The sequence below is a fragment of the Anser anser genome, assembly GCF_964211835.1.
Source record: "Anser anser genome assembly, chromosome: 11".
Taxonomy (NCBI): domain Eukaryota; kingdom Metazoa; phylum Chordata; class Aves; order Anseriformes; family Anatidae; genus Anser; species Anser anser.
In genome coordinates, this window is record NC_139732.1 from 20817756 (window position 1) to 20958846 (window position 141091).

Genomic DNA, 141091 nt, shown 5'->3' on the forward strand with positions numbered 1-141091 from the left:
AAAGTTGATTGTGGTCACCGAACCGATAAGGCAAAGCCTCAGAGCATCTCAGGCTCTCTGCAAAGCTCTTCCCCTTTAGTTATGCCTGTCCTTACTGTCAGCCCTGTTAGAATAACCATTATTTCACTTTTTCAGGGCAAATTTTAATAAGGTTAGGCCCAAATTTGACATGCCCCATGTAAGCCTGTGCAGACTTCCAAACTTCACTTCAGAAGTGTTGCTCTTGCTCCCAAATCTGTTCCTGACCTCTCTACATTTGTTTTATGTGGGTGTGAAATTCTCTTTGACCTAATTACAATTCCCACTTCGCATTCTGGTGCTGGAAATTTAGAGGTAGAGGTGCTGAACAAAAAGTGTGTCGGATGCACCGTGGTCACCTCTGCCTGTCAGAGCAGAGACGAGCAGACAAGGGCTGCAGGCAGCAAGATCATTTTACATTTAAGCCAGTGTTTAATTCTCCTAATAGCACCAAGATTGCAAGAGCTCAGAGCCTTACACCGAGGATTAACAGACCTCCTAAATATAGCCTCGTTGTCGCAGGGAAGGTAAAAGAACAACAGAGTCTCTGAGAACTGTTCTTGAAAAACATTTATTTCTGTAATGGGTTTATAGCGCTGACTTCCAAGCCTCAGTACAACACAGTTTTCCCCCTATGCTTAGTTCAGGGGACAATTACCTTTGATGGAATAAAAGAAGCCCCCCAAACAAACAGTTTGGTACCGAACAAACTGTGCCCAGGTTCTCTCTGAGCCTCTGCTGTTGAATTTTCATCCCGACTGGGACAGAGCTGCCCTGCTCCGTCCCTCGGTCACAGCTGCAGGGTGGTTCACTACCTGAAGGCCCCAAATAACGAAGATGTTGTGTTTTAACTGCAAAAATGGGGGTCATGGGCAGAGAAGGCTGCTAGGATTCAGCTGCTGCTATTCTTGCAGACATTTAAAAAGGAAATCTATGCGTTTCAGTTTCACCTCCTGAGCCCCAGCATTAGGAAAGTCAAATACAAACCCAGAGACCGATGTACACAAAATAGTGAACAAATGTCCAGACATTTCTAAGCCCCCCAGTTTACTGTGCCGTGACACCTCCAAAAAACAACAAAACCCTCACATTCAGATCATGTTGGATCTTATTTTAAAGAGGGAGGGGTAGAGATGCAGCACATAGCATAGCAACTGTCAAGCAATGTTTAAGGCAAATTTATTCCCATTTATTAAGAGATGATTTTTGTTTGTTTGTTCACTTTGTGTTTTAAGCTGCTAGGTAACATCTGAGCTGGACATTTAAGCTTAGACAATTTAATCAAAGTTGGAGTGCACTCAATTCAAGTTGATCTGAGCCTAGATCAGCAAAAAATATTCTTCCCCAAAATATCAGTGAGAACAAATTAAAACAAAAAGAAAATAATGGATGTTCACAACTTCCCCAAAACTTTCTCCCCTCAGAGACCAGGCTGAGCCCAACTAAACACACACACATGCATGCAGACGAAGAAGGACACAATGGCAAGCTGCTACGGACACAGAGCTGAATATGGACCAAAGCAGAGTGAAACCTAAATTCCACAGATGCGAGAACATGGACAGAGTTATGAGTAAAAAAAATGGGGGGAAAATCAGAACCCCAGAGAGGGATGTTTCATGAGATGGAATGGAAAACAGAAGTCCGCTGTATGCAAAGAAAGGGAGTTCTTAGGTGCACACACAGAAAGCTGGGGATTTCAGTTGCCTCATCTCTCAGTTGTGTTAGTTTGTTGTGCCTTCCCTCTCCCTTCGAGATCCAGGTGATGGTGCCAGGAGGTTCCTGCATTTACTCAGTCTGTGCATCGTAATTTGCCCCCCCTGCTTTCTTCAGCTCATTCTTAATGTAATCCTCATCCAGCTCTTTGTGGTCACTGATCACAAATTCTTTGGCAAAGTTCTGCAAGAGATAAGAAAAAGACTGTTTAAAAAGAGGACAGTTGTCCAAGTACTCGTATAAAGAGGACTTATCCTGGAGAAATTTCATGTCTACTACTACAGTCACCATCTCCAAGACCTAATCCTGCCCTATGCAACAGCAATTCCTAGTGATAAATGCCCAGGCTGGGCTATGTCAAGTTTCCTAAGTAGTATGGAAATTAAAAAGCTCAAAACTGTGGACCTTCTAGCAGCCACAGACCTTCAGTACGGTTGTGGGCAAGTCACTGATCCTGTTGGTGCCCCCGTCCTTCTTAGCAGCCCTTCTAAAAAAAGCCAGTGCTACAGTACACTACAGTAGCGTGCCCCACAGGCTGGAGGGAGGATGCTTTGATTAAAGACAGAGCAAGATGCAGACGGTACCAGCAGCAAATACATCTACTTCAGCAGATTTACTGACCCTTCCTTTGAACTGTCTAATTCACATCATGGTCAAAACCGCGATGCTGCACTAGACAGGCTCTGCTAATGGGCTTCGGAAAGCTCTGTGGTCTAATGATCTGAAGTGACCTTTAAGGACACATTTATCAGTACACTTGTGTACTGCAGGGCCGCTATCTAGCTCTTTGAAGGCTCTTTGCAACTGATGTGAGCTGGGCAAGCCCTAGGCAGCATGCTGTAATGTGAGGTTGGGGACAGAGAAAACCTTTCTCGGAACAGATCGCTGTGAATGGGATCGCACGGAGCCTTTAGGGCACTTGTCACCACGGCGTCACTGCGGTCAAGGGTTCGTTCCTTCATGTCCCTCCCGCCTCACAGCAAGGGTGCCATGCATGCGTGTGCACAGTCATTTAAGCAAACGTGCACTTTTGCTTCTTGCTTTAGCATTTTCCTTCACTTCCTAACCACAACTGAAAACATTTCATGCGTCTTTCCCTTCCCCCCGCACACAGCACGAAAAACGCGAGCACCCATCGCACTCTGCATGGCCAGGGACAAACGGCTGATGACAAAACGAAGGGAAATCCCTGCTGCCCTGCTGCAGCATCTCAGGGAAGCAGCAGCACCGGGCTCCCCGGGCAGGGAGAGCCCCGAAGGGTGGCGCAGGTTGCCTGGCAGAAGGAGGCGATGCGCTGGGAGATGCCATCGTCTTGTCCGGGTCTCCCCAGCGCTGGAACAGCCTCAGCGCAAATGCGGAGCAGGGATTTCTAATTGGTTTCAGACTCCAAGCCATGGGAGAGCTCTTTATTTGGCAGCGTCTCAAGGGTCTCGGTTTGGGATCACAGTTGGGTAAAGGAGGGGGTGGGGAAGGATTCAGCTTGAAAGAGCCTCAGCACCTCTTTCATGCGGTGGAAAAAATGGAAGGGGGAGCAAACCAGCTCCCCCCCCCCCCGCCAGTCTCCCAGGCTGCAGCTGATCCTGTTTCACACTGCAGGAAATCCTCACTACTGAAGAGTTGCTCCGGGGGAGGAAGAAAAAAAAAAAAAAAGCTTATAGCAGCCAGGAGGAGCCTTGTCTGCTCTGCTTTCATCTGTGTTCGGCTTTGCTGGTGTGAGGGCAGGCAGACGTTACAGGCACTCCTCCATGTCATAGCAGAGCTCCGGGAAGATGGGAAAGAAATTATTTCCTCAGAAAAAATAAATAAATATATATATATATAGGAAATACAGGCAAACCCTGAAAACATCAAATTTGGTCACAAGTCTGGAGCGTGTGTCCTATTTCCAGCTCTCCTGTGTGAGATCTTTGCAAAGCTCAGCTCTTGCTGAGGCTGAACCAATGACTGCCACCTATGCGATGCTCACCGAGGTATGGTGCCCCAGGATTTTTGAGCTGAGCCTTTTCAATTTCTTCTCTGTGTACTAACAAGTTTAAGAAAACTTTCACAGCTCAGGAAACACAGATTATTTGGGGCTATGTGACTACAGCGCTAGTCTCTGACTTGGGTCAGTGACAATTGGGTCAGGCCCATAAAATCATTTCTGAGAGGGATTCCATGAAAAATGTGTGTATTTTATAAATGCAGGGAGGGTTTCCTTCAATGCCCAGTCTGCAGAATCAAGCTGCTTCTGAAATTAAAACCGCAAGTCCACTCACATATTAATAGAGGGGAACTAAATTACATGTGCCACAAGGTAATTACAATTACTCAAATGTCTTCGCAACTAGACAGCTATCCAGATGATTCCTGGGTGATGAGCTGGGGGCAGCAGCCACTATTTCATGTCGATAGCCCCGAGACACCTTGCAAAGTCTGAACAATTTCCCCCTCGCAGTTGGCCAGATGGGTTATGTTCCCAGCCACTCGTAAATATCCTCTTAGCTGACCGGGCCACCCCTCGGGCCAGATCTGCACCCTCGGCGAGCAATCTGGGTCACTGCCATAAATAACTCCAGTTTATTCCTTTCTGTTGGCAGGTGCTGTTGGGGGCTTCTTTGGTTCTTTGCGCTGGTTCTCACCCACCACGATGTCTCATCAAGCCTGGCCCCAAGGACAGAAGACGCTTCGGGTGAGTTTGCTGCCTGGCACTCCTGATTGCAGTGTCCTGCTTGACCTTCCCTCAGCCATAGCTCCTTCATCGCTCTGAACTGTCCAAGCTCTCTGGGGTTGAGCTTTGTGAAGACTTCTCCACGGCACAAATCATAAGATGAAGGGAGGCATATAAGTGTTTTAAAGACAGCTGGAAGCATCTGCTGCCTCCTGTGCCATCAGAGAAGCAAGGCAGGAGAGACTGTGGCTCTCAGATCAGGGGATCAAACACTTGTGATCAACAGCAGCACTTTGCAGTCAAGGACCATCTTATCCAGAGTTCACTCTTTTTTTTTTTGTCCCTGCTGAAACTGCCAGAATATAAAACTACTCCCAGCTGATTGAATTGGGTCTGATGTTAGCTAAACCAGGCAGTGGTCCTTATTCGGCATGACTGTCATCTGCAATTATAAATAACTGATCATAGTGAGCTGGCTCCTGCAAAGCACCAGGCAAGATCGGCGCTTCGAGTGGCTAGCAGCAATGCCAACAGGCATCCGACTTCGGTCGGATTTCTGCTCTGCTACCAGATTTTCCTTATGCCCTTAAGAGCCTCTTTCTTTTTGGGGTGGGGAAAGTCCCCGGTTCCTCTTCTCTCACACACAGCATTATCTAGTGCCTTTCAAGTGAACTGCAGAACTCTTACAGCTGCCTAAGGCATGGTGCATAACTGATGCTTGAGCCCTTACTTTGCTGACAAGCATCTTCATTTTACCTCCTCCACTTCCTTTTCTGTTCTCTTCCCCCAACCCCCAAGCTTTTTACAACCACTGCAAGCCCTGCAAGTGAATTCTGCCCTTTGTATTCATAGCAGAGCCACCAGCAGCCTACAGATAACAAAAACAATGATGCCATTTATCACTCCCATTTATCGCACAACAGTAACCAGTCTTTGCTTTGCCTCTTCAATCATTGAATGCGATGTAAAAAGTAAGGTTTACACATGGCTCTCCAATACACCTATCTAGCACACGCTTCACCCTGTGCCTGAGTAGCAGAGGGTCACAATTTTGTAATCCTGTCCTCTGTGTCAGCCCCCATCTGACACTGTGGAGACAAAGGGCTCCAACCACGCAGGCCAGGTCACAAAAACAGAGCCCGCATCTCTCCCTGGGAGGCATGAAATTTGTGCAGCCTTTCTCTTCCAGACAACTTTATGGAGGAAACGAAAAGGGTGGAGTAGATTTTCTGCCTATTCCAGGCTCTGAATGTCTAGCATATGGGGCCATAAAATTTCCCTGAGCTGGCCAAGGGAAAATCTGCCTGGTGCAGATACTGTACCAAAAAGGTCTACAGAGGCCCTTATAAATCCCAGCATGTGCAGGCCTGAAGCCAGAAGGAAAATCCTTATATCGTCTACGGACACATGGGTTTTTAGCAGTAGGGATGGGGCCAGGCAGTTGAGCAGCTTCTTGCTGTTTTTATTTATACTAGGCCTTGCAGGGGCCTCCACTGATGTTCAAAATCCTCAGATCCGCTGTGCTTAAGGTCCCCACTCCCATCCACTGAATACAAGATGACATCTCCCATTTTTCTTTTCCAGCATGGTGCGAATCCTAGAGCTGGGGTCATGGGGAAGAAAGGACACGTGCTCTGGCTGCAGCAAAGGTATGTTCTAGCGGGGCTTCTCTGAGTGCAAGGAGAGCTATAAAGTAACAAGTGCCTGCAGCAATACAGCACCACTGCCCTCTACTCCACTCTGGCTGCACCTAAGCTGCAATCAGCTGTCAGAGTCTAAGTAAAACTCCTCTCTTCCACTTTACTCCCTGCCAATTTTTACACGCACCAGTTCCAGCCACTGGGAGAAGCCAGCCCTAACCTCTGGCAAACACATCTCACAGGAATGGGAGCTGCATTTCAGCTGATCTGCAAATTCTTCCTATCTTGCTCCATCCCACTGAGAAAGTCACAGGGCTGTGTTTCAGATGTGGGGTGCTGGGAGGCTGCTTATCCTGGCCGAAAGAAATTACTCATAAAGTTACCGCCTTCGCTCGACTAGGAATAGGAGTTCTTAAATCAATATCCATTTGGTATGGTCATTACAGTAAACCAGAATAGGAAAAACTGTCAAAAAGTACAACTGTGTTTGCCTTCCCAGCAGAATCTCACTCATTGTCCTGAGAAAGGCTGTCTTGAAACCAGTAACACATGAGTTTGATTTTCTGACTGCCTCTGACAAAGCTATGAAACCACTTTCTGTTTGGGTCACTGTACTGACATGAGAAACTCAGTGTACATACACAGAGTTATATATGTTGTATCTGCCCCAAGACCAGGGACAGTAATCCCACAAGTTGGTCCTTATGAAGGAGCAGCATCAGTGCAGTGTGGAATCCAAGGGCAAAGAGAAAGACCAACAAAAAGATCTGACAACAAGCTCCAAAGCACAAACTCAGTAAACTTGTTGACATCACTAAAGTCAGGCAAATTCCTCACCAAAAATAATAATGAATAAAATGCCACGAATATTTGCCTACAGTAACGGAGCTGTTTTACCCTGAATAAGATTTGGCAAATAACAGAGCGCATGATTCTGTGGGGGCAGGAGTGCTGAAGAAAACAGAGAAGAGCCAAAATTCATGGAAAATAAGACAAATGGGCAAAGGTTGGTCAGTTCCTTTGCTGAGACAGCTCTGCAGGGGAATTCAGTCCATCAAGAACTGAATTCCCCTGAATTCCTCTACACAGCCTAATGAAGGGTTAAAGTCTCCTGGTAGGAAATGCTGTCATGAAGGGAAATGAGTTCCCGGAGGGGAAGCAACACTCAGAGGGAAACAAAGTCCTGCTTCCAGTTCTTCAGCATTTACATCAACGACAGACCCTGGTAGCACTGATTGCCTCTCCCAGTCCCAAACCACGGTGCCTGGGTTTGTCCTTCCTCGAAGAAAAGCACCGTAACCTCGTCCCCCTGCCTCTCCTCAAAGCGAATGGGGCTGCATGCTGTGAGGCCTCTGCTGTACTTAAACCCCACAGCTGCCAGGTTGGACCTTGCAGGTATTTTTATGGCTGAATTGAACCTCACGCCACCGGCTGTTGATAACCACGCTGAGCAGCTTACAACAGCCTTGGTTTCTGGGCTCGGGCTGACTTATCTGTGTCTCCTGGGTCTCTGGGATAAAGGAGGTCAAAACGACAGCCCTCAGAGCTGAGAGAGTCTCCTGGATAGATTTGTACTAATGCTGAATGAGCCACAGCTTGTGCATAGAAAGAAGGCAAAAGGCAGAGCCGTGTTTACTGCCAGGGGCACAAAAGAGGAGTTTAAGACCAGCTTTGGATGATCTCTTTTACAGCCAGGTGAAAAATATGCCCAAAACCTTTCTCTTCAGCTGGTATCTACTGGCAGCTGCGTACGGCCTTGGCATGACAGCGAGTGGCTCACGGCGCTCAAACTGCAGCTGTGCAGAGGGCACAAGGGCTGTGGGGTCGGCTGCACGTGCGGTTTACTGTAAGCATCCACCAGTTCACCCCCGTGCGCAAGACAGGACCTGCTACTGCCAATGGCAAAACTGATGAAGCCCTTTTAGTTCAAGTCATCCTTGACTTACTGTTTCATAAAATAGGTTCCTCAGCTGTAAGTGTAGACCATTTTAGATCTAGGTTTAGACTGTACCCCAGCAATGACCTCCCAAACATCTTAAACCACGGTCTGCAAAGCGTGGGATGTTGTATGCTTCTGCCCCCAGCCCTAGGCCTGTACTTGGCCTAGGCAGAAACTCAGTGGAGGAAAGGTACTGCATCCCCTTACTCCTTGGTTACACTTGCACAGGAAAGCCTCCACACCTCATTACCTAGCTATACCCTTAGGAAGTTATAAATACTTGTTCTCCATCCTGCCCTTACTTTCAACCTGCTCTCAGCTGAACTACTTGGGCCAAGTCTCAGGCTTGACCCAAGACTTCCAGCTGAGGTGAAGGAGAAAGGATGGAAAATAAAAAGCTGTGAAAATTGTTACTGGATGTTCCTTAAATGCAAAATGCATTTTTTTTTTCTGCAATCCAAAATAAATGCAGTAAATGAATAACCCACTTTCCAACAACATTAAAGAGGTAATAAGGATAGTCCCAAATAAGCAAGAAGACCTGATTCTCAACTAGTACAGATCAGGGGAACTGTACCAGATGAGATGTGTCCCTATAATTTTACAGTTATTGCTGCTAAAAATCAATTGTCCTTTCTTCCTGAGAGATTTGCTGTCCCCCTCCTCCAATGACTAGTTGCATTGCTTCCCAGCCACCTCCCCATAGATTTCCCAGCATCCCCCTTCCAAGGGACAAATACAAAAGCAAGGGCAACCCAATCCTTCTCCTTGCTTTATAACATTTCATCCTTTTGTTCAAAAGCCCATAATCTACTCTTCAACAGTTAATATCCCTTATGTTTTCCTTACGGCAGGTGCTTCTGGGGGACCTTTAATAATCACCACGTGTGAACACTCTTTATTGTACAGATACAACATGGTGGGGTTTGCTTGCTAGGCAGTATTCAGGCTGAATATTCTTTCACTTTGAGCGTCTCAGTCGAAGAACAATGTTTGTTGGCATTTGTTCAGGTTTCAGCAGAGCTCAACCATAGCTCATCAATGCGTCTACAATGTATCAGAGAATACAAAGCAGATCTCCTCTCACAGGGGAGCTTTGGTCTTGTATAAGGAGCCGCAGTTGGATTTTGCAAATATTACAAGATAGTGAGCATCCTTCAAGTTTCATGGAAGGCATCTCAATCTGAAGAGCTGTTGTTCTGTAATCCCAACCAGTCTCTTCTATAGATCACAAAAATCAAAGCTGTTACCTGCTGTATAAAAGTCTCCTTGTGCCACACTTCCTTTGAAGGACAGCCATGTTGCACAGAGTAAGTGCACCTATGGGTCATGCACAAAACTGAAACTGCAGAGAGCCAAATTGTATGCAAAATCTAGTTTCTCTTCAAGGTTTAAAAACAAACACACACAAATCTCACTTTAGGGTACTGCTTATTCCAAAAGATGAACAAGCACTGAGACAAATTTGTAGTTTATCATTACAGAAAACAAACTGTTTTTCTTTGTATAACCCACATCTCAAATAATCCCTGTAAAAATCAGAAACGAGGGTGACTGGAAATATACTTTGGAAGATGAAGGTCAAGAGAACTAGTAAGAGAGAAATAGCTCTGGGATAAATTCCCTCAACTAAACTGCAATTGGTCTTTCCTGTCTTCCTTTATTTTGACTACCTGCAAGGTCACATGCATTAGAAAAAAGACAATAGTACTACTTTTATCCCCCTCCAATTCGAGGGTTCAGCTGTATGGATGGATAGCTATCTCAGTCACTATGTACTAGGATTATGTCATACATCCTTTTTCCCCTTTACATTGGTTTAAAACAGCCAGCCACTAACTTAATTTGCATGAAAAGACTGCCAAAGAAACACAAGTTACTATCTAGCCTCTATTTGTCCACAGCGTCTAGGCAATAGCATGTTTGTCCTGCTACATGTCTCCACAGTGATAAAAAGTGAATTAAAAATGTCTTCAAAGTAGAACTGGCTCTACCTGTGTCACAGGCTCATCTGTGAAGTTTCTGCATGGCTATCCAACAATATCCAAACAGGACATGCTGTATTCTTTCATGGTCTTGTAAGATGCTCACAAAGACATCTGTATAAATAGCTTTAATTTCTCTATAACAAAGAAACTTTCCAATGGAGAGGAGATCACTGTTGACCTTACATTCAGAAACACTTTGGAATGGGTCATAGACATGGTTGCTGAATAAAAGTGTACCACCACGTTGTATTGTTTTTATATTTTAGTTTAGATTAATTGGAATATGAAAGCTTTTAAGTAACAGCCAGGAATGGTTAGTGTTCCACTGGATTATTAACTCGCACAGGCTACTAATCAAATATGAAACAAGTGGAATTGCAAATAATATGTAGCAGACCTAAGAGACAGATCTTAGAACAGCAGTTGGGAATGCTATTCAGCTCCACAGGAATAAACTGTCTAAACATATTTTAAAAAATCTTGGTCTTAGTGACTCTTACGTGAGTCATTCATTAGTACCCTATAATTTCATCCCCAGCTGCAATAACACAGTTTCATCTGCCTCACATGAACAGAGACTTGCTTTCCTGTCTCTCAGGTATCATCATGGAAGTCTCTGTTCAGAATGCCCCCCTCAGAATAGTTGTCATTTTGAAAGACCGTTATATTCTTTATGCTTTTTACCTAAAATATCTTCTGTATCATACAAACTACTAGTGGGGGGGCCTTCATTCTCATACTCCATATTGTCCTATTGGAAGATTCCCAGCGCAGCAAGAAAGACCTTGCTTTAAAAACATCTCCAGAGTAAACATGTTAAACATTAGCATCTTCTCTGTCTTTTCAGCAGTTCTTTGTACCCTTCCACAATTCGTGTCTCTCGTGGCAGTTGTTTGTTTTCCCTTGCTTTGACCGAGCTTGGAGCCCGACAGAGCGAGCACAGCTCAGCGAGCCCTGGGAGGCCTCAGCGGAGTTAAATGATATGCTCGGGACAGACAAATTTGGGTGAAGCTCTTCCAAGGTGTGCACTAAGCACATTTCTCTTTTTCGCTGATACGCCCAAGGCCAAACAGAAGAGTATTCAAATCTAGTTAGCTATTAAAAGCTGTTAGTTAATTGGTACTGATAAGGACTTCAGACTCCGGTTGATTTTCTCCATGAATACATTGTGCAGAGACGAAAGGCATCAAGAGAAAAGTTCACACATGGGCGTGGATTCTTCTGTTTAATTTTACCTGCTTAACTTAATAGTGCCTTGTTCTCTACCACTCAATGTTGTATTATTTTCATATCGAGGAAGCAGATTGGAAACATCTTAATGGTGACATGGAGTGGAGTTCATGTTCCCTCCTCATGAAATAGTGAAGGCAGCCTTAAGCTCAAAGGTGCTTCTTTATGTCTGAGTGCTCAAAAGGCAGATATTAAGTCTTCCTAGTAAGAAGACAGGCCCTAGGAAACTGTCTTCTTTTTAAAGGATTAACCACTAAGATGAAGGATGATCCAATCCTTCTCCCTCTCTCACCTTCTGCTGATGTTCGTAGAGCTACAAGCAATGAGAACAACTGGTGTTTAGAAGCAGAAGGAAACGGTTACCTGTACTACTTCTTTGACCAGAGTCTTGTCGGTCCCAGTTTTGGCTCTCTGCAGGCCACTGACATCCTCTCCAATCCAAGTGATGAGGGCAAACTTGACTCGCTTGCTCATGGCATCGCCAGTGGTGAATCGGACAAAGCCAAACAATCGAACATCATCTGGAGGGACAGAGCAAGAGGAGCGAAGTGAAGTGAAGTGAGCAACAACAGAAACATCCCTGCCACACCGTTCTCTGGGGTAAGACTATTGATCCCAAATTAAAGACCAAGTCAAGGCACCGATACTTCGTTATGACAGCATTATTTTAGACTAACAGGGCAATACAGAGGCTCTGCTTAATTGTCCTTTGCTGGCAAGGTACACTTTGCTAGTGTTAGGTCTTCCTGGGGTGCTCTGAGGGACTGGGAGGAAGCTGGTTCTGCCAGCAGGCCCATGCCACACTACTGCACTGCTAGAAAGTCATGAAATGGCTCAAATACAGTCAACAGGCAGTTTGAGAGCACAGAGCTAACCCCAGTTACACCTTCAGCCCAGAATTAACCCAAGTTATGCATTCAGCCAAATCACCGATCTGCATGCAGGTCACTGGTCAAGAAGGGAATAAAGTGATTTCCCAGCCTCCCTCTTACCAGATAGCAGGATTAGGATCACATTTTGTAAAATATACCCAAAAACCGGTCGTGGTGCAGATCTGACCCTTTTCCTGACTTCCCTTCAGCAACATTTCTGCCTCACTTGTAGTATGAGCTTACATGAAGGAGAGGAGGAGAGGAGAAGAAGCTAAAGAAAATCTGCAACTGCCCCCACAGATGTGCTTTTCTATTCCTTCCTAAGCCCTGTAGAGAAAGACCTTGGATTTCAAAACTGTTCTGATCGTTGCTTCACAGCTGGTTTCTGCTATATCAGGCCAGACTAGGGTTATTTAGTCTGGCTATATGTGTAAAAACCTTGTAAACTCCTTGTCTCGGAGAGTTTGATCTTTCACTGCAGGGTGACTCATCACCCGAGGCAGTTGGATGCCTTCATGATCACTGGCACTCGGAAATCGGGTGATACCATCCTCTGAGATCCCCAGCCCCGGTGGCATGCAGGATGCTGGAGCCTTCAACCAGGATTGTGCAAAAACAGCGGAACAGATGGACAGTTGTGCAATCGTGGAATATACCTAATCATAGCCACTTCATCTGTTATAGGTCGCTCAAGACCTTTTTAATGAAATGAGATGACTCAAAATAGAAGAGCAAGCTTGCAGATTGAAAAGAATCATATTAATTCTGGTTATGCTTGTTGTGACCAGTTCAACATGTTTCCTAGTTCCTCGCTGTCTTGACTACTGCTGGGTGAGAACACAGTCTCCAGGTGTAGTAATGTCTGCCAATATCCCCTTCCTCGGGTCCATCCCCTTCCTTCCAGCCCCAGGAGCTCCAGGGAATGAGGAAAAGCAGCTCTAAATTGTGCGTCCCTAGAAAATATGCTGCTAGAAATCAATACGAAAAAAAAAAAGAAAGAAAAAAAAAAGGAAATGTTCTTTAAAAGCTCACAGATCTCTGAGATTCTTAAACACTGTGTTTTGCCAGAGAGTCAGTAAAGACAACTTCCTTTAATGAAAGATGTCAAGGTTTAAGGTTTAAAATTAAAACAAACCACCTATGTTCTTCCTATTTTGCTCTCTAGATATTTTTTGCCACTGACAGAGGAGTACTGAGGAAAACTGGAAAATGTAAGTAGGGGTCTGTGAGCGTGTGAGAGTGTTTAAAACAAACTGCTCTAAAGATTTCAGATTTGAAGTAAAGAGATATTCAAAAGATAAAAATCCACATGGATATTCTGAAGGAGAATAAGAGCCACGTGTATCGACAGTGCAGGCAAACAAAACTTCTTGCTCGTACCCTATTATTGGCAAGCAGAAGAAACCTATGGTGAGGCTCCCGTTCCTGACAGTAAACCCTCTTGCTAAGATTGATTAGAACAATAAATGAACCAACAGCCAGGAAATACCAAGGTGAAGAGAGACAGTAAATCCCCAAACGTTACTATTAACAGTTCTGTGGAAAAAACCTTGCTTTCCCAGATCCGATGCTAAAGGAGGCCACGTTTTGCTAAGAATTGTACTGGGGTTCCTATGGGAACCCAGTCCTAGAAGGCACTTTAAGGTCATCAAGTCCTGGCCCCTACAACGCTGTAAGCGTGTCACAGCCCTTCTCGTGGACTGATCACCTTCCACCTCGAGTATGTAGGGTCTTGATCCCTGCTCCTTCTACCAAAGACTATAACAAATTCTGAGGACTGCTTTGGAGGATCCGCCTTTATAGTAAAAATAATGCAAAAATATAATGAATGTGAAGAATCCAAGCTTTTCTACAGTGTTTTCTCAACTCAACACAGAAAGGAGGTTGAAAGAATTTATCTGCCTGCATGAACTTTAATTTGAGGTGAGCCCACAGATCGCTGGAAGCAGCAGGTTTCTCTTCCTAGCAGAACAGTTCGAGTGTTTTCCCATCCTGCCTGAAAGCAGCCGGATCTACAGCAGCTCTGAGAGCCAAGCCTAGCAATTCCCATGGGCTTTTGCCCATTAGATCACCTACTGCCCGGTGACTGAGCAACTCTTACCTCATCATGTGAAGTCCCACTAAGTTTAATGAGCAACTGAAGGTTAGATACGGGGCTGAGTCACTGCTTTTGGCAGAATCTACCTGGGGAAGATCTACCTGTAGGGGTTTCAGAATGAGTCCAAAGCTTGTTCAGAGCGATAGCAGGATCAAAACGCCAGTTCTTTTACACTACCAGGTTTCCTCTTTCACGGTTAATCAGCTCTGCCCTGCCACGTCACCTCGCTATGCTGCAAGTCCTCAATGCCATCAGTGTCAGCTCCGCGAGAAACCCCAAGGTGTTCCTCCTCCAATTCCTCCTCCCGCCCCCACCCCTTTTCACAAAGAAAACCCACCACTTACCCTGGTTTTGGGAATTTGCTGGGTGTGGGGAGGGAGGGAGGGAGTCTAACAAATCATAGGGAGACAGCAGATTTCCTCTGCAAGAGGAAATCCTGCCTCGCTCTATACAACCACCTTCCTTGTCACTAAGCCATGGATTTCAGGGCAGACAGAAGCAGTTAAAGAATATTATTAATAGATCTGGGAAATAGCAGCTTTATTTGAGACGATCTCACGAGTTACAAACAGCAGAAATTAACCTTAACTCCTACTAATATCACTGTTCCCTTAAGTATTGTACAGCAAGGCAATAGGGCTATACAAACAATGAGAAGTACAATGAATGCCTTAATGAACATCACTTAGTATTTTTCTCCAAACCTCTTACTTATCAGTAGGCAGAATTTCCCAAATATACTGATTAAGCTGCCCGTGGCTGTCAACAAAGCTTGATGCTGAGCTGCAGAGATTTCCTTGATGGTATTTCTCGTTTTTTTCATCCACTCGAACCCTTTGTTTCAGCTGTGCTACAAAATTCCCCATTGGATTAAAATGCACTGACTCATCAGTAAAAGAAATTAGCTGCAAGAAAGAAACACACCATCAAATTTTCATGGTTCTTTGTCTTCGGGCTCTGAACAACCAAGCCAGAGACGTGCCAAGGTAAGGCCACTGCTCTCAGCATCACCTGCCTGCTAAGTCAAGGTCAGATACAGCAAGGTAGCTCATAGCAAGGTCTGCTTTTGTGGTCTCTCCAGCACTGAATTACTGATAGCGTATGACAGCTTTCATGAAGGATTTATTACGTTTGTTTCAATTGTATTCATTTTAGATTCATTTGCCAATTTTCCATCTCTTCAGTCGCCCTTTCAGCCACGTGGCTAAAAGCACAGACCAAACCATCCCTACCTCTCAGCACGCTGTTATTTCTTCCTTCTCTGACGCTGTACGGAAGCCTGTGCATCTCTGTTGCAGTACTGCCTTGCACCACGCAGACGTGTTCATTAAGTCATCTAAGACAAACACGTAACGTTTGACCCCGGGACCGTAACCACAGGGGCTGGAGCTGGGGCAGCCACCCATCTCCCCGTCTGCTATTTCAGCACGGAACTGACCCGATGAGTTGCTCCCACAAAAATTTATGTGAATACTCCCTGAAACCAATTCCCGTTCATTGCTAGGGACATCCCCAGCCCCAGCTGGCGGCCGGGAGCTGGCTGGCAGACACGTGCCATGCAGGCTGACCCTGCTGGGGCACGACGCGCACAGAGCACAGGGGGGGCAGCAGAGCAGGGACACGCTGCAGACAAAGCCAGTGTCAACTTCCCACAGCCACCACCAGCCCCGGGTCTTCCTTTAAATAGACATTAAGGGAAAGCAGGCAAGGCGAACATTAAGGAGGAAAAACAAACCCAGTAGGAGACTGACTTACAAAGCCCATTTTAGCAACTTAAGATGCTGCCAAATACAGATAAGCACCTATCTCATTATATGGCCTTGCGCATTTTTACAAATCTTTCCTACAACCTAAGGTGCCTATGTAATCTTGGCGATCTGTCTCTCAAGTCTTAGCTCCTAAATTTTATATACGGGCCTGGGTTTACTGGGCAATTGTCACGAGCCCCAAAGACCTTGTGTTTATATTAGAAGCTCATTCTATTTCTGTTTTCTTCCCAATATTTTATGTCAACCAGAAATGATTTTATAGGGTATTTATTTCAGACCAAAGATGTTCAGCTCTTCCTCATGCTGAATGCACTGTGTGTTTCTGGTCTGATCTTTTCAGACACATGAATAACTATCCCGTTTCACGCTGTCACTGCAATTATTTATCTGGACTGGGGCTTTCCAGATAGAAGGCTCATTATTTCCTTTGTCAGAGATGCGTTGAGAAATCAACTGTTCACACGTGGCATGGGGAGGAAGCAGTCAAAACAGTCTTCCAACCTCTCTACTACTTCATGACAGCATGCACATGAAAATAAATAAATAAATAAACAAATAAAATAAAATAAAATGAACTACAGTCAGAGACAATGCAGCGCTCTGCTGCTTTGTAATCTGGAAACTGAACCCAGCTGTCCAGTGCAGTCAGGTATTACTGATAAACACGAAAGTTTAGGCGGATGTTTTTGACTGCTGACTTACTCTGATATCTCAGTCGAATGTACTCTTCTCAGCAACAGCATCGCCAGCCCAATTATGAGACTTCGAAAACAACAACAAAGCCCAAGAGCCTTAACATCCTTCCGTACAATAACCTTCAACTCTTATCTGTGTTCCTGGCTTCAAATCCACCAGCTCAGCTTTTTGCTTAAAAGTGTTCTCATGGCGTGTACCACCAAACACCAAATTAAAGCTCCGCCTGGAGCCAGGCCATCCGCAGAGGCAAGAGCTGTAACCGTGAAGTCAAATCGATCAAAAGCCTTGAATTAAGCCCTTGTTTAATGCAGAGGTAATCTGCACTGTTAAGCCCAACCAAAACAGTCCTTAGCCAGAAGACACAGGGGGTGTCTACACTGTGTTTAATGACCCTGACACAGTTAATGTCCTCAACTTATGGTCTCCAGACTCTCTGGGTCAGACAAAGGCCAGAGCAGTCACGCAGGGTGGTCATTACACGGGGCTGCAAGGGGAAGTGCCATCGGCGGCCTCCTCCTAATCTCCTAACGAGGACTTCACTATGTCAGCGGTTTAAACCAACCCGATGACTTTATTTTGGAAAAGACTGGAGGAGAGGTGTTCACACGTCTGGGATGGCCTTTGGAGGGCAGAGAAGACCGCTGCCTGAGGGGAAAGTAGTGCTGCAACCTCCCAGCCCAAGCATCTCAGCCATGTTGAGGCCGGGCACAGCCCTTGGCACGACAGTGACTGATGTGCCAAAGTCCAGGGTTCAGGCTGGGCTTGCAGCACAAGTGTAGTCCTGGGACCCTGAACAGAAGGGCACTGAAAATGCTTCCCTTACCATGTGCAATCGCAGTCCCCAAACAACGGAACAAGAAAGGGATGATAGTTTAATTACGCAGTTCCTTAAACTTCTCTGCCCCTACATAAAGCTGGGCAAAAAGATTAGGAAGAAAAAGCCCCCAGCCCAGGATGTATGACGTGGTTCTGATGAGCAACACACAGCTGGGAACGGAGCAGGATGAGCAACGAAACCTGCACGGGACAGAGCAGGTATGGTCCCGCTCAGGGCACGCACCTCACTGCCTCGGTGGCTGCACACCTCGACCTGTCCTGTGCTCATTGGGCTGCAGGTCCGTGGAGCTGGCTTCTAATGTGGTCTTTTCAAACTGCTACTTCCATTAAAAGAAGCAATTTCAAGCAATTTCTTACTTCGCCCTTTGTCCTCAACCACTCTTGCTCCCTGAGGAGGTTTACAGAATCGGTAATGGGCTGGGCCGCGGTCTGCATGAAAAGGGTTATGTACGGGGGAAATAAAACTGAAAACACACCTCTGCGACCAACAACCCCCTGCAGCCCTTCCCAGCCTCTGCCACTGCACAAGACGGATATCCACCACAGGCAAATGCCTTCCCAACTGGTACAAAAGCCCTTCTGGGTCTCCGAGCCACATGAATTAGCACACGCTGACACCGCCTGCTCTGTAATTTAATGCCCCGGAGGGAAGCAATATGTACAGCACGCCAAAGGTGCTTTTCATAAGAATGCTTATTAGAGAAAGCAGGGGACACAGCTGTTTGCCACTCAGAACAGCACCGAAATGGATGGTGCAGTGAGTGGAGCAGAGCAAGCCCTGACTGAGGGGCTTGGTGCCGCTCTGCACACTGAGGTTTTTCCATTCCAGCTCGCGCTCTCGCCTTCAACCACCAAATTATGCTCAGCTTCTACCAGAGGCAGCTGCAGCACGCTGTGGCTTTCAGGGCAGTGTTTTTCACAAAACAGGAATTCGAAACAAGGAAGGAAGTTTATTCTCATGGCGGGGTTCTTTTTTTTAATCCTTTAATCACATTTTCTGAAGCTGTTCGCATTGATAGCAGCCCTTGTTCCCTCCAGCAAAATGTAGAAGGAGATGAGATAGGACCAGGAGGGAAGAGATGTAGCGATAGGGAGGAATAATATTTAGTAGCTCTTTCCATCTCTTCCTACTCTTTTTACTGACCCTGTTTCAGCAGAAATATTCCAAGCAGCTCTACTTCATAGTAACATCTGGCACCTTTCTTCCAGTTGGGAAGCAAAGCTGCAACTGCTCGCATGAGCCTTGGGTTTTGACCATGTCTAGTGGTCCAGGTGAAGGGCAGCTGCATGGATGGAGGCACCAAAACTCGCATCTCCTCCTTCCCCAACCGCTGCCCTCAATTCGTGGGTGGGGGAAGATCCTTTCTGGCACTCAGCCGGGAGCCTGGTACCTGAATTTCCCTGCTTCTCCAAGCCTTGAGCAACCTTGAGCAGCCGGGCTCCAGAGGAAGGTTTGAGAATAAGCTCTTGCCTCTGGTCTGCCAAGGAGCAGCCCGTGCCAGGTGCATGAGGAAGGAGAGAAAGGAAGAGAACCGAGCAGCTATGAGGGACTTGGCTCCACATCAAAGGCTAATAGGCTACTTCTACCCCACTGATGCCCTTTATTTAACTCTTCCCTTACCATGCTTATGCCTAAAATATGTGGAATTTCCTTTTTTGCTGTAAAAATGCTTCAGTACTCGGGTCAGCTTGCCCCTCTGTTGATATAAAAAAAGTTTCCTTAAACTCTGTCTGCTTTAATATCCTATTTTATAAGGGTTTGACACATGCAAGCACTGGCAAGAAAACAAAACTGGCCATATTCCAAAGTGCAATATGTGCCTTCAATAGCTGTTAGACGCGTCCTACCCAACCCAACCGGTGACTGCTCTCTGCCAAAGGCCTCTGCTCCTTATCCACTTGACAGAAGTATTCCCTCTGCTGCAGAAGGGACAGGAACTGTTCCTGAAGAGGGTACCGCTCCAGACCAAACATTAAAAATCAGTTCAGACAGAGTAAGAGAGGTGCTCCTTAAAAACAAGGAGAAAAAGTAAACAGGGAAGGTTCCTCTGCAAGCCTCAGATGTCTGGAGAGAGTGGAGATGCTCAGATATCCCAGCCACAGGAAGAGACAGATAACAGGGCACTGATGCTGAAGCTGCTGACCTCCCAGGAAAAGTACTAACCCTTCAGATAACGTGGGCATGAACTTCAGAAGTGCAGAGCCCCAGGTTTCCCTGTACGCTGGGTAACTGCTGTTTGCACACTCAGAAGAGTTGGGTGGGAAGGAGTTTTTGGGATACAGGTATCAGCACTTCTGACGTCACCTCTAGGAGGATTACTTTCGGTTTTGAGGTCCCAAGAACAGCTAGAATCGAGTGGCTGTATTAATCCTGGCAAGACCCCACTGCAAATGTCAGAGCAGAGCAGTCTCAGCCCTTCTGATTTAGTGACTCCTTTCCGAAGACTACAATGTATTTTTCGCCTGTGATATTTATTGACTGCTCAGCCCAGCCCTGCCCTCCTTAAGTTACTGGAAGTCCTCTCCAGTCAGTAAAACACAGCTGAACCCTAGGACTGGAAAGACCGACTGGGACAGGCACCAGCATCTCCACGGATGTGGGGCTCTGACTGCAGCGCCTCCGGGGCTCGCCACACCTTGAGAAGGGAGAATTGCTCAATACACCGTTCCTTTACAGTGCCGATACGTAACTCAGGAATTACAGATTAACCATAATACTTGGCTGTAGAGTAGCTGGATGAGGGAGGCAGGCTTTGTCAGCTACAGAGCAGTATGAGTTATGAATGCTTTATATCTCGTACCACTTTGTGATATCGTTAAACAGCCGCCAAGACGGGGAGAACCACACAACACCCCCAAGAACTTATTCCGAGAGAAATCAAAGCGCGCTTTTGTATAAAACACATCAAAAGTTAAGATCGGATGAAGTTAAATATTTGTCCGCTTATTTTCGTTCTCCCCAGGCTTTGCTGCTGCTGTTAATCACCCACATCCGACAGTTAAACAATCAGCTGCCACGTTTAAGGCGAGGGCCGCAACTGGTGCGGTTGTGCAAGGCACGGCGGCGATTGTTCCCGGGCTGTATTGTTCGAGCCAGCCTCTGACTACCCGCTCTCGCGTTTCATGTTCTTAAAAAATCTGAGCAACCTTCTGCCCGCGGCTACCTGAGCACGAGGAGCGGGGTTTACAGAAGGATTTTATTGCGGAATATTCTGTGCGACTGCGTTTTTATAGCCCCAGAAACGGGGCGGTTTTGCGCTCTTCGGAAAGAGGCTGTGCCCTCGAACTGCAGTGCCGAACAATGGGAGCCTTGCTAAGCCAGCGTCGGGTCTCGTTTATAGCTGGGAAGGAACGGCGAATTGTGGAAAGGGGGGAAAAAAAAGCCCAGGGGACCTTAGGGCTAGGGGTGAGACAAAGGACTGCTTGGACTACGGACTTGAGCGAGTTGCTCCCTGCGACGGCAGGAGACCCGGCCGTGCAGGACAGGGCACGGGGCAGCAGCACAAATTGCAGTTCCCCCAAGTTTTCTCCCATCTTTTCCCCTTGCCCTGGGCAGGGAGAAACGCCACTCGCGCCAAAGCCAGTGAGAGGGAGCTTACCTGTGCACTTCCTTTTGAAGGTTTCATAGTCTACCCCTTGGTCTCCGGGGACGATTGTGGAGCCGTTGTATTTAAATGTCACCCTTTGGGAGCGGGGAAAGAGAACGGGGGAAGGAGATATTTAAAAGTCAGCCTTTGGGGACGGGGAAAGGAGATATTTAGGAGAAGGGGGGAAGGAGATATTTAGAAGCCAGCCCTTGGGGATGTGAAAGGAGAAGAAATGTAAAGGCTGCCTATATTATATTCCAAGAAAAAACCCTTTGGAAAGGGGAAGGGGAGGAGGGGGTGGCACGGGGGCAGGGGACGAGGAGCGGGGCAGCAGCGGAGCACCGCTGCCTTTGCGGGAGACCGAGGGGGTGCCCGCGGCTGGGGGGGGTGAGGTTGAAGGGGGGGCCACCTACCAGTTCACCTCGGTGGCATCGTCCCGGACGAGGTTGTACGCCTCCCTGCACGCCTCCTTGTCGATTTTGGTGGCCATGGGGACGTCCTGGAGAAGGGGAGGATGGGGGGGGGGGGGGCTGGCGGGCGGGGAGGCGCGGAGCTCGGGGGGGGGCCTCCGCCGCCGCCTCTTGCTGCTGCAGCCCCGCGCAGCCCCGCACCGCACCGCACCGCTCCGCACCGCTCCGCACCGCTCCGCACCGCGCAGCGCCCGGCCCCGCTCCCGGCCCCGGCCCCGCTCCCGGCCCCGCTCCCGGCCCGCCGCTGCTGCCGCCCCCGGCCCGCCCCCGCCCCGCCGCCGCCTGCCAATGGCTCGGCGGCCTCAGCCCGGCCTGCCCCCGGCAGCCCCGCCCGGGCTGCCCGGAGCTGGAGGGGGGGAGAGGGGGAAAAGGGGGGGTCTGAGGGGGTGTGGGGGGGAGGTGGGAGAGGGGTTTAGGGGGATGTGGGGGGGTGGGAGGGGGTATGGGGGGTGGGGGAGGTCGTGGGGGGGTGTGAGGGGGGCGTGGAGGGGATGTGGGGGGGTATTGGGGGGTGTGAGGGGGGCGTGGAGGGGATATGGGGGTGTGGGGGGGGTGAGGGGATGTGGGAGGTCGTGGGGGGGGTATGGGGGTGTGGGGTGGATGTGGAGGGGTATGGGGGGGGCTGTGAGGGGGTGTGGGAGGTGTGGGGGGGGAGATGTGAGAGGGTGTGGGGGGTGTAGGGGGGTGTGTGGGGTGAGGGCGGGGGCTGTGAGGGGGGCTGTGGGGGATACAGGGGGCACGAGGCTGCGTTTTGGGGGGCCGAGCGCCTGCTTTGGGCTCGCCGCGGTGATGCGCGGTCCGGCCGCCGCTATTCTGGGAGCCCGCCGTGCTTGGCTAGCCCCCGGCGGCGGGAGGAGGAGGAGGAGGAGGAGGAGGAAGAGGAGGAAGAGGAGGGAGGAAGGAGCGGTGGGCGAGCGGCGGCCCCGGGAGCAGCGCGCTGCGGTGCCGCAGGCGGCCGGGGGCTGCCCGGGGGCTGCCCGGGGGTCGGGGCCCGCAGGAGCCGGGCCGGGGGCTGCCGGCGGCAGGGGGGCATCGGCCGGGAGCTGGGGGCAGCTCCGTGTGTGTGTCTGTGTGTGTGTGTGTGCGTGTGTGCGGCCGGGCCCCTTTCGGATGGAGCGATCTCCCCCTGCCGGGCTCCGCTCCCAGCGCTGGGGACTTAAAAAAGAAGAAATGCACCCAGCCGGCGTCAGCCCCGCTGGTGGGAGACGCTGATCTTGAGGCAAAATGAGGCGCTTTGTCTGTAAGACTGCACCCACAGAAGCACGGATGGGTCCTTGGCTTAGCAGAACGCAGTTTCAAAGAGATGTCACCACATGTTGTCGTGCCCACAGATTGAATTTACAAAACAAGTACAGGGGTACACGTTAGCAGGCTTCTACCAAAACCTGGGAGGCTGGATTTTTGCAATTTTAATAAAAATATGCATCCCGTGGTTAAAAAAATATTGCTTTTATTTCAAAGTTTGCAATGTGATGTTATTTCACGTAAAGATGTCGAATGTATGATTTGTAAATGTCAAGTCTGTAGAGTTAGGAAACCTCATTACCACAGTTACTCGGCGCTTCCAGAGACCTCGGGGAACAAGATCACCGGTGCGTGTATTAATTGTAAGATCCATCATTTACTGCCGCACAGCATGAAGCCCTAATCCTATGGATTGTGTAAGAAGCAGCAGCCTCTTCCAGAGAGTCCCGAATGACGTAAGGCTTGCTGTAGCGTCAGGGCCCAGAATGGGAGCTTATTGCTGCAGTGCCTCCCTGTGATCGAGATGAGGTCACAGGGAACAGAGCAATATTCCTGAAGTCAGTACAAGTGTAGGACACAGCGTCTGGGTGCATCACACAGTACCTTTGCAGACTGTAGACTCCAGATGATATTATAATCACACATTAATAGGTCTGAATTTCTATTGATTTTCTTTTGGAACTGTCTTTAGGAACACTCTTTCTTTTTTAAAAGCCTTAGTGCTGACCATTATCTGCTTGCTTTTTTTTTTTTTCATAGTCTGCATTTATCGTCCTTTGGCACTACCTCACTGCTATTTATACCTGTAACAACTGCTGGTTGTCCTCCTCTCTTCAAACTCGTTCCTCAGCTCCTGGTGTTTCCTAGGGGAGAGGTGGGTGACTGAAATGTCATTCCCCTTAGAAGGAGAAAAGCTCAACCTCTTTCAGGCCTCTGTGACCCAGCAGCTGGAATGTTCAAATTGCATTCATTAGGAACTTTGTGGGTCATGCTTTTAAGTGACAGACTCAGCCCCCAGAAACGCATGCCTTCCTTGCAGGACCAAACCTCTTCTCTTTGCGTTTTTGTTTTTGACACATTTTCATGGACTTAAAAGAAGCACATGGATTCCCTCAAGGAAATGTCTCCAGCTAGCATTAATTGTTGGATAGGTGGGCTGATGTTCAGCTGAGCAAACAGGATGGCTTTGCTCAGCTGTGGTCCCCTGGGAGGTTTGATGTTCTGCTGAAATAATGTTGCTAGTGCCTTGCTCCTGTGGTTCTTTATCATCATATGTTTTTGCTTCTTTTCTGATGTATATGGCTATCTCCAGTCCTGCTTGTCCATCTCTAGTTTCTCTGTGCAGGAACAGAGAGAACAATGGGGGGAATAACACTGTCATTCAGGAAGAGGTGCCTATGAATTTACAGATCACAGTCAGCATTACGGCTCACACCAAGGTAGCTTTTTTACTCAATCCAGGAGCTGAGGATCTTTACCCTGGGTCTCCACGGTCACAAAGGACACAGGAGAGACCATAGCTACCAAAAACATGTCTCTTCTTCAGACTTGATAATCCATTTGATTAGTAGAAATCCATCATCATCTCTGGTTTCTCTGGGGTGGCTGAAGAACCAACAGAGCTGGCTGGACGCCGCTGCCCCAGCTCTTGGAGCAGCCACCCGCAGCAGAAGGCCGGATGACAGCTCGGTAGGTAAAGGCAGGAACATCCGAGGCAGCCCTAGCACACTGCTTGTTTAAAATGCCGCTGCTCCGTGCCGTTCACAGCTTCCACAAGTGGGATGTGGGAGGTGTGTCCATGCTGGGCTGCCCTCAGTTAGAGCATGTGGAGCTTCGATGTGTGCAAAACCTTGCAAGTTTCTGCTGTCCTGATGATAACCTCTGGAAGATAACCTGAATTTCTGGATTAATAAAGGGTTTGACTTGTAGTGTTGTAATGAAGAACTGCACTGAAATGGCAGTCTGGGGGGGTGTCTAAGAAGGGTCCACCTCTTACCCCTTCTCTGATGGATGAGGTGCCCTGTCTGTCCTGCTGTTCACCAGCGCAATTTGTTAACTTTTCATCCCCCGGGGCCCTCCTCTACGAGAAGCAGCCTTCCAGCAGCACGGTGCCAGCCGCAGGCCGGGGACTTTTGACACCAAACAGTTTTAGCCCTGCTCGGACCAGATGCTCGCCTGCCCTTCTTGCCGTACCGTAACACGCGCGCCGCATACCTTAGCACCAGCTTCCAAAATAACGCTGCCAAGCGTCCTGTACTCACTGTAACAAACAACCGTGACACAGACGCGGCACCACGGGGACCCGGCACCACGGGGCCCCGCCGCCATTTCCTCGCCCTTCGGGGGGCGCCTCCCCGGCAGCCCCCGCCCGCCCTTCCCCGCCGCGGGGCTGGCGGAGCCGTGGCCCGGCCCCCGTGGCACCTCCCAGCGCCCTGCCCCGAGCCTTCCCCGCCGCCCGTTCCCTCCCTCCCCGCCGCCCGCCGCCTCCGGCCGGCATTTCCTCGGGCGAGCCATGGCCGCGCAGGGCGGCCGGGGGAAGGCGGCAGCCGCCACGGCCGCCGCGGGGGGCTCTGCGGCGGGGCCGCCCGCAGCCTGCGGGGACGCGGCGCTGTGGTAACTTCCCTTCCTCCTCCTTCCCTCCTTCCTTCCCTTTCTCTCCGGGCCGCGGCAGCGGGGAACGTTGCGGGGACAGCGGCAGGAACGGCCGCAGGGCCGCGGTTTGGGCGGGGAGGCGGCCGGGGAGGGCTGCGGGGAGCGGCCCCTCAGGAGCGGCCCCCTCAGGAGCTGCGGCTGCCCCCGGCTGGGGAGAGACCCCCCTCGGGCCTGCCTCGTAGCCTCGTTATTTGTGCTCGCCTTCTTTTTGTCGGTGACCGAAGCGGCGTGGAAAAAAAAAAAAAGAAAAGAAAACACCGCAGCGGATGCAGCTCTGGTGGCTCTGCCTGAGGCCGGGTTAGCTCCTGGGGGGGGGACACCGAGGGCTGGGGGCCAGCCGGTGCCCGCCTCCTGAGGGCACGGAAAGTTGTGGGTGCCCCCGGGTGCCTCTTGGGTGCCCCAGGAGAAGCTGCCCACCTGGGTCCGGAGCGTGGCACTGTTCACGAAGCAGCGATTTTTGCCTCTGGCAGCTGTAAGAGCGGTAAGCAGCTAACCCAGGTCTGCCGAGCTGTGGCATCGATATTTCATTGCGCTCGCCTTTGGTGATAGCCTAGCGCACGCCCAACTTGTTGACACCAACAAACGTTAGTGACGAGAGGGGTGAGCATCCCTCAGGGAAGGGAAAACATCCTTGCTTTTTATGCCGTAACGTTTTCAAGACGCAGGCCATCACAATCCTTCCTGTTATTTATCCAGTATGGTTTTTTTTTAGCATCTTAAAATGATTGTTACCCTGCTAACAACTTTCTGGCTTTTGTTCTAGAAGTACTGCGGATCAGCCCGTCATGGAGGGAACCAGGCAGACCAGGATTTGTCGCCCACACAAGATAAGTGAATCCTCAAAGGTCTGTGCGTTTTTTTTTTTGTTTTTTTTTTGCATACCAAAAAACAAGTCGCAAAAATAAACACGAGTGGTGGTGGGTGAAAGGTTCTCTGTTAGGTGGCCAATTTTGGAGGAAGGCGAATATTCTGAGCTTTTAAAAGCAGGTATAAAAACCCTGGTCTACCTGCACCCGTATTTTTTAAATAAGTTGCTACCTAGTGATTAAAAAAAATAGAAAAAAAGGCAGCAGCAGCAAATGGGCATCTGCTCATCATGACTCATAACTTAAAAAAGAAACCCACATCATCACAGCACAGTATTTTCTCTACACCAAAACTTCAGTCATTAAAAGAGATGTGTTTATTTTAGGGATTTTACATATTGATCCACCTCTTAAAATCAAAGCTAGTTACAGGAGCAAAGCTAGGATTGCTTTTCAGATTTAATGTTTGTTTTGTAGAAAACAGGAGCCTTGGTCCTGTAAGCAGTAGCAATTCTGGTGAACTCAGGATATTTTCATGGTTTTTTGAGGTTAATTTTCTTTGTATGGGATCTCTGTCTGAAAAATACCGTGGCCCTACTTGGGAATCCACAGAAGGCCATCGTAAGTGACCCTTTATCCAGAATTAGGGTGATGGCCTGAGCTTTATAAGATGTTAATATCAGCAGTAATTATGATGTCCACTTCATTTCATACCAGTGACACCTGCTTTTCAGCTCTAGTGTGAGCGCTGGGTTACAGGTGTTGCAAAGAATCAACCTGGTACTACCAAGAGTTGCTAGAACAGCTGACTTCTCAGTGCTTGTATCTGTCTTATCAAAGTTGAATGAGACAGATCTCCTTTTCTTCTGCTTCCCTGGGAGCAGTGGTACTGCATTAACAATCTGAAAGAAATTGGATCGTTGAATCCAAAAGAAGTTAAAATTTTAAAAGCGATAATAATAAATGATGAAAGGTAAACAGAACTAATTTTTAAAAGCATCCGTAGCAATACAGTCTTTCCCTGAGTGCTGGTCCCGTCTGCCATTTAAGTGGTTTATTCTGAACGTTAATAGTAATTCATCACATTAAAAATTAATTAACTTGACAGCATTGTTTTATTTTCTTGCTAAGACAGCAGCTGTCACTATCCGTTAAACTTAGAGTTACTAAATAATACTAAAGCTGTTCTGCGGAGTATAAATAGCTTGAGAAAGCCATTTGTGTTTAATATAAAATTTGTCTTGGTTTTGAAATGTGCAGCTATCAGCTTATGTTATTTGCTCACTGAACGAAGGAACGTGCTAAGTGGCTGAAATATGCTAATGTATTCCGAGTCCATCCAGTGCCATGCGTAGTCTTGAGCTTGATTTCTGAAGTAGCAGCAGTTCTGCATGGCAACAAGGATTTGAGGAGTACGAGTTGTTATATGTATTTGTGGGCAGGATTATGCTGCTGAATCCACAGCCGGTTAAGTAAATAGGGATCTCTGGCAGCTCTTGCGGGCTGGTGTAATCTTGTTATGCACGATGGTGGTAACAGAGAATATTAGAGAGAGATCAGCCACTTACAAGGACAAGAGGGAAGATGTTTTTGGTTTAATATAATGACTGTGCCCTATGAGTCAGACTCGGAATAGGGTGCTGGGAGATGTCAGTTATTGTCTGTTGTCCTCTATCCTTTATCGTAGTTGCCACAAATATATGGTTTGTCCTCTGCCATGTTCATTCATCTTCCCACCTCCTCCACCCCTTGGGCTCTGCTTGGGCTACTGTGTGGCATCTTCATTTCTCCAGCTAAGAAAAATGAAGATAAAAACTTTACAGTCCTTAAAACCCATACTTTTCTCTGTTACATCTCTCTGGCAAACTTATTCAGTGGAGGTTACTTTTTTGTCTATGCCCTAGATGCCAGTTTAATTTCAGAGGCAGACTAAAGAGTTTTGGTCCAGGAAACTTAAAATTATTGAAGCTTCTTCAGTTGGATTGGTTTAACTCTGTATACTTGTGCGTACAAAGTCAGTCCAGCAGAAGGCTTTTTGGCAGCTTAGTCTCCATTGTTTAGAAAAGAGCATAAGCAAAACTGAAGAGAAGCCACTTGGATATCACAGTAAGAGCATCCATTTGGGAAGCTACATCTGATGAAACTTCCTTTCTAGTCGACGTCTAAACAGAGAAGCAGGCAGAGGCCCAGATGCATGCTGCACTTCCTCCTGACCCTAAGTGTCAACAAATACCGTGTGATTATTAAGTGGCCCTGCAATTTTCCAGTTTGGTGGAAAATGTGAATTCCTGTATAAATGTTAAGTAGGGTTTTTTTGGTTTTTTTTTTGGGGGGGGGGGGGGGGGTTGTAAGCAGACTAGCTTTAAGGTGAGAAAGCATAAACTCTCAGGCAACAATCATGTCCCCTGCGTTTTCTTTCTGAGCCTGCCAGGTGTACAAAGGGCTGCTCTTTCTACAAATTCAGAACCTGATCCTCAAAGTAAATGAGCAGGCTCAGTTCTGCTACGGAAGCCTGCTTCTGTAATGCATCATGTTGTGGAAGCTTGTCTTGCTGCGCGGAATGGCGATATTACTGCACTGGCTGAACCTTCTCTGCTGCAGCACATTTGGTTATTAATTTGGGTCTAATCGCTGGCAGGCTGCCTGTCAGTGTACTACCAGCTGCTGAAAGGCAGACGTGGGAGGTCAGGCTCTCAAAATTGGTATTAGCTCAGGGTGATTGGCTGCCATCATGTCTGGACAGTGGTGAGCTGTGCACGTTAATCCTGGTTATCTCGTTGTATGAAAGTACAATTACCAAATCGTTAAACCCAGAGTGTGTATCTAGAGTGAGGTTGTGTGCAGGAGAAAAAAATTTGGCTCTAGGACTTGAACTTTTCTCATCCAGGTGGGTAGAGAAGTTGTCTCACCATGATTTAACCAAGCCATTAATGGCTTAGCCAGACAGAAATAATCATGTGCTTTCTGCTCAGGAAGCTGGGAACGCCAAGGATATTTAGGACTTCTAAAGCAGTGAGGGAGGAGCAGCAGTCTGGGAAAGGAAAGGCTGAATGTCTGGGAGGCTTGAAGAGACCTCAGGCCATCTGTGTGTCTGTTTCCAGTACGGATATGGACTGAGGCACCTTTTCAGGGTGTCACTTCTAGGAGTGCAGTCTGAAGGCACAGAACTGGGCAAGATCTGGAGTCTTACAACCAGAGCTGTTGAGAGCTACTGTTGGTACAATATAAAGATGTGCTTCCTTTCCACCCCCTTTCGTTTCTTCTGCAAGTTCTTACAGGCTCTGCAACTCTGTCTGTTTTGGATTTGGTAATTAAGGTTATGTATTTGCATTTAACTTAACCTGGCTTTTATTAAGAGAGATCACAAGGCAACTGACTGTACCATAGAGCATTCCCTGTAGGATGGTCCTAAAAGCGGTGTCACTTGACGTGCCGGAGCGAACAGCCCCTTCAATAAATGCTGTGCAGGACATTCAAGGGGTAACAAGACGTCTCCATTTTGGTGGTTCTTAAGGCTGGTAACGTGAGTCTGTGAGAAAGGAGGGACCACTGGCTGCCTCAGAAGCTCCATGGCACGTACAGAGCTAGTGGGAAGAATGCCTGGACCAGAACGGTCCCAGAAGGGCACTTAACAGACGCATTCCAAAGGCATTTTCCCCTTTCTCTAAAAGAAAAATATTCAGTCGCATTTGTTAAAACAAAAACTACCTTGGCTTCTGGAAGCGTGCAGTAGTCTTATGGGGATAAGTCATCCACGTGCGTGGCTTTGCACATAAATAAACAGCTATTAGTTTTGAATGCAGTGTGTTTGTCTGGAATAATATGGAAAGAACGAGAGGACTTTTACCCTAACGAGCTCACCAGTGCACAGTTCTGAAAAGGTTTAGGAGGGGGTAGCTGTCAAGTAAGCACTAACGTGGGCCGAATGAAAATTTGGCGCGTTGCTGTGTGTGCGTCTCCCACTCCAGATACTTAGCAAGCAGCTTAGTTGTGAAGAAGTCATTTGGGGGACAAGAAAGAAAGGAAATGTCAGCAAGATGTCTGGAAGACAATGAGTGGAAGAGTTTCAGAAATCTCGGCCTGTATAAACCACCAGGGAGGAGGTTTGGATTCAGCGCGGTGGAGGAAGTAGGAATGAATTATATCAAAAATGGGTAGTAGGAAGTGGGAAGAGTCTGCTTAGGCCATGCAAAGTAAAGGTGAGGAGCTTGGGCTGGTAATACGTTGTGTGCCAATTGCTTCAAATCACAGTTTGTTATTCATGTGCAACATAACTTTTTCTTGTGTTTGAATATATCTAAGGGGAAAATGCTCTGTGAACGCTGACGTTTATCTTGGTGAAGACAACGTCTGATACTCCTGTTTGTTTATTCCAGGTGTACAGATGGGACGACCACTCTAGCCTGGTCCTGCAGAGTCTGAACGAACAGAGGCACCGTGGCCTCTTCTGCGATATTGTCCTCGTGGTGGATGAGCAGAGAGTCCCTGCCCATCGGAACCTCCTCGCTGTCTGCAGTGACTACTTCAACTCCATGTTCACCATTGGCATGCGAGAAGCCCACCAAAAAGAAGTTGAACTCTTTGGAGCCTCTTACATCGGTCTCAAGGCAGTGGTGGACTTCCTTTACGGCAGCGAGCTGTCTTTAGACGGAGGCAACATCGACTATGTGCTGGAAACAGCTCACCTGCTGCAGATCTGGAAGGTGGTCGACTTCTGTTGCGAGTACCTTGAGAATGAGGTCAGCGAGGAGAACTACCTGTACCTGCAGGAGCTCGCCTCTATTTACAACCTGAAGCGCCTTGAGTCCTACATTGATTCCTTCATCCTGCAGAACTTCGGCACGCTGTCCTTCACCCCGGACTTCCTGCAGAACATTTCCTTGCAGAAATTGTGCCAGTACCTGGACAGCAGCAACGTGCAGCAGGAGTGTGAGCATGACTTGCTGCAGGCTGCCTTGCAGTGGCTTACCCAGTACCCAGAAAGGGAGAACGAGGCTTACCAGGTTCTGGATAACATCCACTTCCCCTTGATACCTAAAAGCGATCTCCTCCACCGCGTCAAGCCCGCCGTGTGCTCTCTTCTTCCCAAAGAAGCAAACTGCGAGGGGTTTATAGAGGAGGCAGTGAACTACCACAACAACGTCACCGCTCAGCCAGTGCTGCAAAACAAGCGGACAGCTCTGCGGACCTGCGAGGAGAGGCTCCTCTTTGTGGGCGGGGAGGTTTCCGAGCGCTGCCTGGAACTGAGTGACGATACCTGCTTCCTGGACGTCCGAAAGGGGCAGTGGGTAGCAGAGACCCCTCTCCCAGCCAGGAGAAGTCACCACTGCGTTGCAGTCCTGGGAGGCTTCATCTTCATAGCCGGGGGCAGCTTTTCAAGGGACAACGGAGGGGATGCAGCTTCAAATCTCCTTTATAGGTATGATCCCCGCTGTAACCAGTGGATAAAGGTGAGACTTAAGCCGTATTATTTCTCTGCCTAAAGTTGTTGATGTTTAGGGTGTTTTCTTCCGTTTTGATGGAAGGGAAGGGCTAGCGTGTAGGTATAGCTAACAGGCAGCAACACTCGCAGACAGAAAATTGAGTTACTTAAGTGGAGAAGCAGCTACTTGAATCTCTTGTGGGGATGCTTAAGTTATGCACGCAGCAGAAGAGTTTGGGAGAGATTTTCAGCATCATTTGGGAAGTGGGCATCTAATCTGTAAAACTCCTGGCCAACATCCACCTGCAACCCTTTAAATTACTTCTGGGAATAGCGCTAACGTGAACCTAGAGGTGATTGTTTAGTTCATCTTTCCCAAGCAGTAGCTTATATAATTAAATCAAAAATGGGTCTAATGCAAAAAGAAAATGTCTCTGACATTTGTCAAGTGTCTCTGTGCTCTGTCTTAGAATGGGTTATTCACGTACCACTTACAGTCCTGCCGTAAAACCCTGCAGCCCGTGCAGGCCCTATAAAAAATAATATTGTTCCTATGCTATCAACCAATCATCCTGTGCAGTTCAGTTGTGGTTTTGAGTGCTTCCAATGTACATTATTTGCAGAGTTTTGGAAGGTGGTCCATGTAACGCTGAAACATTTATAGAGTGACCTGGCTCTCAGGTGCTTTCTCTTGTCCCCTTTTTTGACAAGGAGTGCTGTGAAACATGCTTCTGCAGGAAAAACAACAGTATTTTATAAATAAAAATGAGTAGCTCAAATAATAAACAGGAAGAAGCGACTATCCTATCCTCAGACATGAATATGCATCAAGTCAGCCTGCTTACCCAGATGACTGAAGATGTCAACGTGTTGTTTTTTGACAGGTTGCCTCCATGAGACAGCGTCGTGTAGATTTCTACCTGGGAGCCATTGGCGACATGCTGGTAGCTGTTGGTGGCCGGAACGAAAACGGGGCACTTTCTTCCGTGGAGACCTACAGTCCCCAGAAGGATTCGTGGTCCTATATAGCAGGCTTGCCGAGGTAACGGGGGGCGTTTGGAAACGTGTTTGAAAACTGGCAGTGGCGGGAGCTCACTGACTTCAGCTGATGAATGGGTATCCCTCGGAGGGAAGCAAGGAGAAATGTTGTCAGCATCATGTTGTCAGCAAGTAACAAACCGTATCAGCACGGGTTATTTGAGCAGCCATCTCTTCCAGGCAGCGCGCTTCGTGTCGGCTTGACTGGTTTTAATTTCTGTCCTGAGGTACGTCTGAAGGGTGGAAGGGAAGAGACCTTGAAATTTCTGCGCGCTGTTCTCAAAATATTTTCCCTGAGGCCACTCGGAGTTGTGTCTTTTCAGAGGCACTGTTGAGATGTTGATCAGAGGCTTTTATAATTTATTTGGCCTTGCGTTGTCACCTTGGTGTGACCGTTATTCTGTAAGGCGTTTTTGTCAGTTTGGCTGCTTAGATTGGCTTTTGCAAGTGAGTCCCGTTTACCTGTCTTGCGAGATAACCCCAGTAAATATGTCCCAGCCCAAACGTGCAGTCAGGGTTAAAAACTTGGCTGCTCTGCTTCTGAGAGGCTTTGGTACTGCAGCTCCTGGTGTAAGTGACAGCAGCCCAGGATATTGCTCGTCTGAGTGGTAAAAATGGTGTGACAGTGTTCCCTTTGCAAACAGCTATTCCGATTTTGTAATATTTTAATCTTGAAAATTACAGGGGTATCGGCTTTATGGATGGTATTTGCGTGATGCCTGCAACTTCAGCAGCGCTGCTCGCTTTCTTGTCAGGATCACTGAGGAGATCCTTGCAATTTCATTTTGGAGTTTGGGGCTTTTTCCCTTGTTCCCTTAGCTGCAGAGCCACAGGCAGCCAGCGAGGGCATGGAAGCCCGCTGCCCAGTTCTATTTTGGGCAGGTGCTGCAATGCGAGGCTGAGCCAGGCTAACAGCTGGGCTCGAGTGCTCTTAAGAAGCAGGATGCTTTTGCTTTCTGCTCACACAGGCAGATCTAACGGCTGAGGCTAAACACCACGCTCTTTCCTGGGAAGCTGCGTATGACAGAAGCTTTTGTTCCTAAGCCCTTCTGTTAATTGGGGTGGGCTGCGAGAGCCCGGTAACATCTCACAGAAATTGTAGCACAGCTTTTTTTTGGTAGCATTTTCAAAGAAATGCGAACGTGACCTGGCTGATTTTTATGTTGCTAGAAAAAAACGCTCACTTTAGAACAGGTAAGGATATCTTTTTCCCGGCTTATAAATGGTCCTGGGGAAGCTCGTGCGGCTGGCCCAAACTGGCCAGGCTGCTGGCTGTCTGAAAAGGGGCAGCGTCACCTACATATTCCCACCAAAATCTCTGTGTTGGCTTTGGGAACTTTGCAGCTGCAGCAGTTATAAATGAACTTTGGTTTCCCGGGGTGTTAATTTTTCATTAAATTGCCTAGCTGATCCGCTTGGACTTGGCAAAAATGCCCTTTATGGGGTAGACCTCACTTAAATTGGATCACCTGGTTGAAACTCCAGAGTTAGGCTGTCGTACAGCAACTATTTTTAATTACTGCTGCATCCTAGAGAAACGGTTTTGTGTCCTCTCTTCCTGCCTGCTCTGTCTGGGTCCTGTGCTCAGTCCCCTGTGCCAGCTCAGGTGTTTGTGCAGCTGCGCAGGGAACTGGTTGGTTTCCCAGTTTCCCATGTAGCTGCTCTCTTGCATGTTAATATGGCTTAAGTTAGATCTTAATGTACACTTGGTACGTTTAGATTTTCGGCCCCCTCTCCTGTTTGAGAGCTCTCGTGTCAGGCAATGCAACGTTAGCAACCGCTGCTCTTCTACGCAGCAGGAATAAAGTGGCAAGAACTTCATGCAGGTTGCAAAAGGCAAAAATCAGCGTAGAGGTGAGCAACAAAAAAGAAGCATTTCGAAACAAAGACAAGCAAATGCTGCTGGAGCTCAGAGAGGCGTGTTTGGCTGCTGGAAGGGGTCTGGGCAGTCCTTTGCTGATGTACTTCAGCTGTATTTGCCGAGAGCAGTGGAAGGATGAGAGAGAATTCTGTGCTCTGCTCTAGATTGGAGAAAACATGCCGGTTTAGCTCCTGGGCGTTCCTCTCTTCCCTTCAGCACATTCTCGATATGATTTCTCTTTTCCTTCCCATCATATGATTTTGTTCCTCAAACTTTTTTTTAACCCAGAGAACATCTTGGTGAGGGACTTCTTCCAAGGGCATGTAGTGATAGGACAGGGGGCAAGGACTTGAAACTGAAAGAGGGTAGATTTAGGTTAGGTATTAGGAAGAAACTCTTCGCTGTGATGGCAGTGAGGCCCAGGCTGCCCAGAAGCTGTGGCTGCCCCATCCCTGGCAGTGCCTGAGGCCAGGCTGGATGAGGTTTGGGCAGCCTGGGCTGGGGCAGAGGTCCCTGCCCATGGCAGGGGGGTGGAATTAGGGATCTTTAAGGTCCCTTCCAGCCCAAACCATTCTGTGATCTTCCCCAGCCCAAATCTAAGTGAGTCTTTTCTCCTCCCATAGAGGAAATGAGAGGGTCCAGTCCTCTGCATCCCAACTGCCTGATCAGGCAACACGTCTCTATACAGCCTTTGGTTTCCTGCATTCTTCAGTCATCTTCCCTCTCAGGAGTACGTGTGCAGCTTTTTGTCCTCCTGGGTGCATGGCCACCAGAAGCAGGCGCCCTGCCCACGGCTCTGGATTTTTTTTTTTTCTGGCTGTGCTAAGCCAAGGAGTAGTTTTCCAGGCAGTTGCTGGAGCGAAAGGCTCATGTTAAGTCATTCTAGGGAGTTGTCTTACATAGTTTGGTTTGAGCTGCGTGGTGTTGGACTCTCAGAGGTTACGTTTGTTAAAGATTCTACTCTGAGCATGCAGAAAAGGTTTATTTTTTTTTTCCCAAGGGTTATAGCTCGCCTTGGGTGGGAAGATTCTCAGGGGAACAGCGACGGTTGCACCCTTGCTACAGAGCCCTCCTGTCCACTGCCTGATTCTGCATCCACGGTGCTGTATGCAGGAACAGGAATGCTCGTCTGAGGAAGAGCTTTTCGGGCTCTTTTATTTCCTCTTTTCTTCCTCCCCGCCCCAACATGGCCAAAATACCATGTCGTTTCCCTGACCACGTTCCTGGAAGGAGCTGAGCTGTGGGGACTGAAGCGGTGCTGTCTTACCGGAGGGGAAAGCGCAGCATCTTGAGGCAGATGCTTAACGTGGAAAACTTTAGCTAAGCCATCTCGACGACGCACACCGTCCAGGTCTGCTACAAGTGAGACTGGGTGTAAGTCTGCTAAAAGCATTTTGCTCATTAGGCCCTTGGCTGTGGAACGCTTTTCCCATTCTTAGGAGACGTCCTCTGTTTTTTAGCCGCTTTCCCAGGCTCACTGGGAGCAGCTGCTGCCGCAGTTTCTAGCCTGGAAGGGAACGGCAGTGACTCCAGGTCTGGCTGAGCAGAAGTTTGTGCAACGTATTCCCAAGCAGACCTTGAACAAGCCTGCTGCAGACATCAGTGAAATTAATGGAGTGGCCCTAGGTGAAAGTTTGGCAGAACAACTGACGGCAGCTGCGTAAGGAAATGTGTTGCAGCAGGTTAACAAACGATGCTATCTGCTCTGCTAGTTGGGTCACGAATAATCTCGCAGGGTTGCAACAGGTGGACATCGGGATTCTGAGCAAGCCCAGCTTGCCAGGACTTCGCTTGGAACAGGGGATTCCCAAAGCTTTATCGGGTTGGGCCACGTGCGTGGCCTTTCTTTCTGCTTAAGAAAATAAATCCCAGATGCTCTGGGGCTCGCTGAGTGGTGTCACTGTGACAGAAGCTGTACTTTTAGCAACATTATGTCTGGGAAAGTAATTCAGAATTGGCAGCTGACTCTAATAGATGTTCTGAACTGAAACTTCGTTCTCCTTAATGCCTTTATCTTTTTTTTTTTTTGGCCACTCCTGTAGCTGCTGCTGCCAAAATGCTCCTTGCTTTCTGTCAGTGGGTTTCTGGACCCGTGGTATGGACGCATCCTGTTGTGTTGCACGGTTCGAAATGGCGCTGTTCAAACCACAGGGCTCATGCAGAGGATTCTTACTGATTTTTTTTCAATGTGTGCAGTATATTTTGTGCAGTTTTCTGTTAACGTGAAGCCAGGTACGTGCAGTCGTGGATGGGCTTTGCAGAAATCAGGCTAAGTGAAACACCTCTAGCCTGTTTCACCGGGTAATCTCCCTGTATGGGATAACAACAACTTGATGGCCAATTTTATGCTTCAGATATGACTGCCTCTTTCCAACTGCTGTTGGAACTATTTGCTGGACATACCTGTTGGTTGAGGGGGGGGAAAAGAAAAGCTGTGGTGCTTTTTCTGAGGCTGTTTACGCTAGGCTGCTTGTGCTTGAGAGGGAGTGCCTACTGCTTGTTTATCTGGAGAGAATTCTCTTTCCTGGTAGCGTAGGAAAATATTTAGTCTACTTCTCTAAATGTCACTGGAGTTTTCATAACTTACGTTTTCTGTTTGTGGTGGGGGTGGTTTTTTGTTGTTGTTTTTGGTTGTTTTCAAACATTGTCCATCCTTACTTCCCAGATAGGTGCTCTACCTTTTAAGACCCTTTCCTGTGTATAGAGACAAGCAAAGACAACCTGACTGTGTGCCTCTGGAGGCTTACGCTCCCAGTTCTTGTCCCCAAGGGACCACAAACAAGGTAGAGCAGCATCTCTCTACGCTACACCTGCCACAGCGTTTCTGGCAGGTGCAAAAGCAGGCAGGCACGTGCTCAGGGAATTTCACGTCAAGCAGACGCACCAAGCACGAGTTACATTCTTCCACGGGTAGGCAGATTGTGAGCTGAGGAATTTCTGAGTTGCCTTTTTGGGTAAGGTCTCACAATTATGCCTTAGTCCTTTTATTTTTTTCCTTTTTGTGAGTGGCTAAGAAGCAGCGTAAGTTGTCTCTTCAAGGTCTCCAGGGATGGTGCTCAGCCCCTGTAGGTGCAATGCCTGTCCTGGCCACTCAGCATTCTTAGGCCAAGTGTCTCAAGGTTTTTTTTTCTGTTTCTTGTAGCAGGAGCTTGTTCAAATATCTGATTCAGGCACTGGTCAGGGATCAGAAGCCTTGGTAGGCATACAGAATAATAACCATCTTAGCTTTTCTCAGAAGTATCATGTTTTCAGGGTAAATGTGGGTTTTCTTTCTATTCCACCTTTTCTCCTGGCACAAAAGCGCTTGGCACTTATTTGTTGAAGCAGTTATGATACGGTTTGTGTAGCTGAGATGAACTATTACAGTACGAAATGAAAACAGCTTAAGGTTCTATCCACATTGAGTTTTGAGCATGTTCAGGCACAGTTCAAAAGCATTCCAGGCTCAAGTAATGCTAACGTAGGTTTGTCTGCCATAGAGGTTGACTTGTTGAGTCCTTGACTACAAAGGATGGTAGCAGAGGCTCATGAGTGCAGCACGAAGCGTATGTTGCTCTGCAGCCCTGTGGGTATTAAATTGTTTGGGCTCTTTGTGTCAACGTGTGAGCCAGTTTGCTGTGGCTGGTGCTGCAGCTATTTCTTTCAGAAAGAAGGAGAAAAAAAGGCATACGTAGGAAGGGTATCTTCAAGGAGGCTGAGGCTGTCCCTTGCTTTGGTATTCCAAGAGCTCAAAAGGTCAGAAATATCCTAGTGTGAAGTCAACAGCCTCAACAATTTAGGTTTGTAGTGCCTTTATTATGGTGTATCAAAAAGGTTTTCTCTCCGCTCTGTGGAAACGCCATGCATGAAGTTGGCTTCTGCCATCTCATTTTGTCTTATTTGAAATGTGATCTCTGCTTAAGGTCTGTTGCCTTGTCGTGGGGTGACCAGAGAAGTTATCACCCGTGTAGCAGAAGTGGTAGAGCAGGTGGATGGCTCAGGAAAAGGACACTACGTGTATCATGACCGTAAATACGTGGCGCTGTGAACACTGGTGGGCAAGAAACACGATTTATGATCCTTGAAGCTGTGAAAGGGGACAGCAACAGTGGTTTTGTTGCTGGTTTTTCTTGGTTAATCGCTACCGGTAAGTCTGAGAGGCATCATGATTATTTCCTCTTTCTGTCATAGAGTCCCTTACTGAGATGTGGATTTTTTCCTCTCTGGCACTCTCAGACTGATCCAACCCAAGCACTGGAGCAGGAAAATGGGAGCGAAGGCCATGGCACCTAGAGCAGGATGGGTTACCTCTGTTCTGCGACACACTGCAGAGGATGTGCCTTAAAAAGTGGTTGTCAAACCTTCACACGCTGCAGAGCAGAGTGAAGCAGCGTGAATAAAAGTAGTTACTGGGTAACTAAGCAGCTTAGGAATTCTTCTGTCTTTAGTTACTATTTATTTTCTTCTTCAGTACCAGTCCTTGTTGAAGGTTTGTGTATTTGGATGAAATCCGCGAGTACTAAGTCGGGTTGTTTCTGTTGCCTGTCCCAGGTTTACCTACGGCCACGCCGGTACAGTCTACAAGGAATTCGTGTACATTTCGGGAGGCCACGATTACCAGATTGGCCCCTACAGAAAAAATCTGCTGTGTTATGATTACCGCACGGATGTTTGGGAGGAGAAGAGGCCGATGATCACTGCCCGGGGCTGGCACAGCATGTGCACCTTGCAGGACAGCATCTACTCCATCGGTGGCAGCGACGACAACATAGAAACCATGGCCCGTTTTGACATTTTGAGCGTGGAGTCCTACAGCCCGCAGTGTAACCAGTGGACCAGAGTTGCTCCTCTGCTGCAAGCTAACAGTGAGTCGGGGGTGGCTGTTTGGGAAGGCAAAATTTATATACTTGGAGGCTACAGCTGGGAAGAAACGGTCTTCTCCAAGACAGTCCAGGTTTATGATAAGGAGAAAAATAAGTGGTACAAAGGAACTGATCTACCCAAAGCGATTGCCGGTGTGTCTGCGTGCGTCTGTGCGTTGAAACCCAAAACAGAGGACAAAAAGAAAAAGACAAAAACAAAAAAGCATCAAGATCGAGGAAGATGACTACTTCTGGATAACCACCCCTTGATGGTGGATTACAAAAGAACCTTGTATTTATCATTTCTTTCTAACCTTGATTCTTTATTTTTCTTTTTAAATGGTGGACACACACACACACACACACATCTTCTGAAGCCTCAGAAATGTACAGTTGAATGTGCTTTTTGGATTAAGCTCACGTTTAAGGCAAAAACGAGAAAAACCAAAAAGTCCCTCCTACTGTATAAGGGGTGACGTGGCAAGAGAGGTTATGCTGATCTCCTGAATGTTGAGGATTAGTCTTTTACATCTGTGGCTCATGGCATTTCCACACACATCGTATTATACTGACATTTTTAAAATAAGGTTGAATCTTTGGCTGAGATGATAATGTCAGGGGTGAGGAGGCAGAGTAGTAAGCGATCAGTTGGAAGTTACAGAGCTTTTCAAAGGAACTCGGAAGGGACTGCTCTAAAAAAATGAAACAGGTCTTCGATGTTGGAAGTCTTGAATTTTTGTAACATTAAAGTCCATTTCCAATACGTTCTCAAGTTGTTAGTATCAGATTTCTGGAACATGCGAGTGTTCAAAGGAAATACTTCTTTAGGTGAATGCAGGTCAAATCAGCTCAGAGAGCAAGTAACTCCACTGTGCTCTGAAGATTAAGAAGGTCTTATTTATTGTGTGGCCAGAGAATAGCTGGGGCTGATTAGGGCTTGGATTGGTAGCGTGGTGATCTCTGAAATCTGGGGAGCGACGTGACTTTTGCATCCCTTGTTGCAACACTTTCCGTATCTAGACACAATAGCAAGCATTTTTTAGGCTTTAAAACCTGCCCTGGGAAGAGGGCAAAGAACCCATTTAAAGCAGTTGAAGGAAGATTTTGAGGATTTGGATGGTTTGCTTTGAGCTTCAAAGCAGACGGAACCGATAGAGCTCGCTGTGAGTTTGGGGTTTGCTTTCACTGGGGTCCAGGGGGTAGGGAAATAAATGGCAGGAGGATCCTTTAGCTGAGTGTGAAGCAGGAGTATGTCCTTTCTCAGCCCTGCCCGGCTCTACAAGCTGGGATTTGCTTCATTTAACTTGGACCTCGCAGAGGTCACAGCTGCTAGCCAGTGGGAGCAGGGGCCCGTACTGGACTTGTCTGCTGTCAAGCAGCAGATTAACCAGGATGATTAATTGGGGCTCAGTAATCCTGAGGAAGAGCAACTCACTTTTTACCTGAGCCAGTAGCTCCTGCTTTCCTCCTTTTTCAGATTCAGATTGGCTTCTCGTGAGAGTAGCCTTTCTAACAGGTTTCGTGGGGACTCCAGGCCATCACGTGTGCGACAGAGCCTCTCCCAGCGAGGTGGGTTCTGAAGGAAGAAACCTGAAAAACGCTCGGGACTGTGTTTGGGATCCAGACAGTAGGACCGAACTAAAATCGTCTGCTAGATCGTGTGTCACGCTATCCTCTACATACCAAGTAAAGAGATTTCTGCCCCAAGTGTTGGTTCACTCTCTACAAACACAGCTGATTCTGCTGCAGATATTAAAATTCCCCGACTGTCTGGCCAGCTTGCAGGCATTCACCCTGGGGCGTTTTACAAACGCACCTCTTGTTCGCAAGGAGTCGATCACCAGCAATCTGATACAACCACTTCAGTTACTGTAATAATGCCAGGCCACAGATTAATGTTCCCCCTTCCCCGAAATAAGTTTTTAGAAAGTTTTTAAGAACTTTTTATACTTTTTTATAACACATTTTGCTAACTCCAGTCTCTTGTTTGCCATATGTTATATTATTTACTACGGAGGCTACCGCTCCGTTCTTGCGGCCCCGTTGTTGCTGTCAGGAACTCCTAATTTGATGGATCTTTTGGTCTTTGTGTAGTTGGTTGGGATGTGGTGCAGCTGTTGGAGCAGCATTTGCATTCCCAGCATTGTCAGGCAGTCAGCTATAATTGTAACCAGCGTACAGCCTCTGCACTGACAGCCCAGCTCGCCAGACATGCTAATAAACACGGTTTATTTTCAGCTATTGGGGATCTGCTGAGTGGTTTGATTTAAAGTTCTGCCGGGGAACTATTGATTGTAGTTTTTTTTATTATTATTATTTTCTCTGTCCTTCTTGCACCTCTCTCCTGCACGCCATAGCCCCGTATTTCACATTTGCCCTTTTTCCACCTGGTGTACATACGGCTGATACCTTGCTAATATCCTGCTACCCTCCCAGTTTGGTTTTTTTTAAAGGTTGGTTATTTGTTTATTTTGGCAACTATTTACCTCATTAATTGGACAACACTACGAAAACATTTTTGCGCTTACCATCGTTTGAACTTCTTGTAATGCAGAGAAATCTCACGTTACAAGAACCTATGTGTATTGGAAGAGGTACCTCTGAACAAACTTCGAGTGCGAGGAAGTTACAGGTGTTTCCTTCAGTGCTAAGAAATGATTTAAGAAAATGAGTTGAAATGAGTTTTGGGAAACTCCGTAAGGTTTTGTTTTGTTTTGTTTTTAAAAAGCTGAAGGAATTGGTCTCATTTGCATTAATGGATTTGTTTTAAAGCCTTTGTACACTGCATGAGGTAATTGGTATTCATTTTTTAATCCTAAAAATTAAAATTAAAAAAAAAAACATTTTGGTTATGACAAACTCGTTAATGAGTTGTTTTTTGTTTTGTTTTTTTATATCTGAAATCCTTGCTATGTTGACTGACAGCTACTTAACTTTTTGGGACATATTCATGTGTAAGTATAAAACAAATTTCAAAGACTTGCTTTGTTTTTATTAATGGGTTACTTGTTACTATACTTCCTCCTTCCCTCCCTACCCCCTTTTAATTAAACGTGTTTATGTATTACATTAATGCCTGGAAAAAATAAATCCAGTTTAGAATATTGTATTCATCACTGTCTGATTTGTGTATTGATTTAACTGATGTCTTCCTTATTGAGAAATTGGAAAGAAGTGATTTTGTAATTATTTTAGGAGGCATTGATAATGACGGAAACATTACAACAGGCGGAAGCTAAACGTAGCAATTTGAGGTACAGATGTAAATTGTTTGGCTAATCCGCCTCTTCTGCATCATGTTCCAAACCAGACGCTCAGAAATTACATTTCACAATTTTTTGCAACCGTGACCAAAGACCCAACCCAGTTTACCGAGGCTTTCAAGGATAGCGTTTAATGGGGAGTAGGTAAACGCAGTTAGGACTTCGTAACATGAAACCTAATTGTATATAGGCAAAATATAACCTCAGTTCTCACCAAAGTAAGCTTCATTTTTCCCAGTCCATTTATCGTCCTTCCAAAACCAAAGGCTCTATGAGTGTGTGACATCTCTGACGTTACCAGAGGTCACCAGGGTATTGTACCTGTGGTTGCTGTAGGCTTTTTTCCATTATTTAAGCAACAGAGGATTGCCATTTGCACCTCCGAGTCCCAGGGCAGCGAGCACTGCCAAAAGCCCTGTCTGGGTGCCCCTGACCGTGGCTCAGCATCGCTCGCAGGGGAGCGGTGTGTAAGGCAGCAGCAGGTCATGTTTCAAAACCACCTCCAAAAAACGGCTCCGTGAAATCGGGGCGCTGCAATTCAGCGAAAATGAAAGGGAGGATGTGTGTGAGGAGATGTCTGCTTCGATTCTCGCAGCCCAGACGGCCGTGTCTGGGAGCAATGAGGGCGAAGGGAACAGGGAACAGGCGCCTCCCTCCACTCTCCGTGCTTACAGGGTCAGCCCAGCACCTGTACATTCCTCAGCCTTCATCCCCACGCTTCGTGCAACGCTTTGCTTCTTGTCAGGAAGCGCGGCTCTCTTCCTGCCCTGGGGAGAAATAACTGCTGCTCTACCTCATTTCCAAAAAGGCTCCTGCTGCCAAATTCTGCGGAGAGCTCGTTTTACCTGACGCAGCTACTGATAACTTCAGCTCCTCTCGTCCCACACTCGCACCGTGCGTGCACCTCGGCATCGGCACGTCGGGGAGCTGCGCCTCTACCGCTAGCGTTAGATAACCCAAATCCCTTGAGACACCCCGAGGAAAAATTACACCACAGCGTGAGATGCGGTTGTTTTGAAGGCTTGAGAAAGAAGCAGGAAATATTTTTGTTTTCAGGTTGAAATCTTAAATTAAGAATAATGGGCCTGAGCGTCTGCCTTTTCTCTGTAAGAGATCAGACCGCTTTCTTCCAGACGCTGGTGGTTTCTGTGTGCTCCTTAGGATTCAATATTCTTGACTGATAGCAAAGAAGGGTCTCACCTCTCGAGAATTTAGAGGAAGAAATTACCCTTTTGTACTCTTTCAGCGAAGCGCTTTAACTTGCAGAAAAACATCTGGATTCCAATTGTGATTCTTAGCTTGCTGATATGTCCTAAAGATCTGAGCAGTAAGTTTCTATAGGAAAAGAGGTGGCACAACAAATCTTACTTATTATTTTGTTTCAGAACTAATTACGGTTTCATGAACTTACAGTTTTGGGTTGTCTTTGGAGCCGGTGGTCACGGCAGGTGCGTCCCCGGCCCGGGTGGCGATGCTGTCTCTGCAGGGCAAGGTCAAGTGCACACAAGCTCCAGCTCCTTACGGTTCCTTCTCCCTTCTGGCAACTCCCCGACTGGTGAGAGAGACACAGCCCAGTAGCAGGTTTGCTGATACCAAATGTTTTATTTAGCATCGCATGGCCTTTCTCTGAAGCTCTGGATAGCTTTGGGGGAAAAATACCAAAATACACCTTTGTTTTTTTATCGTGATGAGTTAGTTCGGTGACAACAACAATGTGAACGCAAGGTGAGAGAGACTTGCAGGTTCCTTTGAGATGTCAGCCTTGAAACGTACAGTTGCACAAGAGGAGAGAAGGCTCGTGTTTGAGATAATGTTGGAAGAGGCACAGATAATTCAGCCAAAGGGTCTGCGTGGATAATTGAAACGCAAAGTATGTGGAGTCAAGCATCCACATGATCTATCAGAGACCTGTCCAGGCTTGAAATTTGTTGCAGGCTAACTTGAACTAGTTCATGCTGAAGTTCCCTCCGTCAACAAATTAAAAATATTGTTCCAGTTTTTCAGAGAGTTTAGGAATAGGGAGTCAGGATTTTGTTAATGTATTTTGGAATAAAATACCTCCTATCGGTGTCCTGTGCTGCTCCACCTGTACAACCATTCCTGCTGCTCCCTTGACTTCCTTTGGTAAATTCAGGATGCCTGGCGCTGGCCCGTGCAGTTTAGGTCATGGGAAGTTCAGGGCTTACGGTCGTTCAGCGCAGGTTTCAGCACTCGTGGTGTGCTGAAGTCTGAGGCGTTGGGAAAAGCCCCAGGAGCGACTAGCCAGCAGAACGCTGCCCGGTGCGCAAGCAGCTGTCCGAGGGAGATTTCACAAAGAGGACCTAAGCAAGTCTTAGATGCATGACTGCTTCTTTTAAGTGCTTTATGGTGTGCGTCTGGATGGATGGAAATGAAAGAGCTTCCTTCCCAATGCCATTTTTGTGCCACCACGGGCACGAGGCTGGTACCAGTATGGTCCCTTAGGCTCCTGATGCTTTAATGTTTCTGATTTTTCTCTAAACACACAGCAGTCACCCCAGCTTTGTGTCTTAGTCCCCTCAACACACTGTACAGTGTTGAGGTTTAATTCCCAGTTGAATCCCATTACCAGAATAACCAGAGAAATAGCAAAGCCTTTAGTGCACCTAGAAACTACTGGGATAAAAGCTCTCTATCTCCAAAGGAAGGTCTCTAGAGCTTCTAAAGCTCTTAGCACTACAGAGAAGCTTTACATGGACATCAGTAAATCTTCCACAGCGATCAACCAGGTCGTGCAGCACTCCAGGAAGATATCCTGTCCCTGAAAGAATGGATGTGCGGGTCCCATCGGGTGCTTCAGTGTGGAGAAGTCAGATGTGCAAATCCTTCACCTCCTGGGCACTGTCATGCACACAGCTCTTTTGATCCTGTGAAGTCACGAGGAGTAAGGAATGGGAGGATAAGCCATTCCCAAGCATTTACAGTAGGGTAAGAACAATTCCAGCAGTTAGTGTGAAGAAGCCGACCTGGAGTACTTTATTTAGCCCTCTAGCTAATGCTAGACAATTCTTTCTGATTTACACAGCCGTAGCCTTCATTTGTTCTTGATCAATTTACGAAATAAATGTCTGTACCACGACGTTAGGTACATTACTCTGTGAATCTTAAGAACCTGGATACACAAAAGCAAGATACAGCACCATTTTTTTAAAGTCGGAAAGGTGACAAGTTGTTTGGGAGTTATAGTGCATGGCCACTGTCATAAAGGACAGAAAAAAAAATGATTAGTGCAATGCAGTAACAGATCGCTAAAAATGGCAAAAATGAATGATAATGCAGAATTGAGGAGGAAACTTTCTGCAGGTAGAAGTTTCTTTCAAAGCATGCTATTACAATAAAACGTACATTATTACAAAATATCATGGTAAAATTGTAACAGTCTTTACAATGAAACTCTACTAAGACAGGATAAAATTGAAGGTGTTTTAGATGTTTCTGAAGTGTGAGACAGCAAAATCCTTTCTGCCCACGGGTTGGTTTCCATCATCAGCTATGGCTTTCAGCAATACTGGTATGTGAAGTAACTGGTTTCCAGGTGGGACGCTCTGTGTGCATTTGTATTTTCAGCCATTTGAAGGGGCAACCTTTCCAGTAAAAAGTCAGTTTACTTAAGCAGTGTTGTGGGCAGAGGGAAATTTTGCCTTCAGCTGGATGAGCTGCTTAAGGGTTTTCACTCCAGTATTTACCTTGTAAATTAGACTCCAGAAGGGAGAGAGGGTTTCAGATATTTGAAATGCTATATGCAAAAACCCTATACATTTCTCTCCCTTTTTTGTTTTTCTATTTTAATATTAAACAGCCATTTTCACTGCCAGTTCTCTGCCTTAGGACAGAAGAGCAACACTTGCTAGAAACAAAAGAAAGGGAGTGGCAGCAGGGTGTGTCAACTAAAAGGCCAGAAGCCGATACAGAAAATCATTCACTGCTCCTCACATTACTGTCACGAGCACAGATGAAGTGTTGCAGTTCATAAAACGAAAGGCAAATGTCCTTATCCAATAACAAGGTGGGTGAAGTCTTTGTGTTTCCGGTGAACCTTCTCTTTGAACTGCCAAACTCACGAAGTTATTCCCTTTTCTTCTCTTCAACTTTCAGGCACGCTAAATTTCTTCCTAATGCTTCCTCCCAAACTGGAGTGGACTTTTGCAGGATTCTGCAATTTAAGGAAAAAATTACGGAGTATATCAGTGATTAATTTGATGGACTCTTGCCTGGGGGGTTCAGCATCCACTCATGACTCAGCCCTCCCAAAATCACGAGATTGGCTCAGTCACTTATTTTTACTTTCTTTCCCCAAACACGCGCTGCCCTCATTTCCCTTCTCATTTCTCAGGAGCAAGGATTTTTCGCTGCCAGATCCCTTGGCCCGTGCATCTTCGGGTGCTGGCTGCCTCCAACCTACTTGCTGGGGTGATGCCGGGCAGGCAGCCTTTGGCATGAACCCCAGGGGGTTACAGATCATAGAATCGTAGAATCATAGATTCATTAGGGTTGGAAAAGCCCTCCAAGATCACCTGGTCCAACCATCCCCCGGTTACTACCAACGTCACCCACTAAACCGTGTCCCGTGTGGGGCAGCCTGGCAGCTCACATCCCCCCGCTTTTTCAGCCCCGAGGTGGCAGAGGCCCCTACTGCCTCCCTTGGGTCACTCAGCAGGGATGGAGGTTGGCTCCTTCCCACACGGGGACGAGCTGAGGGCTGCCCGCGAGGGGCTCACCCCTCATGGCCGCCCCCCTCACGGCCACTCGCCTCATGGCAACTCGCCTCATGGCTGCTCCGCAACACTCCAGGGCAGGAAGCAAAACCTTTCCAGCAACCCCCCGCCGCCTCAACCTGCCTCCCCCAATCCCCCCACCCACAAAAAGGGCAGCAGGCGCCTTCCTTCCCCCCCCTATAACCCCCAAACTCCGAGGGGGGAGCTCCACCACCTCCCTCCCCTCAGGGCCGCCCCCTCCCTCCGCAGGCGCAGAGGCGCTGCCGCCCCCCCTCCTCCACTCCCGCCCCGCCACGGGAGCCGCTGCGCATGCGCAGTGCGCGCCGCCCGCCCGCCCGCTGCGTGCGGAGCGAGAAGATGGCGGCGGCGGGGGCAGCGGCGTGAGGCGCACGGCGGACGCCGAGCTCCCCGGGGGCGCCATGGCGCTCAACAGCGCCCAGGTGAGCGAGCGCGGCTCCCCGGGGGAAGGCCGAGGAGGTTTCCCACTTCCTCTGGCTTCTCTGTGAAGGGAGCGGCCGGGCCCCGTGAGCGGGGAGCGTGGCGGCCGGGAGTAGGCCCGCGGTGATTGTGCAGCTTGGCGGGGGCGCTGCGGGGGGGTCCCGCCGCCGCCCGGCCCCGCTGAGGGGAGCTCGGGGGGGGTCTTCGGGGGGCCCTGAGGGGGAAGGAGAGGAGGGGGCGGCCTGAGGGAGCCCACGGGGGAGTTGGAGAGGCTGCTGGGCCCCCCCACAGGAGCCAGCGGAGGGCTGGAAGGGATCTGGGGGGGGATTTGGGGTGGGGGTTTGGGGAGGGGGGCGCCGGGAGCCGCTCTGGGATGGGAAGGGAAGGGAAGGAGCGGGCGGTGAAGGGGGCCGTGAAGGAATCCCCCCCCCCCCCCGCGGCACGGCACTCGGTCAGGCTGCGCCCATCGGGGTGCAAAGGGCCGGGTGTCGCAAGATCGAGGCGTGGGGACGCGGGCACAGAGGCCCCAACCCCGGCCCCAGCCCCAGCTGGGCGGGGAGCGGCCGGCCCCGGCCCTATTCCCGGCCCTAGCCCCATTCCCAGCCCCAGCCCCGTGTGCTCGAGGCACGGCGGTGCCTCAATGGGTTAAGTTCAGAGTGGCCTTTGTAAGGGTTTTCTTCTTTTTTTTTTTTTGCCTCCCAAAACTCTTTGTAGCGAAAAGGTTAGGCAGGATCTGCGGCGTGCATTTGCAAAACTTGGTGCAACTTTGGTTTTAGTAAATAATAAAGTTTAGGAAACTTGGGGTTAAAAAATAGTTCTGCTAACAAATCGTGTACTCTCTGGTGGGAAAAAAAAAAAAAGAAATTTGTTTCAAACAAGGTGATGCGCTCTCCTGTACTCTGTAATTCTTCTGAAGGGTGATTAAGGCACAGACGTAATAAAGGTGCGTGTTAGTGGTGCTGTGGTTTTTTCTTAAAGAAAAGTTTGTGATTGGAGAAAACTGTCCTGATATTTCTTGCCCAGTGGGATTTATTTGTGCTTGAGGGAGAGTGGAACCTGGATTTGTTGATGTGGATGTTCACAGTGCAGTTGTGTTGCTGGAGTTTGTTTCAAATTTCGTAAGGTAGCCTGGGATTACAACGTTTTGTATCCTTTAATTTTTCTTTCAAAGTGGAGGAAACTCAGTTTTACACATCAACTGCTCTAATTAATGATGTGGAGAACGTGGCATATATCAAAAAGATTTAGCGTCCAAAGCAGAAGCTCTTTGACTCTCTCCTTTCCCCCCCCTTTAGTACTAGACAGCAGCACATGTAGTCAGTTTGATAAGACTGAGTTTTTCATTGCAGCTTTTTTCTTGATTTAGAAGAATAAAGGCAATTTGTGTGTCCGTACTTAATTAAGTTGCTGTACCTTGAAACGAAAAAGTAAAGAGTTCAGCTGATGATCTAGTTTATGGTGAAGCACTGCAAAGCTGTAATTAAAAGTAGGCTGTACATTCATCTTTAGTTGTAACTTGCTGTGTGTACTCTTTTAAATCAAACCCTAGGTAAAGATAGATAGTTAGGTCTTGTGAGGATTGCTGCTTCAATTTATATATAATTCAATTTATATATAATTCAATAAAGATATCTTACAGTTAATGTTTTGTTCGTGTCATTGAGCACAGCATCTTTTTTTGTTTGTTTGTTTCATTATCTCTTTTCCTAATTCAAACAATTTATTTAAGTGCTATCTGGGATTCATATGAATTCATATTCTAGAGTAATACAGTGCTGTACTGCTGAATTGAGGTAACAATATCTTGGACTCTTCTAGTTGGAGAACCTGAATATAAGCTTAGGGATGTAATTTTCCTTTTTGTTTTAGGATGGTAGTATTGAAGATCAGTAGACAAATTAAAAGTGTTCTGATAACGTTGTGGATTCTGAGCTCAAGAGTAACTAACGTGGTCATTATGTTTGTGTCGTAGTGCCGAGTTCTAGGCAGAACACAGAGGTTTGCTGTATGGCTGTGATTTGATAACAGGCATTTTTTGTCCCATGGGAGAAAGTCTTCTAGGAAACTGTGCTCTTCTAAACAGTTAAACTGCATCGTCGGATTTCTGCCGGCTAATGGATTCACGAAGCGGCGTGCAGAACTACTTCACCGCTCGGTTTGCATGTTGCAATGAATGAGTCGTGGAACATGACCATACCGTGTATTTTCAAAGGGGGGATTAATTTTGGATGGCTGGCTGGTCAGCAAGCGTACCAGTAGCTGGTAACACAGTTCAGATAATACTGGTCATTCATTCATACCTCCGTATTCCCTGTCGTTTATTTCGTAATCATTTAATGAGATATTAAAGTGTTGCTGTCAGTTTTCTGGGCGTGTTCTGAGTGTATTCAAAATTCTGAAGGCAAGCTAGAAGTAAACCTGTTGTATCACTCCTGGTTCTGCATGACACCGCAGAGGGAGAGCTGAGTTAATGCTGGATGTAGTGGGAACCATTTTCCAACAGGGACATCTAAATTTTGCTTTTTAAAGAAAAATAATTAACAACTGTTTCCCCGTTTGAGGAACAGTAATGCTGTGTAGGAACTGCATGCGGAGTTGTTTTAGCCCCTTTCCTACCATTTTGATAGGGTGAATTAATACAAACATTTCAAGCACAAATCTTGTGAAAACAAGGTGAGCAGAAGAAAGGATACCGTAGCGGAATGAATCATTTATGCTTGTTTTGTTCTTTCACCATTAGTGCGGTGTCAAATTAACTTGATGCCATTTTAAACGTACCATATTGCCCCAACGCCAGCTGAAGTAGAAACCAGTAGAGTTTGTGTTCAGAAGGAGCTGAACAAGCTGCTGAGCTGCTCATCCTCACCCAAGCCTGCGTCTGGCCCGACAACCAGAAGAACTGGAAGTTGGAGCGTGGCACGCAGCCCGGCTCCCTGAAGTACCGCGCTGCAGACCACGGCTTTTACGGCTCCTTGCAGCGGTACTCCCTCGCGGCCGGAGGCTTTGCTGCTCCCTAAAGCCAGCGCTGACTCTGGAAGGGTAGAAGAAAATCTGTAGGCACGTGCCTTGTGCTGTCTTGGCAGTGTGCTGCCTGAAGTTTGTGAGTAGTGACTTTGATTAGGAAATTGATCTGTCTCAAAAATAAACCTTAAAAAAAAAGGTTGTTATGCAGCTGGAGGGGTTTCTTGTGCTAGCTTGCTTGTATCCGTGCAGATGTGTCTAATACCGTGGTGCCCTTACAGACAGAAGGGTTTGAAGAGAGGGCAGCATAGGTTCCTTCTGTCGGGATCCTGAAATGAATGGAAAGCTCTGGGTTTGGGGAGCACTCCCAGCACAAAAAGTGGCCTTGGGCCAGTGCTGCAAGCGGATGGATTGGGAGAGAGGTGCATTCGTCATCCTGTTGCCGCTGCTGCTGTTGTACTCAGCTGCTTTTCCATGTTTTAAGGGAGTAAAGGGGCTGGATTGGTGTCTGCCTGTTTTTAGAGCCCCTCTTTCCTTGCTGAGAACTGGTTGCTTCGCCCCTTGTGCTGGCGCCGTTGCCGCTGCAGCCGGCGGCTTTCCTCAGTGTCCAGGTCTGGGGAATTCAGGCTGCAACCGAAGCTGCGAGTTTAGGTAGCCAGAAGGTATCATTTCTCTCTCCAAAATCTGAATGGTGAATCCCTGCAGTGCAGTGCGCGAGTGTGGGCTGGTTAGCTTAAAAAAGGAAGTCTGGGAAAACTGACATACAACTTAAATTTGGAGCTGTGTGGCAGCATGCAAATAATAGAATGAAAACCACACTTCTTGTGAATCACTCCTGTTTATTCTGTGAATTTCAGAGTACAGCACTGATTCAGAGACATTTTAGAATGGATCCTGCCATTTACCTATTAATAAATCCAAATTTTGTAGGCAGTTGCATAGACACGCTGCTTTTTCCATTTGTGTAGCTGTTAAAATAGCTGTAAAGTTAAGTGGGGTTTTGCTTATAGGTAAACTAAGCTGTCTGGTTTCTGTTTGGTGATATACGTGCAACATGCTGTGTCGTACAAAACAGGCAAAGCCGTTGGAATAGAACTTGCTGGCCTTGGGCCACTGGATTATAGTCATTTGTCACTCTAATGCCATTTCAGCAATGTAGATGTTCATTTCCAAAGAATTAAACATGCTAGAACTGCGGTTTTTCTTTTTGATGGAAGTGTTTTATGTGTGGTCATTAAACATACAACTCAGGATTATGGGACAAAGGGTTATGCTTCATAGTGAAAAATAGCGTGTGTGTGTGTACACATGTGCGTATATATGCACAGACACCACAACGAAGAAGCAAATATTTTAAAATTGGGTTTCTAAACCCTATTTTTATTTCATGAAATTGTAATGTATAGGTTTATTACTACATATTTTAAGTGGTATTCCCAATAATGGTGCCATGTGGATTAGTTTGAAAACACTTCAAGGATTTTGCTAGATCAGAGCTCATGGTAATATATTCATTAACACCCTAATAGAGTAAAACTTTGAAGTACATTAGTCTTTTTCATTTTGCATTTGACTCGCTAATACCTAATTTAATTGCAGATGTTCTTGATATTTTAAATACATTTAAGAACTTTTCCTCTTTGTTTGACGGTGTAAGATCTATTAATCTGCAGTGCATGTTGCAAGAGCTGTTTTTTCACCTACACCTAGGCAGGAGGTAGTTTAAGTCACAGTAGCCCTGACAAAGTGATTGTGTAAGGCTAATTTAAAGCATATACCCTATGGAAAAGTATAAAAAAAAATTTGACACAAAATTAAGAAAGGCATTCTTGCAGTCCTGTGATGGTTGCAAAAGTTAGCACAGCAGAAATGAAAAATGTACAAAGGTGCTTTGGGGAATTCTGCTGTTTATAGCATTGTACGTGGATTTGCATGGTCTATGAAAGTTTTAAAAGAAGTATTATATGTTGTTTGTCTTGGAATTAAGTTTGGAAAGAAAGGGATGTGGATCAGCTTCCCCTGAATGAACTGGAAAACCCCTTCTGTAACTGTTTCAATTTGATAAAAGAATTGGGGTTCAGCTTTGAGCTGGAAGAGAAAAATGCCCTGTCTGTAAGAAGAAACATCTTGTTTCAGGTTGTGTGAAAAGATGCATTTATAAAAAAACTTAAAGTCGATTTTCTTGAAAGAATTGTGTGTATGGAAGACATTTCTCTCTTTGTTTGAATGAAGCTGAGCATACGAGCAGAAATAGCCGTGCTGTATTCCCTCAGTGCAGCAGGCATGTTTTTTCATACGCTCAGAGCCTGCTGGAGTGACTCACAGGCTTCCTGCCTCATTTTTCCCCATGAATTTTGCAGGCTGGCGACGGATTTACAAGTGTAATTTAAAATACAGGAATCGTATATCCTCCATGCAAAGAAGTCAGGGCTTTTGTCATGAAAATGTTTTGTCCCGATGGGGTGGGATTCCTATGGAGGTAGTGTAGCAACGTGTTCCCCATAGCGATCCTTACAGTGGCAAGGTAATGCTGCTGTTTTCACGGGTGCTTTAACAGCTTGGCCGTATGCACGTACCTATCTTGGTGGGAACTTGTCCACAGCCCGCTCTTCAGACTGTGTCGCAAAAACACATGCGGTTGAGGTTGGTTTAAGATCACCTGATTTAGCACCGAAGAGTCCTGAGCTGCAGACCGGATCGCCACGTATCGGACAGCAAGAGCGAGTCCTTTGGATGTGCCAGCTTCCAGTGTGTGAGGACAAGGCCTCAGATGCCGTGTGTGGTATCAAACCACGGATTTCTCTCCTGGTTTTCCGGTAAAGCAGAGCTCTTGTTGCACATGCCACTCAGTTGGTCAGATTCACATACCTTTTAGAGAGGGACATGAATTCAAACCATACTTCTGTACAAGGTCAGAGTTCAGGAAACTACATTGACAGAAGGAAAGGGGAGATGGGACAAGATTCTGATACTCCCTTTGTTTCTTGCTGCAAGATGTAGGTTGGATGAGGAGGCAAATGGAAGAGGTTCAGCTGCATTTTTTAATGGTAGCAATAGGCAATTGGATTAATCACACCCAGCATATTTTGGATTGTGTTACTTGGGAGGGGATTTGCTTAAAATTGATGCTCTACCTGTGCATGATGTGGGGTGGTGTTCTCAGTTTAAATGTGAATAGATGTGATAAAAGGAGAGGGGAAATAAAGCAGAGAGAGAGAAAGAGTCGCAGTCAGCACAAGTTCCAGCTGAACTGCAAGAAGAAGCCCGATCTATTGAGTTCCAAACAACCTCGGTCTATCCATTAAATCATACGGCCTCTAATAATAGCTGGTTGTTACCAAAGAAAGAAAGTGGTGGTGCTATAAATGTCCATAAAACATGGAAAACCTCGCTGTTCCTTTGCTGCCTTCAGGATAGAAAACCAAAGCTGCCACTGTTTGGAAAGTTCTGGGGAGCACTGTAGTTAATTGTTGTAAAACTGGAAGAAAGTCAAAGACAACTTACTTAGGCAAGTCTCAATATTCATGTACTTCTCAGGTAAAAGCTGTGATCGTGGGCTATTGCCCCTTCACAAGTTAAACTTCCGTGAGTTACAGATAGTGAAAGCTCCTTAACGAAACTTGTGACGACAAAGTGTTTATAGAAGTGTTTGTGCAGTTAGTGTGCTCTCACGGCAAGCAAGGATGAAGTACATAAAATTACCATCCTGGAATTGCAAGCGACAAAAACTGTAAGCGCAGCAGAATCATGAAAGTGTGAAAGAGGAGCAGTCAGCTTTCAGAGCAGGCCAAGTAAAGCTGCTGAGAGTGCTCACGCCAACAAGTTTGTGTTCTTGGGCTCTGGAGCTTTACCTTTGTCCCGGCCCAGCTCTGGGTTGCGGTGGTCACTCTTGGTGGTGCAAAAGGGGCGCTTTGGGTGCTGCCAGAGTCAATTGCCTTAATGGAGAGGATAAAGGCAACGAACGCTTGTATACGCTCAGCGCTAACCATAGTCATGGAAAGGCCACTGTGGTTTTCTACTTTGCTGTAATTGCATTCTTAAAATAGAGTTTTTCCAGCGTTTTTCATCAGCATTTACTCCTGGAAGGATTGGGCCAGTTGCGCACCATTTTTTCTGTCTTTTGGGTGCTGCCAGCGATGGTTTGTCCCGGGATGAGAAATTGCCGTGGCAGGGGATCCCTCGCTGCCACGATGGCTCCTGGCCGTGTGCTGAGCTACGTGCGGTGCGCAGGTGTGACATTTCCGTGGTAGCACGACTTGACAGTTAGTCTGAACTCTTACACTTTCTACAGCTTCAAATCTTCGGGTTTAGCTAAGAGCTACGGTGTTTTATATTTTTATAGCAGTTTGCTTTGTGTACCTTTTTTTTTTATTGGTGTTTGTGCTTCAAATTTATTTTATGACAGCATAAAAAAAAAAGCCTGCAATTAGTGAACAACAGCTGATTCGATTATCTTTGAAGGCTGGCTTCAAGTAGAAGGCTGCCACATCTGGTCTGCTTACTGAGAAGCCAAAAGTTGCAATACTTGATAATGGCAGATGTCAGTATTTGGAAACTTAGTTTGGTTTTTCTGATTGTTATTTGCAAAACAGCCATTTCAGACAATAGTGTGAGTGACTGATTGTATTTACCAGCTGTTTTAATGATTTTCAGGAATCTGTTTTCCTGGATATGGGACCAAAGGAGTCATTGTACGCTTAGGTTAGAAGCACATTCTTTCAAAAGCTTCCTAAATTGGTGGCGTTTGAGAGCAGAAAATGCTGTGAATTCAGTGTGCGGGCTGAGACGCGAGGGTTTGCTCCCAGCCATGCCAGCCTTGCAGATCAGATGGCGCTTTGGTGGCACACACGTGGGGTCCCCCACACTGTTCCCACTGCTTTACAGCGATGTGGGGACTCTGCAGGCACATGGGGTGTGCTCTGATCTCCCAGGGCCCTGGCTTCAGCAGTAGTTGCATGCCACTCTGCTCCAGTCTAAGTTCTTTTCCTCGGGAAGCAAGGTACTGAAATTGTCTTCAGGATTGCAGGAAGCATTGGCAGTACCTTGGGCGCTCTGTTTTGCGTTCTCTGCGCTCATTTGTGCAGAAGAAAGCTGGCAGGGGGTCTCGTATGAGGGAAGATGTGAAGTAGCATCGCAGTTGGTGTTGCTCTTTTGAAATGAGCTACCTAAAAATGGCTTGAAAATCAACAGCATTGTCATACAGTGAACCTACTGCCATGTTCATACCCGGCTTTTAAGGCTGCCATTTATAAATATGGGTGTTTAATGCACTGACTGTCTGGGATTTAGTTGCGGCAGCGTACAAATCTGTGAATGCATTCTAACAGCTATCCTGTAGCTATATAAAGTTGTGTTGCAGCTACTTAAGCTCTAAAACTGTCCTCGGAGGAGGTGGCAGAGGTGGCGTATGTGTGGTGTCCCAGTTTTCATTTTAACTTCGATACCAGTGCAAAATAGAAAGCTGCTGCCACGGGCAGTGCCATGTTCGCTTGGGTTTCTGCTGCCACTTTACCTACCACGTGTCAGGATGGCAGAGGAGGTGGATGGCTGCGTCTGCACTGGGAATCAACATGATAAATGGTGTCCTCAGCCTCTGTCTGCCGGGAGATTGGATGGCGTACGCATTTGTCACCTGCTGAAGTAGCACAAGGGGCTGGAGCTCCTGCGGAGAGAAAACAGGGAAAGAACCTCTGTAGAATTGCTGTCAAACTTCAGCAGGATCGGAGGGTTAGCGTTATTAATGTGGTTGTAGTTGTGTTTCATTTTTGTGACCCCCTTGAGTCAAATCATGATGTTTTTTTCCCAGATTGCTCTTTCGTTTTTGGCTGTTTCTCCATGAGATTTTAACCCACAGTGGGCAGGTCGCAGCTCTGCAGAAAGGAAAGTCTCCCTGCTCCTTACCACTTGCACCTTTTGCTTTATACTGGTTCCTCACCTGGGATTCCCACCCCCAGTGCGAAGAAAAACCGTGGATAGTTTTCTCTGTTTGAGTGTAATCATCTCGCCGACCTGTTCAGCGTGTGCCGGCACTGGCACAGGAGAAAAGGTGGGATTGTGTGTCCAGGAGGAGAGGAGAAGCTGTGGCCATGGTTTACGAAGCAGATGGCTCCTGGCTGTAATGGTCAGGCAGCATTTTCTCTTATTGTCACTGTTAAATGCACGGTACTGTGCCACATTGCTTGGTATCATTAGCTTTGGCCACCACGAATAATAATAATAAAAAAAAAGACAATGCAGTTGTGGGTTTGATAGGACTTTGCTCTGCATTTGGATTAATATTAACCTTCTTAGGTTAAGGCTCACCCAGCTGTAGTCGTGAGCACTGAGCACTTCCGAAATGTGGGGCCGGGATGCGGAGCTGGGCCTTCAGGAGAGGCGTGCAGCTGGTGGCTGGGCTCGACTGCCTTCCGAGGGAGCTGATCTGCCCTCCTGCCAGGTTGGAGTCCAGACAGCTAATTTTTACCTCGCCTAATCTTAGCCATCTTAAATCCTGCCTTGAGTAATTGCTTGTGAAAAGCGTTGTGTGGGTGACTCGTTCAGCTGTGGTGCTGTTACAGATGGATTTTAGTTTTCCACAACTACAGTTAAGCACAAGCTAGCCATTTTTTCCCCACTTTTCTTTATTTCCCAGTGCTTTTTTTAGCTCTCTTGACAAACTGGAAGAGCAGCAGTCCCCTTACTGCCCAGTATGGCGTCTCCTGGGACAGGTCTGCATTGACTCTGTGAGGCATTAGTCCTCTGGGAAGATGTCAGCAGTGGAAATGAGCAAAAAATACAGAATGTAAGCAACTGGGTGAGCAGTCAAGTGAAGATACAAGCCATCTTAATTTTTGGGCAGCTTTGCGTTTGAGTACTCGACTTCAGAAGCGTAACTTTTTGGTGTAATTTCCTTGCCTTAAATAACAGGGTGCTGTTTGGAGCCTCACCCACAGCATCTGCAAGGTGAGCACCTTCACCTGCAGCTGCTATTTAAGCTTATGGAGCAGTTCATAAGAGAAGGAGCATTATTAAAAGGATTCAAGATACAGACTGCTGTAACTGAATTAGAGAGACTTCTGACAACAGTAGAAGAATGACGTGATTCCAGAATTTTGGGTGCGAATTCAGCGTTTGGAGAGGAGAAGGGTCTGGCAGGCACAGATGAGTTCTTTCCATTTTTTTTTTTTATTATGTCTTCCCCACCAATAACTTCTGATCCCGTCTCTTCTGTTCATTCAACATTTGTTTCTTCATCTTTGGCCTGTCAAGCCAGTTGTAATCTCCTTAAACTCGCTTTAAAATGTGCTTATATTCAAACTTGTTAAATTTCTAAAGCTCAGGGCCTTGCTGGAGACTTTCTTCCCGTAACTTTACCTCCCTTTTTTGTTCTTTAATAATAACCTTGCTCAAGTCTAGATGCATTGGCTTTATTTTGATTTTTTTTTTGAATTACCGATTTGAAGGATCAGAGTTGCCCGTGAGGTAAATGTAGGTAAAGCTAGCACAGAAGAAGGATGGCTTTCCTCTGCCAAGCACCTCCGAAGCTCTCAGGCTGGCAGCCACTCCGGGGAAAGGCTGCCTGGGTTCTGCTAGCCCCGAGCATCCTGTGCAGGCTCCTCAATACTAGGGACTCACGGATGGTAGGCAGGGTGTCACGTGTGCTGTTCTTCCCCCTGGAGGAATGGAAAGAAGCTTGTTGAAAACAATCCTTCCAAATCTCAGCTGCTAAATAAAGTTCTGTAAACTTCAGAAAAGTGCCAGTTTATATCGTATGTCAGGAATTTGGGTGGACTTCTGTGAGCTGTTCAAAGACAATTTGCTATTTAACGTGGCCAAGACAGTGTTCTCCAGATGCAAAACCAATTTTACTGCTTTGTTCTTAGAAGTTCGTTCTGCTGTAGGTATGTAGCACAAAAGGTTGCAGCCCTAATAATTTAGTCTGGCAGAGAAAAATGGTCATCACCGAGGTTTTTCTGCTGGGAAGTATTAGATAAAATTAGTAAGAGATTGTTTTGTCTGCCCCACCTATAATAAAATAGCATTCAAGTGGCTGTGTTGTTGAAAAACTTCATGTTCCAACTTCTCTCTCTTCAGTGCTTATCACGTTCTAATAAACCAGAATAGTTCAGGTCTTGATTATTTTTGTTTCTCGATATAGGAAAAGCTCGGAATTTGCACGTTGGATGCAGTAACTTGTTCACTGCAAGCAGAGCTCTGAAGTAAATGTCTGCTGATTGTGAGCAACCAGCTCGAAGCTGGTGTTTTCAAACTGTTTGAAACGTGTGAAAGTGGAGGCTTAGCATTAATGTTTTTACCAACAACTGCTCTTGAATTCAGAACCGAGTAAGGACCTATCTACCCGTTTTGGAAGCATTTATTTCTGATAATTGCAACGACTGCCTGCCTGGGGAATTCAATAGGAAAGAATTTTTGTGTTTGGCTCATGTTAGGATTGAAGACATCACAAGAAAATAGATTGGAAAAAGTTACTTTCGTGGGTCACGGGCAGATGTTCTGTGGGTTTGCAGTGAAGGAGCTGCTGGTGTAGGGGTGTCAGAAATTCTATCTTTTGCTCTCCAGAGTTTGGATGTGATCAGCTCTGACGGTTCAGTAGTGATCTACCCTCCTGCAGGCTGGAGGGCGCTTACCGGGTCCTGCTGCTGGAGTCCCAGAGGGGCTGCTCTTCCCTGCTGCTGCTCTTTGTGTAGCACGCTTACCTTGGGCTCCAGGGGAACGCCTAAGGAAGACCCTTTCTGTGTTTTGAAAGGGAGTGAAGTGAGAGTAGCTGATGGTCTCCCACAGAATGCAAATTAAAAAGTATAGAAATTATGGCTATATCCTCCTGTCAGTGAGCCGTTGCTTTATGATCACGTCAGTGATAAAAGTGCATCGCCCTCTTCAAAGACAGAACCTTCCCCTCTTTACAGTAGCATTGCTTAAAAAAAAATAATGGTGGCCATTGGTTTTGGGCCTCATTTTTGTGGAACAGAAGAAGAATCTCCACTGGGGAAAGCTACACCTCGTGGGCAGCTTCCTCAGACTCGCTGCTCTTTGTGGCAGCGTCTGTTTGGTTGAAATGGAAGGACTCCAGTAAGTACCTATTTTTTAGTAACAAAAAGAAGAGAGCACGTGAACAGAAGTCGTTTTGGTATTAGAAATGAGCTAGAGTTTTGGCAGATTTCTGTATGATTATTGATCAATGCGTTGGTCTTATTTAAAGCGTTATGTAATTGATGAGAACTAATTATAGCAGAAGAGCACAACCAGCTCTGCTTTTGAGAATATTTGAATTACAGTCTTCAGGAGAAACTACTCAGATCATGTTGTGCCCCCATTTTTGCATGAGGTTGTAGGTGTCAATGATCTGGTTTTTCCTGGGATCAGAAAATGAGTTTTTGAAACCTATCAACTTTTTTTTTTTTTAACAATGGAATAAATACTCCCCAGATTAATTCAAGTAAAATGTGTGCAAAATGCCTCTCATTATTCAGCTGGAAGAATTCTGTAATACCATCTGAGAAACCCAAATTGGAAAAAAAAAGGGAAAGTACAGTCACGCACTCTTGGATTTTTTTTTTTTGAGCCTGCGATTGCTCAAATGGCAGGCAGGCAGAGTTGCACTGACTCATGGGCTTAGCTGACCTACATTTACCTAGCTCTGATCTTCCTCCGGGCACTGTGTGGATTTGTTAGCGCTCTGGCTACGGGCTGCAGGCGAGTGAGAGAGGCCTGTAAGCGGTGCGAAGAGTTTGCTCGCAATTTGTTGGGTTTTCAACTGTTACAAGCTTTAACGCGCAGCCCCTCCACCCTCAAGTTCAACTTTATTCCTGTAGTTCTTGTTGATAAAAATGGACTTTCCTCTTTCACTGATACAGAGGAATAATTTAAAATCAAGTGTTTCATTTTTGTGCAGTCTTTTTAGAGGATATATCATTTTTCTTTTCAGAAGCTGCTTTGTCTAAAACATTTCTGTTTCTGCTGTGATATCACCGTAAAGATGGACAGTGGTCTTAGTAGCTCCTGGATGTGGGAGCTTGTCTGTTTTTATGAGCATCTTAGGGTTATGTTTCATGGGATTTGAAAGTTCAGAAAGCCTTGTATCAAACAAAGTAACAATCCATGTACTGGGACTTAATGGATTTCCGTATCAAAAGGAGGGAGGACCTGAAGGAGGGTTGTTTTTCCCTACATCTTGAAGAAAAAAAGAATTGACAAACCCTGACAAAGTGCAAGCGAAGTAAAGGATGAGAGGGGCCCTTCATGTGCTGCCGGGATGCCTAATATAAGAATATTTTCTCTACTGCTAAAACCCACGTGCTCTCGGACACGTGGCTCTCCACTGCCGCGTCTGTCCGCATGGTTCGCTTCCTTCCTCCGCTCCGGGTCATTCTGGTAGCTCCAAGAATAACCATGCTTTCTAGAAGTATCTAGATGAGCAAGATTGTACAGCTTATGGTGTACATAAACTAGTTTGTCAGTTTATACGTGAACTAGTTTTTACTTGTCAGGCCTTCTGCTTAGATACACTTGAATCGTTCCATGTTGCCATTAAGTAAAAAGCTGTATTTTTAACTCCTTTGTGAAAAAGCCGTTGAAGTGGGAGTATTTGCAACTTAAACTAATCTGACTGGAAGATCTGAAGCTGTTGGTTATCAGATGAAAGCCACATTAATGCTTCTTGAAAGCAAAAGCTGACACTTCATTTTCCTAGCTTTCTCATTGCACAGGTGATGCCGAGATGATGATGCATGAGCAGGGCTATTTCTACCCAGTTTTCTAGGACAAGCAGCTGCGTAACGTGCTCTTCCTCCTTGCGCTCCTCCGGAGAGCGTTCATGTGGCAGGACTGGAATACAGCGGAGGTTTAATTCCAGGCAGTGGGGTAACATTTGCATTCATTTTATAAGTGGTTAAGGAGAGCACAGCAAGAAAAGTTGGTGTGGAGAGAGCTTGCGGGTCAGGCTGTTTAATTCTTTGTCTTTTTTTTTCTTTTTTGTTCAAAATGGCATAAAATCTGGAATGCAGATGTATTTTGTTCAGTTGTAATCAAATTGAAAAAGTGAGTTTAGTTTTCTTGTCAGTTGGTGGTGTTTCAAGTGACATTTAGGGTCTTTGGAAAACTTGCTCTAAAAGAGGTGTTTAACATGAGAACTCTGTGAGGCAGGTACTTGACAAAAGGAAATGTGATCCCTTACAGCACGGCAGGCTGAAAGCAAAAACCGGTGATGCCAGGCTTGCTAGTGCGTTTTGGAAATCCTTCCTGCTCTACCAGCTTCACTGGGCTCATTCATTCAATACACGTAAATAATAGAAAAAAATAATGTAAATGTGATCTTTAAAAAAAAAAAATCCATCTGTCTAGTAGTTGTATGATATTGTGGTCCATCCCAATTTTAAGTCCTTGAAGCAGGAGGCAAAGGTTTGGGTCTTTTGATGTCCTCTGCTCAGATAGGAAGGAGGTCAGAGTACAGTTGTACCTGGTTCTTTGAAACCTTTTCAGGAATTTAGTAGTATTTCTTTTTTTGACACTGTCCAAAGCTGTATGAAAATGTTTTGAATAAGTCCCAGAACTGTAATTGCAAATTGTTGATAGATGGAAATAAATAAATTGGATCTGAAGTACTGATAGCGTATATTTTAATTAAAACCTGGAGCACCCATGCCATTAGCAGCTTCATGTGGAAGAGGTGCAATTTCAGATTTGCACAAAGTATATTTCATGCTGCTTTGATTTTTGTCACTCGTGTGCCAGTTGTGTCAATATTCTGAAAGAAGAGATTTACCATCATGCCTTCTGCTGTCTTGTTTGTATGGTTAAAAACCTTAGAATTAATGGCAAAAACGTCAATTTCTGCTCATGCATTGTAGGGAAGGCGTTTTGCTGTGTTGGTATGTGATTACTCACATTAGCTAAAATACTGTTTGTTTTGATGCGTTTAATAACATATTGTATGTGTCTGGCAAACAGTCAAATTGGTTTACAGTTGTGAATTCCAAACTGGAAGGGATCCATCCCTGTGTTCAGGGATTGCTGTTTTGTTTTTCCATTCCCGAGGAGAGGTCTGGAAACACTGACGAGAAACTGGGAAGGTGGCAGAGAGGGATTTATTTCTCCCTAGAGTTCCACAAAGTCTCTTCCTCTCCAGCCCCCCGCAGAAGAGACTATTATTTTCCATTTGTTTTTCTTAAACGGCTACAAGTGGAAGATACTTGAAAGTTATAATACAAGGCTGTTTTCATGTTGCTCTTTATCTATGGCAGAAATCAAGCCCACCGGACTTTGGTTTATCTTAAAGGATACTTGAATGCGCTTCTAAGTAGATGGCTGCTCTGCTAAGGTACACAGTCTGGGGAGCAGCAGGAGAAATGCAATGCAAAATACCTGCTCACTAAGACAGGAGGGAGGATTGCCTCCCAGGAGCTGGAACAGAAAGCTTGTACGTAGGTTGCAGAGAGAGTTTGAGAAGGAGGGGAAGATCAGATTTGACTCTGAATTAAGCCTCTTAAGGATTATGCATCTGTAAAAGACTATGGGCAACATTACAGTAGGAAATTTTCAAAACTCTGTGTTGCCCTCTCAATTTTTCTCCCAACTCTGGTGTTGGCAGAAGACTGCACTCTCCTGCAAGCATTATTCCTGCTCTGCCTTGTGGGTTACCATTGACATCGTTGACTACTAACTATTCAGCATGCTTTTCACGCAGATGTTCTTGTTCAGCTGAGGTCATAGATCAAGATTAATTTTTGAAATATGCAGTTCAGTGCTAAAAAATATTTTTGCTTATTGTTTTAAAATGGAAGTTTAATTATTGTTTTAAAATGAAATTTTAAATTCTTAGAGTGAATTTTTTTTAGTCTTAGAATTGTAGCATTTCACTATTCAAATACCCAGTGCTTCTGAAGTAAGAGCATCCCTTTTGGTAAACTAATTTATGTAATTCTGTTATTCTTCGTATTTGTTACTCGGTGAAAACATGGAGGGAGTTTGTATGAAATTTATATAGGAGATGGACTTACTTAATGAGCAAGGAAACAAGATCCTTTCTCATCTCTGCATGACTTTTTCATCCAAATTTTTCAGTAGTATTTTAATTTTTCATACCTTAGTATTTGACTTGTAGACTTTTTGGAGAGGCCTAAGGACTAAATGGCGATGTAAGACAAATGATTCCAGTGTGAGGCTGGACCTGCTCCCTGTTGTAAGCATTGCCACAGTGATTGTGCTCATCCTTTGCTCGGGTAACTGCGGGGCTGGAGTCACTGTATGCTAAGAGGCTGCTGATGCCTCTGATCTGTGCCCTGGAAACATCCGTGACAAGCAACGATGCTTCTGAGCAAGTCGGGCTCTTGCTGCATTAAAGCTGGGTGTAAGCAATCTGAGTCTGAAACCCCTTTTCCTCGGAGCTTGTGTGGTGAAGTCCCAACCGATTTATTATCTGTGAGCGGGACTTTGAGGTATGGTGAACAGCGTTGCCAGGCGCAGAGATTGATGCGGTGTAGGGCACGTTCCAGGCGGGCGTTTGAAGGAATCACAATTCAATGTGTCTGATCTCTCGGCAGGTACACATGTGAAAGTATTAACCTTGGAACTGAAAGAGTCTGAAACAGCTTGTAGAAGTTTTATCAAGTGCTAGTGTATGCCTCTTGTCTTCTAAATGTTATTTATAGACTGTAGGGAAATTAATGTTGATTAATGGTTAACTTGCTGTCCTGAGTGCTCAGATGCTCTTCAGCTAGTTACGACTGATGAGGGTGGTTCAGAGAAACTCCAAGTGCTGCGAAGTGCCAGCATTACAGGCCTGTTGGTTGCCAGTGTTTCACTTGCTGTAAACTAAATGTAAACTATCATCTTAGTGTGATTTTTTTTTTTTCTGTCTGAGTATGTGCTTTTTGATTATAATATAGACACTATCTAAGAGGGCAGGAATTGATGTTGGGAAAAGGCATTTCATCTTAGGTTGGTTATGCAGAACTTCAGGCATTAGGGTAACAAAACTCATCAGAGCAACTGTAATGAAATTGATTATTGAGACCTTGTGTGTTTTTCTGCACCTAGGCAGTTTCAGTTCGGTGGTTCTTCTCTTGTGAAGCGTAAGTATCTGTGGTGTTCTAGAAGGTAAAACAGATCGTGTCTGGGGTTTGTATGAACTGATACAAAGTCTCACCCTACATTTGTTGGGTTAGAACTGGTTACGGGATGAGCTGGAGCTCATGCTGTGGATACCTCTCCTGGGAATTTTAAGGAAATCCTTTGTGTAGGGTTTTAGGGACTGTGATGTAGTTTGCTAATGACTCAGGAAGAGTGGGGGACTGGGCTGCAAACAGGTGAGATTCTGGCTTCCAACACACGGGTTGTTATGATTGCCAGTATCTTTATAAACTTTACTATGAATTTATTAATTGCATAAAATACAAATCCCTCTTTAACAAAGATCCTTCTCTTTTATTTTTAGTATATTTTCGGGGAGTTCAGCCCTGATGAATTTAATCAGTTCTTTGTGACTCCACGATGCTCTGTCGAGGTAAGATCTACTTTAAAGATTTTGTTTAGAAATAACATTTTAAAGCTGCTTGTATTGTAGTATGTTACAATAAATGTGTAAAATGTTATATTTGAAATATAACTGCATTTTTTTATTATGCTCTTAGCTTGCTAATTTACAAACGGGAGTCTTTTCGTGTATGTGGATATTAAATCCATTTTTAGAAATAAGAAACGAATTATTCTTTCTTTTTCATGCCATCTTTCAGAGCTGGAGTAGCTGACATTGTAGTGACAGGATGTGGAAAAATGAGTTTTCCAGCCCTATTACCTCAGCTTTGATTTGCCTTTTTTTTTATTAGAGGTGGATATAGAGAACTTTTTCAGCAGTGTTCTTGGTTGTAAGGTGAGCTTTTAAATCTTTTGAGCCTTTTGAAGCACAGGTTTTTGTAATATGTTTTGACAGGTGGAACACTGCTAACCATCAAAGCTAGACTTAAAAGGAAGGCTGTGCATGAGGTCTGAGAAATGAGAAATTAATGTGATCTGTGGATCAATAATGAACTAATTACAATTGCAGTGAGGACCACAGAGTGGAAACAGTTGTCCAATGTGTATTTGAGTATATAATGTACTACAGATACTGTTGCAAATTCTTACTCTCTAGTTTTTGGTAGAGGGTGAGAAACCATTCCCTGTCTAGGGAAGAGTACTGAATTATGTCATTGTCCTAATGTCTAGACTAGAAAAATAATTTTTCCTTTAGGTCAAGTTCCATGTTTTTCCTCCAAACATTTCCGTCCTGCTTCAATCCTCCTCCCTCAGCATAAAGGAAGCGAACACTTCAGCTGTAGCTAGACATAGTCTTTTGTCACGTTTTACAAATCCGATGAGCATTGTGAATGTCACTTAGTTTCCTGTAACGTAATTTTCCTCGTATGACTAGAGTAGTGTACCTCTAGCAACAACAAAAGTGTATGAAGAGGATTTGGGGGTGGGTCAGAAGTAAAAAGATAGCTTCTGCTTGCCTTCAGGGATAGCTTTGTGCCTTCTCTGGGAGATGGGAAGCAGTGCAGAATAGATCTTCAGGTAAAATAGGCTTCTTCTTTATTACTGTTACCCCACCATTAAATACAGTAACAATAGCATGAAGCTTGTGTCCTACTTCATGTCACTGTAACGTCCTACAGCAGCTATTCTAACACTTGCATTGTGGAAGATGAAAATGTCGTGTTTTGACTTCTTTAAAGCTATTCTCATAAAGCATGTTGAAGAAGCATAAACGTCAAAGGATGCAAGGCTGGTTCGAATAACTGTCTCAAGAGTACCACTTGCTGGTTAGCTGTCAAAATCAAAAATGGGTGAACGATGTTCCTTACACTTGTCCTTGATCTGGTTCAGTTCAATGTTCTAATTATCTGGATGATGAAAGAGGAGGGTTAGATTATAAAACTGCAGCGGTGTTTGACATACATTCTGTCTGGGGGCAGAGCCTGTTCTGGGAGTCCCAGCATCTGTTGCTGCTGGTGGCCTTCTGAAGCCCCTTACTTACACACAGGCTGAGGCAAGGGACTAATTAAAGCTAAACCTCGTCTAGAACGTCTCTTTCTTTACTTGGCATTTTGAACATATTCTATCAGACATCTGTTGACTGAGATGATTCAGATGACCCAGCTGCATTAAAAAAGTCAACTCAGAAATCTCAACTTTACACGTGCTGTTGATTAACCAGATATATAGGTGACCAATAGGTGGACTACTCTTTCCTAATTTTCTTTTTCACTTTGTATTTTATTAAGCCCCTTGAATCGTAAAAATAATAAATTACTATTTTTACCACAAGCTGTTGACTGTGGACTTTTAGGGTAAATTTTTTTCTCATTTTAACTGTTAAAAATTATATATGACCTGTGTTCAAAGTTAATTTAGATAATAGATTCTTAACATTTTGGAGTCTTTTTTCCACCGATGGACTCTGATTTTGAGCCTGGAAGGTTGATGCATTAAGATGTATTATGGATTTTACGGTATGCATTCTTATGTACTTTTTAATAATGCAATTTTAGAAATGTTTTTCTTGCTACCTCTGATGCATTGTTGTCTACACTGCTTTAAGAAAGCAACACTTAAGTGTCTGCACTTCTACACAAGTGAAGACTTCAGTGGATGTCTTTAAAATTATCGATTATTGAACTAATATTTAGAATAGCCTCATAAAACTGCACTGTACTCTCATAGCTTTATCTCCCACTGCAGAAACAGTTCAGCTGTTCTCCAGGCAGCTGCTGGAATGCTCTGAGGCAGTGGCTACCAGTTTATGGCAGGCACAAGAGAAGGCATTCAGCTGCTGGGGAAGTTTGGGCGGAGTTGATGGGGGGGATTAGAAATTGCCCACCTCTGGTTACACAGCACAAAGAGTTCTGTCAGCCACCGAGTCCACAAAATGATGCCAGTGTTTTATACTTGGGTGATTTACAATCCAGATGGTTTCTGTGTAGGTTGATTATATTATGCTTAGGCTGATGTTCAGAAATCTTTGCTTTTGTTAAATGTGATTAACAATAGATTTTAGGTTGAAACGCTTGAAGGGCAGCACTGTAGCTGAACTAAGCTGAGAGTTAAAAGGTTTAGGTGTGAATATTATCTGTGCAAAGCTCTGGTTTTGACCTTCCACAGATAATTGGGTCTGTCTTTGCTTCAGTTTTTATATAAAAGGAGGATAGATTCCTCGTTTTTTAAGGTTGTGGTGAGTTATTGTTGATAAAGGAAGATTCTGATACCGGGAGGTGAATCGGTTGAGAAGTTGATGAGCCTACGATGTGTAACCAAGATAATCTTTATCTTTCAGTGATTGTGGTAATCTGCAAGGACACTTGAAGCTGCCGTGCGGGATTTGATAAATATAGAAACAAGAGTTCAAGACACACTCTCAGAAAATTAGATCTTAACAATGGGGTTATTCTTAAACAAATCAGATGTTTCAAATGAAATTGTTCTTAATGATTTTTTTCATTTCTTTTTTCATACAGCTTCCCCCTTACAATGAAACAGTTACGTGTGGTATTAAGTCCACAGGTAAGTTTCATCATGGTTAGAAATCAACATCCTTTTTTGAAAACGTAGTTGGTGAAACTTCCCTTAGACTTGTTACAAGCTCTTTTAAATTTATTCTTTAGAGCTCAGTCAGCAGGCGTATGTGTGTATATTTCGCAGGTTGCTTTTTTAAACCGATTTATTGCATGAGATGGGCAAGACTATTTGAAAATATTGCATTGAACTTCAGCTTATTGGTGTGGACGTGCTTACTTCTTGATTGTGTTACCACACAGTCTTAGTGTCCTGCTGAAATAGTGCAGTAGCTGTAAAAATCTGGAGGCCTGGAGCCTGCTAGAGAACTTGGACTGAAGAAGCAACTAACTTGCGTGGCATTCAGCTGGCCCTCTTCTAAGGCCACAGGCTGAATATTTTCTGGCAGTTTTAACCTGAAGACAGCTCTGCAAGCGTTGCTCTCTCCAGTGTTCCCTTTGACACTGTTTCTGTCTGGCTCAGCTATTTTTTTTATATTTTTTTCTGTGAAAGTATGACTCGATGTAAAAATGTGTTACGGAGTTCCTGTTTTAAAGCTGTAACAGTCACATTTCTTCTCCATCTTAGCCCTAAACCTTACAGTTAGAAAAAGAAACGTGGCCATACTTCATAGTTGAATAAAGCTGAAAGCTAAGTAGGAGTCACCCTGTGATTATAGCTCTGCATCGTATAAAACTTTCTCAATATTTTATGCAGCAGGTAAATTAGTGTTTTTTTTTTTTTTTTTTTTTTTCTTTTTTACGGTGAACCCAAGGGAAGAACAAGGAAGCTGAGATTTACCAAGATGTATATGAGAGGGATAAAAGCGACATCCAGATATTCTTCAAAATAATCCAGGTGTCTGACAGGACATTGCTCAGAAGTATTTAAGAGGACCAAAATGCACATATTAAAGTTTAAGTCCATATGATCATTATGCTTAGCAACTTTGGTCTTAGGTAAATAAGAGAGTCAGTCATAAAGGGGACAACAGATCCTACTTGAAAGCAGATGTGCAGCATTCTGAAAATTGGGGAGCTCTGTTTTAGCTCAAGACCCTTTTTAGGACCCTGAGTAGTTTGAAGGAGGCGTTTAACAAGTTCAGTAAAAGGCCCATGGAGCAGTGCAAGCTGTTGCTGATGGCCGGGACATCCAGTCACACATTGTTTTGTCTAACTATGGGTTTAAGTTCTGTTAAGACTTAGATTTCAATGTTAACAAGCCATGCAGAAAGTTGGTTTGTACAAATGTTTTTCAGATCATTCCTAGACCCTGAGAGAATCCCTCCCAGCCCTGAGATTAGGTAATGACAGCAAATTAGGCTTTGCCTGAAAAATGTCTTTAACAAGCTTGCACTGTACTGTGCATGCATATTACCACTGTGATGGCTGCATAGGAAGCTGTGGAAACTAAAATGGAATGCTGTGCTTATGCAGAGTATTTGTAATTAAAACGAGATGACACCTACTGACCATGTTGTCACCCCCTAGCCTAATTTTTTCTGCTCATCTTCAGTATTTAACTTTATTACATAATCAGAAGATTTGTTAATACTTAAATAATCAAATCATGGCTGAAGCTCTAATATTCAGAACTGTGTTCAGACTAATTAGTGCCAAGTATTCACAGCTTTGGTTATTGTACCTAGACTCTGTCCTGGGAGCATCTGTTGATGCTTGTTTCAATATGCTACCATGTTGTTCCTGACAAATGCATCTGTTTCAGTCCATTCAGGGAGTGTGCTCTGAACTAGATTGAAATAAAATCACCCAGAAGCAAAGTGGAAGGTCAAAACAAACAAAAAAAAAACTCTCATTTTTTTTAAAGGAACTTGACACAATCTTACAGCAAATGAGCTTCTGCCAGCCACCCATAAACTAACCATAGCGTAGGTACTGGTGTTTATTATTTTATTCCTGGTGTAAGGTTCAGTGCTTCAGTTGTCATCCTAATTTGTGTTAAATGCTAGAATATCAGTTATACTCTTGGCTAGATATTATCGTACAAAGTTTGCATTGCACCTTCAGCTAAATCAACTTTCTACCACAATTTTAAAGGATATGTTTTGTTTTCTGCTCCCCACTTGCCCTGAGTTGGCTCTTGTGATTGTCTAGTGTACAGTAAGCTGATTAGCTTACCAGAACAGAAGAAGATACTCTTGTGGATTATTTTTTTGCCAGGTTAGACTTTGGTGTCACAAGTGCTGGAAGCTTGCTGGTGAATGGAGGAGCAGTCTGGGAGGGCAGACCTGAACCCCCTCGCTTTTAGCTGTGGTAGACTTAACTCGCCCACAGAAGGAAACCCCAATCTTTATTTCAAAGCAATTACTATTTTTTGATTCTTTTTCCAAACTGAGATTTTGGAAAAGAAACAAAAGTTCCAGCTTATTTTGAATTGGCAGGGATTTGAAACAATTCACTCTTACTGTGGCTGGAGGAATATTACACGTTATGAGTTGCTGCTTGTGCTTTTTACTGTTCTAACAGCAGGTAAAGAACTAGCTCTCGGTTCATGTGTGAACTAACAAGTTGCTACATCCTCAGATGAACTAATGAGGACTAGTTATGTTGTGGATTTGTGTCCCGTGTCCTCTAAAACCCATGGCCAGCCTCCGCAAGCAAATGAAGCTGCGGCTGGTTTTGAGCTGTGCGTCCTGGCAAGGCAGTCAGCGCGTAGCACTGATTCAGTAGCCAGTTACTGTTGGTGCTGAACAGAGTTAGGTGATGCCTGAGATCTCCCAGCCCTTCCCTCTTAAGTGGTATCAGGCAACATCACTCCACCTCCCTGCCTCCAGGCTGTGGATTTAGAAAGAAACTTAAGCTCTCTCTTCTGCTGGGTGATAGCTAGTGCTGATTGCAGAAGTAGCTGGTGAAAGGCAGCCTGACAGGCACAGTGTTAGGAAATCCTGGGTGTGGGGGGAAGGCTGAGCGAATTTGAAATTCAGGCTCTTGTTAACACGATTTAAAGAAAGCAGGTTTGTATGGAGAGTTTTTCTCTCTCCCTTTTAAAGTTTCTTTTAGCCTAACCGGCAGCCAGATCAAAATTGATAGAGGTCACATCTGTCTACAGCTCATTAATTAACGTATTGAGAGAAAAGCAATTAACAACTGTATTCATATTTTTATATTGTAATTTAGCATGAAGTTCTATTCTGAAATTGTGTGAGCTACTGATCGTGCAAGACATTATATATGATTACTTGACTGATCTTTATTAATTAATTTGGAGTATTTTGCTATTGCATGCATCAGACCTCAACACACGTTGAATGTGTGTTACTCTTCACTTGATTTTAAAAATACGTACATCTCATTTTTTTTCGAAGTTAATATTTTTGCCAACTGACTTTTCTAGAAAGGACTTGGGGAGTTTTGAAACAGTTATGTAGCAAAACTTTCTCCACTAGACTCTGTTCTTTCATAGGATTATTTCCTTGATTCTCCTTTGGGAACTTCTGCTGAGTGATTTCATTGATATACTTGAAAACACGCACCTGTTGACATGTCATACATAAGTTGGTCAAAAACGCTGAAAATTTTTGGTGTACCAACTTATTCTATTGGAAATAGTGCTCAGTGTTGTTTGATTCTCTTGTAAAAGTTTTAAAAGTTTGAAAAGTGCTTTTTAGCTCCTCGTCTTAGAGCAAACAGAAAATATTGAAATTCATGTATTTGACACAGTGACATTCGTATCATAGGAAGACCTGCAAATCTAAATGACCTGCAAGCACTAAAATGTGAGCTCACCTTGAACGTTTCTGAGACTCAGAAATTTCATTAATTTTATCTCTATTTGTGAAAATGGTTGTAACTGAGGTAGTCAGTGTTAGTAGTTGGAGCACATTCATTATAAAACTAATTAAGTTCCATGAAATTGCAATACTTTGTGGCTGATAATTTTTAGTGATATTGATATTCTCATGCCTGCCATGAGAATATTTCTTAGCATTTCATGTCAAAGTTCCAGGATAAATTTAAAAAACGTAATCCACAAAATTCTCAGCATTGATTGTACATACAAGTTGAACATTGACTTGCATTGAGGTATGTCTGTTCCATTTCTTGTCTTGGAATCAGTCATATATATCACACTGTCAGTCATACATTCAGCTGTCATAAAATTCAGTAAGTTATTGATGAGCTTAGAGTTCCAAAAACTAGTTGCACTGTTTCTGTACAATTTAAAATGAAAATATTTTTCAGTTGTTCATGATAATGATAAATCTTTACACGCCAGGAAAAAAAGTAACAAACTCTACATTTTTAGGGGATAAACTGTTACAGTCTTGCACTTTCTAGTTGCCTATGGAAAAGGCTGACTTTAGAAGAAGTGTGGAGTTAAATATTGCACCATATTCTAGATGCACTTGCTCCGTAATTAACTTAATGCATTCCATTGCTAAAGTCATTGGGTTTTAATAGTTATTCTTAATAGGTCAATTTAACAGGCGTTCCTTGCAGGAACAGTGCAGTGGTTTTGAAAATTACATATTTTAGGAAAAACCGTTTAAGAAAAGCTGAGATAGACTCTATAGTCTTCAGGAAAATGATGCTTTTAAAATGGTCATTAGGGTTGAGATAAAGAACAAGAACAATTTTTGTTTGAGGGAATGTTGTTTGTTTTCTGCGTTGCAGGAAATACTTTTTTTTTTCCTTGATTTTTGTAGCTGTTTGATTAGATGTCATTCAATAACTAAGGTTTGCTTTCTTTTGTCCAGGGGAAGAGTATCAGAGAATTGAATTTGGTGTTAATGAAGTTATTGAGACAGAGTCCTCTGTGCTAAATAACACTGACTACAGTATTTCAAGCACTCTGAATCCTCAGGCTCCAGAATTCATTCTCAGTTGTGCACCTGCTCAGAAAACCCCTGATGATAGCCTCAGCGAAACAAACTACAACTCCATTGACTGCCAGTTCAGCGATCCAACCCTCGCTTTGGACAGCGGTTCTAACGCTGAAAACGATGGCTTGTCTGGAGGCCTCGGGCAAAGGGAGCGCAAAAAGAAGAAAAAAAGACCCCCTGGATACTACAGTTACTTGGAAGACGGCATCGCTCCCACAGAAGCTCTTGTAAATGGCCATGCAAATTCATCGGGACTGAACAGTATAAGCACGGAGGATACGGAACTGACGGGAGACATCCCCTCCCTGGCCACCCCAAGGACTTGCAACAGCCCGGACAATTCTGTGGACTTCGTTAACGAAGCTGTTTCTGATGATTCTGTTTCTAGCGCACTAGACAATACCAGGACTGCAGGGCAGCCTGAGGTATGCAGTGTTACTAATTCTGAACAGTTTTGCATCCCCTCAGAGACTGGCAGAGATAGCCCTTTAAGGACAGCTGTTGTACAGTCTTATGCTGGTACTGATACTACTGAAACTCTTGGCGTTACTAATGGACAAACACTTGAATCCTCGGGTGAGGACACAGCTGCCAATGGGGTAGAATTGCACACTGTGGAAAGCACTGACTCAGACCAAGCTAAGCCTGAGGAAGCTTCACCTACTACTGAGGCAACTGTCCCGGTTGCAGGATCAGTCCCTGTTAATCAGCCTGCAAAATCGTGGGCTAGTCTTTTTCACAATTCCAAGCCCTCTGCTTCCACATCTGTGGTCTATGTTGAGACTAAGTATACCCCTCCTGCCACATCTACTCTGGTCCCTGAAAAACAGGTTGAAGTCAAAGAGGGGCCTGTTCCAGTTTCAGAGGATCCTGTAGCCATAAAGATTGCAGGTATAGTTAACACACACGAGTGGATGGTACAGTAGAAGGGTATTGTTTCTTCGCTTGTAAACAGGAGTGCACAGTGTTGAGAGAAGGTTCCTCTGCTAATGTTCTTAATGAGATGACTGTTAATACACAGCTGGGAAAGGTGCAATTTAAATAAGCTAGGTTTGTGTCCCCCAGAGTTGAGTAAACATTGCAACGAGACATTGTCATATTGTACCAAGTGCAGTAAAAATAGTGCTGCTTTTCAAACAATATGCTTAAATGGTCTGTGATTTATTTTTTTTTAATGTACTAGTTAGATTCGACTGTATACTGCTGTAATAGGGAGAACACATTAGAAAAGTTTGTTTTGAAAACAGTGTGTCATATTATCTGGTATTTACGATCTTGTAATGCATTCCAGAAAAGAAAAGTGTTAATAATATTTTTGTGCTGAAGTACCTGAAATTCCTTGCAGGAGCTTAAGTGTAACACCTAAATAGGTTCTGCTTCAGGAATGCTAATTCAGGAAATAGTATTTATATTTATGGATCTGTTGTTTTAATGGTTTGTCTTCCGAATTTTGATGAATCATCCTTACCCATTTTAAACTATATTATTTTATTCAGAAGTAATACTATTTGCTGCCTGTTAGAGTAATCATAATGAACTGTCCAAAGGGTACATTTGGAAAAAATGTGTGATATAAAGGCTCGGACTGTTGGTATTGTATCTGTAGTTCAATGACAAATGCTAGCACGTGAATGACGTTTGTTTTCCAACTGAATCTGCAAAAACATGAAGAAAAAGAGCCAGTTAGTTGTATTTTATGTCACTGAACAAAAATAAGTATTTTAAATTTGTGAAATAGTCCGTATGTAAAAAGGTTTTTGCAAAATCCTGCCGACTTAGGCCAGAAGCTAATTTACAAGTACTGCAGCAGTTCATGTGTGACAACTTCAAGTCAAAGATCATTTTCTCCTCTAACTGGAAGCTGACCTGGAGATTTCTGTTCAGGATACCCCGAAGTACATGCCTGCCACGCATCCACATGCTTGCTCAGTAATTGTCTCGTTGCTTAAACCTGTCTGCTGAGAGGAAAGTTTATCCTGTGTATTTTTCATTTGAGTGTCACAAACGCAGTTGGCTGTACTAAGGTGTGTGTATGTGCAGATCCTGGTTTGTTGGAACCCATACATGCAGTGTATGTTACACTCTAAGCTTACGCTATCGTTTGGTGATTGATTTTAACTTAAAACTTTTGTGGTATCAGTAAAAATAGAACTGCTTACCACAGATGAAGAAGTTACTTCGTCTTGTCCAAGTTGCTTCAGCTGTAGGTTAACTTCGTACAGAAACAGTAAATGTCTACAGTTTTTTTGCCACCAGGTGGGAGCAGAGCTTTTATTTTGTCTCAATATATTAAAATAGCAATGTTATTTTTATGCAGTTTTCTTTTGCACCTTTGCTATTAGCTTGCTTTGCAGCGGAAAACATTGATTATAGATCCTTTTTCCAGTGAAAAGGAATACATCTGCTCATTTCAGTTAATTTAGGTAGGAATTATATTGCTGCAATTCCTGTAATTCAGGTGCTGCTGATTTTACTATAAAATGTTTACACAAGCATCTGTATGCCACTTGATCAGTGCTTTGCTCTGTGGAAGGAGGGGACTTTCTTTAAAAAACAACAATAAATGAAAGAGATGGTGTACCTGTTTCCAAAACAGGACTGAGAACACTTTATTATGTCCTTTGTTTCTACACCCACGTACAAAAAGGTGTTATGTAAGTGTTTTGAGTTCAGCAAGCAAAGTTAGCAAATCTTCTGACTTAATGTTGGAGCTCTGAGGCCCTTCTGTACAGCTTCTGTTTAGAACAGATGCTCAGGACACGAGCACAAATGCCTTTTCCATGGATGAATCAGTATTTTGTACCTTAATTTCACCAGTTGCTACACAGGGATTAATGGTTCACAGGCACCTTGAAATTAATTTGATGCCACTTCATTCATCCACAAAGGTCTGTGGCTTCTTAGTCCTCGAGTTAGATGAAAGCTACAAAAGGTGAGGTGAGATTCAGGACCAGAAAACAAAACCGTTCTCACGTTCATCTTCATGGGGACAAAAGTCCCGAACAGTTAATTTTAGTAAGTGGCTAAGGTGTGTTGTGAGTGGCTTTACTGGCATCGCTAGTAAAGAGGTAAAGGGAACTTCTGAAGCATGTTATGAACAGTTGATGTTTATTTGGCAAAACTTGAGGAAATCTGGGAATAGCAGAGCGGTGGAGGAGAAGAGGTGCAGGCTTGCATATTTAGAAAGGGACCATGGCATGAGTTCTTTATGTTAGCCTGATTTAAATGCTAGGACAAACATTTTAATAATTCATTTCCAAGGGATAGTACGGTTATAAATATTCTATATCTGTCAAAAAATACCAAACTTGGTCAGGTTTAACTTGCCACATTTCACAGCTAATAACTGCACTGTGGTGAATAACTGGATGATAGTTGATAGCCCTGAGTAAGCTAGGAAGACTAGCTATTCTCTGGGTAGTCTTTTAACCATGTTTTTGGTAGCGAGGAAGAATTTCTGTGGGGGAATCTAAAAAGATTTTCTGAATCCTGTTTTCTTGCAGTATTTTCATTATGGATATGGAGGATGGAATGAACAGTGCACATAACGTTTGTTTAAGCAGGCAGTTTCAGATGAATTGAAGAACACATTTCAAATCTGAATAAATCTGGAATGCTTGTAAATTGAAAGGAACTTAATCCAATAAAGATAAACGTGGAAAGATACACTGGAGCAGAAATCAAATGCAAGCATACAGTATGAGGAAAAATTGTTGTTAATAGTACTAGAGAATAAAAGGATCTGTAAACTCTAGGGAGTTTAAAAGTGTCCTGAGTAAAGCTGAAGATGACTAAATTTGATTTCCAGTTTGTCTTAATACCAATTTATACAGCAAAGATGGAAGGTAACTGTTGTAATTCTGTTGTTGCTGATGAGGACTTGATGAAAATGTTTTGTTCCTCTTTGAGCTTTACTTCCCTGGGAAGATGTAATAGTGCAACAGAGAAAAACAGAAGTAAGATTTGAAAACTGTAATCTTTCAACAAACTTGGAAAATGAGGATTTACTTTGTCTCAGAAGAGATTGTAGGAGCTGCTATGAGAGATACTTCAAATATATAAAACAAATGTGAATTCCAGTTAGTGATGTGTGCTTTAGAATAACTTCTCTCATGGTTTTAAATGTATTTTGCTTTCTTTCAGTACTCTTGTAAACGTTATTTTACTGTGTGAATGTTAGATGTGGTATGAAAATGTGGTATTGAATGTAATTACTGTAAACAAAAATAATTCTTTGTTAAAACAAACTTGCTGCAGTTACTTTAGACATTGTTTACAAAGCAGTTTTATGACCACAAGAGGATGCTAAAGTCCCTAATAATATTTTTATTCCATATGGTATGGTGTGAGGAAAAATAAAGTTAGCCTAAAAAGGTATTGGTAGGCGTTAAAAACGAGCTTTTTGGTTATGTTTACCCTAGTTTTCAACAGTGATTAGTTATGTTATAGGAAGTATATGTTAGTTATGTTATAGGAAGTATATGTTAGTTATGTTATAGGAAGATTGAATGTGTGGACAACACGTTTAAAGCTTTGCTGCATTAATATATTCTGAAATGCCTGAGCATTAATAATTCAATGGCAAATACATTTCAGCAGTCCCAGAAGGATTTTGATCTGTACCCGCAGTAGGGGCTGAGGTCTTCCCTGTTAGATCTGTTTGCTCTCTGCCCTTTTGGGTGCCCAGCTCTTTATGTCATAGAGGACTGATATTTATACCTTCTGGTTTTTGGTTAGAACTGGCATGTTCAGAGCTTATAGTTGCAGAGAGACTGGAAGAAGCAAGCCATGGATTTTTGCTATTATCACCTCCTCTACGTACTGCTTTGTGCCTTGTTCTCCTGTCACCTTACTGTGTCTGTTTAGACGGTTCTTGTAGTGAACAGCTCCAGCTCTTAAGTTTATGTGGTGTGTAGCATGATGGCTTTAGAGGCCCTCACATTCATTATGAAACCAAATAACCCTCTTGGTAGGCAGTTGCTATGTTTATTTGCATTTTCTGTTTTGTCTTGTATGCTTCTAGTCCTTGTTTCACAAATGTAAAACATGCCAGACCCAATATTTTCCTTAAACGGGTTTTATTTAGGTACATAAATAATAGGTCAGACTTCTAGGAAAAACTCCCCTGCTTGCTCTCCATTTCGGAACTGTGACAGACTTCAGTTTATGAGCCACAGTTTTTACACTTGTGCCATTGCTGATAGATTTGGAAGTGTGAAAGCAGTAAAGCTTTAAATTGTGTAAGCCAGTAAGTAATCCTGTAGATATTAAGTCTTAAAGCAGTAAATAAAACATTCTGTTCAGAAGACTATGTTAATATCTGCCCGTCCTGTTTGCACGAAGATATTTTTGCTGTATGATAGTGTATGTTGAAACTTGTAAGCTAAGGCTGCTATATCAGCATCAGTTCTCTTTGGAGCAGGGGAGGAATTTCACAAATGTTCCATACAACTGGTAGCAAGGGATTGCAGCTAATGGAATTTATATCTACATATGCATCTATATCTATTTATCTAAATAAAAGAATCTTACGGTAGTAAAATAACGATTAAGACAAATAGTTCTCAGTTTTGAAATGACAGTGATTATTTTTTTTATACACCTGACCCAAATTCCAGGATGTCTTCTGCTGAAGAAATCTGTCTGATTGAAATTCGAACCCTGTTTAAATGAAGTTAAACTTACTTGCTAAAGTTTCTGGGAATCTTGTTAACTCATTTGCATTATTCTGTAAAGCATTAAATTCTTGTGTTGATGGCTAGCATGTGCATTTTATTGATGCTCAATTTACTGTTTCTCATTCTGCAGAAATACTGGAAAATGTAAAACTAATACATAAACCAGTGTCTTTGCAACCGCGAGGGCTGATCAACAAAGGAAACTGGTGCTACATCAATGCTGTATCCTTACCTTGGAAAAAATTAATATGCTTAAGTTAAAACATGTATTCTATCTGTCTCAAAGTTTTCCTGGTTTACTCTGGTAAGTACTGCAGAAAAGTATCTTCACATAACAATGCTGTTGATAAGATGTTTAATGCGAGCATCTGGGTATTCGGGTATCATTGAACTCAGTGTCTGAGGTTCTCTGCAGCTGCTTGCACAGTCCTGTTCAGTTTCTCTTACCTCTGTCAAAATATTTCAGACCTGTAGTTGTCTCATGACTGGAAGGAAACCTCCTTGTAAATTCTGGTTGTGTTTACTCATGGCTCTTTGTGCAACAATTTAAGTGGTTCTTTTGTTAAGTGCTAGTACTGCTAGTGAAAATATTAAGACTAATTTCAAGACCGATCATTGCAGAACCTAATAACCTATTTCCAGGTGAGCAGTTCTGCTTTAAATATCCACTTCTATCTTATAACCGATTCTGCACTCATCTGATTTTCTGTATTAGCTCCCAGTGTTCACTCTTAACATGTTCCATGAGAATTTGTTACTGAATTTTTGCGCACTCTAGGGATCAGGTTTATATCTCACTAGCTGTTGAGAAAGCTGCCTTTTTTATTTATTTGCCCCTTTAGTATTGTAATACATTTCCTCTGTTCACTGTTTTCATCATGTAGTAGCAGATTGATGTTTTTAAAATATTTTTCTCCCAAGGCATACTGTAGTTTTACTGGTTGCTCTAGACTTGTCCCTAAACCAAAGAATGTTTCACATCACTGTTTTGGTTACGAGGGTGAATCCACCACCTTTGTCTTCTGGCTTCTTCCATTGTTTTTAGAAAACACACAAATGTTTCCAGGTTATCATGTGCTGACTTTCAAATAGTTAATTTTGTGAAGTCATTCCTGTGAAAATAGCTTTCCTCTTCTGTTCCTAGACCAAATGCTACCTTCATCTTTAGTTAAAGTATTTGGAATGATTAAAAGGTCAGTGAAATCACTGCATGTTTCAAGATGCTGGGGTTTTTAAGTAGGACTTCTGTACATTAATAGCTAATATTTTAAGAAAAGTCCGTCCATGAGTTCCACTGTAGTTATCAGATTAGTCTACATAATAAAGAATTAAGTTTATATAGTTTTAATATGATTGAATATTTGGTTAATATGCAGATTGTTTTTTCTGAATATTTCCTTAATGCCACTGCGTAGACCCTGCAAGCCTTGGTTGCTTGCCCTCCAATGTATCATTTAATGAAGTCCATTCCAATGTATTCAAAATCACAGCGGCCGTGTACCTCAACACCAATGATAGACAGTTTGTAAGTAGCTTGTTTAAAAAAATAATCTGCGATCGGATTAAGCTTATTAAGAAAGCTCTAGTGATTGTTACTGCAACTGATAAATGCTAGTATCTATCCAAAAGTTTATTGTGCTTTTTTTTTTGATGACGCTTTACTTTCATAATGAACTTTATATTTTATAATTACTTGAATTGTCAAGGAAGATATTTCCTATTGCCTAAGTACAGCTTTTAATTAATGGTCTATGTGCAAAAGTGAACTGTGAGAACTGCAAGAGCTAATCTAGCACCTCATCATGATTAGCAACAGTCCAGTTAATTTTTATGTCTGAGCATTGAGACTTCCGTAGTGATAATTTAGGGTTTTTGGTTGTCTGTAATGACAATGATCTAATTTTACTATTTGTCCTTTTAAGTCTTAACTTGCTGCTCATGTGTAGTTGTTCCTTCCATTCTGTTTCAGTGTTCGTTTAATGAATGAGTTCACTAATATGCCTGTACCTCCTAAAGCCAAACAAGGTGAGTGGGAGTGGAAGGAGAAAAGTCTTTTAAAAGCATAATAAGAAAGCTTTGGGGTAAGGATCTACATTGTGATGTACCTAAGACCTGTAAATAGTGGTATTTGATCCCTTCAGACTTCGATCTTCAGACTTTGAGGGTTTCTAGGTATCTTTAAAAGTTTGCAGTTACTTTTCTGTCGGTGTCATATTTTTTCTTATTGGTATTTCGTATCTAGAGGTCATACGTGTTGGACCTTATATACTTTATTCCGTTTGGTAGATCAAATGTACAAATGCAATAAGAATATATATATTTTATAAAGGTTAGCTTAATTGTTAAGATGTCTTCTGGTAACATCCCCACCCTAACAAATCATTTGGTATTCACTGTTTCCTTCCTGATATATTTCCAGCTGTTTGGTTTATCAGCTTGCTCAGTTCTGTAATTCTGTGTTGTTTCTTTTTTTTCCCCTTAAATACTTTGCACATATATTACTTCAGAACAAAACAGGGCCATAACAAGTCTCTTCAGCAGTTAGAGATTCCCTGCAGGAATGTGATCATGGCTTTTAATTCCTCTCCATCCTGTGCGCTATTGCAGTGTTAAAACTTTGTATGATTCTTGATAATATGTGTTTAGGATCAATGACACTTAGGTAGTGGGGAATAGAGCATTTTTCAGTGTAAGTAAACCATTACAGGTTTCTTTGTTCTATCTCTAAACCAAATCTGTTATATTACAAACTTATAGAAATAAAAATCAGTTTCAGGAATGTGTTTATGTAACATTATAAGAAAATACCACAAGGCCTTGATTGTTCCAGTGATTTCCAAGCAGTTCAGACATTTCTGTGGTTTGCTGCTTTTAAGTCTTGTTTCTGTAAAACAAATCTTACTGCCTTATGCAACTTATTTTACTTCTAGGTCATTTTCATTGTGTTGTAGTTTTCAAGTCTATTTTCTGAGGCCCTCCTTTTATTACTGTTAAGTTGAACACTGTGTCGAAATGTTTCAGGAGTGTTTGTTTTTTTTTTCCTCCCTCCCTGCAGGAAGGAAAAGTGATCCATTACAAATACTTCCCTAAAACAAAGGTAGTACAAAAATTTAAATAGAAGCAGAATTAGTTTTTTTGTGGTGGTTATGGATATTCTTGTTAATCTTCATAGTGTTAGGTGCAAAAAGAGAGTACTAAATTTTCCAGACCATCTGTAAGTAAATGTCGAATCAAGTATGATGTTTCTTGAAGAAAAGATTATGGATGTGAGAGTTGTATCTTAAGGAGAGTTGTATCTTAAGCATTCTGACCTTCAGTTACTTGGCTGAAACTGTAAAAAAAAAAAAAAAAAAAAAAAAAAAAAAAAAAAAAAACCTGTTAATGAAACTGAATTTTGGATTCCAAAATCTAGTGATGTGTGAAATGATTATGAAGGTATAATGTAGAAAAACTTCTGTATGATGTTACTTATATATACTTCTCTTTGTCTTGCAGCTTTAGGCGAAAAAATTGTGAGGGACATACGACCAGGAGCTGCCTTTGAACCTACGTATATTTATAGACTTTTGACAGTTATCAAATCAAGTCTGTCTGAAAAGGTGTGGTTTACAAGTCTCTTATTTCTGTAATTGCATCACAAGAGAGTCAATATACTTAAAACAACGTAAACACCCTACATACATCAGTTTCTGTGCCTAAATATCACCAAAATCAATTAGTTGGTAGTTAGTTATAATTAAGCTAGACTTAAATTGTAGGAAGATGTTCATAAGAACTTTAACAGTTTAATGTGTCAGAATAATGAAGAAAATGGAACAGAAAATCTTCTCTTTCTATAGGGAAGGTACTGTATTGATTCCAATTTAAGAAATGATCAGTTGTTCGTTTCTGCTTGGGATTCAGCATGGAATGATGGAAGTTCCAGTGAGGCTTAAAAATACCATTTCAGGTTTAGTTTCAATTTGAAGAAAAGATAATGGTTCAAGCCATCTTTTCATTTGGGCTTGGTTTGACTGCAAGTTTTGGTATTACTTCTAAAAGAAATTGCAAAAATATTATAAACTAGCACGTTAAATTAAATATGTATCAGAAAGAATGAAAAAATGCTTGTATCTAGGTGAAGCTTATGTATGTACTCACTGTCATGGTAGGTTATCAATTAACATGTTGGCTCTTTTTGAAATAAAAATGAGGGGCTGTTACAATAAAATTAAAACTTTAACTTTGCACTTTAGACTCAGTAGTTGATGAATTTTAATGGGAAAGCCAGGTGTTCAATGTCCTCTGTCTACTGTTAAGTTGAAAATATGAAAATGCCATACAATTCTTTGAATTTTTTTTTCAGGGCAGACAAGAGGATGCTGAAGAATACTTGGGATTTATTCTCAATGGCCTACATGAAGAAATGCTGACCCTAAAGAAACTTCTTTCTCCACATAATGAAAGTTAGTTTTTTTCTGTAGCAAATTTCATTTCATTCAAATACTCGTCAGTAAAGATGTTTCCCCTTTTTTTGTGTTAATTTTGTCATACTGAGAAATGTTTGGAGTAGGAGTTGAGATAGGTTTAGAAAGCTACATTTTCAAGGACTCATCATATGTATTTCAAAAATAATCTTTTGCTAAAGTCTGTCCAGAGGATAAAGTAAGTCCATACTGTTTACTAATAACCTGAAATGCTGCACTGTATTTGTAAAAGCATTATGCTTCTATAGACACTGAGTGATATCTGATAACACGTGTACCCAGCCCTCTTGAACCCAAAATTTCTGTATTACAAATTTTTACTGAGCTCAATTGAACATTATTTGAGGGTAACTCAAGTTGATTGGCCTTGTCTTAAGCATAGGTATGTTTCTCTGCCATTCATAATATCTGCAGTGTCAGTTGTTTACTGGGGTTTTGGCACTCTCCACAGAAGTTCAAAAATATAAGCGTATTTTGTCACTGATCTTGAAACCACTGTTGATTAACATCTCTTTTTGGAAGTGCAGTTTTCTAGACTAACGGCTAATTTATATCTAATTTAAAACAGAACATATTCTATGACTTAAAAAGTCTTATTGACACAGGGGGAGACAAGAGACAAGTTTTCTTTGAAAGAAGTGTTAGGATTTGTACACAGCCTAAAATGCCATTTTATTTTACAGTGGCTTTATGTCTGGGTCCCATATTAAAAATGAAACAAAACACTGTTAGCCAAGTATAGAGTTTAGATCACCAGCTACCAATTTCTATTTAGCAGGGTAATTTTTTTATGATATAAAATGATCATTCCCTATTTTGTTGTTTAACTGTATGCAGTTTATAGCCTCCTGACTTTGGCATTCATAAAGAAAATATTTGCTAAGTCTTGGGTTCCCTGTAAAATATCTGTGCAGAAAGGGAGTTGTATTTAATAATAGCATAATTATGTTTCCAGAATAACACTTGACTGTCTAATTTTCTAACCAATAAACTTATAACTAAAATATATCAAGCTTTGTTAGAAAATTACAGCTGTTTACATACACTTATCAATGAGCTGCTTTCTGTTCATATATGGATAGGTCCAGCTATGAGGGAACCAGGAACGTACTAATTCTCATTTTCCTTTTCAAATCTATGGTCTGTGAAATCTCGATAATCTGTGAAAACATTTTATCTTCTGAAAAAAGTTCATGTCTTCCTTTTAAGTTCTTTACCTAGATGCAGATTTATTTGAAATATATATATATATTTTTTTTCTTCTTCCCTTTAAGAACTCACAGTTTCCAATGGCCCTGAGGCTCAGACTGTTCATGAAGAAGAGGAGCAAGATGAACAAGGAGAAGGCAGTGAGGATGAATGGGAGCAAGTGGGACCTCGCAACAAATCATCAGTCACTCGACAGGCTGACTTCGTTCAGACTCCAATTACTGATATTTTTGGCGGTCATATAAGGTATAGTACTTGTTAGCAAAAGATGTTGAGACTGTAGGCTGCTTTGCCTTCACAAATAACTTCTTCCTTGTTGTGTTTTTCACAGTAATGGGGTAGAAGAAATTTAAACATTCATCTCTCCCTGCAGAAAAAAACTGTTGTACCATGAAGCATACGTTATGCAAGTGAGGGTCCAGAAGGTGAACCGGAATGATCAAAAGATTGATCCAAATGGATCTGTGATTTTTTGTAGAGTATGAATTTTTTTAAGTAATTTAAATGAACAGGTTGTTCAGGGAACAAAACTCCTCAATTGCATATAGAGGAGGAGTGTGAAATGTGTGCTTTGTGTAGTCATATTAATATCTAAAAATTCCGAAGAACTTTATAGCTACCTAATTTTTGTGAACTCTGAGGAGCCTTTCCTCAGAACAGAAAGGGATAGCGATATTTGCTAAGAGCTAAATGCAATCAGTAAAAGAATTGAAATATAATCAAAAAATTGTTAACTTTTTATTGTTTAGACACGTGCTTCACAGTGGCAGGAAAGTTATGTGTAATAGTTAATAAATAAAACGTTAAAGACGAAAGAAGTTTGGAAAAATGTAAATCGCTGCAAGATGTTACAGGAATGAAAAGAGTGTGGGACATTACTTGTATTCAGGTCTGATACCAGAGGAAGTCAGAAAGTGGATACTGAAAGACTGTTTTTTGGAAAGGACACCTCATGGCTTGTTTGGAGAAATGTATAATTTAAAATGAAAACAAGGTAAACACTTATTAAAAACATATTCTGAAACAAAAATGCTAGACTTGACGAATTATTTTTATATTGGAGACAGACACTTAATTGCTAGTGTTTGACTCCTTACGTTGCCAGGTATTCAGTCCAGAGGTGTGAATAATGCGGGCTAGTGCCTTCTGACTGGGGAATACAGTGAAATTATTCTTTACGGATTTGAGTCAGACAGCTGGCAAATAAAATGATATTTTCCATAAAAATTGGCAGACAGATGTTTGTATGTATCGAAATTCCATGTTGATGGTATCTTCACGTACCCAAAGTATTGTTAATACCCTGTAGTGTTTTTTATCACGGTTGGAGTCTAGATCTCTGTAGGATCCCATCAGTATGGTAAATTACGAATATTTAGGGAATGCTGTCTTCTGTAGAAATCCACAGGAAGTGACATAAAATAGAGGTGGTACTGAAAAAGGCAAAAACTTGCACAGAGTGACAGAACCACAAGGTCCGATCTGACATCTGTTGTCTACAGTCACCACACCCATTTTATTTAGCCTCCAAACTAGGTCACACAATTTACCGCAGAAACAGTATCCAACATTGTGATGTTGGAAGGCTTCCTCCTCTGGGGCTGAGGGTGGAGATAGGAAGGACTGAATACAGAATTGCCAGTAGAAGTCTACCAAAAAAGCATCAAAAATTGGAAAAAATCAAATGGAAAAAGGAGCTAGGAAAACATGGTGTGAATTGGCATCTTCTGTCTTGGGTCAGACTATTAAATGCCTATTTAGATGTAATCAGTTTATTTTTTTTAATGCAGTGTGAGGCTTAAATGTAAGCACATAGAAGAGTTACGTCGGGGTCTGGTTTGTTCACGTGCAGAGACCCTTTTGATTTTTTCACCTCATGCGAATTTCAAATATTAGTTACACAGGCTAGCTCACATCCAGTTAGAAGCCTGCTAAGTATTTCCATAAATAGCAACAACTCTTCCCTTCAAATGAACTGTTATTTTAAAAGAATATACATATAATGTATTGTTGAGGTTTAAGCAGGGTAGCAATGAGCAGTTTCTGTTTTCATGAAAAAATTGTATCTTGGAACAGTACTGCTAACTGTAGAGTTCTTAGAATACATGAGATTATTTACTGAAAATGATGGATTTTTCCTTGATCAACTGAAATTTCTAATTATTCTGATTACTAATTTTATCTATGGAAAACTAAATTAAAACTAAACTCCATCAAAGGTTTTGCTGTCAGATCCATTTCTGCATTTTGAAGAAATGTTGCAATCTCATTTCATATAACTTAAAAAAAATATATATATATATATTCAGAATATCATCCATATTATTAATGAAATCTTTAATCTATGGACTCGAAAACAGTTGGAGTTGCTAGCAATTTTCTGTTGATTATTGCACTAAATAATGGTTAGCTTAAAAGGGCTGGGAAATGTATCCAAAAGCAGCAAGACTTGCACAGTGGAGAGTTTGTTTGTTGGAACACTGTGCTTGCCATGTGTTGAAGGTTTTGTCCTTAAATATAGCCAAGGAGGAAGTGTTAAACTGAAATAAAGATGCTACTGTTTTTCATAAGCTCTCTTCCCTCTGAAGAATATATGTTTGCCAATATAAAGATGCATTGGCTTTCTGTTACAGCTTCAGAGCTTTGCCTGAATCAAATGGAGTCTTTTGACAGGAATTTGCAGTAGAAGCATAAAACCTGTATGTTAGTGTTTCATATATAACGCAAAGAAGATTCAGCACGGCTGCATGAATTATGACAATGTTAATTATCTTACTTTCAGGCTTAGTGTGGCACTATGATAAACTGAACAATATCATAAACAAATTATTTCTTTAGTATAAAACAAACAGCTGGGACTTTTTAATGTAAGTACTGCTTTCAGAATAAAATAAATTCTTGAGCCATGTTTGATGGTCTTCAGGAAATCGGGAAGAGTCCACTCAGTGCAGTGACGTTGTGGTTGAAGAGCCTACTGTCTCATTGCACGAAACAATTAGCACCAAGCCAGATTACTTACAGGCTCCAACTGAATGTACTACAAAAAAAACAGGAAACGTTCCCATGCCCTAGGTCGCTACCACTACCAGTTTTGCAGAAGTCTCCAGTTTTTGTACAAAAGAGTACATAGACAAAGTCTGGACACAGAAAATGATGGGAGGAAAAGGAAATGCCAGTCCTTGACGGAGCACAGTTTATATTTCCTATGGCAAGATCTAAGCAAACAATTTAAAATCAGTATGAAATTGGACTTAGTGGCTGAAAAAAATACGCATTTTTATTGCAGAATTTGAACTTCATTGTTATTTTTTACAGTAAAATGTAGATTAGATAAGGATTAGTATTTTTGATTTCTGAATATTTATTTCAAAAGCATAACTTCAGAAATCTGATGTGATAAGGGATTGTTTTAAAATGGTAGGAATCACGGTTCTGGATTTACATACAAGCGTTGTGTGCCTCTCTGCATAAAGAGCTGGGTTCCAAACATACTTGCCAAAAGTAGGTATGTTTGACAGAGCAGAAATATTTTTGTGGTTGGCAGTTTAGAAACATACTTTAGTGGCCAAGGTAGGAATACAATTAGGTATAGTTTGGACTTCATTTTAAAGCTGTTTTACAATTTTTACAAAAATCTAACTATAGCCCTGTGGTATCTTACCTGCTTTTTTAATGTAAACTATTCCCACTCTTGAGACTTTTTTTTAAAACCTAAATCATACTTGGCTGTGCTCTGCTATGAAACACAAGTGTTTTTGTTTCCAGCTCAGAATAAAATGGTAGAACTGTCTGAAGGCTCAAGATGCAAATCATTAGACTTGATCGTAAATGTTTTAATGTCTGATACTTTGTCTTTTGGTCCTAATTTGTGATAGATTATTTTCCTTTCCTGTATCCACATTTCATGTTTACATGGGAGAGAAGAAAATTGTCCTGAGTCGAATCTTTTTAAATGCGTGATCAAGAATTTCCCCATTTCTCTTTAACTATCTGATGCTTACCCAATAACTGTTTTAATCCTTGCATAAATAAAACAATTCATATGTAATTCCAGCCAGTATGCTCTAAGGGGGTGTGAAAGTCATTTTACTTGGCATTAAAGTGTATTTAAGTTGTTGAAACTTACGCTTAAGCTTTGTATTTGCTTGTTTTGTTTTGGTTAAACTATTAATTGAGTTGCCAAGGTAGACTTTGATTCGTTATAACTTAAAAATTCTGCATTGTTGAAAATTACTTTGCTTTTTTACATTTTTTTATTTTTTTTCCATAGATCTGTTGTTTACCAGCAGAGTTCCAAGGAGTCTGCTACACTGCAACCTTTCTTCACCCTACAACTGGATATCCAGTCTGACAAGATACGCACAGTTCAGGATGCGTTGGAAAGTTTGGTGGCAAGAGAGTCTGTCCAGGGTTATACCACAAAAACCAAGCAAGAGGTGTGTTTTGTTGACCCCTTTTTACAGTCAAATATTAAACTTTTTTCAAGGGTTTTTATTCAGCTCTTGGTTTACAAATAGTTACTTGAACACTATTCCTTATGTTAATAAAAGAGGTACTAACCTTTTCAGTGTCCTCCAGTGGTAAAACGTAATACATTTGAATACATACAGTGAAAGTCATTCAAGGAAGAGAACTAACTTGTAAGCAGAACCGTGCCTGTAAATTAGTATGTTTTCGGAGTTGGTGTAGTAATTGGTTGAAGATTTTACTTGAGTATATATTAAATTAACAGGGTAAACTGTGATAATAATATGTACTATTCTGAGCAAAATGGCTTTAGCTAATCTTAACATGCTGATTCCTAGGGATTGCCAGGTGTTCTTGCTAAAGGAGCAGCTCTTCAGAGCATTGCTTGAAAACACACCGTAGCGTTGGGAAGAAAACTCTGGTGGCAGTACGCTTGCGTGGTTGTCTGTGTTTTTTTTCCCTGATGGGTTTTTATTTACACATTTAACTTACAAATCAACAATGAAACTAGTTGTTGATGGCTGGCTTGGTAGAGGCTCATGCAGAACCTCCCTAAAACACACAATGATCGTTATCGTTGTCTGGAATGATGATCTAAAATCTTTCAATAGCCAATAGAACTGCTTGAGTGTCCATGACAACTATGTAGTTGCTTGGTTTGCTTTACGCAATTTTGCAGGAATACTGTATTCAGTTTTAGGTAGTCAGTTGAACAAGATTATTCTTTACAGTTAGGGAATATCCAGAAGAGAGCAAACAGTGAATGGCAGGCTAAAAGCTCTGGTACAAAAGGAAAGAACAAGGGGCAGGAGCTGTTCAACATCAAGAAGAAACGATATGGAAGTAGAGGGGTGAAACTGGATTTAAGACATGGCAAAGGCTGCTCTAAAAAGGAAGAGACTTAATTTTTCTGTGATACTTGAACAGGAAATAGGAACCTGGCTGAGCTTGTCTGAGGTGCTTGTGGAGTTGTCATTGCTACTTAAGAGAAGGTTAGAGAAACGCCTGTCAGGATTTATACGAACTGTTCATCGTTGAATTAGAGGGGATAGACTGGAAGACCTTTAGTGATCTCCAAGCCCCGTGATTTTCTGTCACTTGCAGAACAAAACATCTTGGTCCTCCACACTCATTGTGCTGGGTCTGGCTGGGCCGGAGCTAACTTTCCCTGCTTTTTTTCTTTTTGCTTCTCTATAGCCTTTTTTTTGTTTTGTTTTGAGAAGGAGTGAGAGTGATTGTGATGCAGTTTACCTGCCCTGCAGGGTGAAGCCACCAGACTCATGCAGCTCTGCTGACTGCTTATCATAGTTTTCAAATGATACAGTGCATAAAAGGAATAATTGCTTGAGAACTCGTGATACAGAGTAATAAATTAAACTTATTTCCCTAGTGAGATGTTGTCTTGCTTGTTACAGGGTACATTACTAAAGAACATCATCTCTGTTGTGCATGGATTGCTCAGATGACAATTTTTCATACACTTGTTGTAATTGCTTTCAGTAGACCAGGATGGAAAGAGACTCCTCAGTTGTAGTTGTTCTGTCTGGCATTTTATTTCTGGACCTCTTAGTTTTCTAAATATGCCAAATAAAAATAGGGTCAGATTAAGAGAAGATGGACTACTTTATTTGAAAACCTGAAGGTGGATAGCTGAAATTTGTCTGCTTTGTATGCTCAGTAGGAGTGAGTGAGTGTTAGTGAACATATATTTCTCTGGTCGTCTTCCAAGTAGAAGAAACATTTGCAATGCATACTCATCAAAATTTACCACATCAATTTTGTTTTGCTAGTCATTCTTTTTTTTTTTTTTTGGTTTTTACTGCAGATGGTATTAAGTTCTTTACTGACAACCCAGTGCTCAATTACAAGGTTTGGAATAAATGGGTGTTCAGTTTAGGTGCTGGAGGTTTGGTCTGCTTTATATTTTAGAGTCTGAATGGAAATACAAGCATTGACAATGTCTTTTAGATTTTTTTTTTTCAAAAGAAATTCAAGTCAAAATAGCTGCTCTAGTACTACAAATTGTAGAGAAAACACTGAACATGTTGACTTTTAGGACTTTGCAGATAGTAATTTTCTAAATGTGTTGCAAAGAAGCATTTCATCATCATTTTCCAGATGGGGAACTCAGGAACTTTTGCTAAAGCTAAAAATCCTATTGTATTATTTGAAATTTTTTATTGTCTTCTGTTTGTTTTTAATCTGAATTGTATTCTTTACAAGTGCTGGGCATAAGCAATATATATGGAAAGAATAATCTTCCACATATGCGAATGATTTCTCTTAAAGTTTAATTTTTTGAGTTACTAGAGCTAATTTTGAATTTTATGTGTGTATTAATATAAACAGGAAATCACTCTGAGTTGCAGTTCAGTTGAAAATAAATAGGTAGTTTACACAGATGTTTAAAATGGAATGCCATTCTCTTGTTGTTTATGCCTCTCTGGTTCTTTGTGGTCAAGCAGATCAGTTCCTGAAATCTTGAACATTGAAACAGTGAATATATATATGTATGTATTCGAAAGGCTTAATTTTTAACTTCGTTGGAGTGATTTTTTTTTTCTTATTCGCAGACCTGTTCACGTTTTTCTAACAGAAGTGAATCTTCTCGAGCAGGAAAGTAGCCTTGCTTCATTTACTTTTCCAGGTTACCTTCCTCAAACTCCTTAGAAGGAGTCTTCACATCCCCTGGAGCTCTCAAGCTGCTCCTTGAGGCTCATACAAATATTTTCTTAGGACTCTGACTCATGTTCACTAAACACACATTTGTGGCAGTATTTGCTGGTGGTGTTGCTGCCAGGAATCGGGGCCCCTAGCAGTGTCAGGACAGCAGAGCGCGTGCCTGCTCCTCAGCTGCTGCTCTCCAGCCTGGCACAGGCACACACAGCTGCTTTGATCTGCGATCTAAGCCAATGTGCTGGAGGAGGTGGCACAGCTGAGGGGCAGGCGTCTGGTCCCATGCACCAGCTGGGTTACTGGGGGTGGAGAATGGCAGCTGCTGAAACCACTGCAGTGACGTTCTTCAGCATCCTCCTGTTTTTGGGCTGGGCTGGGACCTGTGAAGTTCTTTTTTTTTTTTTTTAATTGCACAAAACTGGATTAAAGATTTGGGATTGAGAAGACTCAATTCCAGGAAAATCTTGAAGTAGTGTTAACTGTGTGAATCGAGTGCATATTTTTTCCTATATATAAAACCTATCCAGATTTGCTCCCTAAAAACAGGAGCCATTCCGTGCTAAGGTGCATGGTACATGCATGCTCCTTTAAGTTCATGGGAGAATTGTGTGAACCTCTTCTTGTCACCTTCCCTTTCACAGTCTGCCTTACAGCTTCTTTTTTCTGCATGTTATTCCTGGAAGATGGACAGGTGGGCACCAGCAGGCACTTACTTGAGTGGAAAAGAACAGGGCTCTGTTTGGTGTGCTGGTTTAAAAAAAAAAAAAACAACGAAAAGCACAAAATAAAACCTCTCTTAAAGCTCAGAAGCTGCCACTGTTGCCAGTGGTTAGATGGTTTTTGGATGCAGGAAGGTGTATTTTGAACCCTTAGGCAGTAGGTAAAATTTTACAGTTTGTAGAGACTATTTCTGTTTCAAATGTCAAATTATTTCTTGTAAATCGGATTAGCTCAAATCCGTGAGGAAGTCAAGTGCCCTACAAAATCTGCTTGCTTCAGCATCGTAAGAGGCCTAAGTTTTAATGGTCAGGCTTGGAAAAGTGATAGCTTTTCTGCATGAATTTCTATTCTACATTCAGTAGCAGAATTTGTTGAAATGCAACATGCTGATTTATCATAAAGACCATGAAAGTGGCATTTCTCAATCAGAAAATTCAGGAAAAAAACTAAAGCAATTACCTGGACATTTGTTTTTTACTTTAGAATTTCTAGGAAGGCAAAAAATTTTTCTTCTTAATCCAGTTTTACATTTCCAGACAGTAACTTTATGGGTAACTTGGCTAAAGATCCAGTATGCTTTAAGATTTTAAACTGCAGTTTTTATTATAAGTTAATAAATAAGCTGTATTATATTATGTAGACTTTTTTTGTGCTAATGTATTTCAAATTAAATACAAATTTTAAAGGAGTTGAGCAGTCAACAAGAATCAGTTTTTTTCATCTTTGTTTTGTATTTTTAGGTGGAAATCAGTCGAAGAGTGACACTAGAAGAACTCCCCCCTGTTCTTGTTTTACACCTCAAGCGGTTTGTATATGAGAAGACTGGTGGATGTCAGAAGCTTATCAAGAATATTGAGTATCCTGTTGATCTGGAAATTAGTAAAGGTAAAGATTTTTGAACAGAATTTTCCCCTTTTTTGGAAAGAACAATGTTAAATTCTCTAGTGTATTATCTGTGTGTTTTTCTTTTTTGCTCCCAGATTTGTGCACAGTATTTCTTTTCCATGAAGGGCATTGCCACCTAGAAACTTTAGTAACTTGGATGAATGTCTTGTATGCTTTCTTTTTTCCTCTCTAGAGAGAATATATTTAGACTTTTGGGTTCAATCTTGCTGATTTTGACATTGCCTGCAACGCATTTCGGGCCACCGTTGTGCAGTGGTGAAAGATCTTACAACCTTTGCCACATCCTAGGCATTGAGTTGGCTGCATAAGTGTTTCCTGCAGATGTAAGGAGTAAGGTTGTAGGCTGAGGACATACAGTGGAAACGACCCTGTTCACCAAGGGCTATGTTACTACCCAAGGCTGTTGCCAACTAATACTAGATACTTTTATGTCAGATTTCACTCAGAATTGGCAAACTGTTGTAATAAATAGTGGCTGATGAAAGGAAATCGGTACTTTATAGAAAATACAGCCTGAAGACAGACTAGGAAGCAGCATTTCAGAGGTTAAATGATAAAGGTCTGCCTTTTAATAAATATTTTAAGAGATGTTGATTTTTATGAACTGCGAGAACTTGCATGTAATCCAGCATCTGAAGCTTGCAGCATTAAATGCATTTTGTTTTGATCTGACAAGATGACTGTTAGCCATCCAGCTGAGATAGGGAAAAAAAAAAAAGAAGATTAATGATTACTAATCATTACTAATAATCTCAAGTTGGATAACATACTTTGTCAGATAGTAATATGCTTTTGTTTTCCGTAATATTTAATTTTAAAATGTCTTAATGGGTATTTGTAGAGCTAATCTGAGCTGCCATGACGGGCAGTTCAAAGATGACTTGGAATCAGAAATGGATTTCCTCATTTTCTGACAAACAGAGTGAAAGGAAGAAAATGTCTAACCTGATCTGTTGCCTGTTTATTTCTTTTTTTTTTTTCATGATAGCTTTAAGCCTTCCATGAATTCTGGGTTTCAGCAAACCTCCAAAATTCATTGCTTTCATTGCCAGGTATCAGAATCTTGAACATCCTTTAAAAAATACAGGAGACATTTTAGTTCAAACTTTGTCCATTATGCTGGTGTTGGTTTCTCTGTTTTTAGAAATAATTGATGTCTGTTGAAACTGAATTTCCACATTTGCTAACTACTGTCTTTGACTTTTTTCCCTCCTCCAGAGCTACTGTCTCCTGGTGTGAAAAGTAAAATTTTTAAAGGCCAAAGAACCTACCGGCTCTTTGCAGGTATGTTATCTGTAATTATCTGTGTGCCTCTAGTTCCTATATTGCAAATACAAATTCTGCGTATAGAATTCTAGAAACCCTGGAGTTTTCTGGATGACGTAACAGTTTCTTTTAAGTTACACTGAAATAACTTGGGAATATCAAGTTCTGTTAGTGATTTTTTTCTGTGCATATACACATATAATGCTGTATCTCTATTTATGTATCTGACTGTTCCAACTTGAAACTCTTACAAAAAGAGTTCTGTAGCAGATCCATCCTGAAAAATATCACCAAAAGTTGAAATACAGCTGTAATATGGTTGTGCCTAAAATGCACCACAGGTTTTCAGAATAATGTCTTAAATGTCTATTGAAATAGCAGTTTGAATGCTGGCCTCGCGTCCCTTTCAACCCTCAAGATGAGTATTGCTGGCAGCGTATGAATAGCATGCTGTAGGTAGAAAAGTTTATCTTGGAGGAGATGATGATTTTTGTGTGAAGAAATGATGTTTTTAAGAGAGTCTGCGATGTATACGGAATACCTAAATTGGTAGTTAAGATTGGAAGCTCATGTAAGAACTCAGAAGCAGCATTTTAATATCGAACAAAACAGTCTCTGGGCAGTAATGGATTTCCTGCAGTTTAACACTCCTACACAGTTTATGATCTGCACCTGCTTATTTGCGTTGGCATCAAGAGAACATAATAAACGGGAGAACCAGGTTTTAACTTTCATGTCACCAAATCTGTGCCAGTACTGGTGGCCTTATGTGACTTGGTGGTTTGGATCCAGTTTTGTGATCACTGAGGTCATAGAAGGAAAAAAAAAAACACAAAACTGTCTCTTTTGGAAATTCAGAACTGTTTCTGGCAGTGTAAATTTTTTTATTGATAGATTTCATGGGACAAGTTTGGAGACTGTGTTTAAATGGCTTGAAGAAAAGTCATCTTGTCTGGGGCCCCCAGCACAAGAAGGACGTAGAAGGATTAGGAGGAGTCCAGAGAAAGACCACAAAGATGATCAAGGGCTGGAACACCTCTCCTATGGAAACAGACTGAGGGAGTTGGGGTGGTTCAGCATTTATGCACTGTTTTTTTTTCTGATTTCTTCTATGGAAAAGTTACAATACTTCAGTCTTCTGTCAGTCTAGAACTTCTCATCCACAGAAACTCAGCTAGTTAGATGATTTTTAAATTATTAAATAAGGCTTTGAAGAATCCACAGGAACCACACAGGATAGTCCTAATTATGTAGTGATAAACTAAATTTTAGAACATGGATAATTTAAGTTGAAGTTGCCATAAAAGGTTTATTTCACAAATTCCCCAGAATTTGTAGATGTGGTATATTCTACTTTTTTGCTTTCTTAGTTCACATCACTGTAAAATGTTTGGTTGTGTACAAGTATGAAGAAAATTTGAGCAAGCTTGAAGTGTGTTTCTAGGCTGAAAAGACAGTTTGGAAAATGTTTCATAAATATGTACTTTTGCTGTTGTCAAATATTGCAGTATTTCTGCCTCTTTGTTTGTGCTTGTTAAGTGTATGGTTAGGGCTTATGTGTTCCTGAACAAAACTGCTTTCAACTCTTTATGCATCCTTAGATTTACACACAGAAAAGATTTCTTCCACTTAGAGGCACTGTCTGCACCTAATACTGAGAGCTCAGTATTAAGTTTTGGGTTTGGTTTCTCTAAGGAGAGCTGAGATGTATCCTCTGAAAACATTTCAGATGTGAAGATATTTGAGGAGGGAAGACAGTTTGACCCTCTCCTGGAAGTAGTAATATTCGTAGTCAATCAGATATATTCCATTCACAATTTTAAGGAGATTACTGAGAACTAATATATGGGAAACATGTAGATTGGTACTTCAACAGAACCTGTTTTCAGAACAAAATTCTAGTTAAGGCAAAAGAATCATCGTGTATGGAATAATTGGCTTTATAATCAGTGTGATTTGAACAGTGTTCTGTTCCACGGGGAGTTTATTGTCCTCTCATATATCTTCTTTTTTTTTTTTTTTGCAAAAAGAAAAGCTTTACAGTCGTTTGCCATATAGAATGCCCTATAGTCTTGCCTGATTATTTTTTTTAGACTATGTAGTTCTACCTGAGTTTTCTTTTTAATAAGCAACTTCAATAAAATATTGTTATCAGCAGACAATGTGTAGCTTGCAGTATCTCTTCAGCATGGCAGTACCTGTGGGGAGTTGAAAAGGGTTGCCTTCTGTTGCAGATGACCTTTGTGAGGCAAATCCCTTCCCAGAAAATCCTCCAGGAATTTTTAAAATACATTTTGGTGGGTTTTGTTCTTAATTTACTTCAGTGTCCTTTAGATTCAGGAGATTTGGTATAGTGGAGAAATATCACTAATATTACGTAGCATTTTGCATTTTTTTAGGCTGAAGTAATATTTTGCAAAGACAGTTTTAACGCTTTGAAGTAAGATCTTCCTCTGAATGAATACTGTCATGAAGTGTTCAGGTTTGTAAGTGGAGGTTTTGGCTGAAGTTTATCACCAAGTGTAAGGAAGCGCTTAAAGATTCTTGCTTAAGCCCGGTCAAGCCATCTGGCTAAACCATGAGTATGCTATGAAGAAAGCAGGACGTGACTTTTTCTTGATTTCATCTTTCAGGGGGTATTTATCTCTGTATACCGTGTATGTGCATCATGAATTTCTCTTTGCAGTTGTCTATCATCACGGAAACAGCGCAACTGGTGGCCACTACACTACGGACGTCTTCCAAATTGGTCTAAATGGCTGGTTACGCATCGATGACCAGGCAGTCAAAGTGATAAATCAGTACCAGGTGGTGAAGCCGTCTGCAGAACGCACAGCCTACCTCCTGTACTACCGCCGAGTTGACCTGCTGTGAAACTTCTCCCTTTTATGCTGTGTGTGCAAGATACCTGCTTTGTAGAACGCCAACTATCACTAACTTTTTTTCCTCCTGTAAATCTCTTTTGAGTGAATCTCTTTTTTTTTTTCCCTTGCAAATATGGGATAGAGTGAAAAAGGAAACTACCTTGGGTTTGTGCACAACATAGTTTGTGTTGACTTTTGACTTTGCAGAATGAAGTCACTTGGTTGAAAGACTCAGTCTCAAGAATCAGAAAAATATTAAAAAAGAAAAAAAAAAGAAAAAAAAAGAAAAAAATCTGAGTTAATGCTGAATCCTAAGATAATAAAAGGGGATTTGCATTTAATTCCCACTTTCTAATTGCGTAGTAGAAGAAAACCCTGCACCAGCAACAGAACTTGTAGATTTCTGTGAAAATGTTTTATCTTTACTTAAGTAAAAAAATAAAAAAATAAAAAAAATAAAAAGCGCTCTCTGCTTCCCCAATAGTTTTTGATAAGTGGTAAAATATGAGCCGATGTGTATGAGATGGGAGTGGTCCTATGTGCTTCAAAAAATGTACAAACGTACAAAATGCAGAGTTGCTGGTTCCTAATAGGAAGACACATTTTAATAATTGTGCGATGAGAAACTGCTTAAGTACACATTGCAGATCAAATATTTGGAGTTAAGATGTTAGTCTATATAGATGGGTGATTGTAACTTTATTGCTATTAAGAAATTTCAAACTGCATTTATGCTTCTGTGTACATGAAATTAAAAAAAAATGGGCAAAATAATTAAGATTGATATTTCTTTAAGTCTGCTTTGTTTAATTTTGCTGTCTGCTCTCCTATAATGTTGAGTTCCTAATTGTACACAGTTTAGTGATATCTAGAAGTATAAAGTTGTCGCCCATCAATAAAAGTCACAAAGTTGGTTTAAGGTGTGTGTGTGTGGGTTTTGTTTTTCCTCTAGTGTAAATTCTAGCCTTGGAAGCTCCTGAAAATGGCTACGGGAACACTTTTTACAAGGTGGAGATGACGTCCCCTAAATGGAGTGCAGATGCTTTTTGTCTTTTACAACTTCAGAAATGCTCCCATTTGGCACTGGGATCAAACTGAGCTTTGGGAAGAGAGGAAAAGGGAGAAGAGATCAGTCAGCACGGAGCTACGAGGCTCCCGCAGGGCCCACGCCTGGGATGTCCCAGTCCCAGAGGAGACGGGGGGGTGACTTCCCTTCGTGCCCAGCACAGATGCTTTGAGGCAGATGTGGTTTTGTCTCTCTAAAAGAAATCCGTTCATTAAACAATTGGTGTTTTCACTGAATAGTTTTTGTGAAAATATTTCCTTGATCAGCCCTGCTGCTGAAATATATCAAAAATCCGTACATCATTTAGTCTGTAATTTGAAGTTAGTAGCGTTATATGCTTGTTGTGTCGCAGTAACCATAGCTGCCAGTGAAACATGGCTGATTTTAACATGCATGGCCAATATAGGATTAAACTGTGTATACTTCGATCAAATACACTGCTCTTTTTCCAGATGGTATTTAGATTTTTTTTAAAAGTCTTCTTTTCCTGAAAGCTGTGGAGAAAGTATAGCTACGTTAATTTTTCAGGAATGATGTTCCAATAAATTTCTGTAGCATTTCTTTAAACTGCCGATTGCATTTGATTTGCATTGCCTGTGTGTCCAGGAGATAGATGAGTGCAGGTCTTAGCAGTGTTAGCTTTTTCAAAAGAAGCATGCAGCTCTGTAAATGTCTTAGGTTTCAACACTTGCCCGTTGACGTGGGATTCCCTCTTGTGTTCTCTGCCCAAGTAAAACAGCAGTTAGTCACCTTACAAAAGACGGGAAGTTTATTCATCGCTGCTCCGTGAAAGGAGTACGGTGGAGATGTTAAGTCACGGCTGCAATTTACACAATGCCACCGCGCAGGGCAGCGGACACGTGGCTCCCGTAGCGGAAACAAAACTCCCGCGCCAGGCCCACGTGTTTGAGGAGCAGCGAGGCTGTCCTGGCACCGAGGCTGCTGAGTCAACAGCCTGCCGGTGGCAGGAGCAAGCCGCAGACTTGCTGGAGCAAGCCCTGCTGACTTGCCCTGGGACTTTTCTATGTTCTCATCGGATGGTGGAGAACTTGGGCTTTCCTGCAAGTGAGTCAGTCGTGGAGATGTTCCCGCGTAAGGAATGAGCGTGCTGCCCGGGGCCCCTTCCCAGGTTTTGACTCCCGTGGGATGCAGCCAGCGGGCAGTAGGAGCGCTCAGCCCCGTGGCTCCAAGTTGGATGATATTCACTCGCTTTTTAAAAATTATTAGGTAGTGTTGACTGCATGCCGTGCCACAATCCTGAGGCTGAGAAAACGTTACGGTATTTTTTCAATTGTTCTGGATAGCCGAGTGCATAGTTAGGTGTTTGATCAGCAAATTCTTACTGTTTTCTGATCTGAAGGTTGGGTTGGAGATACTCCTCTTGAGTCCCTGCAGCCGGGGCTAGCAAGGGGGCATGCCAGGGGGCTGCTGCTTCCAGGGCTGCCCATCAGGGGAATTACCCTGGAGCTGGTGCTCTGGAGACATTGGTTCTGTGTTAGTTGTTCCAAATAGGAGAGAAACCACGTTTTGAAATCTGTGAAACAAGATTACTGTTCTCTGCTCAGCTGTCATGCTAGTTATTCAAGTCCCGTTTCTTTGCAGCTTAATACCCAGCCTGTGTGGCTGTAGGGTTGGCTTGGGGGAAAAAAATAGGTGTTGCTCTGTCTCCTGGCCTCACTGTACACCTACAACAGACAGTTACGGCTGCAGCTTTTGCTCTTACAGCTGTATGTGTCCAAAGTGTTGGTTTTTGGAAGGAAAACCTTACAGCTGTATAGAGGCGCTCATCTCTACAGCTTCTGATACCCTCATTGGGAGCTTTCTGCAAATGTCATAAACCTCAAATTAAAAGTACCTGTGCAGTCGTTTCCTCTGTTATGTCTTTTAAATGAAAACATTTTTCTCCAAATGAGACAGAATAATCTTTCTGATTGTGGGTTTAAGCATCTGTATGCACGTTATAGCATCAGTTTGGAGATCACGATCTCTTTCAAAGAGGCTTAAATGTGCAGGCGTGTGCTGTTGTGTTGCCTAAAATCTGCTGGGAAAATTGCACGTGGGAGCGTATCGTACCTTAGTTGAAACAGTTCTCTGTTCTGCAGAAATCATTTTTTCTTGCTGCCAGAAGATAAATGATGTGAATCTGCTTCTTAACTGCATCTCCAATGGATTGTGAAAACCGATGTTTTAGGTAACACAGGCTTCCTGTGTGCTTTTTGCCTTTGTGGTGACCTTTCAGAGTCAGAACGACAGCAGCTTCGCGCGGCAATTTTTGTCTCGTAGTGCTAGTCATGGCAGCAGGGAAGGAAACGAGCATTTCCTACATCCACGTATTCCAGCTAAAATTGCAGGTGATCGCTAATTGAAATATTATTTGATATCAAGTCCTTGCAGCAAGCATTGGTTTTGACTGGACGAGGTGATAGGCTGGTGAGTTTTGACCGACGTCAAAAATTACAGGTCCAAGTTTGTGGGTAGGGTGTTAGATATGTTCAGTAGAAACAAATTGGATCCCTTGCCTGATCTACTCCTGCGCCAACAGGAGACCTCGTAGCAGCAAGGGGTTTTCTAACAAAAATCTCTTAATGTTTATAGCGGTCTCATCAGCTATGGGTGGGTTTGTAATACAAGTATATTAAAAATACAGGGGAAATAAAATGCTTTTTTATTTTGGGGTATATTTGTGTTCATAAGAACAATCCATTAAATATTTTTTGCTGTCAGGTGGTTTTTGGTGTTCAGACGCAAGGTTCTGCATTCCTTTGTATCAGTGGCAGCTCCAGGGTCTTTTCCTATGTCCTCTGTATTTTCTCCTGCTCAAAAGGAATAGAGAAGGAATTTATATTGGAACTTGGATTTTAATATAAAATCTAAATCTTCAGTGTTTATAAGAGACCTGTATGGGCGTCTTAGACAAGTTGTCTCCTAGCTCCCTTTAAGTGTTAAATAAGTAAATATATTTGGAAAATATTGAAAGGTCATATAAAGTTGTAATAGAGGAGCTCCTGTCTTCAGAAACGTTGCAAAATTGCAATACACTCCGAGTCGATACATTCAGTTGATATGAGCAGGTTACCAGTGTTGTTAATTATTTTAAAGAAATGGCAATGAGTAATTACCAGTTTAAAAAGCAAGTGTTGAAATCCTCTCTTATTATGAAATGGAAGTTGTTCAGATGGTATTCATTTCTTTGATTTGCAGTAGGGGTATTACAAATGCACTTGTTGCTAAAATCTTCTGCAGTGTATTGCTCAAAAGGGGAAAAAAGTAAAAAGCATGTGGCAAGTCTGACACGAACACACACAACCACATTTTTTTTTTATATTAAACTCCTCTCATTGTTCCAAAACAAGGATTTTGCAGCCTTTTGATTGCTTTGTCTGCAATTATGTAGAAGAGAAAAACCACCCAAAACACCCCCCAACCCACATGAATGCACGATGAATTTGGTGGTTCTTCGATGATTTTTAAACCAGATTTTAAGAAACTAAACCTAGTTTTCAAAACCAGAAACTTTGGCCATGTGTGATGTTAGGAAAATCCTATGCCATAAACCATTCGTGGGGAGGGATTTGATGGGATGGGGGAGAAAGACTTCCAAAACCGGAAGGTATTTGTGGGTGGGGGATGTTGTGGTTTTATTTTTCAATTATTTAAGAAAATATACTTCTTTTTAGAGTATCTTTTCTTGTGTATTTCCTTCAACAGAAAGCATTCGTGGTCTCTGAGCATCACTTAAAGGCCGAAGGAAGCTGCTGGGTGGGGTGGGGGGTAAGGGGGACATAGCTGCAACCCCACTCCTGCATGGCCGTGCTGGCATCTTCTTCCTTTGCCCCATTGCGATGAGCAGTGAACACGGACTGTGATGCCAAAATGCCCGTGTGGACCATGAAGGAGACCCCACAGGCTGGCCCCTTCCCTAAAGCTGCCGCTGGACCCGACGCTGTCCCAGCCTTGGGTGAGTGCCTGGGTGTGGGCTGGGATGAGAGGTACAGCACGGCAGCCAGCACCCGGCATTTGTGTGATTTTTAGGGAAAAGCTGTTCTGCTCCAATTTTCCATGAGGAAATCGAAGCACGGAGAGCTTACGTGCCTTGCTTCTAATGATGTGACTTGTGCTGATGCAAACGGTGGAAAATACCCTGGTTAACTGGGGAGAGAGGGAAGGAAAATGAGTAAGTTTGGAGGGGTTTTAGAATCACGGAATCACAGAATGTCCTGGGTTGGAAGGGACCCACAAGGATCATCAGGTCCAACTCCTGGCTCCACACAGCACCACTCAAAAATCAAACCACATGTCTGAGAGCGTTGTCCAGACGCCTCTTGAACTCTGTCAGGCTCGGTGCTGTGACCACTGCCCTGGGGACCCTGTCCCAGTGCCCGACCACCCTCTGGGTGCAGAACCTTTCCCTAACCCCCAGCCTGACCCTGCCCTGTCCCAGCTCCATGCCGTTCCCTCGGGTCCTGTCGCTGTCCCCGGAGAGCAGAGCTCAGCGCCTGCCCCTCCGCTCCCCTCGTGAGGGAGCTGCAGGCCGCCATGAGGCCTCCCCTCGGCCTGCTCTTCTCGGGGCTGAACAAACGAAGGCACCTCAGCCGCTCCTCATACGCCTTCCCCTCCAGACCCTTCACCATCTTTGTAGCCCTCCTTTGGAGGCTCCCTAATAGTTTTATGTCCTTTTTATGTCATGGCACCCAAACCTGCACACAGTGCTTGGCGTAAGGCCGCAGCTGACAGAGCAGAGCAGGACGATCCCGTCCCTCACCGCCTGGCAGGGATGGTCCCGTTGGCTGCCAGGGCCCACTGCTGGCTCACGTTCATCCTGCCATTAACCAGAGCCCCCAGATCCCTTTCCACAGGGCTTCTCTCCAGCCTCTCATCCCCCGTCCGCACGTACAGCCGGGATTGCCCTGTCCCGGGCACAGAATCCGGCCTTGATCTTGTTAAACTTCACACAGTCAGGGATTGCCCAGCCCAAATATGCCTCAGGATCTCTGCAGCTTTACATCAGCTGCACTTCAGAAAATCTAGCAGGCTGCTCATGGCCGTGCTGCTGCCCTCAGGCACCATGAGGGGACGTGGGTGGCAGGGGACCGTGGCAGTGGCCCAACAGGCTGGGCTGGAGCGGGGCTGCTGCAGCAGAGGGCAGTGGTGGCACACAACGGCAGGGCTTTCCTATCCCAAACGCGCTGTTCATCTAACCAGCGTGGCTGTGACATGGGGTGGATGTTCCTGAGGCGTTAAGGGGTTCATCCAACTGTGTATTTTATTCCTCATTATTGCTGAAGACCCATGGAATCTGGGAAGAGTTTCTGTCAGCAGACAGAAATTGGCTTCGCCACTGCACGTGACTGTGATTCACCTTCTCCACCTGGGGGTAAAATCTCCCAAGTCGACAGAGTTGGGTTAATATTTCTGAGCTGTTTCAGTCTGCAGTTCTCTGCTGGTCACTCCTAAAAAAAAAATAAAAAAATAAGAAAACCAGAAAAATCTTTTACAGCGTTTCAGTGTTGCTCATTGCAGATGAGACCAGGAAATGTGGCCGGCTGCGATAACAAGGTGCAGGCCTTTGTAGTTTTCAGTTGTTCGTGTTTCATTTGTGCTCAGTGGGGTCAGCAGTGCCTCCCAAATTCAGCAGTTAATTTTCTGAAATTTCTGCTGCTTGTGTGCTCATTTCCTTGTCTTAGCGTCCTAAATTTTTGCTTGGGCACTGATGAAATAGCCCAGGCTTTGGGAAGGTTTGTGTGAAGTTGTTGTCTTGCACATCGCCATCAGATTAAAAGTTTTGGGAAATGTTTGTTATTACAAAAAGGAGGAAAAGCTGCTGCAGATGAACCCAGGAGATTTCAGCCCAGGCTGCCCCAAACTTGGAGAGAAGCAAGAAAGATCAAATTGACGTTCATTGTGCCAAATATTGGTAGTGTTTTGGGGGTAAATCCATACCTGCATGGCTTTCACTTGCAGAGATTCAGGATCCCCCTCAATGCTGGAGCAGCCTCCCTGTGCCCAGCAGCATCCTCATCCTAACCCCTGGGGGAGGCAGGACGGGTGACCCACGAGGCAGGGGGAGCTCACGGCTCCTGCTTTTCTCATGGTACATAACTATGGATGCGTTTCTCTCGGTTTTCTCTTATCACTGGTTTCCTTCATCCACATTATTCTACTTGTGCTCCTCGGCTCTGAAGAAGAATGATAAATGTGAGTTAGTACCACGGTTTTGGGTCTCTTGCCCAGATCTTCACTTTGCCCCTGCTCATCAATGGTGCCGTTATTACTGAGCTCATATTTGAATAAGAAATAGGGGGAATTTAGTTTAGGTTGAAAATCAAGACATGCTGTCTGCATGTTCAATTAGGGATGACTAGCGAAATCTGTGTTTCTTCCTATGCATTGGCTATTACATTAAAAGCTTTCTCTCCTAATATGTACTTACATATGCAGCCTGCTTTATGTGGCTTTTACCACATATGAAATCGAGACGTTATAATCAGGGCAGTAATAACGCTGAATGATTAAAAGTAACCTGATTGTTTTGGCTTCGGTCACATTTATGACCTGAAACTGCTGACTTGAAACAAAACAAGATGAATAAAAAGCCTCATTTTAGGCTGTGCTCGTCCCTGAACAAAACCGTGCACAGTGAAACTGCACTGGCATATATTAAAAAAACAAAAAATCAAATCTTTGTAAGGCAGCAGGGTTGATGGAGGATTTGGACAGCTCTGACCAACCTATGAGGAATAATTTCCCATAGGAACATTTGTGGAGATTACAAAATGCCAGGTTTCTCAGAGAGCTGGAAATAATTTGTATGCTGGTACGTGAGATGTTAAATGAGCTAATCCAAGTTTCTGGTAAGTGGAGTGAAAATCACCTTTGGGGACCCATGAGTCAGTGCTGCAGAGCTGCCCTCAGGACAACCTTCGTCTTGGAGGAGCGAGAGAAAAATGGGAAGGATGCAGTGATTTCAAGGTAAAGCAGCGCAGAGCCTCGTTCAGCCCAGCTTTGTGCTGTCTTTGAATTGCCCACGTTTGTGGCAGCATCTCAGCCTTTATGGAAGCGAGCTGCCCGAATTGCACCGAATTGCTCTAGGCAAGGTAGAAGTGCCTGTTACAAATGAAGCAGCATATATTGTCGGTTCACACACGTGGTTTGCATTGAAGTAAATAGAAACTCTGTAAATACATCTGTGACCAGAAAGGGGATGGTACCAGTGCCAGTGGAACTGGGACTGAGTGGGTGGACTGGGACTGACTGGGTGGGCTGCATCCACCGTGTCCCAGCTGCAAAGCAGACCAGAAATGGTGCTGAACATCCCCCAGGTGATGAGAATCTGCTACATCTGCAAAAGTTATCTCAGGAAAAAGGTGCAAGACATTAAATTAGCAGAGATATCACGGGCCTGACTTCAGAGGGTTCATTGCCTTCGCCCTCTGGAGTTGTTCTGTGAGCTGTCAATATTTCTGCTTTGCTTGCGAATGTCTGATAAACATTGTCCTGCTTTTTGAGCACTGCTGGAGTTGAAACAAGCCACTTAGTGGCAGAATATCTTGCAAGCGTCCTTCTTGTAAACAGTAAATAGTTTGCTGTTTGGCTTCAAGAAATAAATATTTACTGTTTAGAAGAATGGAAGGACTTTTCTTCCCAAGAACATCGAAGAGAGGACAGGATGGGATATTAGGAAAAACTAAACCTATTTTACTTGGATGTGCTAAATCCGGGAGATGGGGGAAGCACTGGTTATTGGGTTTGCTGTGTTTTTGGGGGTTAAACTGTGAGCTTCCCAGGATCAGCCACCACCAGGTAGGAATTGCCCCCGTGCTGGCCCGTTGCTGGTACCCCCTGATACGCAGCCCCACGGGGATGCTGGTGCCCGTGGGCAGTGATGCCCAGACCTCCTCTGCCCGCAGCAGCATCCTGCTGCTGCAGCAGAGGTGCTGTAAGACACTCATGTAGTTACTCATGGTACTGCTTTGTGTTTTCCTGTTTGTTTAATTAGAAAAAAAAAAAAAAAAAAGGATCCTTCAGCTTGTCTTTTGCTCAATCATTTCCTTTCGCAGTGAATCAAACCATGTTTCAACAGTGCATGTGGGATTGCAACCGCAGGCAAGGATCTTGCTGCGAAAGCTGGGCTGGGGCTCTTTGGGTGCCGGCCATCCTGCAGGAGAGGTGAGCCTTGCCCGGATGCTTCGCTCCCTTTTTATTTTCCTTGTTCTCTGGGAGTGCCAGCAGCAGCGTGTGTGTGCAGGGAACGTCGGTGCCGGGTGAGCTCTGGGAACCGCAGAGGGAAATAAATCTCCCTTTTCCCACCAAACGCCCAGCTGTGGGACAGAGGGGTGCTGCTGCCAGCTCGGGGACCCCGCTCCTGGCACGGGACATCCCTGAGGCCACCCGTGGGCTTTTCCCACGGAGAGCTGGGAAAGGCTGATCCGGGAGACAGCTGGCCCTTGTCCCTTGCAGAAAACCATTTTTTTTGGTTTTCTGCCCTAAAACTCATCGTCGGTCCTCACCCAGCCATCGCGGTCTCCCCATCGCAGCAGGGAGGATGTGCCCACAGCTCAGCCTGAAAGCTGCCTGAGGGGAGAGCAAAGAAAACCCTTTTTATATCCCGGTCTGCTCGCACTCCTTCTCCGTCTCCTCCTCCTCCTTCACTCCCCCTCCCCGCGTGTTGTGTTACAGCCTTTGGGAGGATGGTCCTAATTTTCCTAGCCCCAATGACTCTTCAAACCGCTGAGAGATCTGAAGCGACACCCCTCAGCTCCTTGCTCCTGCCTCCTTTTCGTACCATTTTTTTTTTTTTTTTTACCAGGCCGATTGCCAAACAGGATGATCCAGAGTTGTCCTCTTTGCCTGGAGAGCATAAATACCACTGGGGAGCTCTGCGAGACCGCAGTTGGTACTAGCTGCTGAGCTGAGACCTTGCACTCCCTGCACCTCCTCGGGCTTATTTCATCCTTTTCCCCCTCCTCATTTAAATAGTTCAGATCTATAATTTATTTTCCACAAGCAGGCTTGGAGGAGCTACAACTTCGTGGGGACTTGGAAGTGCTCGGCAAGGTGAGTGAAAGCTTTGGTCCCGGCTTCTGAGATGTGGTTTGGGTGTGTGTGTATGGGAGAAATGGCTCTGTCAAGTAGGCACAATTTTCATAACTTCTCCAAATTGCTCCCTGCGTGGTACAAAACAGCACAATGCCCTCTGAGCTGCACTTAGGTGCGCTTTGCAGGGTAACGCAAGGTTAATATGCATTAATCTCGAATGAATGGGAAGAGGTTGCAAGTAGAGGAACAGATAGATAATAGATAATTTTTATTTGAAATAATATTTAAAAAAAATATCTAAGGGATGCTGTAGCAGCCTCTATGAGTTGGCAACCCACAGGCATATCTAGTCTGCTCCAGGAAGCCAGTGTTTGTGCAACTCTGCTCCAAAGTCCTGTCTAGAAGGAATTCCACGGTGTTGTCACATGTTGTGTCTGTTACCAGTGGGTTTTCCGTGTGGTTTTGCATAGAAACTCACCCACTTGAGTTCTGTGGAAAGGATTGTAATGACAGATCTAGATGTTTTTGCCCGTGGCCTTGAAGATGCGGGATTTGTGGTGTACTCTGTGCAGACTGTGTTATGTCCTGAGTCAAGGAACTTGTCATCCTACTTTTCTTCTGAAGCCAGGGCAATATTTTAAGGCATGAAAGGCGTGGATGACCTGGGATGCAATGCATGGAGCACACTGTGGCTTTGTCGCTGGACTGCTTTGCACAGGTTAAAAGCCGATCCCAGGTGAACTCCCTGCTGCTTTGCTATTTTAGATGCTCTGCTGGCATCCCGTGCCAACTCCTGCATTTCCCTGCAGCACCAGCTTGCCCCAAGTATAATTCCACAGGTGTCGGGGTGTTTTGGCTGCAGACGTTACCCGTAATGAGGAGTAGAGACCCACTTGTGCGCTTCCCCAGGGAGGCAGCTAAAGATCAACAGCTGTGCGGTGCTAAGGGAAACGAGGACGTAAGGAAATACAGGAGGCAGCGCCGCATGCCAGCCTCCGAACGCTGCCAGCCCTTCTGCTTTCTGTGACATGCAGGCACCGTCCCCGAGCTGGGGAAATAGCTTTCTAAAAATAATCTTTTCCAAAGTCCGGCGCTGCTTTTTAACTTCTTCAGACCCCAGAAGAAGGCCTCCCCTTTGTCCCCAGCTCGGCCGTGCCTTGCAGCGTATTCGGGAGTCGCTTTCTGCCGACTCACTGGTTTCTGATTGCTCCCAGATGTTTACCTGGCACCAGCATCAGGGGCCTGATGCGTTTAAAGGGAGGCTGCGCTGATGCTTCTCTCGAACCTTTGAAAACAACAACAGAGACTTGCTCAGCTGACTGTCAGCTGATAATTCTCCTTGAATAATGTCAAATCCCAACTCAAATATGCTTTCAATCTGCCCTAACGAGGAGTTTCGAGTGCAGCCCCCGAGGCTGTGCCTCAGCTCTGCAGGGCACTTGAGCTGGCTGAGCTCTAACACATGGCCCAGTGTTTTGTTGCACCTGGCCGTGAGGATATTAGGGGAGGCAAGCAGATGGACATCTGAAATCAATGAGAGCTTTCTGAAATGTGAGCATCTATCTGCTGCTTCCAATTAATCTCTGGGAGGGGAGCTCTTCGCTCCCTGTCCCGCTCCCATCACGTCACCCTGCCTTTGGACGCTCGCTGCTGACTGCTCTCCACCTGGACCCGAAGCAGGAAAGGGGGCTTGAACACCCAAAGTGAAAGATGCACTAAAATTACCTAATTTTAGAGAGGTGCAAAACACCCTTGAGCTCGCAAGCGAGATAGAAGGAGGACCATCCCGGGGAATAATGCACCATCTGTTGCAGGGCTCCAGCTGGCGGTCGAAACCAGACGCGTTGGCTTGGTCGCGGAGCCGTGAGTGGGGCAGATCCTCTGGGCTTTCCGGATGGCCCAGCTGATTTTTCAGGCTGCACTTTCTGTAAGTTCAGTGTTTGCCTTAGATGGGTGGTGGATACGGGCTCCTATTTAGCGGAGGGCACCCGGCCAAATGAAGGGGTACAACTGCAGCCTATGTTGGCTGTCTGTTTCTGCCCGCTCTACCTACAGGGCAGGCTGCAGTTAAAATTGCTCACGCTAAATGGCCGCATTGTGAAGGGCTGTGGCAGCGCATCTATTTTTAAACTCTTAGGGAAGTGCCTCAAAGTAGGAATTGTTGCCTGAATTTGGGTCAGACAGTCTACAAAAGCAGCAGCTCGTTTTGCCTCCCCTGCCTCTCTTTAGCCGGGTTAGAAAGTTGGGCTCCTGCTCCGGAGGAGGTAAATGCCAGCAAACAGGGCTGGGAAGAGGATGAGGTTACAGCAGTGTTTGTCCCCAGGCCACCGAGAGCCCTGTCTTTCAGGTGTGCCTGGGGCTGGGGACAAGGCACGTGTGTTCAGCTTGCTCTGCAGAACAGGGAATAATGAGAAGCCGTTACCTAAACTTAACAAATTATATCCCCGCATTGTTCTACGAGGCAAAAGCTTAATGCTCTGCCTGGAGGGAGACAGGCAGCAGCTGGTTTTCATTCTGCCTTATTACAGTAAGGAGTCCCAAACAGGGACTTTTGCTTTTTTTTTTTGTGTAGACACCCTACACTTTTTCCGGGTTTCCTGGTGGGAGTTTTGGGGGCTCCCCGCCTCTGCAAAGCACTTTCGTGCTTGCTGCTCTCCTCCGCAGATGCCGTTGGTTCTGGGGAACGGGGGATTTGGGAATTTATATTTGAGAAGCTTTTCCAGCTGGGAGCTGGAAGGCTCTTCCCTGCCTTGGCCAGCTTCCGACTCATCCTGTCTCGCTGTGTCCAACCCCCGTGTCGCGGGGCTGAAGTTTCTCGAATAGCTCCTGGTGATCTGGGGCTTGTTTCCCGTGTAGGTGTGCTTTCAGCATCTTTTTTTTAAACAGCGTTGTCAAAACTAAATCCTAACCTTGTGTTAATGGCAGAGATGGGGAAGCTTTATTCCAAACTATAGCCTTAAGGAGAGAGATTTTGTGCTTGCACTGTCTGCATAGATGTTTATTGCCTCTTATGGGTTGACTCTGTTCTGGTGGCTCTCGGATCCCGCCTAAAGAGGACTAGATGCTGCAGAGCCCTGCAGCAGCCCATATTCCCTTCCCTGAACAGCTCACGATCCAAATAAAGCCAGCCGAGACGCACAAGGCTCGTTGGACCGAGAAGTCAGGGAGGGGGGGAGAGGAAGGGAGGAATTGCTAGGAAATAGCAGGTGGAGTGGGAGCACCACAGAGCAAGCGCCTCGCAGGGAGGGGACGGGGATTAAGTGCAGCCGTGCAAATGACCAAAAGGACGTCGTCTCTGAGCGGGTCAGCCCTTGGAGCTGGTGCCCAGCAAGCGTGCCTGGGAACAGCTAATCTTCTGGCCGGGGGAGGCCGGGTGCTCCGACTCCTCTCCTCGCCTGCCATAATTCATCTGCCTGGCCGCACTCCCGCCCGCCGTAAGGCGGTGGGGCAGCGTCAGTGAGAACACCCCAGTGCGTCATTCGCCAGCAGGAATTTTGATTGTTCGACGTTACGATGACATTTCGTATAAACAGCTGCCTTCACCGAGTCTGGCAGCTGCTCGGCTGGATGTCTATTGGCAGAGCGGGACCTCCGAAATAGCTCACGCTCATGCCTGACCTCGGCGATCTGGCTTGCTGGGAATTTTACTTTCCCTTTTATTCACATCCGTTCTCCACTTTAACAACCCTTTGGGGGAAAGTAGCTTCAAATGGCTCCCTTTCCCATTTTTAAGGGACACAGGTGGGATTATATGGAGTTGCTGGGCATTGCTGGGTGACACCTGCACCCCTGGCACCCTTGGTGCAGAAGGCACCATCACCATGCCCAGCTAATTCTCACTCCCAGCCCAGTGCCAGTGGAGCTCCCTGGTGTAATAAGCTGAGTTCCCATCATCAAAGGTTGGTGTTCGGGTCTTCCCATCCTTGCAGAGAACAATAACAGCTTAGGCTCTATGTAGTGTTCTTTTTCAAGCAAAAACCTGTGTTTTGTGGCTTCCTTGGCGGGGATCGTACTTGCCAAGAGCTTCTCTGGCACTGTTCTTACTGCCTATTTCTCTCCCAAATCCAGACCTGTGCTGAGCCGTAGGAGTCCCTGAAAGGAAACCCGACTGTTGTCTTCATCTCTGCTTCTGCCAGCTATAGAGGAGGAGCCATGAATCCCGCCCTGCCCTGGATCCTGCCTCTTGGATGTGTACTGCTCCTGGCCACCACAGCCCAATGCTTCGTCTTGACCAACTCGAGTCACCTGGAGAGAATCTTGAGTAAATATCAGGATGGGGAAGCTCACTCCAGATCCAAGAGAGCCATTTTATTTTCGGACAGACAGGAGATATTGATGCTCCACAATAAATTAAGAGGTCAAGTGTATCCATCAGCCTCTAATATGGAATATATGGTGAGTACAGCTTCTGATACCTAGCTTAATTTTTACTTTAAAAAAAAAAATCCTTATGGTGCAAGAGGTGCAGCAAATTTCCTCCAAAGTAAGTTTTTCTCAAGAGGTTTCCTGGAGCAGTTTAATACCAGAGTGAACGATGCTTCAGATCGTTGGACTGTTTTGGTTGGAAAGGGCCACTAACGGGTCATCTAGTCCATCCGCTGCATAGCTTCAGGACTGGTTCCATTATTCATAAACGAGCGTCTGGCCCAGCCCTGGACACATCTCCAGTGATGGCAATTCCACAGCCTGCCTCAGCAGGTTCTTCCATTACTTTAATGTCATAAAAGCATCAAATTTTCCCAAGTGTTTAACCCATGTTTTCCCTGTCACAGCTTTCATACCCTTCTGGTAGTGTTTTGGGATGACACAGTCTGCTCAGAGAAACCTCTGATGGTTGCCATCAGCTACCACCCAGCGCAGCAGATAGCACCTGCCCTTTCATTATATGCTGATCACCAGAGATTATGGGTGTGATGTCCGTGACACTGCTGGGAATCTGCTCAGCTCCTTAGATGAGCCGGGCTCAAGGAATGTGGCTCTATCTGCAGAGAATTTCAGTCCCTGGAAATTGCTGGAAAGGCTCTGGGGAGTTCAGAGGTGGATGGGTCAGTGCTATTGGCTTTCTGCAGCTCAGGAAACCAAAATAAAAGTTTGGTCAATGTATTCCCCCACTTCAGAGGGAGAACTTAAAAGTATTGGTATGAAATATGCCTTTACCATCAACAATTCAGATGAATAGTTTTTCTTCACCTGATGCCAGAGACCCTACTTGGAGCTATTTTTGACAAGCCTTCAAAATATTGTGGGGCCAGAAAATGATGTAGGCAAATAATTTTTTTGTGCCTTTTCCCGGTGTGCAAATATAGTTATGACAGAAACTAGTCTGACTTCAACTGTGTGCTCTTGCTGACAGATTCGATGACTGATGATTTGTTAAGACCACGTTTAAAAGGGTAGGAGGAATAGTACACTGAATGTAATACAAAATTTTTTGCCAGATGTGCTGAAATGAATACTGCAAATGGAAAATTCTGCCTTTTGTGATTGCAGGGGAAAGGGAAAGGGAAGGGAAGAGCAGAGGACAGTAAGGAAGGACAATTGTCCTTCAGTTGCATCCTCCTAGCAGTCACACTGCTGGTGTTGCATCCCACTTCTGTCAGAAAGCACATGCCTTTCTAAGAACCGGTGCTTTGTATCTCTCTTTCTCAGCGGGCTCTCATTCTCCTGCAGGCAGCCTGTAGGATGCTGCCAGGGAAGAGATGATTTGATTAATTTCCAGAGAGTAAACACAAAGCATGAGAAAGCCAAATGTGTTTTGGTTGGCTCTGAGGATCTGAGAGGGCTGCAGTTGCGGACTGTCCACTGGCCGACTGCTATTTACGCTTGCAGCGTGGTTGCGCTTTTATGTTTGTCTTTGCTCAGTGTGCTTTTCTAGTGGTTTTATGGGCGATTGAGGGCAAATGAAAGGGCCTTATATGCTGCGAAGAAAGAAGCTGAGTATAAGATGGTGCTACTTGGAAAGGCTATAATCAGCCTTTCATGTACTCGTGTTTACCCAATATTACTTGGAAATGCAGTGTGTATTCTGAACGTGAATTTCACTTTAATCCTTTGTTCTGCATAGGACATTTCTCATTTGGACTTGCTTAAGAGGATGGTCTGTCTTCAGTACTGTACATAAACTTTTCTCTTTTCCTTTGGTGCCAGTGGGGAGCGTCACAGGCGACGTGTGGCACTAATTTGCGGATAAGGAGGTAGAACATGTGTTCTTGGCCACCAGCCTCCAAACCCTGCCTTGTGAATGTCCTCTCTCCCAGCTCCATATCTGATGTACATAAGTGATCTAGAGCGGCAAAGGCAGCTAATATATACCAGGAAAAAGAGGCATTTATCTACTACAGCATGAACTTTAGTCAGTAAAGGCTATTAATAAGAAAGCAATAGCACAGTGAGTACCATGACTTATCTGGAGATCAAAAGAATTGCTGCATATGCATATAGGATAAAGGTAAAATGGAGTGAAGAAGTGAAGAAAGAAACAGTTTTGCCGGTAGGTTTGTGTAATTAATTGAAAGCTAGCACATATATTGGCTATTAATGGAAAATGAATTACAGACTCTGACACAGACCAGGCATGAGCAGTGTTTATCTTCCTGATGAAGTTGCTCAGATACAGAATCACCTTAACCCTATAGCAGCTTTATGACCAACTCTTTCATTGTGCATTTAGAGTATATAACAGCAGTCATGGCAGTGGGCAGGAGTCAAGACCAAAACAAACTCCTTGTTAATGAGCCCAGAGTAAAAAGAACGTAACTGTTCCTAAGGCATCTTGACCTTTCAAGATGGCTTAGTCAGATGGCTTTCAGCAGTGACGAAAGGCAGAAATCCTTCCTCTTGCGGAGGCTCAAAGACAGATGGATAAAACAAAAGTGTTCTTAGTAAGGACTGCGGGAAGGAAAATAGTTTGTTTTCATGTATAAGGTATCCATCCTTCCTCTGAACTGTAGGGTGGTGACTTTTCTTGTTGGGATGGGATAGTGTTTCTGTGTGGATTAGCAAAGCACTTCCAAGCTTCTGCCAGCTCTTGTCAGTCCTGGACTCTTATGCCACTTGCAAGAGTAAACTGCCAGCGCTGCAAGAAGTCTAAGCTGGGGAGAAAAATGAGAGAGGTGAATTAAGATGGCATACTGTGTGTAGTGTGGGGTTTACAAGCTAGTTAGGCTGAGTATGTAACTCCTTGTGGGATATATTCTTATTAAAGCTGAACCTACAATTTGCATTGTAAGATATGTATGCGATGTGTATATTTTTTCATGTACGGTGTACTGTTGAAAGGCCACTCCAGATTTGCAGGAATAAAAAAAGACGGTCCATGTACTAAATTACTTGGAATCCTATATACCCAAAGGCTTTAAAAAAAACAAAAACAAACAAACAAAAAAAACCAACCAGAATGCTTGAGAATTCCCTCCTATGGGCTAGATGGGTGTTTTCAAAGCAAGGTAGCTGCCTGTAATTACAGCGGTCTGATAACAGAAAAAATCAATGTGAAGGGGGAAAATCTGAATACAAACTTAGCCTGGTGCTTGGAATGCTTTCAAGCCATGTGCTTGTCATCCTCCAAACAGTGAGAAGCAGCTTTGCCAGATCGTTAGAGTGGATTTAAGAAACTGAGCATGGGCATACAATGCCCCTCTGGCTTCAGTAGTCTTCCTAGGTGCTGCTTTGAATATTGGCATAAAGAATTCTTGCAAGCATAGCTGGGAAAGTCTGAAATCTGTTTTTTTTTTTTTTTTTTGATATGTTTATTGCTCTGAAATTATTCCAGGCTCCCGACCGCATTCATGTCTGAGGAGAAATAGGCAAATAACTGCTCTAATTTAAATGGGACGGCTTTGTAATCCGACGCCTGCAGAAATGAGCTTCTCTACTCATCAAGCACAAAGCCATGCAAAGATGTAGCTCATTCCCAATTGCCTGTTGAGTGTCTTTTGTCCGAGTTCATTTATTTTATCCATAGGCATCAAAGGAAGATGTAACACACATGTTCACATCAATTTCCATTTAATGACCTATTGCTCATAACGTCTCTGCATTAAATTAGGAGATTTGGAACGTCTCTGCCTTTCGGGCTGCAAGGAATAATGCTCTGCTAGAAAGTCAGAAGTACGAGCAGTGCGCGGCGTCTTGGGAGAGTTTTTGTGGGTTATGTGTTGGATGGGAAGGCGGGCTGTGGCTGGTCACTGCCTGGTGCAGAAAGTGGGAGACCACAAAAAGCTGTGTGTCTAGGCATGATCGCAACAGTCTGCTCCAAACAGAGGTTTGGAAACGTGTACGTGGTGGGTCAGATACCGCGCACCTTCGAGGTGTTGGAGGGCTGAGGTGGAAAATGGTTTAATTCCCTCTGTCAGAGCTGAATCCACAAGGGGGTTTGCAGAGTGACGTGAACTTGCTCGGCCACTGCTCAGTTCAAAGCCAAGCTGGAGAGCTCAGAGCACCTCTGGGATGTTGCTGGATGTGCTGTGTAATGATAAGCTGTTCTCAGAGCTCTGGGCTCTAAACTCGGTTCAGTCAGTTCACTTTTCCCTTACAAAGACAGTGTAGACGCACCAAGTTCTGGGACACACGGTGTTTTCCTGCCCTTTTAACCAGGGACATGCAGTCCCTCCCCATCCCATCAGTAACTGCCCAAGACTGTGTTCAGATGCTTGTTCAGCATGAGCAATTGTCGGTTTTCAAATGTCTGGGAGCATAAATGCCTCCCAGGTGGGCTCTGACAGGTCCTTTGATGTGTTTGAGATGAGAAGTCGCTTTTCTTATGGAGAAGTTAGGACTGAGGAAGATCAGCTGGTTATGATGTCCAAAGACATCTCTCTCTGGAATGTGAATGGGCTGGAAACACGTTGCAAGGCCTCTCTTCTCTTTGGTTTTATTTGAAGAGATGTGCAATGATATTTTCATCCCAGTGAATTCTGCTTAGGACTGTTCTGAACAGACCAGCTATCACACAATGAGTTCAGGGCATTATCTACCGGATCCAGCAAGTCTGGCCTTTACAACAAATACACTCCTGGGCAGTGAAGCCAATGAAGGCTGTTTTCCTATTTGCCATTGTATCGTATTTGAGCTCTCTTTTGGCTTGTAACTGAGTGATATTCAGTGAGGTCTGATGTCTTTCCCTCAATGGCAGTGCTAATTTGTCACTTCTAACCTGATGCCTGTTTTAACAAGAGTGTTATTGGCTTAACAGCTCTGGGACTTGGCCACCTCTGGGAGTTTGACTGCATCCGTTGGTGGACACAGCAGTTATTCAGGAAGGAGAAGGGGAGGAAGGAGTAAGAGCCTCAGACCCACACTGGCACAGCAGCTACATAATCATCCCTTGCTTGGGGGACTGGTTCAAAAAACTTCAGCTGTGCTCATAGTGGAGGGCAGGTGTACATCCACAGCTGGAGTCCCAGCTGGTGGGAAAGCTAGGAAAAGTCAAAATATTAAGGACAATGTATGGAAAATCATATGTTGGGCACTTACTGCATATTACGTCTTGCAGATCTCAAATATAGGTGTCATGAAAAAGCACTGGGATCTCAGATTTTTATTTTTTTTTTTTTTGACTGGATTAGAAAAACACCTGTCAAGAATGTCTTACTGTATTTTAGGGTGGAGAGTCCAGGTGGGTTCTTGAGGTCTTGCCAGGTCTGTTTTCTCTTGACCTATCCAGACCTTCTCTTAAGAAGCATGGCATCAAGGACAAAAAGTGCCTTGCATTTCCATGGCAGGGGGACATCCTGAGGAGCTTGCTCTTAGGTCGCAGCACGTCATTAAAATGTACCAAACTCAGAAGGACAGGTCAGACCCCAGGAGTGAGCTGTAATGTAGTCTCTTTCTCTCCTAATTGCTGTTGATTGGCTCTCTTGATCTAACAAACTTAAGAGGAGAAACTGACCTATTCTTTTTCTTTCCCCACCTGCTGCAGACCTGGGATGAAGAGCTGGAAAGATCAGCCCACTCTTGGGCTCAGAAGTGCGTGTGGGATCATGGGCCGAGTGACCTCATCCGGTCAATTGGACAGAACCTGGCGGTTCACTGGGGCAGGTAAGAGCTGGGAAGCTCCTCACTAATTGCAAAGAGCAATTTATGGGCCCTCCCAGCCAGTGTGAAAGGTCTGCCTTGCTACTGATGTAATTCTTTTGGTTTTCTCTTACTGTATTTCCCATAAATATTTACTCAGCTCCTAATTTCTCTTTACTGAAACAGCTCTGCAGTTTTTCTTTTCATCTTCCTGTGGAAGATTTTTAACTGAGAGTTGTTAATCCAGCTAGGAGAGATGAAGTTAATGCTTCCAAATGGATTTGCCTCTCCATCTGGTGGTGAAATTCGTTTATTGTTATGCCCCTGTAATCAAGTGTGTTGTAGGCTAACACTGCTTTATAAAGCAAATATTTTGTATGTGCTCAGCTACCTTAATGGGTCAAAATGCTGTTATGCTTGTACGTCAGGTAGAACTTGGTTGAAAGCAATGGAAATTTGCTTGTGTGAAATTGGCCTGATATAGAAATTGGGCCCATTTTTGTTGGCAGAATCAAATGATTGGAAAGTCGAGTGGTTAATCCATTGGAAACAAAGTTAAAAGATCAGGCTGTTCTTGGCTCTCCTACAAGTACTCAAGATGGCCATGGGTTATTGATGGAGGTAGATCCAATCTTGCTCCCATTGCAATCACTGAGAGGAAAAAGAAATCAGATTTATCTCAGTTTTTTCAGGAACGGGCCATAACTTGATTGCCTCAATTTCCTCTTCTCTGAAATAGGACTCGGAAAGTATTCACTTAATGACATCAGGAGATTAATGTTTTTAAAATACTTCTAATGAATGATTTTTAATGAAGAGTTGGCTGAAAGAACAAACTACACTTGGTAATGATGTCATTTGTATTTCTGGCTGCCTGCTTCATGTGAGCTGTTGAAAGCAATAAAAAGTAGTGGGTTTGAAGCGCTCTTCTGCTTTTGTACAGAGTTTGCAGAGTGCTGTTTGCTCACTGTGTACATAACGTGCAAAATGCAAATGAATTCCTCCAGATAATTTTAACGCCATTCACGTTCCCCCAAACGGCACAAGTAGCTCAGTGCTGCAAGGTTTCGTGCACAGTTTGCACAAAGTACGTGCAGCGTGTGCCTGGAGAATTGCTGCAATGACAGCAGGGTAGGCGTGCAGTGCTCCAAGTGCTCTGCACTAACCCTTGGTGTGATGTGAGTGTGAAAAGCTCACTCGCTTTCAAAGGTCTTACAGTAGGATCTCCTAATGGACTTCCAGATTTAGCAAATTGCCTGGTGGTAAAATAGGTACACGATGGCTTTTGGTTTAAGTTGGTTGGCAAACCTTAACTTCTGTTTACTTTCAAAATACAACTTTCTGCCAAACTAGAAGTTTTTTGTAGTTGGGTGGAAAAGCCAGGAGGACATTTCAGGTCAGCAACATTTGAAGAACATGTCAAACCTATAAATAATACAGAAAGTCAGACTGTGATGTGAATTTTGGGGAAGAAATCACCTTTAACATTTTCAGTGAGATTTTTTTTTCCCCTGATTTTCAGGTCACGATACTGTTGTTTTTGTTTTTTAAGCAACGCCTTCTCAATGAGTGGAACTTGCCTTGATAAATTTTTATATAAAATCAGCAATCGTGATTAAAAAAAAAAATCTGACTTTGCAATGCAATATGCTGGGAGGCTACAGATGCTGTTTGAAAACTTGTAACAGAGATTGGTGATCTAAGCTGTGCCTGGCTTTTGCTCCTTCAGGTATCGCTCTCCAGCTTTCCATGTCCAGTCTTGGTACGACGAAGTCAAGGACTACACGTACCCATATCCTCACGAGTGCAACCCGTGGTGCCCAGATAAATGCACTGGCTCCATGTGCACGCATTACACCCAGGTAAGAGATGGATTTGTATTTATCCTCTCTGCAGCCCCTCCATGTCCCATTGTCACTGCAACGTGCCCACAGCTTGCTTGTTTTCAATGCATGCCTTGCCTTGCAGATAGTCTGGGCCACAACAAACAGGATCGGCTGTGCCGTGAACGTCTGCAAGAGGATGAACGTCTGGGGAGAGATCTGGGAGAATGCTGTCTACCTGGTCTGCAACTACTCGCCCAAGTAAGATGGATGGGCTGGGCTCCCTCCAGCTTTCCTAAAACCCTGCGCTGGCAGGTTGCTTAACTAGCCCAGGATCTGGGGAAGAGATTTCAGGCAGTCTAGACTGGTGGTTGTGGCTTTAAATTTTCTCTTTAGACTGCAGCACAGGGCTGGTTCAAGACTTCTGAGCATTGCCTGGAAAACTGAATGAGGGGCTGGGGCCAGGCCGGAGCTTTGATGTTGCTGCCATGGGAAGGAGGAGCAGGGGATGGCAAGGATGGAGCTGGAGAGCGCTGCCAAGCGAGGCTTGCTCTCTCTGCAGCTGGGAGAGGACAGGGCTGGTGATTAACACTGCCGGCCTCCTTTCCAGCAGTAGCCTCTGTACCCCAGCCCTACTGCTGGCACAGGAGAAGTAGGCTTGCTTACGATTAAAACAACAAACGAATGAAATAGGGTAATCTCTACAAGCAAATGGAATGGCTTGGAGAGCATCTGTTTACATGGCAGAATAGCACCAAGAAACAAAGTGTGTGGGTACAAAGCCGGCAGCCAAATCCAGAGCTTTGCAAGGAGCTTGTAGCACGATCTGGGCAGCAGCATCCTGTGGGCGGGTAGTCTAAGCCCCTCTCCCTGCATTAGCTACTGAGCACGTGATGCTCCTGGGAAATTCGGTGGGGTTTAATAACCTGCTCCATGCATAAGATTGTGCCATCCCCAACGGAGTGCCCCTCGCAGGCTGGGCTCCTTTGTGCATCATCCTTTCAGGGCTGCTGGATGGAAAAATACTTTATTTCTGCTGTTTCTGCTTAATCTCTTTTCTCTGGCATCTGTGTGCGTTGTCCTCATCTAGCCTCATAGGTGGAGACAGCTGAAAGAGCAATAACCAAAGGGTTCAGAGCCATGGACTGAACTCCAGCTCCTTGAACTTCCTCAGCCCCTAATACTTGCAATAGAGAGGGACAAAGAGGGATTTTTGTTTCCGGGTAGTTTCTTGAGAAACTGTGGTAACCCACTGATTTACTCCTGTGTACTAAATCACAGTATTTGAAGTAGAGTTTAATATAAAGATGATATTGCACACAAATCATTAAGTAAACCCCTAAAATCAGCATCTTGGAGGTGAAATGAGAAGGAACGTTTTTCTTACAAGGTTTTCCTGGTCTAGCTGGTTAGCCTTTGCTTAGTTACTCTGGACTGGGGCAAAGTTTCTGCAGCTTCAGAGGCAAAATTGCTAGCAGGGCTGGTGAGGAGGAAGCACTAAGTGCTGCTCTGCTTCCCAGATGGTCTGGAATTGGGCAGGGGGAGGCATGGATTTCTGCAATTTGCTCTTTGGAAATGGTTCCAGATGGAAAATAGAGAAGCTTTTAAATGGCAAGAGCTGTGCTCCTGCCTGGCCTGTGCAGCTGCATGGGGGGGTTGCAGAAAATGCTGGGAGACTGGTGGCTTTGATGCACAAGAAAGCTGAAGTCAAGTGTGGGATGGAAAGAGAGGAGACAGGCTGTCTTTTCTACATTTTCCTTCACAAGTAGAGCAGAAACACTTGTTTTTCCCACACCCATAGTGCCGGTGGTTGAAAGATTTCGGGCCAGGGCTTGGATGGGTATTTGGGTGTCTGACAGGCATACCTTTCTCCTGTCCTTGCAGGGGCAACTGGATCGGCGAAGCCCCGTACAAGAACGGCCGCCCCTGCTCCGAGTGCCCCCCCAGCTACGGAGGAGGCTGCCAGAACAACCTCTGCTACAAAGGTGTGTGGGGTTTGGGGACTGGATGCTTTGCTCCCAGCACCCTCCTGCCTGGGGGAGAAGCTGGAGCCAGCTTTCACCTGGAAACTTTTAATTGGAAGTAGTCACAGCTTTCAATTACCCACCCTTACTATTTAGACATCACAGCGTAACAGTAAATCACCGGCTGTGGCCGACACAGAAAGGCTCTGAGCTGTTTAAAGTTCCCAGCTCGGATTCGGCGTGAAAATGTGAGCGAGCGCTGGGGTGGAGGGAAGTGACTCCGCGTTTGCGTGGGTTTGGCTGGGGACCTGGGGCAGGATTTCAGTGGCTGGCCCTGTCCTCGCGGGGTTTGTTTGGGAAGGGAATGTTCTCCAGCGCTTACTGGAGGCGATGTGGGTGGGCAGAGCTTGGCTGCCCACCCCGCTCCTTCAGGGGCCAGGGACGCAGTGCTTCCCTCCCCGTTTTTTTTCCTTTTTTCTTTTTTTTTTTCCCTCCCCACCTTGGTTTTCACGGCTGCCAAACGAACACAGCAATTCGTGTCTCTTGGAGGAGAGGAGGAGCTCTCTTGGAATAGTTTGATGGACAGAAAGTGAAAAATATTTTTATTGCTGCGAAATGTCCAATGAAGCAGTGCTGCTCCCTTACCATGCAGGATTTTCTCGGGCCATGCATCAAGGGCCTTTTTTTTTTTTTTTTTTTCCCTCCCATGTGTTTTCCTTCATGAAGAACTGGGATTTCAGAAACAGGCAAGCTCCCTGGAGGCTTCCCAGAGCAGAAGCTTCTGTTGCTGCATTTATCACTTTTTGCCTGGGGCTGGGAGGAGCCCTTGGGGAGCAGGTGGGAGCCAGAGAGCTCCCTTTCTCCCTGCTGTTTTTCCTCAAAGCCCCTGCAGCTCCACCATCCATCGCCCCCCTCCCTATTGCTGAGGATGAAAGCAGGGTCAGGTTTTGTGGAGGGCCAGCTGAGCAGAATTAATTTTGCTGGCTCCGTTTCCAAAATCCCTCTGCCTGGCTGCACCAGCGGCTTGTTCTGCAGGGGCGGGGGGCACTGTGGGAGCTTTACTGGAGGACCAGCTGAAGCTGTGCTGATGGGGGGCAGTTTGAAGAGCAGAAAGGTGTTAGCCACCTTCCCAAATGCTCTCTTTTTGCAAGGTGTTCAGCACTCTTGTTCATTAATTAGTCTAGATCATTTCAAACCTTTATTGTGAGATGCTATAAATTCCGCTTCATGCGGAGCTCGCTGGAGAAGCACATCTCCTCTCCTGGTGCTGTACTTGCCCTGGCAATGGTCCTGCGCTGCATTTAACTTCTGTTTTTAAGTTTCCCACTATTTAAAAGCAGATCCTTGTCAAACCAAATTTTCTCCCTCCAAAAAGGAACCTGACTTCCTTGTTGATGTGAACGCTCTGTAATTATTTTTAATCCTCCTTTCTAACAAGATTACCGTTACGAGGACACCTTCATCACTGAGACAGACGAGACTAACGAAGTGGAGACTCCACAAATTTCAGAGCAGAAACCCGTGTGGTTCCACCCTCCGGAGAACAAGCCCAGCAAACCTGTCAAGCCCAAGAAAACCTCCCCAGAGACCTATATGAGTAAGGCGGCCTCTTTCTTTTTTTTTTTTTTTTCTACCAAAAACAGGGAGCAAAGCTTTCAAAAGCCCCTTGTGCCTTCTGCACATCAATCTGCAATACCTATCTGTTCTTTCAAGTCTGCCCTTAAAGACATCTTAAGGAAGTACCAGTGAACTGAAGGCCCCCAGGTCGGTAGTCGATTTTGGAAATATCGGTTTGGTTTCCCATTTAAAAGACTCTAAATTCAGCAGTTACCCTCTTTGCATCTTTTCTGGGGATTTTGATTGGTTTCCTTTTTATGTCTTGCTTGGGAAGATTTCTGAAGATGTTTGTGGAGTTGGTAGTACTTCCTCGGTTGTTTTCTAATCACTGTTAATTAAAAGAGAGTTATTCTGAAAACAAGGCGAGGCAAGCAAATGCATCCTTTTCAAGTTTATCTACTAACATCTTGTGAGTCTGTAATTAAACGGAGAATGAGAGCTCTGGCTGCAGACTTCAGGCTGTAAATCAAAGCCTTTGGCTGTCAAATGTTTCTTCCCTGTTAATATTCCCAAAGACACCTGTCTTGGGCGAACAGTTCAAGAAGCAACAGCTCCAGGCTGCTCAGTCTGCAATAAGATTTTATCTTACTGCAGTAAAGACCTCCAGCAAAGATGTACAGTGGCTGCCCATCACTGCAGCCCAAAAGCAGGCTGTCTCTTTCGTCTTACAGCGTAGCTTTATTTCCACTTTTTTTTTTCTTCTTCCAGCACAAGTCATTACCTGTGAGACCAAGATGAGAGACAAATGCAGAGGCTCAACATGCAACAGGTAATGTTTTATTGATACCTCTTGGATCTGTGCAGGAAAAAAAATGGTCTAAAAATTAGCAGGTTCTTGCAAACAAGGTGTAGTCTATACTATATATTTTTGCAACTATCTAGGCAGGTCTCTTTGCAAAAAGCCTTAATTTCTCTCAGTTCAAAGCCTACAGCCAAGCCTACCAGTAAGGTGACTCAGATTTTTTTTTTATGCAACTATCATGGCCCACAGTTCCAGGTGTCCAGAATCATTTAATAAATCTTGGCAGAGTCACTTTTGAGCCTTTCTTGTGCATTCCACCACCGTCCAAGCCAGACCAATAATTCATGGCTTGTCCCCTCCCAGGCAGTCAAGAACTTCTGGTTAAGGCTTCTGCAAAGAACAGGACAGTTTATCACTTGGAGAAAAAACAAATCCACAGAATCTAAATATTGGTCGGGTTTTTAAGGAGGGTGGAGAAACTGTCTTAAAAAGTAGCTATTTTGCAATCTTGTTTTTAAATTGGAAGAGTTACGTGAAATGAATGGAATGACTATTAAATGAAATAGAGTCAAAGTCTGTTTTTCTTGAATTGTTTTTTCGCCACTCTCAAAGATATATATCTTTACTAGGTATTTGTGCCCAGCTGGCTGCTTGTACAGTAAGGGAAAGATCTTTGGAACATTTTATTATGAGAGTGTAAGTACCTTTCAATAGCTCATAGATGCAATTTGTGGGGAGTTAGTGGTAATAACAGAAATGGGAAATGCCAACAATTCTAGTGTAATTTGGCTTTCCATATTCTCCAGTTGTGGTGCTGTAAACGGGTGCTAATAAAGATTATCTGTATTTTCCTCATCTTAGTGATGAAAAAAGAAGCAGTCTGGAAAGGCAAAAGGACTCCAGACTTGATTTTGTCATAAATGCCCTTAATGCGCAATAAAACCCATGGAAAGTGAGGGATAGGGATAAATAGACAGCTCTTACAAAGCGTTCCTCATTAGTGTGGGCAAATGTCATGCTGAACTGAAACTTCATACTACAAACACTGTAAAAATGTTGTAACTAAATATTTTGGGAAGATTTGTTGGATCTTGAACTAGCACAATAATTTACAAATAAGGCATGGCACTGTTTCCCCATCAAAACTCCTGCTGGAGTGAAGGAAGGTTGAAGATGAAAGGGTACTTGCGTAAAGCATGTTTGCTTCCCCATTCTTGCTCCTTGTGTGTGACTACATCGCCCATGATACGTTTTGCCCTGCAACTTCTGTGATTGCAGACAGCCTCCTCCTCCAAGTGGTTTCAGCAGAAATATTTTGGGTTTTAATATTCTGTTGAGAACTGGAAATATTTCATACTGGTTGTTAATTTCCAAAGCTGCTTTTTATTTTTATCTTTTTTTCCTAAATTATATGTAAGTGTATGGTTATGTTATTTAAAAAAAAAAAAGTTTGTCATTCAACCAAGCAGCGCTTAAAATAATTGTAATAATAACAAAAGAGTAAGGTTATGTTGGGAGAGTAAGATTTAACAACTAGATTCCAAAGGGGTGTATTCAGTTTATTTTCCATTTGGCACTTTGGTTGGTGGTTCATTTCTTCATTTCTTTTTTTTTTGCACAGTGGTTGGTCAGTGCTGTCCTGTGAATGAGATTTATTTCACATACTGTTTGTTGTGCTCTTCTCAGTCATCAAGCATATGTCGTGCTGCAATTCATTATGGCATCCTGGACAATAAAGGAGGACTGGTGGATATCACGAGGAAGGGGAGGACACCAGCTTTTGTGAAGTCTACCAGGAATGGTGTGGAGTCTTTCAGGTACTACCTCTGTGAAAAAAGTGTTTGTATTTGCTTTAAATATATGCAAATGTTCAGTCATCTTTGTTACTTGTATATAGACATAGTGCTTTAAGTAATTTTAGTATGCTTATTTTTTTAATACGTATTTTTTCTTGTTTTGCAGGAAAAGTAAACCTTCAAATGCATTCATGGTTTCCAAAGTCACAAGTAAGTTTTAAGTTTGTAAAGCTGAGAAGAAACCATTGTTGCTAGAGTTTTATGAGATGCTTGAAAACATCACTCCATGCAGTGCTCTTTTTCATTTTATGAGATCATGTCCAGTGGCTCCGTACCATGGGTCTGGAAACTACATAACTACATGGCTGTAACAAAAATACACTGTTTTGTGGGTCAGCTCTTTTGAAAGCTTTGACCTTTTGAAGACCGCCTTGTAGTAAGGCAGCAGGACTTCTGTGGGAGAGCTGCTCAGCCCCTTCCTGGGTGCATGCTGCTGGTAAAGGAGCCAGTGGCTTTCATCCTGGTGCCCTCACCTGGACGTGGGTCTCCCAGGGTTGCTGCATGCCTATGACTTGTATTTTCTGCAGCTGCTCCGTTTTTTGGTCTAGTAATTTCCTTCTCTGTATTTATTTCCACAGCACAGACACTGGATTGCTACACGACAGTAGCTGAGCTGTGCCAGTTCAAGAAACCTGCAACCCATTGCCCAAGGTAACTGCATGCCTCGAGCAAATTTGTGCTCAGCTTAAATCTGCACTGCTCGGGGCAGGGACGGGTGAACAGAGGAGGAGGGATGCTGAGAGCCCCAAATCTGAGAGCTTTTGGGAACAGTGTGCTTCCTCCTGCCACTGTGCTTTTCTCCCAAGTGTGTTTTCAGCATGGGCAGGCACATGGACACTGTGGTGGAAAACATGTTGAGTTTTTGGGTTGTTACAGTAACACAGAAGTCAGGCTACGCAATCCTGTTTCAGTGAGACCATGTCTGGAGTGCTGTTACTCTCCTGCACTTGCCGGTTGTTGTGTTTGTTTGTTTGTTGTTTTTAATGTGGTTTTCCCTTCTACCTTAAAATGCGGAGGAAGTTTGCTCCAGAAAGCTGCCTTGTGCAGGTGTAAGTCATGGTAGAGGACAGGGGCACAAATTCATGCAAATCATAATGTGCAGAGCATTCTGCAAAAATATAAACACTCCCCTCTGAAAAAGTCATAAAAGACTAATTGCTCTTTTACTTGTCTAAACCCCTGTGTAAAAGACTAATTGCTCTTTTACTTGTCTAAACCCCTGTGTTTGCAGTTCGGTAGTAACTACCAAAAGTCATCTGAGGGGAACAAATAATTAGATTCACTGTTGCCACCTGCAGACCAGATGCAGGCACTTGAAATCTCCGAAGAATGCAGCTTGCTTTCCTGTTGAGCCTTGGTATAGAGAATAAATCTGAATAAATTGTTTTCTAGGATTTATTGTCCAGCCCACTGTAAAGACGAGCCATCATACTGGGCACCGGTGTTTGGCACAAACATCTATGCAGATGTGAGTATGCTCCTTTCCCTGGTGACCCTGTGTAACACGATGTCTGTATTGCAGAGCGGGGCTTACTCTGTGATTTAGGAAGGGATTAAAACTCCCCGTGACCGCTGCAGTGTGGGGTTGGGGTAGATGGGGATGAAGGAAGAAGTGGCACCAACAAAGTGCATCAGTGACAATAAGGGGCTGGAATCGATGGGCTTGGGGAGCCCCTCCAGTTTCTGGTGCTGACTTCTTCTGGACTTGGGTGGGTCCCTTAACTGCCCTGTGCCTTAGGGGCGATGGATCCAAGAGAGTGGTAGTGCTTGCTCGCCTTGGTAAAGCACTGCCTTGGTTTGGAGATCTACAGATGAACATCAAAGGGCTTATATTATATACACTGCATATACAACCACACTATGTTTTTGGCAGAAAGAGCCTGTCTTCTCCCTCCCTTCTCCTCTTTCTGGGAGCTGAACAGTGTTTTTGAGCAGCTGGGACACGGCATGGAGCAGTGGAAAGAAAGCATTCGAGTTGGTTTTATCGGTTTGTTTTTCTAAACTCTGCTCGTGGGGATGAGCAGAGACTTGATGCTAAAACTAGGCAGACAGTCATTTTCTTGAAATCTCTTAATATTAGGCCTCTAAAAACTGGGTTTCAACATTTTTCCATTTGTGGGTGCCTCTTTTTTTCCTGTCGGAGATTGTCTTTGGAAATGTCAGCTCTCTCAGGCTGGTGTCTAGCCTGTAGGAACATGCTTTGGGGCTGATCGTGGGTCCCAGTGAGGGCCTACATCCCCAGCTGGGGGTCTGCATGGAGCTTTGCAGACTCCTGAGAAAAACATCCTGGGGGAATCACACAACAGTTTGGGAAAAGCCATTGAGAAAGTGATTTTTAAGTAACTTTTGTATTTTACTTGGGACCATTTTTATTTTATTTTTTAATAGAGACACAAACAAGTTAGCCTCGACAAGCTCATATGCAAATCCATCGCACAGCTGTTGCCCCGTGGTATCTGCCTCTGTGCGTGCTCTGACCTGCAGGAAATGGGAAATAGTTTTCCTTTTCTTTTACTGAAGACAAAACTACCTCAGATTACCCCTGAATGGGGTCTGCAATTACAAGGTTTTAGGTGAGGACCAGCATCCTGGGCTGGCATTGCTTCGCTATTTGTACTGACGCAGAAGGATTAGTGTCCTTTAACGAAGGACAAGCTCTATTTCCTACTGTCCCCTCTGGTTATTGTGTTTCATAAACTGGGGTGTGGACCGTGATTTGGGAGAGGAAAAAAAAAAAAAAAGGAAAACGTTTTTGGCCACCTCTTAGAGGGCTTGGTTAACCGTTTTCTGGGCTACTGTGCTAATGGTGTGCTGCAGGTCTAACAGGGAAAACACTTCAGATTTTAGCAGAATGAGGGGTTGGTAGCAAAACAGATTAAAAAAAAAAAAAAAAGAATCCAGCAGGGGAAAAAAAGGAGTTTGAGGAGGGTGTGAAACATGTTACAAAGGAGAAGGCATTGATGCTGATGAGTGCTCAGGCTGGAAAGCTGACCACGTAAACAGGCATGATATGCAGGGAGAATTTGAGCAATGCCTTTTTCCGCTGGGCATGGACTGTGTGGGATGCCCTCTGGGAGGGGATGCTGTGAATTAACCCGAGCCTGCGGCTAGGAAATAATTAAAGCAGAAAATGAGCTGGATGAGACAAGTGCGAATCTTCTGGGAGGGTTGCAAGGCTCCACATCTGGAGTGTAGGGCCTTCATGGCCCTGGGGGAATTGCGCCCCAACCGTTTCTTCTCCAATAAGTGATCTAAAAGAAAATGAAGTGTTTTGTGCTGTCTCTGATCTGTGCTCCCTCCAGGTGCCCTCTGGCCTCTTAGCACCTTCACCAAAGCATTGATTTGCTAAATGCTCTAACAGCTAAGGAGTCCGTAGTCCCAGAAGTGGTGACAAAAACGCTTGGCTAGTCTAGGGAAGTGTGTTTAGATGAGGTGAGGAATGGGTGGACTGATGTGTCCAAGAAGCTGGGGTACTCGGGAGCAGTGGCAGAATGACGAGGCACAGCAGTCAGAACCACAAAGGGTTCATGGAACAGGGATATAGAGGAGCCTTGAAATCTGGGGTAAAGGAACAAAATGCACTCAAGTATGCCATGGGAAAAGTTCATGCCCAAATCCCAGGTCTATCCACAGAATGGTGTCCTCCCAGGGCTGAAATTAGTGGCGACAAGCAGCCTGCTGGGGAACAGAAAATTTGTTACTCATGTTCCCATGTTGTGGCTTTATGGGTCTGTAGGGATCTCTGGATTATAATCATCAGTAATGTCACTGAAGATGGTGGGAGTGTCCCTGGAATACACAGAGGTACCATCGGTACTGGGACACTCAGAGTTCCTTCTCTGGGGTCAATTACTTTTGACCTCGCATGGTCAACCTCATGGTGAGGTTTCTGAATTGGAAAATGAGAGGAAAAAAAATGTCTCTGAACACATGACTGTGCTTAGGAGGTAGCTCAGCTTTTGCTGATATGAACAGAGCCAGATCTGGGGGATGCTGGAGCTGTGTGAACACCTAGGGGTCTTTACTTAGGCTGTAGAAAAGCTTTTATGTTCTGCAAGGTGCCGTCACCTGCCTGGCTCTTAGTGTGCAACACCGCAAGGGAAACACTTCCTCATCCCTGCTCAGGAGCCCTATGGAGCTGGGAGAGGAAACGGCTCTCTGCTCTTGAGATAAGGTCCTTTATCCACAACTGTGCTGCAATTAGTTGGAGGAGGACAGATCACTTAACGAAAGAGACCTTTATCATCAGAGTAAACCAGGCTGGGTGGCTCGGCCCTCACGTGATAGGAACTTTATGATTAAACCAGTCACACTAATGAAGAAATTATGGGTGATTAAATTCATAGTCACGGATCATTGCTAATAGCCAACCATAAAAAACTGTTGTCATTTTATTGGGGTATGCCTCAGAGTTCACTTCATCAGGAAATGCTCTCAGAGCATCCCGAGAGGCCTGTGTGATGCTGAGGCAGACGTGAAGGGGCTACGCGATGGAAAGCCATTGCGTTGTCTGGGCAGCTGCTCTGCTTCGGAGTTCAAGAGGAACGGCCTTGATTCTTGAAATGTCTCATCTTCCAAAAGCTCTGTGAGCAATTCATCAAAGCAAAGCTTGGACTGCGATAGAAGAAGGCAGTAATCCAACGGAGTGATAGGGGGAGGATTTGGGTAAGGCAATAAAAAGCCTTCTGGTCAAAGCTTTCAGTAAGCGGCAGAACAGCAAGTCCTGGAAAAAACAGGAATGTCTTGAAGAACATCGTTTAGGATGTCTCCCAGTGGAAAGTGTTGCAAATTGATTCAGGACAGTTTAATTTTATGAGCCAATTTTAGATTTACAGATTTCCCACTGCATAGTAGGGCAAATTCACAGCGTATCTTCCAAACGGAGCGTTCCCTTGCCCTTATATAGAAGCAAAATACCAAATTGGCTCTCAAAACCCAGGGAGCTGCCAAGAGATAGGCGATCCAAAGTGATAAATATATAGGGGACAAGGCAAACCTGCCATATATGGCTGTGAGAAGGAAACAGCACGATCTGCATTGTACGTACACGATGGGAATGTTTGCCCTTGGCACTGGTTTTGCAGTAGTTTGGGTTTTAGCCATCGGGGAGTTTATGGGGCTGGGATTTTCACCTGCTGCAGTTCCCTGCGCAAAGCTGATTTCTGTTTGTTGTTGTTCCAGCTTGCTGTATGTAAATCCTTTAGAGGGTTGATGGCCAAGTTTATACTATGCTTAAGCTTCCTCTGCTTTTGCTCTGTTTCCTGGATACTTCGAGAGCTTAGTCATCATTTGTCAGTGTTTTGTGTTCCTCTGGCTCTTCTGACTCTGCACATCAAGGAGAACAGGGTAACACTGATGTGTAATGAAGAAGCTTTATTTTTTTTCAGAAGTGTTAATCTCTCTCCTACTCAGTGTAGTCTTACAGGGTAATGGGCTATCTGACTGCTCAAAAGCTACACCACTCTGGGGGTACAGTTCTCCTGTGTTTTTTTTTTTGTTTTTTTTTTGTTTTTTTTCCCTAGACAGGAGCATGTGAACTCTCCCAGATAGCTGATGGCTATTTAGCTTAAATCAGGAAAAGCATCTGCTTTGCAAGCAGCTGGGTGAATAAGCTTTGGCATGGTGGCTGGTCACTAGCAAAGAGTTTGCACCACCATGGTTTCTCTGTTCAGTGGAACAGCTGCTTGTTGTGGCAGCGCTGGGTCTTACAGCCCTTTCACCTCCGCATTTGACACCTGGGCTCATCACATCCCCAGATCTGGTCTATGACTGTCCCCAGTCCGTCCATAAGAACGACAGAATTGTTTCATAGCTCTTTGACTCCACTCTTTTTTTTTTTTATTCTCTGGTTGCTGATTTTTGTTCTTGATTCTGATGGAGATGGTAAATCTCCAGATGTAAAATATAGATCTGTTGTGAGTCAAAATAATTCAATATTTTTCAGAGCTCCAGTATCTGCAAAAGCGCAGTGCATGCAGGAGTCATTCGAGATGAAGAAGGTGGTTTTGTGGACGTGATGCCTGTAGAAAAGAAGAAAATGTATGTTGGCTCTTTAAAGAATGGAGTCCAGTCTGAGAGGTGGGATATTTTTCTTATACTTTCCTCTTGTTCTTGAATTTAAGTTCAGTTGTGGGTCAAAGTCAGCAGATATCAGCTAGAAAGGTTGGTGAGTTGGAAATACATGACTTAACAGCGTCACCGTGAATTTCAAGATGCAAACAAATAGAGCGTGTTGTCCTGCTCTTACCTTCCACAAGTCAGTAGCCACTTTCAGATCAGTGTGATAGGTATGAAATACCATTAAGATATTTTTTTAAAGAGCTGAATCTTTATTAAAACACTTTGCTGTATACGTATATCATTAAAAATACACTGTTGTAATTAGTACAGTGATCATTATTGGATAATGTTTCGGAATTAAATTTTAATGAAGAAAGTTCCCAGACTTGCTGGTCTGAAAGATAAACATGGGTATTTCTGCAGCTTTCAGTCTGGTTTGAGGTTTAATGAGATTTCCATTGAATTCTGGTGTGTAGGATGTGTTTGTACTCATTAATTTTCTCTACTCCTATTGAAAGACATATGAGCAAACTAACCTCTACAGAGAAGATCAAACAGGTTTTTTAAGATGGGTTTTCCACCTTTGTACTTCTGCATGGCTTCTTTTGGTCTAACCTTGCTGGTTTCGGTGGACAATTGCAAATCAGTGTTTCCAAAACCCTGCACCTGTACACGATCATAGTGATTGAGTTGCAGCTCATTCGGTCCTTGCTAATTTGCTACTTCTGGTTTGGTTTGTGATGTATTTTTTCACATATCGGTGTGATGGTATTGAGTTCTCAAACCTGTCTTTGAAAAAATAACATTCATCACTATTGTGGTGGGTTTTGGTTATTACTGACATGGCTGTCTGCTCTGTGAGGTTCCTTTTTGTTATAATAAGAAATCCAACTGAGTTTGATATTTTTATTCTAGTAATGAATATTCCAAAACACTGCTGCAGAGGAAAATAATAATAATAAAAGACAGGAAAGCTATAGACATTAAATATGAGATTCTTCGGTACAGGTCTACCAGGATCAGCTTTTTGTAGCTGTGTGGTTTGTAATTTGGCAGATTTGCTTTCAGCTTGGATTAATATCACAGAATCTCATGCTCATACCAGTTTTCTTCTACCTCTGTCTTCCTTTAATTTATCTAATTTGTCTTTTATACTGACCCAGAACTTTTTGCTTGCATGACAAACTCTAGCCAAGCTAAGAATAAACTCCCCCACCAGCAGTGATATGTAATATGAGCACTGGGTGCTGATCTAGGAGGTGAGGGAAACCAAAGACGCTGTAGCAGCAGGGATGAGCATGAAGATTTGGAAAGCGTTATTTACACTCAGCAAGAAGGAGCACCTCTGTGCTGTGAGACCGTGGAATAGCTTTTCAAAAATCAAGGTGAAAACCTTATCCTTTAGGACATTGGAAATAACCTTTGATAAAGATACGTGTACAAACAGGTACAGGATAAGCCCTCTTGCCCTGTGCTCAGTCAGAGCTGTTGGGAGCACCTTTGAAGATGGAAAATGAATATACCTATTGATTGTCACTTAACGTGTGCTGATCTGTCTGCTCCCATTGCCAGCACCTGGAGATGGGCCAGATGGGCCCTGGGAACCTGCCAGCCTATTTGACAACTATTTTTAGGGAAACCTGTTCTCTTTATGCACAAATCTCTGTAAAAGGGAGCACGGTGTTCCTCAGATAAAAGCTAGAGTTGTAAGAGGGGCTTTTGTTTCCCAGTTCCTTCTGTTGACATTAGGACGTAGATTTGGATTGAAAGCATGAAACAAAAGTGAACTCATGAATTTCTGCCTCTTCTTTTTCATCCTTTTTCTTTCTCCTGTCCTGCAGCAGCTCCTGGTGGGGCTATATCAGCACAGACCCAGCATGCTGAATTGGTGCACCCCAAAGAAATTCGGAGCTTCCTGTAGCTCTTTTGCACCATGAGTTCTGCAGTGCCTGCATCTGGTTCATTGCATATTTTTTTTTTCTCCAGGTTGACTAATCCTTCAGATGGAAATGCTTTCCGAATTTTCGCTGTGAAGCAGTAAATTCCCAAGGAAGGTGCAAGTTTCTTTGGGAGAGCGCTCTGCTGATCTCCAGAGACAGGAAGGCTCCTCTGATGGCATCAGCTCTGAACATACCTTCCTTGCCAATCTCTTTCAGGGAATTAGAAAAGAAAAGAAAAAAAGAAAAGGAAAAAAAAAAAAGACCAAAAAAAAAAAAAGACAACAGGTTCTGACTCAGCTGTTTGCATCTCATCGCACCTGTTCAGCGTTGTATCTTTTTGTTTTGTGTTATTGTTTCTCTAGGGGCATTCAGCAATGATAAACCATTCTAACTTTCAATTTACAAGAGAGGTGTGCTGCACAGAACTGTGGTGGCTCAATGTACAGCAGCTGTAGGGATCTTGGCCTGGCCCTGGATGGCTTTTTGGGGATGTGAAGCATCTTCTCCAGTGGACGTGGTGATACACAGACTCAGAACTGAGAGATGGTCCAGACGCTGGGCCCTTGGAAATAAGAAACTGTTTTAAAAGATACATCATTTGGGGAGAGTTTGGGCTGTGATAGAGTGTGCTTGTGTATGTTTGATTTGAGTGCAAAAGAAGAGAATATTTGGTATTTTTGTAACGAGGTGAGATGCATCAGCGCTGCTGTGTTAGACTGCTGGGGCATTGCACTAGGCTAAGTTGTACTGTGGGGGAGAGGATGTTTCTGCCGACTGGATATCAAAGCTTTCTGGGGACTGGAGCAGGGCATGAGATGGTGGCAGAGACCCACGCTGCAGAAAATGAAGCCACCAGATCATCAAAACAGCAGGTTTAGTGTTTGCTGGTCAAACATTCACAGGTACTTTGCAAGTGTCGTAACCCATGAGAAGTCAATGAACTGGGGCTCCTGTGCTGGCACATCTCATACTATATTACATGCCATTTAAAATAAAACTTCAGTTAAATGCAGCGTATTGTTTTATACAGCAGTGCTGGTTGTTTTATCTGTAGTAGTTAAGTAGTGATAAAGTTAATCTTATTTTTGCTAGGAATCATTGCATCCATAGGAAGCATGTTCACTTTACCTTCATGAAGATCTTTGTTGTGTTCGCAGTTCTGATACTTAAAAAGATACAGCATAAATTGGGATAGATTATTATTGTTTTTTCCCATTGTTTTTTGACACCAGTGGATCCCAACTTTTAGTGTAAATTCTGTACCCTTGAGCATTTGATATCCAGGATGCTGTTTTGCAAAACCTATAGATGTTGTCGTGATGCTATTTAATGTTTTGTTATTTATGTCTCGACATGCATCCAAAGCACTTCAAAGCCAAGAGAATAGCCTGGTCTGAGCTGCTCTTTAAGGCAGGAGACTATTCTCTACTTCATACTAGAAATTAATTTTAGGCTTGGTCTAAACACAAGTCTGGTTATCTTTTAATGCACACACATCCAGTAAGTTCATTAATCATGAGAAGGCAACACAAACTTTAGTTCTTCAGTTCCTGTAAAATATAATCATGCAGCTCAATAAATTGATTGTAATATTCTATAACAAATGGGAAAATATTTCACTCTATTTGGCAGATGTCTCATAGCCACTTGTATGCTCAGGCTGTGTACAGTTTAATCTAGAGAGTTATAAAAACCATGTCTTCAAGCTGCTTTAAAACACAGACCAAAAATGTTAATATGATTAAGCACTTCTTTAATTCTGCATATGCCATGAAATCAGCAAAGAAATTACATTTATCACTCAGCTTGTCTCACCATTGGGGTTTCTTTCTCTGTGAAATCTGAATTTGGAAAGAGACCTTCTGTAAAATATGAAGTTGGAATTGCAATCGTCTCCAAAAGTACTGCACAGCAAACCTACCTTCGGAGGGGGATGTAGAGAAATGACTTTGTGTCATCTTTGTTTATATGGTATTGTCTTCCAAGGTGTACAGTAGTTGCTTTAGATAGAAAACCCTTTTTTCTTACTAGGTAAATCGATGTTAAAAACAGCCGGGACATATCTTAGGAAAGCTGCTGGTTGGAAGCATTTGAGATCTTGGCAGTGAGATAAGGCTTCCCTGTTTCTGCTCACTGTGAATAATTAAGCTATACACAGGCTGGTTCAAGCCCATTAAATGCTGCAGCATGAGTCTATGACCATCATGGGCCAAATGGTAGCCGCAGTGCTATTTATTGAATTGGAAAGTGTAAGAGATGCCATCAGGTGTCCAGGGGCCTCCTTCCCACTGATTCCATGCGGATTGCAAGAGCACATAACATGCCTCAAAGCTAATGTAGGATCCCACCTCTAATATGCTGTCTGTGACAATTATGGATGCTGTAAAAATGGTGGAAAGAAACATGAGGGTTCTTGGAGAAAAGTCTAGAAGATTACTGTAGAGCATATAAAAATCCAAACATCTCGGGATGTAGCTACCTGATAGAAAAGGAGCAGGGGAGGAATTGTCCTTCCACCAGAAATATCCTAAAGTGCTTAATTCAAGTTACAATTGTGTATTTTTATCTTCAGCCAACTGGTTTGGATTTTTAGAAACTGATCGTAATTTAAGTCTGTGTCTGTTTATTTTTATATTTGTTGTACAAAAGAGAAATTGTGACTTTACTACACAAATATTATTTGAGGTCCTGGGTGCTATTAATTTAAACATACCTCCACCAGAATTAGGGGTGATCAGGTCCTCCAAGACAGTAAAGATATATCAATGACTTGCAATTGCATGTGCTAGCTATTCATATATAGGTGGGACAGTACCAATTTTTAGCCCAATGTTTCCTGATTTTACTTCTGATACCAAAACATTTCTTAGCCTAATATATTTCAATGCAGCTTACAGATGCAGCACGTCTTTACATCTCCAGATACGTTCCTCCTTAGACCCTAGCTCAGCAGATTAGTAAGCACATGCCATCTTGAAGCACCTGGGCGCATCCTTGCTGAATCCAGGTTAAACCCCTGGCAAAGCCGATGCCGAGCGGTTGTTCTAGCTTCCCCAGCTGCCAGTGCACGTTTGGGTCTGCTGGCTCCATTCATTTCGTCATTTTAAGTCATCAGCGGCCATTCAGCCACCAGCTGGTTGAAGAACCTCCAGTCGTGTACTTGGTCAGTTGTGCAGTCTAAATATTTAGGGCCAGTTCATAGAGTTGCTTTTTTTTTTTTTTCTATGAAAAATGATGTATTTTACTACTTCCTATGTGTAAATGTTTCTTGTAAATTTTTGTGTGCCTTTGCATGTTTTTCAAGGGGCTGTGTGTTTGTTTATAAACTATATATATTTTTTTCTAAATACAGAATTGTAAAATACCTTTTTTCCTCCATTTTCTTTTGATTTCTGAATTATTTGTGAAATAAAACCTTCCCAGAATGAATGCCACCCTTGTCGTCAATGCTCAGCTACAGCTGGGGTTGTATTTAGAAGACTGAGCCTGAGCTATTTGGGATTGCTCCTGGGGACCAGAGTATCCCCTGGAGAGCCCAAGATAGATCGAAATGTTCAGAGTCTATTCCACAGACAAATAAATAGAACTGCCCAGTACCCCGGCATTAAGTCAACTTTTATCCTATTTGGAATAAGGTGTATTATTCCCTTACATCCTGGGAGTAAGGGAAAATTCATGTCTGTCTCTAACTCCCTGAAGTAGATTAAAGTGGTGGAAAAAAAGTGTTTAATGAAGTAATGCTGCAAAATACAACCGGGATGAACTCCTTTCTGTCTGACCAGGCTGTTGTTAAATGTACCCTTATTTTGGAAGTGAAAAGTATATGGATTTTTTTTTTTTTTAATTTCTCCTTGAAATTTTCTCTGAGCTCATACTTACCAACAGCACCGCAAATCAAACCAAGTTGTTTCATACTAATTCAATACTATCTTGGTTAAAGGAGCAAGATGACAGGGAAGTTTATAGCTTAGGCTCCAGGCAATGAGCACCAGATGGCTTTTGACCAAAAATGAGGGCTGAGCCAAGGGAGAGAGTCCTGACTGACAAGAAGGCCTTGAAAAAAATATGTACTTTCCATTACATATAAAACAAGATCATCATAAAATACAGAGATGTTTGCATTAGTCCAGGGCTGCCCTGATACTCTTATGGTTGAACAGTATTTACCTGTAAAACCCAAAGCAAGGATTGACGTGGTAATGCTCATTGCTGGGCAATAACTTCTGCTGAAGGAGTCACACAGCTACTGTACGCTCTGCAGTTACAAACTGCCTATCCGAACCAGTTTCTGCTTGCTTTCTCCACTGCCACTGCTGCAAAATCCTTCATTGCTGAAAACTTTGGGGAAGACTTTCATGAGCAGAGCTTAATAGTAAGCAGAGAAGGATATTACAACTCATGGTAATGTTGGGATTGCCTAGAGCATCCCACTGATTGCGACAGCTCTTTGGTTTCCTATTTGTAGTGCTACAAAAAGCCCCAAAGTGCTATTGCAAAATTTAGGTCTTTGTTGGCCTCTGGAGGAAAACCGCACATCGATCAAAATTTAAGGTTGATATTCTGGTCGTCTGTGCTAGCTCTTGGCTCTTTGATGCTTTTTCTGGTTCAGCTCACTGTTGTCTCCTATTTGAGCGGTGTGCTTTCTCCTATGCTCATCATCAACAACAAGAAAAAGTGGTGTGACTGCCATGTGTGAACAACACTGTGGACAGCTGTGCTTTCTTTCCAAATGTTAGATGTGCGAAACAGGTAAGTGAGCACTAGGAACAAAATGAAAAGATGTAGGAGACTTTTTTTTTGAAAGCTGCCTCAAAGTTTAGCTGAAGCTGCAGTTGGACACAGATGGTGCAGAAGCTCATGATAAAACTGGAGCATGTATTCCTTGGGGCTCTCTCTGCTTGCCATTTTGGGAGACACTTCTTGTTTCCTGTCCCTCTGCTGGCCCCCCAGCCTGTGCTGAGCTCATCAGAGGCTACGTATAACGTGAGCATACCTTGGGATGGGTGTTCTTCCAAAAACCCACATTCATTTATAGGATGGACGCAGGCAATGTTTTCAAAGCCATTTTGCAAACGACAGGGTTGGTTCGCATTTATACTAAGGACCTACTTTAAGGCACTTAGAAGTCATTTATGCCACTTTAGGGTGTGGACTGAGCAGTGCAAAGAAGCCTCAGTGCAAATAGAAAACCACCCTTATATCTTGTTGACAGTGGTTAAAATAGGGTTAGGGAGTTAAATCAACAGACAAGGTCTCCCTTATGCAGCACTCTTCTCTGCAGTGTTTGCTCCTCGCTGCCTGCACCATGTGAGCAGGCCAGTGCTATATGCAGTTTCCCTCCTCATCTGCTGTGTAGCCAAGCACTTCGTAGTGCTGCTAAGTGTCAAATTGAATTTAAGGCTATTTATAGAGGGCTAAAAGTCAGGAGGCTCAGGTGGAATAGTATAGCTAAAAACTGGGGGAGATGGGAGCACAAGCTCGTAAAATAAATGCTAGGCTTAAGAATGCCTTACACAGGAGTCTTGCTTCTTACAGGCTTGAAGCTCCTCTGGTTTAGGGGCTGTGGTGACCGTGACACCAGAGGAGGACCTGCCAACACACACAGCACCGAGAAGTGCCTGGCAAATCCTAGGTTTTTATTTCAGAAGCTGCTTCTTCAAGGCTTATTCCTGCACATCAATCTTTTGCACTTGTGCAACAACAATCTATAACTATGCCAGAAGACCATTTTTTTCTCTTTTTTTTTTTTTTTTTTAAAGCTGCCATTCCGGACGATTTTGAAAGTGAAACCCTTGTGAGCTGGGAGTGCCAGGGCACGCTCTGCCAGGAATTCCCCAGGAGCCGTCCCCAAGGCTGCCGTGCCTCTGTGCTGAGCAGGGTAAAGTGCTGTTCCTCAGCAACCCGGGAAAACACACACTGCAGGACGGTGTGAACTGAGCGACCAAGGCTGAGGAATGAGAGATTATTCTATAAAAGGAAAAAACCTAGAGGAAATAAAGAGTTGTTGAGCACTGGGGAGATAGCAAAGCTATCTGTGGGCAGGTGTTTGATGTCGTTGTTGCCAGAAACAAAGCATAAAAGCAGCGACATTTCCTTTTCTACCGGCTTAGCAGCCTTGTGAGCAGGACAGAGGGGTTAACAGCTAACAGAGACACAGGTTGACAGGACAAAGTTTTTTTGATACCATCTCACTTGATGTGCTGGTAATCAAAATATAGTTTGCAGGAATGCAAGGAAGCTCCAAAACTGCATCAGTACTTGTGTCTGAAGAGTAATCCTCAGTGATTCATAGTTGAAATCTTTTTCATTTCATCTGTTTAAGTCTATGGAGAACTGTTCTCTGTGCTTGAGATTTCAGCCTGATTCTGACCGGGGTTTTTATTAATAAGCTTTGCAGTGAAATAGAGAAGAAAGTGCTTATTTGATCTCCACAGGGTTGGATAGCACAGAGCTGAGAAGGACTGAGAACGTGCTGAAGGGTAAGGCTAGAAATCAAAGCCTACTCTGAAAGCTGGAGAAACAGTCTGCAAAAAGAGGCTGGCACTCAGAAGACAGGAATACAAGGAATAATAAAAGATGGAGACCAACCAGTAAGGCAGTAACTCAGCCCAGCTGAGATAAATACACATCAACAGCATCACTTTATTGCCAAAGAAGTAAATGTCCTATCAGATGTGCAAAGAGGGATACAGGCTGCAAGACGCATTGAGAAACCTTTCAGCTTTGCTCTGCGGTGTTAAGGTCTCTAGCGCAGTGTCAGGTCTATGTGTTTGTGCACTACTGCCTGAAAAGTATGCAACTGACTGCAGGAAGTCCAGAAAAAGGCAAAGAGAGTAACCTGAGAGCTAAAGCAGTCCCCAAGAAAGCGGGGGGAGGATTGCTGAGAATAGCAAAGGGAAGGTGGAAGATTAAGTCTGTAAAAGTACTGCAAGGGGAGAAGAGGCCATTTGTTTTTCATGTCCAAAGGGAACCCACTGAGAAGCAGGGGGCTTAAACTGCAGTGGGGAACATTGAGACTGTTGGGAAAATTGGGAAAAGCTCTGACTGGACCAGACGACCTGCATGGTCTGTTCGGACCATCATTCGAGGGTTTCAAGAAAATGCTGGACAGCAGGTCATACAACTGAGATAGCCCCTGCTAAATCATCTTTGAGTGGGGGATGTTCTAGGCAATGTCTTGATTGCCCTCCCAGCTGTGATTTCTATTGTTTTCAAGTTTAAAGGAAACATGAAATCATATGGAAAAGGGTATCAACTGCTTGGACCAGGATGGCACACAACCGTAGATACAGATAGAGACCTTCTATAGAAGTGGTCTAGGTAAGGGTGTGCAGCATCAAGCCAGTATGCATTGAGTTGATAAAATCAGTCATTGCTCTCCGAACTTTTAATCAGATTTATTATTATTATTATTATTATTATTATTATTATTATTATTTCCCTGTAGGTCTCTTGACAGAAAAATGAAGCATGTAGGATCCTGAGATGGGTTTGCAGATGGACCCCTGGACCTCCTGCCACAGCTGAGGTAAAGTACTGGCAAAAAAATCTAGAAACATTCTGATCTGAAATGCTAGTGAGG

The 141091-nt window shown here is 43.8% G+C and overlaps 4 protein-coding genes and 2 long non-coding RNA genes across 9 annotated transcripts; 3 read left to right on the forward strand and 3 right to left on the reverse strand.

The window, feature by feature from the left end:
- Positions 1-570: 570 nt before the first annotated feature.
- COTL1 (coactosin like F-actin binding protein 1) lies at positions 571-21773 on the reverse strand. The gene is made up of 4 exons (XM_083851538.1): positions 21454-21773; positions 21053-21135; positions 11545-11702; positions 571-1917 (listed from the first exon to the last, which is right to left on the reverse strand). Exons 1-4 carry the CDS (start codon positions 21528-21530, stop codon positions 1807-1809), a joined length of 429 nt encoding a protein of 142 aa, XP_083707664.1. The 5' UTR covers positions 21531-21773; the 3' UTR covers positions 571-1806.
- Positions 21774-22946: 1173 nt separating this feature from the next.
- Positions 22947-25052, reverse strand: LOC310905366. The gene is made up of 2 exons (XR_014588972.1): positions 24752-25052; positions 22947-24656 (listed from the first exon to the last, which is right to left on the reverse strand). It is a non-coding gene; the product is annotated as an uncharacterized lncRNA (long non-coding RNA).
- Positions 25053-25174: 122 nt separating this feature from the next.
- KLHL36 (kelch like family member 36) lies at positions 25175-42488 on the forward strand. 3 transcript variants are annotated; one of them, XM_083851551.1, is made up of 5 exons: positions 25175-25368; positions 26174-26252; positions 30590-31663; positions 32520-32677; positions 39065-42488. In XM_083851551.1, exons 1-5 carry the CDS (start codon positions 25268-25270, stop codon positions 39618-39620), a joined length of 1968 nt encoding a protein of 655 aa, XP_083707677.1. In that variant the 5' UTR covers positions 25175-25267; the 3' UTR covers positions 39621-42488. The 3 variants fall into 3 exon arrangements, with proteins under 3 accessions (XP_083707677.1, XP_083707678.1, XP_083707679.1); XM_083851552.1 differs by having other exon boundaries at positions 25225-25368; positions 26171-26252; XM_083851553.1 differs by lacking the exon at positions 25175-25368 and adding an exon at positions 25407-25704 and having other exon boundaries at positions 26171-26252.
- LOC310905365 lies at positions 26266-47546 on the reverse strand. Its single transcript, XR_014588971.1, has 3 exons — positions 47422-47546; positions 44050-46809; positions 26266-27115 (listed from the first exon to the last, which is right to left on the reverse strand). It is a non-coding gene; the product is annotated as an uncharacterized lncRNA (long non-coding RNA).
- Positions 47416-98310, forward strand: USP10 (ubiquitin specific peptidase 10). The gene is made up of 14 exons (XM_083851550.1): positions 47416-47811; positions 65202-65270; positions 68260-68305; positions 73014-74030; positions 78948-79039; positions 80233-80342; positions 80787-80842; positions 82313-82416; positions 83163-83262; positions 84558-84738; positions 88763-88928; positions 93096-93240; positions 94480-94545; positions 97214-98310. Exons 1-14 carry the CDS (start codon positions 47425-47427, stop codon positions 97399-97401), a joined length of 2727 nt encoding a protein of 908 aa, XP_083707676.1. The 5' UTR covers positions 47416-47424; the 3' UTR covers positions 97402-98310.
- An 8877-nt stretch (positions 98311-107187) lies between these two features.
- CRISPLD2 (cysteine rich secretory protein LCCL domain containing 2) lies at positions 107188-136873 on the forward strand. 2 transcript variants are annotated; one of them, XM_083851858.1, is made up of 16 exons: positions 107188-107511; positions 109308-109420; positions 111562-111888; positions 117413-117531; positions 119237-119369; positions 119476-119591; positions 121215-121315; positions 122733-122891; positions 123620-123680; positions 124283-124349; positions 125340-125470; positions 125616-125659; positions 126088-126160; positions 126902-126977; positions 131454-131587; positions 133556-136873. In XM_083851858.1, exons 3-16 carry the CDS (start codon positions 111646-111648, stop codon positions 133608-133610), a joined length of 1512 nt encoding a protein of 503 aa, XP_083707984.1. In that variant the 5' UTR covers positions 107188-107511; positions 109308-109420; positions 111562-111645; the 3' UTR covers positions 133611-136873. The 2 variants fall into 2 exon arrangements, with proteins under 2 accessions (XP_083707984.1, XP_083707983.1); XM_083851857.1 differs by lacking the exon at positions 109308-109420.
- The last annotated feature ends 4218 nt before the right edge of the window (positions 136874-141091 follow it).

Excerpts from the sequence above, each read along its gene's own strand:
- COTL1 (XM_083851538.1), bottom strand. The coding sequence starts at position 21,530 with ATGGCCACCAAAATCGACAAGGAGGCGTGCAGGGAGGCGTACAACCTC. Across the intron at positions 11,703-21,052 it reads CTTCAAAAGGAAGTGCACAG|ATGATGTTCGATTGTTTGGC; the intron begins GTAAGCTCCCTC and ends CTGTCCCTCCAG. Across the intron at positions 1,918-11,544 it reads TGGTCAAAGAAGTAGTACAG|AACTTTGCCAAAGAATTTGT; the intron begins GTAACCGTTTCC and ends TATCTCTTGCAG.
- USP10 (XM_083851550.1), top strand. The coding sequence starts at position 47,425 with ATGGCTGCTCCGCAACACTCCAGGGCAGGAAGCAAAACCTTTCCAGCA. Across the intron at positions 47,812-65,201 it reads TGGCGCTCAACAGCGCCCAG|TATATTTTCGGGGAGTTCAG; the intron begins GTGAGCGAGCGC and ends TTTTATTTTTAG. Across the intron at positions 79,040-80,232 it reads ACTGGTGCTACATCAATGCT|ACCCTGCAAGCCTTGGTTGC; the intron begins GTATCCTTACCT and ends GCCACTGCGTAG.
- CRISPLD2 (XM_083851858.1), top strand. The coding sequence starts at position 111,646 with ATGAATCCCGCCCTGCCCTGGATCCTGCCTCTTGGATGTGTACTGCTC. Across the intron at positions 117,532-119,236 it reads CTGGCGGTTCACTGGGGCAG|GTATCGCTCTCCAGCTTTCC; the intron begins GTAAGAGCTGGG and ends TTGCTCCTTCAG. Across the intron at positions 119,370-119,475 it reads TGTGCACGCATTACACCCAG|ATAGTCTGGGCCACAACAAA; the intron begins GTAAGAGATGGA and ends CTTGCCTTGCAG.
- KLHL36 (XM_083851551.1), top strand. The coding sequence starts at position 25,268 with ATGGCCGCGCAGGGCGGCCGGGGGAAGGCGGCAGCCGCCACGGCCGCC. Across the intron at positions 25,369-26,173 it reads TGCGGGGACGCGGCGCTGTG|TACTGCGGATCAGCCCGTCA; the intron begins GTAACTTCCCTT and ends TTGTTCTAGAAG. Across the intron at positions 26,253-30,589 it reads AGATAAGTGAATCCTCAAAG|GTGTACAGATGGGACGACCA; the intron begins GTCTGTGCGTTT and ends TGTTTATTCCAG.